The sequence below is a fragment of the Corvus hawaiiensis genome, chromosome 2 (genome assembly GCF_020740725.1).
Source record: "Corvus hawaiiensis isolate bCorHaw1 chromosome 2, bCorHaw1.pri.cur, whole genome shotgun sequence".
Classification (NCBI taxonomy): domain Eukaryota; kingdom Metazoa; phylum Chordata; class Aves; order Passeriformes; family Corvidae; genus Corvus; species Corvus hawaiiensis.
This window is the reverse complement of record NC_063214.1, coordinates 118902706-119046375: the sequence shown is the minus strand read 5'-3', so window position 1 is coordinate 119046375 and position 143670 is coordinate 118902706. Positions and strand designations below refer to the sequence as shown.

Here is a 143670-nt window from a genome sequence, read left to right as displayed (position 1 = left end):
GTTGGAAGAGACCCACAAGAATCATCCAGTCCAACCTCACAGACCCCCCAACAATCCCAGCCTGGGCATCCCTGGCAGCGCTGTCCAAACGCTCCTGGAGCTCTGGCAGCCTCGGGGCCGTGCCCATTCCCTGGGGAGCCTGGGCAGTGCCCAGCAGCCTCTGGGGGAAGAACCTTTCCCTGCTCTCCAGCCTAAACCTCCAGACTCAGCTTCATTGTGTTTCACCGGTCACGAGAGTGAAGAGGTTGGAACCTGCCCCTCCGTTTCCCAAGACCACAGTGAGGTCATTTGTCATAACTCCCTTTGTTTCTGCGGGCACTCTGTCAACACAGTTCGTTCCTCACTCAGTTAATGCCCAGCTTGCCATATGCTCCCTTGTATTGTGGTTTTTGCCTGTGTTTCACGTGTTTAATCAAAACGCCGGGGCAGTGGGAGATAAAGTCTCCCTAAATCCAAACATCCGAGTACTTACTCCAAACACAGGGAGTCAGGGTGAGCTTGCCCTTGACACTTCGGGATTACAGCACAAAACTTCCTTTTACCATTCCAATAGAACTACAATTAGAGCCATCTCCAGGGAATTTCGGTGCTAAAGCCCACAACTGGGGAAAAACCCACCAATATTCAAATGGTGTTGTCCTCGATGCATTCTTTCTTCCCGTGAAAGATCTCTGTGGTTGATAGAAACTAGAGTTACCCACTCACCCATAAAACTACACCAACCCTGGGAACATAATTAGTCATTTAATAACTAAGTTTAAACTAAATGTATGTTGACTTTGGAAGTACATTTGCATCTGGCTGGTATTACCATGAATACACACTCATAAATTCACCTGCTGCAGGCATGTTTGAAAATCAAGATAAATGGGCAGACATCTTCAAATATAATCTCTTTTTTTATTCCAACAGTTGAATGAAGCAGAAGGTGGTCCTTTGTTAGGGCATTAACTAAATATGCTGAAAAATACACAACTCCTTAAACCAATTACCCTGTTATCTGGGAAGCAGGAGAGGGTCTCATGGGCCTGCAGATTAGAAAGGTGTGTCCTTGTGAACATTCTCACTTCTTTCCCAGTCTTTCAGAAAATATTTTAAGAGTTTGAAGCCCCCCACAGATGGAAACCCATAAAATTGCCCAGACTCTTCTTAGTTCTCAATTTGTATTTTTTTCCCCTTTTTCCTCCCAATTCAGTTTTCTGGTGTAGAGGCAAAGCCTCAGAGTTACGAAATTAAATTCTTTGCTGTCTCTCTGAGGGAAGACAGGAATAATAAGTGACCTTCACTTAAGATCAGGTGCATGTTGTTTCAGTGGGTTTCTCCTCTGTTATTGTATAACAAGAGAGAATAAAAATTCAAATACTTGCCCTTTGTTGGATTTTTCTGGGTGTATCATGCAAATACAGCTGCATTTTCCCGTATCAGAAGAGAATTTGACCTACAAATTTGACCTCCTATCCACATTAAAATAATCCTACTCTTGTGGCACAGACATTAAATGACAACTTCATTTATTGTATGATTTTTCTCCTGATACTTGGGACTTTTTTTTTCCCTCACTGATCTGGTAGTTTAGCTTTGTCTTGCACTTGTAGCACAAAGCAGCCATAAATCCAAACTGCTCAGCCAATTAAGCCAGGTTTTTAGTTACTCATATGCCAGCCTGGTCTGAAGCAGCTAAAACGCATCAGTAAATTTGAGTTTCAATGCAGAATGATCTCACTGTTCTCATAAAAAGAAATGACAAAAATGCATTTTAACTTAACATTTTAAAAATTTTTATTTCCAAAAGAAGAATTACTCAGTTCTCATGTGGTTGGCTTCAAACAATCAGTGAAAGAACTGTGTTTCAATATAAATTAGAATCAAATACATTTAGTCTTCCTCATGCATACAGAAAAATACTGATTGGTAAAATAAAAAGAAAAAAAACACAATAAAACTTAAAATAAGATTTATTTTTTTCTGATTTAGTAACCAAAAATTATGTTTTGGATGTAATCTTGGACAAAATTAACATTGATTTAATGGAGCCAGATTTTCTCAACTGATCATTTAATTATAAGTTTTTTAAATGTTGACTGTTAACCATGCCATCTCATATTAAAAAAAAAAAAAACAAAACAAAGAAAACTTTTTTTCTATACCTCCAGGAAGATCAGTGTTTTTCATTTATTTGGTAATAATTATATGCTAGTAGATTAAAAAAATGAACAAGAGCCTCTGAAGAGCTGAATTTTCTGAATACCTGCATGAGATAACCAGAGATAAATCCCATCCGAAAAGAATTGCCTTTTGTTTGTCTGAATAATAAAGAGAGAGGGGTTTTTTTTCACTTTCCATAGTAGTTCAGCTCCAGATTTGCTGGATAACTTCAGTGAATTTGTTTCCATCTGCCTGCATTTTTGTTCTGCAAAAGGGAATTATTAATGGTATGCAATATCAGGAGGAGAACAGCTATATTCACATTTAACCCAACATTTGTAAAAGTGCTTGGAGACTTGTTGATTGACCTGCTATAAAAGGGTAACAATAAAGTGTCCTCTTTATATTTACCTGCAGATAGACAAGCTTTTATGGCCTGTTCCTGCATCAGGTATAAAAAGTACTTGATTTTTATCAACGATTGGACATTGTTTTAATTCCATGATAAACAAAGCAGATGAAGTCAGAAAACTGTAAATCACTGATTGGTCACCAACAAAACACTGATCTAGTTCATTGGATCAGACAGGTTATAAAGGAGGAAAAATGCAGCTCAGTTTCATCTGTTTGTATTCTACAGCAAGCCAGAAGTTCACTTAGGAAAAAATAAATTTAGTTGTCATTATGAAGAAGTGCTGTTTGCATATGCAGTTTTCAGGGAGCTGTGCTTTCCATGGAAGCAGCCAAATCTGTTGTCCATAACTTTTTGACAAGACAACTTTGTTTTCGACTAAGGCAGGGTTTTACACTTTGATTCCAGTCTGTTCAATTATTTTACTTTACCTTTCTTTTTAATTTCAACTGAAGTGGCTCAGTGAAACACTATTTGCACTATAATTTCAAGTGGAGGAAGAACGATGATTTCTGAAATTATTTCTGAATCACAACTACCACTCTTCCATGTCTTGGTATAAAAATTATTAACCTGTAGTAGGATGTCACACACTCGTCACTCTTGCTGCATTTTCCTTGTTAATGACTAAAATATGTCTTACTTCATCAGCCTTAATTTAGGTCTGACTCTCTCTTTATTCTGGTTCAGTGGCTGCCTTAATTCCTTAAGAAAGAATTTGTTTGCTTGCCTGCTGCCTATGTAAAGAAGCCTTGTGTTTGAAGGCACAAATAAAGCCCAAATCCTTCTTCTCTTTAGAGAAGGTGGCACAAGAAAACAGATCCTTTCTCGTCAACAACAAGAGCTGTGGCATTACAGTTTTCCTCTAAAAGGTGAAAGATTGATGCTTTAGTTCAACCTTTACCTAATTGCCAACACTTTGTAATTAAGCAAGTAAATTTTCTAAAAGGAAATTCCTGGGCTTGGTTAACCAATTTGATTACCAATTTTTTTCTTTGGAGTTCTATATCTCTTTTGTGATCAAAACCCAACCACACTGAGAGTTATCAAAACTTCATAGGAAGCTAAAAGAAGTTAGCTGGAAGTGTTTGTTTTCTCTGGGATTGGTTGGACATAGGTCATCAGACTCCTGTATGAGCACCTGATGAGTAATTTTCAGAAGGTAATTTGAACCCATCCTGGGAAAGGAGTACAAGCTGGCTGATACGAGTTCCTGCTGGTGATGGACCTGTTTTGTTAAGTATTTCTGTGTGCACAGCAGCAACAGTCCCCATAAATACCAGCTAGGGCTGGCATCTGCACTGCTGCTGTACATAAAACTGCTCAAAGGGCAAGTGCAATAGAAACCACTTGACAACACTGCATGGGCACTCTAGAAAATGGCTAAGAAATGAGTATTTCCATAAATACCCAAAGCTGGCAAAACCTCTGCTTTAGATCTTAACATTATACCTCTATCGGGTTGGTCTTTGCAAAATGCTGATTATCTTGCTGTCTGTGTGGGCAGGTTTTTAAGGAAAAAATTAAGAATGATTGGCATAAATGGAAGTCAGGTAACTGAAGCTGACCAACAGTTCATTTTATGAGCATATTGTGTCTGTAGTTAGGGATTTTATTTTATTTTGGTTTATTTTGCCACTTTTTTTGCTGCTACATGCTGCCTGATAGATAATGAGTATCTGAACCAGCTGGGTTGTATTTGTTTTGGAGCAGTTGTATTTACATTCCCTGTCTTATTTTTTAAGACCTACTTCAAGATCATCCTCCCCTATCTGATTTTGAGGAAGGCACATTGTAAATATTTTATGGTTTGGGGTTTTTTTTAATTTTCCTTTATTTTGCCCCTTTATTTATGGCTCTGGTTTTGTAATTTCTACTCCTATATACATATGGCAACTGTTAATATTAACTATGCAGTAGTGAAATTGTTACGTGCTTTATATTCTCTCCTCTTCAAGACAAAACAATCCTCTGACCCTGTTCCCTGTGAATTTCGTTCTACTGAGCTACTCCAGCCAGATGAAGAGGATTTCCACACCTTTGAGCACAGCTGCAACGTGCCTGTTGTACAAAAACAAGAAGTTCACCTCTTCTGGAACTGGCTGAAGTGGCAGAGAGAGTTTATAACTTCAGATTCCTGCTCAGGAGTGATGCAGGAGTTCGGTGCTTGTGTGTCCTGCCCCTTCCTGAGCTCTCCAGGCCCATTTCCAAGGGAGACTGGCTTATCAGGAGTGCCAGTGCCGAGGCTGGGAGGGTCAGCTGGTAAATGCATGACGTTCAGACCGTGGAAAATTATAATTCCCAGGATGTGGGGTGGGTAACCCGATAATCCCTCTAAAAGCAGCAGGACGGCCAAGGTGGACACCTCACCACTGTGCATGTCATAGATGTTGGCAGCATTTGGGTGCGTTTTAATGTATTTTTCCTACAGTTTATGAATACAAAATAACCCTCTTGTTTAAAGTTATCCTGTAAAGTTCGTGTACCTTGATACCAGTCAGGTTTGTTGGAAAAGCCTAGTCAATACACAGTCTTTTAATACTGGACTACACTTAAAGTAAGGACTGTGGGATTCCACATGGAGAATATGATTTTCAGGGTATCCTCGCAGAGGTCAGAGCTGGGACTCAGAGAAGTTACCCTTTAAGTGTTGGGAACTGTCAGAAGACCTTAAAGCAAAGAATTCCCAAAATAGCCAGACTTTAGCATCCCATTACATGCCCCAGAAAGGCAGACTTGGAGCTAACAATTCAGGAGAGTGTCTGTACTTGAGCCCTTGCTTGATCCCTGTCTGAGAAGACTTGGAAGTTTTGTCTTAGATATGCTAAAGGTGACAAATTAGCCCAGATGCCCGTGAGTCATTTCATGAGCACAAACTGATTGACCTTCAAACACTCAGAGTTCGTCACTTATGAAAGGACTTAAAGGAGGCCACTGGGTCTCCTGCATCCTGTGCACCCAGAGTAGGTAAATTTTATGCAATTCGAATGCAACTGGTCCGCACTAATCCAAAAATTGTAGCACCGTGTGATGGGGCTGCAAAAGCTGCAGCCTTGACTCTTACCTAGGTGGGAGATCAGGCTGTTTGTCAGGCTCTGAATAGGGCAAGAACAGCAGGTTTTGACTGTGGTGAGGCTTCACTCATTTGCATGTGAACAGAGAAGCCGAATGCCGGTGTTTCTGCAGGGAGGCTCAGCGCCATCATCCTCAAAGGGCCCCCAGAAGGAGCAGCAATAATCCTGTAACAGCTTCTTCAGGTGCTCCCTTCTGCAGGAGGAAAGTCGACTAGCAGGAATTATCTCAGCCAGCTGAGCTTAGCCTGCTTGTCTTGTGAGAGAGGGACAATCCTCGTGTCCTGGGGACATCCAATGACCCAGTGCAGAAGGTGAGCAGTCCTGTGAAACAGCCCTGAAACTGGGTGTCTGTTCTTGTAGACGCTGTTGTGCTCATAATACACCCAAAGCTAAAGCTTAAAAGTGAAAGGCAAGTGGTCTGTCACCCCTGTTATGGGATTACACTCATTTTTTTCAGAGAGATGTCCCAATTACTCTCCCATCGCCTGAATAAAAGGAAATGAACATAAGAGGAGAAGGCTAAGAAGAAAAACTCTGTGTCTCCCTCAGAGGTGCCTGAAAGATTGATTCTTCCTTAACAGCAGGAGCTTAGACACTTGCTTGGACACAGGTTGGTTTAAAACCTGCAAGAAGATGATTTTTTTGGTGTGGCTTTCAGAAAAAGGGTTGCTGTGGTACACAGCAAGAAGGGTCTTGGTCAGCTTCAGAGAAAAGTGGTTACAGAGCATGAAACTGCAGGGCCTCAGAGCAGAGGAGCAGCCGAGCAAGACATGGGTCTTTAGGGACAAAAAAAAAGAAAGTTAAGGCACCCTGATTTCACTGTGATGCTTTTGAGGTTCTTTCTTGTTTTATTCTTTCTGCTCAAGTGTCCCCAAGAACACTGATGCTTTTTTTAGGTTACACTCTCCAGCTGTCTGGAGCTACCTCCTAAATGTGGGCATCCCCTGAAGTCCCTGGAAGGAACAATGTTCCAGCAAGGGCTCGAAATGCACTTTTGGTTATGCATAACACTCCAGTCCTCGCAGCACATACTGTTCTCAGGCCACTATTTCTGTCCCCTGCGAGCAGAGCAGTTGCAAATTGCCTTCCATTGAGGCTATTGTCTAGTGGGGTTATGGATCAGAAGCTTGATTTTTTCCCCCCTGGCTTTCACATGGAACACACAAAAGCATCCTGGCTGAGCCACCCAGGGTGATTGGCTGCCACCCGCCAAGTTCTGGGTCAGCAGGGTGTTTTGACTATAAAGTATATGCTGAAAGGAGTTTGTGGGGCACGGTGTAGGGCAATGGCACTACTGCTGAAAATCATGCTAGGAAATGGCACAGGTTTCAATGGGATTCCCCTCCAGGAATGTTTGTCGTTAAAAAAAATAGACCTATAATAGAAGTTTTCACCAACTTTTCAGGTATGTTTGAAGGCTGGTGGGTAGGCCTGGCAGATCTGTAAAAAAGCCTGGTTTAGCCAATGTAAGTGTTATGGAAGAGCTTAGAGTCAGGTGGATGTTAAGCCTGAAATCGAGAGCTTTCCCCTACCCTCGCATGGTCCACACGGGCTTGTGTGTGTGAGTCAGCAGGGGCAGGCAGCCAGAACAACCACAAATAACCACAAATTCATGACTTAAACCCAAATAATAAATTAGTTTCTCTCTAACCAGGGGATCCCCAAAGCAGAGGCACACAAGAGGAGACACAGACATTGTTAAACTCATGCCCATGCCACGGGATCTCTGTCCTGCTGTTTACACAGGCTTATCAAGGGTTATTCCCAGCTCCAAGGTCACTTCGGCTGATTTACAACCCTCCTCCAGTTTTTCTGCTTTTTAACCCATTCCTTCCAACACTGAGTATAAAAGAACTCTGCCAAATATCTGATGTGTCCTATTGAAACCTTGCCTGGAAAAAGAAAATAGACGAGCTATTCAGGACTATAAATCCACATCAAATCAAGAAGGAGCTGGTTCTCCTTCCTGGTGCACACAGAGCACTCACTGTACTTGTGTGAAACCTTTGCCAATGTTTTTATGACTGAACCCAGGAAAGCTCTGAGACGCAGACTATAAAGCCCCTGAGACTTTTTGAGAAGTATTTTGAGAAATATTTGAGAAGTATTTCTGGAAATTAAGAGCTGTGTTTGGTCTGAGAATAAGCATGGAGCTGGCCAGCATCCTCATTCATCCTTGGGCTTGCTTTTCCATGTTCTTCAGGAATGTCAATACCTTGTGCCAGTTTGACATTTACTCAGGCCTGACTTAAGGAGTTACCGAAATGCCTGGGAAAGCTCAGGTACATTATGATCCTTGTTTTAATTAAGAGATTGCCTGAAATTCTTCTCCTCACAGGTGCTGTTCAGTGTGTAGAGACCCACAGCTAAGTCTGAGGTCTCCTGAAGGGAACTCTCAAGCACAGCCTGGTGTTTTTCGAGGAGCTGTCTTGTTTCAAAGCCCAGTTCCTCAGGATAAAGAGGCAGGTAAATTCCTCTTTTTCCCCGTGGACACTTATGGACAGTCCATCTCATGTTGTGCTGCCTTTCACAGCTGCAGTGACAGACTCCATGGAGGATACCACCACAAAAAAAAACTTCTTTCAGGGTTCTCAAAGGGAAAAATTAAAAGAAATCTTTTTTTTCAGGGAGGGCCCCACTGACTCTGACATTTCTTGCATCAAATGTGCCCTCTGTTTAGTTTTGTTGCAGACTATCTGACCTCAAAGCAACATACAACAGTGATATTAGGACCTCAAAACAATAAACAAGAGTGAAATTAGGGAACAGGCTCCTGCAGGATGGTTTGAGAAATGGAAGATGTAAAGAGTTGACTACCAAAAAGTCTTCCACAGGTCCCAGGGACTGATTGATGGACAGATACGCTCCTGGGGAGGCAGCCTGGCTCTATCAGCATCAAAGGGGCAGGCAGTTGGAACAGGCTTTTCATACTGGGAGTGCAGCAACTAAGAAAAAAATGAGATGAAAAACATTTAATGGGGTATTGCATAAAAGAGTCTGCCACAAGACGACTTGAAATACTTGTTTCAGTAAAGCTACGTGAGAAACAAACAGAAAGATGGTTATTTTGTGTCCTGTGATAGATTTTTTTTTTCTTGGTTTTGGCTGGGTTTTTTTGGTGGGTTAGTGAGTCTAAAGCTAGTGTGAGCTCTTTTGTGCATGTCTTACCTATTCTGCAGGACACCCTCTCGTATAGGTTTTCCTCAGACAATTTTTTCCAAGGTGGAGGTGCCAGGACAACATGGTACCACTGGTCCCTGCACCACTTTGGTTCTTTGGGGTTTTCAGTGCCGTGCATCCCTTAGAAAGGAGCTGTTTTGGTCATGCTAACAGAGGCTGAGATGTGCTGGCAGGAGTTGCCTGGATGTGGACATGAGCTGCTTGCTGACCTGAACACCTCCCTCATTTCTGTGTGTGCCTGTGTGACCCACATCCACCTTTTGCTTTTCCAGCAAAACCAACACAGAACTGTCCAGTTTCCTCCTGCTTTGACCCAACTATTTCTCTTCCTGACACGTTTTCCTAGTCTTAAATTTACGAGACCATTGCCTCATTCTGGCCCCTCTAAAAAGGTAATTCCATAATAAAACCCCACCTGTCAACACAAGAGAAAGGCAAAACCTTCTCTCTGAGTGTGATATCCACAGGAGAGAGGATTTCAGAACCCTCTTCACTTGCATTTTGTTGTGAATTTCTGCCAAGTCCATTTTTGTCATTATATAACAACATTTAATATTAAATCTTAGAGATTATTCATATGATCAGCTGTATAACTGCAGTGAGCACTCAGCTTCTCATAGACTGTGCTGAAATGTCGGTGGTTATGCATTGAAAACAAACAGCAGCAGCCAGCTCCTTCGAAATCCAGTTTATTTCTTCATAAGGTACCCCATTTTTAAAGGAATACAGTCATCCTTATCAGCAAAGGCTGACCTTACATAGCTCAGTGAGGACAAGAATGCATAGTTTAGAACTGACCCTTTCCTCCTGCAGTTAATCTGGTGGAACATCTTGCCTAAAAGCACAAGTTTAGGATTGCAAAGGCGCATTTTTGCCCTTGATTGCAACACAGGTGGAGTACAGTTAATACCTGCAATGTGGCCCTGGCTGTTGGCTTGAAGAACTGAAATTTCTGAGGGCAAACACAGGCCCCTTGCTGGGGGTGCTGTCCCCGGGGGCTCCACTGGGACAACCCTTCTGTGCTGGGTGGGGAATGCAGGGGGCAATCAAGTGAGCCTGCAGAGACCTCTGCTTTCCAGCCTCAGGAATTTTTTCACCGCATAGATTAGGTCCCAGACATTCCTCTGACTGGAACTGGGAGACTTTCCTGGCCTGATGGGATCTTACTGGCACAGGTTATGCAGAGCTTGGGATAAGTGTTCTACTGGAGACTAGTGGACAGATCTTGAATATATGCAAAAATCCAAGGTGCTCAGAACAAAATCCCTGTTAAAGACACGGTGAATCACTGCCAAAACGTTCATGAGGGGTCTGGATGTGGCGCTTTGGGATGGTTTCGGGGTGATTATGGGGTTGATGGCAGGACTGGGTGGTCTTGAAAGTGCCTTCCAACCTCGATGCTTCTGTGATTCAGTGATTCTGTGAATGCCCCATCCCAGGTGCAGTGCTTGGCCTTGTTGAACCTCATGGGGTTCTCTGGTCCCACTTCCCGAACTTATCCAGGCCCCACTGGGCTGGCAGTGGGACTGGAATATCTCACTGGTATCTCCCAGCCTTGATGATTCTGTGACTCTGTGACTAATGAGCTGAGGCAGACACAGCTTAATTAAAGCCATAACAAAAATTTCTGCCTACTTATGAGATTTAAGTACTCTCAGAAAAGTGTCTTAAGTGCTACAAGGTGGGACATAATTTACAAAGTTAAGAACTTCAGTTTCATGTATCTTTTCCCTACTCCCGTTTGTTTTCTGGTCAAAATCCTTAAGATTGATTCATCTCTCAAAAAAGGGACTTCAGAAAGTCAAATTTAATTCAAAATCCAATAAGATAACTGGGAAATGTAATCTTTTTAATATCATTTAGTTCATTCCTAAATATCTAAATAAACTCCATGGGATTTTCTCCATTTTTTCCTCACTAAAATTTATTTCTGCTTTGTTTGACTTGCCAGTACTAAGACTTACCTAAGGTGCAAAGGGTTTTAAAAACAGAAACTGAAAAGCTATTAAAAAAAAGTTAAGTCATTTGTTTTACTGAATATGAAAAATTGCTGTAGAGAGGATAAAATACTTGCCTATTTGAATCCTAGATTGATATATAAGTAGACACATAGATCCAGGTTTCTGAAGGAAAAAAAGTATGTGTGTTTAGTGTAAAAGTTTTTGCTATCCTAATTGCTCAATAGTATTTAGTGAAAGGGCTTGTCTGCATAAAGGTGAAGAAAAATATACATAATATATTCAATACCAGAAAGAAAATTGAAAGGATGAAAGTATGTGGGTTTGCAAACCTGATGGCAAATAAAAATTAATGATCAAAATGACAGCAAGATGTGTGAACTTTCTCATTCATTATTCAGTTTTTCTTTTGCTGTTGTATTCATTATTTATGGTTCTTTGAAAATGAAGCTGTATGCTTAAAGTACAGTGCCTATTACCACTCCTGTTGTTGTAGATCCTTTGTTTGGCCATAAGTCCTTAAATTATCAAGCAATAGTTTTTATAAGATTAATACATTTACATTTCAAATGCATGTGCATGCTGTTGCATGAGTAAACTGAATGAATCACAAGCCTCAGAACAATAACTGTAGGCCATAGTGGCAGGAGAGATTTTGCTTTGGTTTATGGGTGTGTGTGAGAGAACGGTGAAGTGAGATTTTAGGAGGAGGAGGAGGTCGGACTTTATCTTCCTGCTTCCCCCAAAACCTGCATTCAGTGACGGGTTCAGAAACTCTCTGGAATTATAAGGCCAAAGTGCAAAGGTTACCCGAGTAACTGTACTAAAGAATAATAATTATATAGTAAGAACACAGCTGGTAAAGACTTATCAGACTGGATAGCACCACAAGCTTTTAAAAAGTTTTATTTATTAAAACTGATGTATGCAGTTAAACGTAGTAAATCCATATTGTTGGAAACCAGATGAAATGAACCCCAGGGGTAACCAATTAAAGGCAGTGCAATTATACAAGGATTTATTCTGAGCAAAACGTTGAAGGGAGAGGTGATATTAAGAGGCTTAGAGAAAATGAAGACATAAGCTAAAAATGATAGAATTAAATTAAGATGGGAGGTAATCAGAAATTTAAAAAAAATCAGAAAAGTTTACTTCTACTGGAACTTGGGATGAAAACGGTCTATTGACTCTATGAATCATTTTGGGATGATTGTGTAAAATAGTTTAAAGCTCTAATTCTTAGGATGGTGATCTCAATTCAAAGAGATACCAGAAAAAAAAAAAAGGGAGTACACAGAAGGAGAAAGCAGGGACAGTGGTGGTGCCCCAAGGCATTGCAGAGCATGCAGGGATATGGTTGGGAAAACCAGAGCTCAGCTGGAGTTGAATCTAAAAAAGGATGTGAAGGACCACAAGAACTCTTCCTTTAAGTACATTTTGCAATGAAATGAAGGCTAAGGAAGATGTTGCCCTGGGGTTGCGGATGCTATACCTAATGAAAGAAAGGCTGAGGTGTTCAGTGCCATTTTTTGCCTGGTTTATCACTGCTCAGATTGGTCCTCTGGCCCTTCAGGTGTCTGAGCCTCTTAGCAGAGCCTGTGGGAGCAAAACCATACCCAGAGAACACAGAGTTAGTGAGAGCTTGGGCTAACTAGGCATAGACAAGTCCATGGGAAGCATCTAGGGAGCTGCAAGGCCACTCTCTGTCAGTCATCACAGTGAGGTTTCCAATGACTGGAAAAAGCCAAATGAAACACCCATTCTCCAAAAGGACAAGGACGATCTGGGGAGCTAGAGGATGGTCAGCCCCAGCTCAGTCCCTGGGGATGTCACACAATCAGCCCTCTAACAAGCCATTTCCAGACATAGGAAGGACAAGAAATTGTTTTGGATCAGCCAAGATGGGTTTACCAAGGGGGTAATTGTGCCCTTCCAGCCTGAGCACTTCCAATGATGGCATGAGAAGCTCTGTGTACGAAGGGAGAGAAGTGGACCTCGCATTCCTAAACTCCAGCAAGGCGTTTCGTAGTGTTTCCTTCAATATCTTTATTGCCAAACTAGTGAGATACGGGCTGGATAAATGGATGATAAGGTGGGTGGAAAACTGGCTGGGCTGCTGGGCTCAGAGCATTGTTTGTACTCCGTCAGTGATCCAAAGTCCAACGGGGTGACCAGTTAGCAGCAGCGTGCCTGAGGGATCAATACTCGGACCAGCAGTGGTTCATGCCTTTATTAATGACCAAGACAACAGGACAGAGAGCAATAAAAGTTCCCACTGTGGAACCACTCGATGCACTGGGCTGCTATTTAGAAGGACCATGACAAGTGGCTCAGCACTAGCGAGGCCACACCTCGAGTGCTGTGTCCAGTTTGGGGCTCCCAGTACAAGACATGGACTCTCAGGAGAAAGTCCAGCACAGGGCCACCAAAATGGTCAATGGGCTGGACCATAGCACATACAAGAAGAGTCAGGGACTGTTCAAACTGCAGAAGAGATTTTAAATTCCCAGCACAAGGGAATTTATCGCTGTCTGGGCCTAGCTCACGGGAGGTTGCAGGGGATAGAGCCAGGCTCTTCTCAGAAGGGTGACAGGGAAAAAGGCAATGGGCACAGGTTGAAACACTGGAATCCCTGAGTAGATATCAGGAAAAAGAAGTATCAGCGTGAGTCTGGTCCGACAGGGGCCCAGAGAGGTTGTGGGGTGGAGATACTGAAAACTCAGGTGCACAAGCCCTGAGTAGCTGGAGCTGCCTGACCCTCCCATGAGCAATGGGTAACACTCAGCGACTTGTCTTTCACAGAATCACAGAATATTCTGAGTTGGAAGGGCCCCACAAGGTTCATTGAGTCCAGCTCCTGGCCCTGCACAGAACAACCCAAGAATTAATGAAGTCAAGTGAGCACAAATTTGAAGACAAGAGAAGGGAGTACCAAAGGCCTGGAGAGGAGCTCTTTGCAGAGCTTGGTGTGAGGACATATCTGTGGAATGTAATAGGAGGAAAACCTCACCTGAGTTTCAGGGAGAACAGCAAATCCCTTTCTCCATGTTTCTTTCATCTATTACAATTTTAGGATCCAAGCAGATCTTGCTTTAGCATATAATCTCTCCAGAACTTTTCTTTCTGATCAGTTTTCTGTCCAAATTAATTTAATTAAGAAGGCAAAGCACCTAGCAGCCTGGTTTAGGCACAAAGTTAAGTAAAAACCTCATTATAGTAAAATAATTTTATGTATTATCTTACACATTCAATACAGTAATTTTGTTTCCAGGCTGCTGTTAGAGCACATAATTTCTCCAACAGCCATAAGGAAGGGAACATGTTTTTTCATATCTGTCTGGTTGCCTGAGGAATTACCATAACATGATGAAGGATATTAACAGTTAAAGCTGAGTTGAAGGTGCCCTTTTGTGCCTCATCATGTAAATAAATCAGAAGTTTGAACAGTGACATTTCCATTGGGCTGTTTTGCTACTAAAGGGCTTTTATTTTATAATCTTATAATTAGTACTTGCACAACAACTCTGTTCCTCTCTGGCATGTTGCCAGTCAACTGTGCCCATCATGTGCTGGGTTTTGGGCCTCTCCGCAGTTCAAGTTACAGGGAACGAATTTAATTCACATTTCAAACAAAGTGAAGTCGTTACTAGGAGCTGATGTGTGCAAACGGACTGCACAAATATCAGTGGAAAACACGGGGTTGTTTGTTTGGAGACACCTCTAGGAGTGGCTGTGAGTGCCAAGGTACTCCTACGTAGGGGTATAAGGTATGGCCCAAGCTTCCTCTTCTCCTCACTGCTGGTCTTCATTTTCACAGGAAAGCAGGATGGAAGGTGGCTGCAGCTGGAGTCGTCTGGATTCTGCAGGAGTCTGAAGGAAGGAAACATGGAATATGAGGAGAAAGATGTCCTAAGGAAGGTCACTGATAAGAATGAGCACTCTTTATACCTGTGGAGTAACCACCATCCTGGCATAGGGAAGATCCACATTCGAGTTACAGCCACAAATCACATGGCAGGTAGGCTGAGGTCCTTGTCCCTGTCCATGTCCCAGCTAGCATTTCCCACTCCACTGACTTTCTGGATCAGATTATATGCAAAAATTCAGTCTGGCCCAGGAAGAAGGTGCTGGCATGCATGGAGCTGGTGGGGGACCTCTGCACTTCCTCATGACCAAGAACTCCAGGTCACATAGCAAAGAGCTACAGAGGGATAGATGGCAGATGATGGGGGCCTGGAGGGGCTTCAGTGGAGCTAAAATTTTGGATTTGAGTTTGGTTCCACAAGGCTTGGCCTCATTTGGTTTCCTTCTCTCAGTGTTAAATGGGGAGCAGACAGTAGTTGCCTGCCTGGCTTTGTGAGGATAAGTGCAATAAACACAGGATCCAGACACCACGATGTGAAAGGTAGATCATCTTTTATACAAATAAGGAACTGCTTGGCCTTCTAGCAAAAAAAAAAAAAAAAAAAAAAAAAAAAAAAAAAAAAAAAAAAAAAGATAAGGACTGAAGAAATTTGACTACACCTGGCCTGACACCATGTGTGTTATACACAGCAGTGCTGTGGTGTTTGCATCTCTCCAATGTGGCCAGCGTGCCAACAAGCTCTTGTTGATCAGCAGGACTTATGTCAGCACCTCTCATCCAGAAATGCTGTACAGGCAGTGCTCTCTCTCCAGAAGATGGGAAATCCATCAAGTGTTGCTTTCCCCTGTATTTTAATCCAAATTGATGCGTGGGAGAATGGGTTGAAAAAAAAAGCTTGGAGATATCTTGCTATATTTTATCACGTGCATTTGCACTGTTGGCATCGGGCTTTTTGGAGCTCCTCCATTTTTCTTCCTTTCCTTCTGTGTTGCTCAATCTTCTGGTCACAACTGGGAGAACAAATAGCATAGTTTATAATCTCTGAAGCATGAGTAAAACGTGTTATCTTAAACTGCAGGCCAGCAACAAAAATAGCTGCAAATACTAACTATAAATATATAATAACACAGAAATACTAGGGGAAGAAAAAAGCTAAAAACTCTTTTCAAAATGCCATTCATTTTCTCAGTTCTGCCCAGCTCTGTGTGGAGCCACATCCATGCCCTTTGGAGGATAACTGTGTTGGGGCCCATGTTTTCCCTCTTTTTTTTTTTTGACTCTGGAGAGCTCCTATAGCCTGGATTCTCCCCTTAGTTAATGGTTAATGGAATTTTAGCTGAGGTGATAAATCCTGCTTCCTGCTTCAACCTACACAGCCCCTTCCCTCCCCCCCCAAAAAGAGGGTTAACTGGAGATTTACATTTCTCCACCTCCTCCCCTGCCTCCACACTGCTGCCCTTTGCATCCCCATTGGGGATTGCTCCAGATCTGAACAAAGGGAAGGGTCTTCAGCGAGAAGAATGGGGGTGGTATGTGTATAAATAAAAACACACCAGCTCGTGGTGTTTCTGTTGCTGGTTTTGTGTTTTCATTCTGGCTCAGTACTGGTTTAGTTTGTCTGGCATTTTCTGGGAATGGGATTGGGTTTTAGGAAAGAGAATCCCACCTTTCAACTCAACAAGTGTGAGATCTGCATGGCAAATCTCATGACTGGGGAACAGGTTTTTTTGGAGAGGACACAGACACACAGAATGACAGGGTTTGGACATGATTCCACATATAGATGCCTAAATTTAGTTTCCTGACATGTAGGTGACTTCATGGGAGCTAAGCTTCCACATCAGGGTAAGCTGAATTGCCCTCCCAATACTGCACATTGCACAGTGGAGTCTTAGCCAATAAAAGTAGTTTATCATCAGCATTTGGGATTAATTCCCCCTTTTAGTACTCCATCCTAACTTGAGTCAGGCTTTCAAAATAATTTTTGGATGCTACACTTTTCTTATTTTCTTCTTTTTTTAAGACTAATATCCTACTTTAGGTGTAACAGGCAGAGTTACAGTGCTGCTTTATTGTGACAATTTCATATTTGCATTATTGTTAACCATTTATTTGATTACATTTCTGTAGGGAATCCAGTGAAACATTTTAATCTTGCTAAATCTACTGCTGCAGAGTGGAAGTAAAAACTTCCTTGGACAGCCATGCCCCAAGAGCAGTTTGCAGCAGTTCACTGTCAAAACAGTGGCAAATTCTGTAGAAAAGACTTCTAGGTCTGCAGGAGGTCAAAAGTGGGCCATCAGTCAGCAATGCTGTGGTTTTGTGAAAATAAGCACAGTCTGGAAGTATAAATGAGAGCAGTGCCTGCAAATGGGGGAAGGAATCTTTCCCCCCGGCTCCATCGCTGGTCGGGCTGGAGTTCTGTGTTCAGGAACTGACTGAGCACAGTTCAAGAAAGCCCCAAGGAGAGTGATGGGAAAGATCAGGAGCAAAACCTCCCTCCCAGGATTTCCAGGGAAATACTGTAGTCTTGTTTAGCTTAGAGCAGTTGAAGCCAAAGAGCGCAAGCTTCACGTGCATAGAAGGTGTAATAGTTTCTACATCACTTTAGGATTTTGCATCCAAACCATGTTTGTTTTTACTCCTTTGATGTACCTACCCTGGACACAATCTACAGACCAAACAATTCAATCAATAATTCTGCTTTTGAAAGCACACAAACTGCATAAATGTTTATAAACCCCAAATCATGTCACTGTGCAGGTGAACATGGTCAGGGCTCCACTCCCTGAGCTATGGAGTGATTCCCTGACAACTGCTGAGGTGCTGGACAGCCTTTGGAGACAGGCCACCACCTGACAAATTATGGAAAAACTATCTGAAATCGATATTTCATGGAGGACATATGGTTAATAGATTGCCTATATGTAGTTTACAGATACAACTTTCTGCCTGTGAGTAAGCTGTTAGGTAAAAATTCCTCTGATTAACAACCACATTGTTATTTCATTTCTTATTTGCATTGGTATTAATCCTATCCATCTTATTTGAATTCCAGCATTTGGTAGCTGCTGTCATGGAATCAAAAACATGCTGAGATGAAGTTTGACATTAAAATAAACTGATCAAGCAACTGCTAAAAACTTGAGCTCTGGTTGCTTCCCTGGCTTGGAACTGAATTTGGAAGCACTGGTCTGGACACCGAGGCAAGAGGGAGAAAGGGGAAGAAATTGATTTTGCTTAATTACTGAATTAAATTGTCTGTGGAGACTGTGATTAGGGGCTTCTGGTAAAGCCCAGCCTATAACCTCAGCCTAAACACCTGATCCTCCATGCCATCCTCATGGATGGACCCTTCTAATCCAACTTGTAGTCCATTGCAGAATTGCTAGAGGACTTTTACCATTCTACTTAGTTTGTATTCCAGTTACCCACTGCTTTTGAAGGCACTTCTTAGTATTTTTTAGTTCCTTACTTGTAGAATAAGCCACTTGAGAACTAGAGTGGCAGAATTAAATATCCTCAGTCTGATTTAACCTGGTGAATAAGAATGTTCCCCATGCAATTAGCCACAATTTTTATATTACCACCAATGGGAATCCCATGGCTGCTTCTCAGAGTACTGCACTGAAAATGAACTCTTAGTCATAAATGAGCTTTTTCAAAAGCTAAATCTCCTGAATATGCACAACTTTACTTCAATATTGGCAAAGATTGCTCTCAGTTAGTTAGATTTGACAGACTCTCTTCTCCAAGGAAGTTCAATAAATATATTACATTTATCCTGTGCTAGAGATTGGCTTCCACCTCCACACTGAGGCAGGAATTGTTATCTTTGTCACTTGCCTATTCAAAGAAAGAAATTACTGCTCCAAGGACTTGTGGCAACCAATTTGGAAGGACTTAGGGGAAGGGGAAAGAGATTCAAATAAAAGAGTGATGTACACACAAAGAAACTCTAATGTTCAGTAGGGACCAGATCAATCCCATTTCAAATTTCAGGACAAACACACAAATCTTGGACTGCAGGAACATGTTGCCTTTGGCAGAGAAGCTCTGCCTCAGAAATCCTTCTTGTCCTTGGTTGGTCACTCCCTGGCCACTGCATTTACTGCCTCCTCTGCAGATATGTCAGCGCAGCCTTGATGTAAACTGAGTCTCTGAGATAAGTTGTCATAAATCTCCTCTCTTCTTCCTTTCCCTTTATATTTTGGGGTTTTTCCTGAGTTTATTTACTTCCAGCCTAGATAATTTCAGAACACCAACCAATAGCTGCACGGGGAGGAGCAGGGAAGTGTGACTCTGGGATCCAACCTATTTTGTAACACTGCCCTCGTCTGACTGAAGCAGCTCCCGGTGCCCTAAACTGTGGCGTACCCTTCACCTCAGAATGAAATATTTGAATTCCACAGGCATTCCAGAGCGAGTGGGAGAGACTTGGACACTGAGGGGCTTGAAGCAACAGAGATGATAGAGGCCAATAGAGGAGCAAGTAACAAATTTTGCCTGAACAACAAGAGATTTTCCAGGAGAGCAAGGTTGTGTGGAGGAGCAGCAGGTGAAGTGAAAGGAAGATGCTCTAAGGGAGACAGAATCAGGAAAAGGATGTGTAAACATAAAGGGTGGCTGTGAAGGAAAGCAGAGAAGGAGGAATAGAATGAGAGAGGTAAACAGCTCCCTCTGGGGCAGACCTAGAACAGAGGATCTGAGCCATTGCTTAGAGCCATAGCAGGGTTTTAACTTCTCAAACAAGGGCATACTGCCCTATCAGTACTGAAAGGTTACAGACTAAATACTTTATCAAGCATAACCAACTCTGGTCTTCAACGTGACAAAATACCCCAAACTTCTGTAATGGTTTGGCAGACAATTGTGATAGAAACAAGGAAATATGGAATGGTTTGGGTTGGAAGGGACCTTAAAGATCATCTCATTCCAACCCCTGCCATGGGCAGGGACACCTTCCACTATCCCAGATGGTTCAGAGGTCCCTCCAACCTGGCCTTGGACACTGCCAGGGCCTGATGGGGCATCTCCTTCTCAATTTGCCTGGAACCAGCAGAGAACTGCAGGGCCACCTCATATCAGTCACCAGCTCATATCAAACCCCAGCTGCTCCTTTGTCTTTTTGTGCCAGCTGAGTGTCATTAATTGTATCAAGAGAGATGGAGCACTGAAGCAGCAGGTGTGGAGGAGACACACACTGTATAGCCATGCACTAACTTGGACAAATCCTGAATGATGTTTGGACTTGTTGCTCTTCTGCAAAAGGCCCATCCTGCTCACCACAGAAAAACCAAAAGTGCCATGCAGCAACAACCCCTGTTCAAGCTTGTGACTTGCCTTAAAACACAGCTGAAACCACTTTTGTTTTTCTGCAGAGTCAGACCTTTATAGATCAATCATGCAAGAAGGTTTCCTGCAGCTGTGATTTTTAAGGACTTCCCAGGTGCTTTGTGTTTCCTTTTCAGTGCTCTCAGAATCTATATAATGTGAAGAGGTTTCAGGGAGTTTCTCTTTTGCTGTTTTCTTAAAAGCCAGTGTACATTTTGGGCTAAGAGATGCAATTATTGTGACTTCCCTGTGTCAGGAGAGGCCTCACCTGGGAAGATTATTCCATGAGACAGCAGGTGAGAATGAAAGCAGCTCAGTGTTATTCTCCTCTTTGTTTGCTTGGTTTTGCTTTCTGTCTTTTCACCATGAACCTGCCTGTGGGCACCTTTCAAAACAAGGTGGGGATGAAAAGCTTGACTTTTGCTTTAGTAAAAGGAAATTGCTGGATTTGAGTGATCAAAGTGTGACTGGTAATTCTGCCTGGCTGTTGGAAGCTGCAGGAAGGGGGGATGCAGCCAGAGGAAAGCAGGTGGATATGGGGCACCCTGCCTCCAGACTCTGACATGGAGCATTAGTTAATGGTATTGGAGAGGCATAGGTGCCCTCAGCTCACCCCCAGTGGGGTCCAGACTCATGAATTCAAAGTATTTGTCTCTCACTTTTTTGCTCTAGGTTACATAGTTTGGAGGAGATTAAAGAAAAACTTGCAACAGGTATCCTGGGAATGGTGGATGTCACGTGCTTCAATGTTCTTTGTCATTAAAGGTCAGGCACTCATGTATTAGGGCACAACTGCTTCACAGGCAAATGGGATACTGTAAACACTCCATCCTCAATAAATACCACACTGAGGTTGTAATTGTGCCTTATTCTGGCATTTCCTGGATGAGAATTCCCATAATTGAGTCTCACTTTGAGAGCCTGGTTGTGACCTGACCACACAGGTCACACTGAACACAGTCTTGTGTTTTCTCCTCTGGATGTTATGTTTTGAAATAGTGAATGGCAGAGCTGAAGGGCTTCAGGACTTGGGGTAGTTTGCAAATGCGTGTTTTCAGTGGACCTTATTAACTAAATACATAAATAAAATTCCAAACTCCTTAGTGGCCACTATGTCTAGACCAGTGCGTGAACTTGCTCTCTCCACCTAGGCCTGTTTGTCCACTTCCTCACTTTGGGATATCACTGCCTGAATTCGAGGCTGTGAGTGTTGGGTCCTCTCTGGAAGGTCTTTGTACTGCTTGTTTAGGTGGTGCCTTGTACAATGGTGTGTGCTCACCTGAAGGTTCATAGTGCTCTTGTGGGGTTGCAGTAAATAAACTCTTTCAAAGAGTCCCTTGGGTGAGGAAATCTGAGCAATGATGCATTTGTGTGTGAGACACACATGCAAGGAATTGATGGCATTTAAGCATTTTGCTGGTGAAGACACCAGCTGTCCTGGAGGAACAGGAAAGCTATTGTGGACCTGGACCTGCCTGCCTTCCTCTGGTGCCAGTGCTGCACAAAGCAAGTTTTTGTACCTCTAATGCTATTCAGCTTAGCAAAAGGTACAGCCTGGGACCAGTCAGAGAACATAATTAAAGAATGCTCAGCTTCCACCCCTCATATAAAGGTCATGTGTTCATATTTCAGTTATTTAAGCCAGCCTCCAGCATTTGTAAAGTGTCTGATGCTCTCCTAGTGCTGTGCAAACAATAGCAGAAACAAGGCAGAATTAATTTTCAGTTAATATGAGGTGTTTGTAACAGGGATAAGAACAATAAACAAGTTTTAGAATCAACCCTTGTGCTTGTATATGAGATGATTTGACCTTGTTAGGCTAATCAGATTTTACTTGTAGAATTAACTGTAACATTCAGTATTAGTAATCCCAGACAGTCAACACTGACTCAAGATCCATCTGCATTTATTCCCTCCAGGTGGGGGAAATTTATTTTACTTGGAAAAAAAAAAAAAAAACCAACAACCCAAGTTTGGAGTATGAACACTCTTGTTCTTACTTTTAAAAAGTTTGGTTTTCTGTGTCTTATGCTACATTGTTCATCTTCAGAATATTTTTTAGCACTTCTGATATCTGGAAATATGTAAATATTATTATTGCTGTTAAATGAAACCTGAGATTCCTGCATAATAGCTTGCCTTTGGGAGTTTATATTTGAGTTTAAAAAACAACAACGTGGGACAACTGTGATAAAATCATAAGAACTGGCAACTCTTTTAAGTTTTCAAGCCAGGTGGGGAAGCATTGTAAAAGAGAAGAAAACAGCCTGGCAGGAGACTTTTTCCTGATGGTGAAACCCCATGGAATTACAAGTGGCCAGAGGATGCAGAGGGGAGATTGATTATAGGTCACTCTACCCACTGCAAGCACAGGAAAACTTGAATATTCAACCATCGAGTCTGCCTTGTACTCATGGCCTTTGCTGGGCTAATCCTCCCCTCCCCAGCTCCTTATCTGTTGATAATCTTTCCTTATCCTGATAAACGTTTGAAGTACAGGAACTTTTTGGCACAGACTCTGCCCTGTGCTGGGGGATGCTTGGGGAGCATCCCCAAGGTTCAGGGTAAAAGCAGAGACTGTGACTGACTCTTTATCAGATCAGTCAGTGTGGTGACTTGCTTAGAACAAGGAACTGGGCAAGGCTTGATCCCTTTCCCTGAAGGACCCTTATCCCTAAAACCAAGGGTCTGGAAAAGTCCTGGCCTTCAAAGAGGAAGACAGCACAATTTTGTCAGTGGTGTTTTAGCACTGAACAAAGGCTTAGGGAGCACTGAAAAGAAGATAACCCAGCAGATCTCTGGTTTTTCATTGTGCTATGATTACAGGGGAGCTTTCCTGTCACACAGCTGAGGTGTCCCTGGGTGGTGGGAAAGACACTGGTGATACCTCACTGCTGTGGCTCCTCTTCCAGCACAGAAGCATGCCATGAACAGGCGGTCTGGTCAGAGAAACAGCACCAGGGTTCACTGCGTTCAGCAGCGTGGAGAGATATTAATTCATGCTCTGACGGCTCATCTTACCCTCTGCTTTTCTCTCAAAACTCTGAATTTCATAGCCTGTCACTCTGGATGGATGGCCAGAGAGTGTCCTAGCGTGAACTGCACGCTCGGTGTAACACAAATCCCTCGGTAAGAATTGCGGGATTGGGGGAACAATGGAGCCTCTGTGCAGCTCTTATCTGATCATGGACGCTCATTCAGCAAGAGCACAGTGTGGGCAGGAGGGAAATCTCCTGCAGAAAGGCTGACCTAGCACCCAGGTGATGGGAAGTGCGTCATCTCTAACTCCCCGAAGGAGCAGCGTCCTTATCTCCAGCTTGCCTGGTGGTCAGGGACATGACCCTGCTTTTCGGCCACAGGGCTTCGGTGTGCGGGCCAAGGTGGTGGCTCACCCTGTCACCTTGGCCTGTCCCTCATACTGCTGTGATCTCTGTGTGTGTGCTCTTGTGCCCTCTCTTCACTCAGGGGTTAAACTTAAAATGGAGGAGGTTGGATTTCACACCATAAAAAAGACCAACAGTACTGCTGTACCAGTGACTTGTCCTGCACGTGTGGGTGAATCCACCCAGAGAGGGACTAAGCAGTGGCTCAGTTGCCAGTTTCACATCTGTATCTTCCTGGTATGAAAAACTGGAATTCTCTCTGCTTTTCGACTATATTGGTGCTGCTTCTCCATTCATCTTCCCCTCACCACATCCTCTGAGCTGCTTCAGGCTCGTGCTGCTTTTTTTGGGAAGCTACTGGCTTTGTGTTACCATCAGAGAGAGCAGGAGAAACAGCCCTTCCCAGTCAATCCCTTCTTAAAGTGTGTTAAGCTTTGATTGGGAGGGGTGAGAAGAGGTTCTCCTGTCTCTGTTTGACTCTATTTTACTTTGAAGCCATCAAACATCATTCCCCTGGCTTTGTCTGCCTCTCAAATTTGGGAGCCAGCAGAGGGAATATGATGAAACAGGTATTTAAAGCAATTAAGGAGCAGGCTGGAGCACAGGCTGAGTTATCAATCATTGCAAGACCTACCTGGAGACATGAAAGAACTGTGTAGGTACTCAGCACATTCAGTACTGCAGCTACAGAAGAGGGGCTGTCTGGGGATTTCTTTATATTTCTCTTCTGGCTAAATCTGCAATGAAGTGGATAAAGTTGTTACTTTACCTGCTCAATGTCTTATGGTTTCACATAGTGCTCCAAATCAATACTCTGGAAGAGATGAAAATAGGAAATAACTTTTCCAGAGGTCTGGTCTAATAAAACTCAGTTCCAGGACTAAAGCAGAAGATGGACTGAGAATCCCAAAGTGACACACAGCACTTAGCTTTGTCTTTTTTTTTAAAAAAAAACCCTTCTCATGCAGCTGCAGTAATCTAAAACAGAACTGCCCAGCTGAGAGAAATCCAGAGGACAGAAGTCTTTTAGCCCACCAAAAAAAAAAAAAATCTGTCAAGGGTCAGATTACATCCTACAGTGTCTTCATGTTGTTACTCTTGCTTATTAAAATAGCAATTGTGTACTGATTTTTACAGTGCCCACTGTAAAAACTCTGCCAACTGCACTGATAATGTATTTGCATTCAATATATTGGTGAGTCAGCAGTAAGATTTTTGGCAAGTATTTGTTTTTCTGTTGACAGGATATTATTCTAGTCATTCCAAATGGGTAAAAAGGAAAACTTCTGCCTGTCCCCAGTTTAAATTATTGGTTGCTGTCCTATAGTTGGGAGCTGTGTGACCATGGAGCCGTTCTAGCCAGTAATGCTGATAAGCTTGTTAATGCCAATAGATTCTGGGTTTAGGGCATGAAACGCTTGCAAAATTTAGCAGTGATCTCTTGACTTCAAACCCTGAGAAACAGCAATCCAGGCAAAGAATGTGGAAAGGGAAAGAAACCCAAGCAGTGTGTGGTGGCATGACCAAGCTTAGAAAACTTTTGGGAAAATAGACCGGGATTTTTTTCCTGTAGTATCAGCAAATGAATTAAAAAAAAAAAATATTTGTGATAATAATGTTTTTTAAATTAATCGTTTTCTGATGGAAGAGGTTTTGTGGTTTTGGCACTTAAGCAAAACCCCACTAGGTGTCCCCCGTCTGTCAGAGTTGCTCGGAGGAGAGCTGGAGCCCGAGGTGTGGGAGGCAAAGCCTGTTGCGGTTTGGAAGGGTTCGGGCTTCCTGCTCTTCCTGCTCCTCCTCCTGCCCGCAAAAGAGCATCGAAAGTTGGTTCTGATCCTCGGAGCGTACCTGTGACACTAGCGAGGCATCCATCGGTGTTTCCATGCTATAAAGAGACACTTTTAAATGCTAAGGGTGTGTTCCTCGGATGTCACTTGATGCACACGCTGTAGATGTGCTGTGTACTTAGAAGAGGATCAGACCTCCAGTTCCAACCATTTAGACCCTCAATATTTATCAGCATCAGTCTGGAAATACCTCTGTGTGTGTACATGAAACCAGATTTTACCTGAACTTGCAAACCTCTCGAGTCAGCGAGGGTCACTTGGGAATCAGAAGAATTTTCTGAGGTTTTTGGTACATTTTTTGCTGTGGGGTTAGGAACACCCCAAGCACTGCTGTGCTGCTACTGCCTCAGATCTCTCCTTTTGCTTTGCTGGAGGTGGTGGGAAGTGTGTAGAAGATTCCAGGTGCCTCTCTGCTTCACTTCAGCAAACCCCATTTCATCTTGTTGGTTGCCTTTTTGGATAGCAGAAGTTCAAAATCTCAGTCAAAAGCAGAGATGTTTGAAGTCTTTCAGGCAGAAAATTAGCATGCTGGCAAGGACTGTGGTTCAGAGTAGCTGCAACCCAAATTTAGCTGTACTAAATTAAAAAAAAAAAACCAAACTAAAAATCCCATTAGTTGTTTTCTGTGTAGTTCTGGCATTTTTGTGCTAGTATTCCTAATGAGCTTTGTAAATAATCTTTAAAAGTAATCAAAATCCAGACTGAAGCTCTGTGAGGGGCACAGTGACCACATGACTAAACTTGTAATTACAAATCTGTGCTCACTGTTGTTTATGGTCTACTACACATCACTGCCAAAGGTGGTTGGATTTTAGATTATGAGGGGGAAGACAAAACCATTAGAAGGCACAAACCCAAGCACCCTTAGGTATCTATCCCACTGCTATATTTGTTTTTAATATTGAATTCTGCTTCTGAAATGTAATAGAAAACAATCTTATTTGAATGTTTCAGTAATCTTTTTAATAAGTCTGAACACTAGCTCTCCGTGGGACCTCACATGTTGCTGTTTCAAAATATTGAAACCATCCTATATTTCTAGAAGAAAATTGTTTTTAATGAACAGAGACTGCCAGCTCAAAATACACATTAGCAAAAACCAGATTATTAAGCGAGCTAAACGCTCATGAGACTTGCAAATTGATAACTGGAGAGAAGAAAGTTCCCCATATAGCCCCGGGGCAAATAAAGCAAGGGCAGAACAAACACAGGCCCTGACAAAGTGCTGCAACATTGGCCCCAGGTCTCCCTGTTTCCAGCTCGGCTGAATGCTCAGCCTCTCTTCCTGAGGGCTGCTGCTTTTTCTCCTTGTTTCGAGTCCTTCAGGGCACATCTGTTGCCCTGTAACCTCCTCTGGGTAATTTTTTTCCCCCTTGTCCTAATGCTGATGTTCCTAATAGAACTCTGGAATAGCCAGCAGCGGCTCTGGCGCCTTCGTGCTTATCTTGCCCTGAAGAAATGGGAGGTTGGACCTCCCTTGAGTAGTGCCATGAATTCCCTGAAGGAAACCAGCCCCTTCATGGGGGCATCCAAGAGGGGAACTTGACTCTTTCAGCAAGGCAGACCCTGTGTCCTAAAAGGCAGGAGTCAGGGCAGGACTCGGCGTGACTCACCCTAGGTTTGAGTGACATGTTTCCTGATCCAACACTTCTCCCAGCGTATTTCTCGTCTCATCCTGATCTTAGTCATAAAGTTTTATGAGTGCTTTTCTTCCTGGCCTTTTTACCTTAGCTCAACGCTGCTAAGCAGCCCTTTGTTCCTTTTAGTCATCCACCCACAGCTTTCCCAGTTTTATTACTGCCAAGATGAATGTGCCTACTTCTCTAGGCCATTCAGCACATATTGATTCACCCAACTTCTAATCAGCCTGTTCTTACTCTCCAGTGTGGAGCTGGGAATTAACTGGAATTCAAATAGAATCCTGCAGATTAGGATGTCTGTAGAAGCAGATCCTCTTTTGTATGGGGCAGAAGATAAGCTTTAGGTTTCTAAATACTCCAGCAATCTTTGACATGATTAGCACTCCAGGGAGTGTTCCTGTTACCCAGAAGGGCTTTAATTGTGCCCCTGGGGTATTGTAAGGTGGGAGGGGAGCCGACCTGTGTTAGGGAAAGATAAATCATTTATCACATCTCTGGGTATTTTGAAAGCCCCAGCAAACATCAGGTTGGAGCAGGAAGCTCAGCCCCCGTTCCTGCTGGGGGGAGTTAACTCATGGATAATTCCCCTGGCAGAGGAGGTTGGCACATCACCTGCCTCCAGAGGATCTGCTGTGTCCAAGGCACTCTTTGGGAAGACATGGCAGCTTTTAGGGCAGACAAGGAGTGCTGTGGCTGCTCCCCATCAATTACGGTGCTGGCAGTTCAGGAGGGGTCTCAGCCCAGGGACTCGTCTCTGTCCTCATGGGCAGCAGATTGTAATTTTTTAATTTTCATTTGTAGCTCCTTTATAGGTATAACTACCTCTGAGGTCAGGGCTTCATCTGGTAGAAGAATCCTTGTTATCAAGAAGCACAGAGGGAGCAAGGATATAATTTTTCTCTGGTCTTTAATTAGTGGGATTTTTGAATGGCTCCTTCACAGGCTAGCCCTTTAGGTTCCTGCTGTTTCTGACTTGTCTGACCCTCCTTTTCTCTCTCCCTCCAAGCTCCAGCCCTCTCATTTCCACTTTTGTGTCTTTCCTTCCCCTTTTATTGCATTTCCCTCCCTGCAGAGTTTATGATCCTCACACCTACCGCAGGCTTTGCTTAACCTACAGAAAAGATCAAGTGTTGAAGAGCCAATGTTGACGCTGACCTGTCATCGCTGTAACTCTGCCGTGCTGAGGCTGCTGCCAGGTGGCCAAGAGAAGTCTGGCTGCCGACTCATTGTTTGGAGACCTCTGCAAGCTTGGGCGTGTGGGACTGTCTCTGCTTGGTTCTTTTCATTTTGGCAGGGCTCCCCTGTGACAAACAAGGGCTGGAGTCTTGTCCACTAAAAACAGTGGAAAGCAAAACAACCCTCAACTCACACTTCATGTCTGGGTTTCTACCCAGAGCAAACCAGGCTTACAAACCATGTGCTCTGCTGTCTTTCTGCACAGGCACGTCCTGATCTTTGTGGAGCTTTGCTTTTGCTGTAGGAGTAGCACCGAGACTGATATTTAGTTGGGCCCCCTAAGCTTAATATCCATGGAAATAGATGTAGAAAAATATCCATCTATGTTTCCGTAAAGTTTGGTATTGCTTGCACACTGGGAGGATTCTAGAACAAAAAAATAATCTAGTTACAGGTGTAGTTATACCAAGTGGGCAGCATGAGCAAGAAGCTGAATAACAGTGGGTTTGAGGATATTTCAATACAGAATTAAACTAATTTATTGAAGTGAACAGCATGCTTGAGTCGACTCCCACTAGACTCAGCAGCAAGATCAGGTCCACAAAAATGAAAATTATGCTTAATAGGAGAAGCTGGATGTGGCCATCAAGCTTCTCATACAAAGAAAGAGCAGAGAATAGACCAGGTGTGCATGAAGTAAGCAGAGAAGAGGTGACTGCTCACAGGCCAACCCTGGTTGCCCTCTCCCTGCACACCCCAATAGTCAGCATGTCCTCAGCCTGGCTCCCTGCTGTGGCGTGGGAGGAGGAGGAAGGAAGGAGAGCAGGAGCTTCCACCTTGCCATGAACTCCTACCTGGGAGCAGGGCATGGAGCACAAGGGGCAGAGCAGGGGCAGCAGTCACCCTGCCAGTGCTGGTGAGGATGGAGCTGCAGTGTGACCCTGAGCCGCACAGGAAGATCTGGGAGGAGATGCCAGTCTCCATCCTGGTGGAGGGGGTGACAGCCCTCCAGTCTATGCTCAGAACTGTGTTTCCTTCTCGAGGCTTTCTTTCTTTGTTTTCATGCCATTATTTGAAATACCTTCACTAAAGAAATAATTTTCCAAACACCAGATTTCTTGGGAGAGCAGGACAATTATTTCAAGAACATTTTTTTGGGGGGAGGAAGTGCGCACACACTCCCTGTCAGGGAGAACCTTTGGTACCTTTCACGAAATACGATTCTAAAATCTATGCATCTTTCAACACCGGAATCTAATTAATAGTCACAGATTTTTCTTCACGAATGAAGCAATCCTCTCTAATGCTGTTGTGCCAGCTGTGTGCTGGGGCTGAGAATTAGGATATTGTAGACAGGTCACTCATGGGGTGCTGAAAGAAATGATCTCTCGTTTCTTACAGCCAAGGGTGACTTGGTAATGAGTGTCTGTCCCAGTGCCACAAGGTAGAGCCCGGCACAGACAGATTTGCGCTGTAATGATGATACATTATTGATACAAGAAGTATTTCACCCAGTTACCCAGCAGACCTCTCCCACAATACGTTCTTGTGCAAGTGCATTGAAATCTCTGTTGACATTGAGTGTGTCCGGCTGTGTCATTATGTTTCCAAACAAGCCACTCCTCCTCCCCATTGTTTCCTAAACCTCTTGCCGAAGCAATTATTTACTTCAGTGCTGAGCCACAATGAGGAAAAAAAAATATGTATAGAAAGCAAGCCCAAGAAATCTGTAGGAGGGCACTTTTCAACTAGTAAAGGAAGGAAATGCTTTTTTGGGGAGTGATTTTAGGGGCGATTCTTTCATTATGTTCTACTACATTTTTAGTTCTTCATGCTGAAATTTTTTCAGGAGAGGGAGATGACTTGCACTAAGCAGATCTATTGACTGACTGACAAGTGTCTCATCCGAATTTCAAGAATTAATTGCCCTCAAAAGAACTTTTATTGCCACATCTGTTTTTCTGCCCTAAACATGAATGCTTTGGGATGGTAACTTGTCTGTTGACAAGTTGTCTTCCTACTACACAAAGTACTCATCCACACTTAAAATACTTGGGATTTTTTGAGGTGAGGAGAGACTCTTGGGGTATTTTTTTTAATCATAGTGTTTGATTATCAACAGTACTGGGTTGTATAAAGGTGTGGAACAAAGGGACCCTTTCATATAAGCACAAGTTTACTGTCAGCACAGGAATGTGTTGAAAATGTACAGAGGTCAGTGCTTAGGACAGGTGATATTCTCTATAGATAGAAGATAAGAGATATTTATGGGTGAATGAAACCTGGAATTCCTGTCAGTTGAAATCTTTATATGTTTTTATGCCAACTATAAAACTGTCTTAAAAGAAAAAAAATTGGTCCATAAATTATTCCAATTAGAGCCTGTCAGTTGCTGCCACTGGATTTTAAGGTGTCCAGTTAGAACTGGAATTAGGGCATGTCACGTCTCTTCTTCTCTTAGGATCAAGCTTCTACGTTGAAAAACATCTCCACTGAGGAAATATTATATGGCTTGAATGAGTAGAAAATATACCATAAAAATCTAAATGTTCTAAGAAATTCAGCTCACCAGGAAACTCAATTTCTGTCCTGTGTGAGTGATCTTAGGTGGTGTGAAGCTGCCCAGAAAAAACTGAAACTGCACCCAAAAAAAAAAATTTAAATTTTGAGGTCAGAGTAATTTTTCATTCAAAAATACTTTGGTCAGGAAACTCAAGCTTGTGTATGAAAATGTATGAAAATGGCAGAGGTTATTTTTGTGTAACTCTGCACGTACACTTGTTGCCTCCTGCATGGAGTCTGTAAAGCAGTCACACAATGACAAAGTTCAAGTGAGTAATGGGGTTTTTTCTTAAGGGTTTATGTGTGCAGGGATTTATATATCCTGGTGCAATGAGTTATCCTGTGTGGTAACTTCAGAAATAGATTCAGTGCGAACTTCCTTACCAGTTAAGGAAAGTTATATACGTCAACATAGTTATTCAGTAAAATGCCAGATTACAGAGCAAGCTCTATAGGATCAATGTTAATGGGAAAAAAGATATATCTGGTGAGCCTGTAGTCATCCTGCACTCAAGCTGGATAGGAGACGTGGCCACTGTTCAAAAGGAGCAGGAACCTTATGTTCAACTGATTTTTGTCAGTTTTGAAATCTGAATTTCTTCATGTTTTGGAAAGGAACCTGGCAGGTGCTGTATGCCAGCCTGCGTTGGGGTTCTTACATCTCCGTTCATTTCCTTATTTGAGCACACTACTAATTGTGCCAGTTAAACAGTAAAACAAGGTTAAAAAACTCATTTGGACCAGAAATACCCACGGTGGTTTAAGGTCAATGTGACTTTTGGCAGCAGCAGTTTGCCTTTAGTGGCAGAGATTGTGCACCTGTGCTTTGGCTGTTCTGGTGCCAAGGGATTGCCCGTAACAGGGTCTGAACCAGCCTGAGCCCAGCCCTGGCAAGGTCGAGGTGCCAGCACTGGTTTGTTTTACAGCCCTGCAGTGCAGTGGCCTGGGTTGCAAACACCTTAGCAGGTAGCAGCATCCTAAATTGCAGCTATTAAACTTGGCCTTGCCTGTTTGACCCATGGCCTGCAAAGCTTTTCTGGAACTGGTCTCCTTTAAGCCGGTAACGAGACCTTTGCAATCTCTGTGCTTGTTTTAGTAAACTGATCTTATCTGCAGATCAAAATAGATTTTAAAGGTGCCAAATGCTTGCAGTATATCTCCTGTAACAACACATTTGTTGCAACAGGTGAAGGTTTAAGACTGAACAGAACGTTGGGCTTGGCTGCTCTTTGTGCTGCCTTCAGCTTCAGGGAGGCTGTGGGAGGGATGTGAACCCCTCCACTGTACAGAGATGTGACTTTTTGGGCTCCTTGCAGTGTGCACTGCACTCTGGTCTCTGGTTTGGGCTTTATCACTGTGTTTCATAAGGACAGTATTTACTTTGACATGCATGGTGTTTTTCTTCCTTGTGCCTCACTATTAAATCCACAACTAAAAGCACATTGCTGTGTAATTACACACACGCGCGTCTTGCTTTGGGTTTAGAAATAAAATTGCAGGCATCTGCAAGGGGCATCTCTTTCTGTCAATTCAAACAAATAAGAGCCCTCTTGTAAAATGCTGACGTGTTTCTCCTTTCAGCCTCAGCTGGAATGAATTCTGCAAATACATTTGGTGGCAGAGGTCTGTGAAGGTGCTGGGGTTTTGTTTTTCATCTTCAGAAATGATGTTGTGATGATGCTGAAACAATTTACAGCACTTAGAGGGTGTTATATAACAAGTTAAGTGTGTGCTCAGAGGAGTTGGAGCACTTTGGCCAGGAAATTGGGCTGGAGAGAAGAGTCATCGTGGGTCAGGCCTGTGTCAGGGTGTGCAGTGGGGAGGAGGTCAGACAGCCTTGGAATTTTGGAACAGAGCCAGATTGGAGACACTGCTGCTTTGGGATTTCTTCCCAAACACTCTGATTGTGGAGAAGCATTAAACCACAAACGGGACAAGGCATCTGCAATCCGTGGGCCGTGCTGGGGAAGGGTTGTCCTGAGAGCTGAACAGAGAGGTGCTTCATGCCCAGTGCCCTGGGTGGTGGTAAACATCTGCTTGTGGGCAGGGCTAAAATCAGGGGGAGCAGATGGTGTTCAAGGGCTTTCCTTGCCCCGTGACCCCCAGCTGCCCCCACAGCCTTCAGCAAAGACAGCACAGGGTCACAGCTTTGCACTCTGCTGTCAGTCACAGCATCTTATGGGACAGGAGATGGTGGATAAAACCCAGCCATGAACAGCCCTGCCTGTGCCTGGTGGAAAAGTTCCTGTCCATCCTGTAGTCCAGCAGCAGAGCTGGACTTTCCCTGCCAGCATCCCTGGAGCACACCCAAAGCCTGCAGTGAGTTTGCACTTGTGCACCTTGTTGCTGTGCTGTGGCTGCAGCAGGGAGCTGGACCCCCCAGATGTTTCCCAGGTGCATCATAGGTGCTATTAAATACAGGAGGCGGAAGAAAAAAATAGACTTGTCTAGTGCTGTTTTGTCAAAATACAACCAGGACAAGTGCAAACTAATTAGAAATCTAGACAACTCCCATATAAAATGCAGTGGTGTGTCATGTGTGTGCCAACAGGCAAAGTGATTACTCAGTTGTTGTTCAGGCAAAAATTCCCACTGAGTAAGGTCAGAGTAATCACCTCAGGATCTGTCCCTCCTGTGCTTCCCCCCATCTGCCACTGTGCCTTCCATGTGACGAGCTCCAGGCGCTTTCTGATCCTGGCTGGGTGCGTGTCTCGAGCTCAGGGCTTTGCTGACTCAAGACAAGGCTTGGCACGACACCTGGACATCACCCATCCTCTGGGAGAGGAAACACAACCTCGTGGGCTTCTGTCCATTGTCCTCCTGCCAGCCCCTCCATCCCTACACCTACTTCAATTGCCACAGGGATTAGGCAATGCTGCCTGTGGGAGTGATCACAGTGAATTGATCCCCATCATTTCTTCACTTCACCTTCTCCTGCCTTTCCATACCCTGCCCTTCATTCCAAAAGCTGTGCTTGTCTTTTCCCCACGGCAGGGTGGTGAGGGAGGATTGCTGGTGCCTGGGCCCTTGCTGTATCCATGTACCCCCTGAGCCTCACAGTTTCCTGAGGCAGGTGCATGTTTTGCTCCATTTGTACATTTTTGGGGTTTGTATGCTCTGGAGATCCTCCTGTGCTCTCTTGAGATCTGTAATGGTAGAGCCCTGGTATTTTTGGTCAAAATCCTGCAGGTGTCAGACCCTTCACACTTCTCCCTGAATCAGTGTTACTCCTCAAAGGCCACCTCCAGGGCCTGTCTTTACCCTGGAGGTCCATGGCTTGGTCTGGTTCCCTTATTCTGAGTCAGCTTTCAAGATCTGGACCAAAGTTTTTGATCCACACATGGCAGGAGAGGGTGGGTGTGTTTTTTTTTGAGGGATAGGACTCCTGTGGCTGCAGTCCTTTTAGTAGCTTGGGTAGTCCTTAATGTCAGTGTAACAAGCACTGCTAGACATTAAACTGTGTCACACTGTGTCCCCATCCTTCTGTTTCAGGGATTTTCACTTCCTTGCATTCTTTTCCCCCTCCTCTGCTATCTCCCTGCGGGAAAGGATTGCATTCCTAACTTAAACATCAGGGGCTCTCATCGTCCTCTCATTGCTCCCCATTCGCTGTCCTGGGCAAGGAGCTGCACCTGCCCCTCTTCTGAACTGTGGGTTTCCCCTCCTGGGTCTCTCACACCTGCCCCAGGCCAGCTCCCCTGTGCTCTCCTCTCCTCCCTGGGCCCCACCCATCTTTTTCTGAGAGACAGACAGAGATATGACACACAGCTGTGTTCACTTGGCTGATGATCTGTCCCCAATTAGCCCAAATGCAAGCTAGCACAGCAAGAAGGAAAGGAAGTTATAGGAGGGCTTGAAAGAAAAGGCCACACACTGTGGCAACAGCAAAGGGAAAAAAAAAAGTATTTGATTTACAGAAAAAAGGGGGCTGCAAGGTGGACTTCTGGGCCAGTTAGCAGGACTCATCCACAGACAGGACAATTCCCACTTTGACTTCATTTTCTTGTGCTCAGTAGTGGTTTTCTCTTTATGTTTCTCTTATGTGCTCCTGGCTTGGCAAACCATAAAATCACAGAATGGTTTGGGTTGGAAGGGACCTTAAAGATCAACTTATTCCAACCCCTTGTCATGGGCAGGGACACCTTCCACTAGAAAAGATAGAGATGTAGCTTCTGATGTTGAGTAACAGCAACACTCTGGAAGGAAATGTCTCCCTTTCTGCTTGTGTGGGTATTAAGTGTGTCTGCTGGGAAGGAAAAGGCCTGTCCTTTGGAACAGGCTTATTAAGGGAAACCAGCTATTAACAGGTATATATGGAAAGGGTGGAGTTCCTTATTACTGCACTCATTTCAGCATCTCCTATCTGCCTCAGGAGTGCATCACGGTGATATCAGCCTTTATTAATATAAAACTCAGTATTACGCACCCCTGATTACACCACAGGTGTAATTCAGTGGGTCTCTGACACTGCAGCCTATCTGATTAAAGTGGCACTGGAGGGATCAGTGACACCAAATTAAGCTGTCAGTGTCAAGGATCTTTTGGTGTAAAGTTAAATTATATCCAAGGATTAAAACCTGGGAGACTGTGATCTAATTAGCTGGAGTTTATCCTGTGAGTGGTTGGGATGTAATAACTTGGTGATGCAGAGATGAAAATGCCCAATGGCCAATTTTCTCTGTGGGAAAGTGAGAAATTACTTGGGTTTGGTATGTGCTGCATGACTCTTCTGTGTGGTTTTTTGGCTGTTTTTTTTTTCCAGTCTAAGGAATATGCCACCGTGGAAAGATGTAGTCACTTTAATTCTTTTCCAAGCATGTATGGATTACAGAATTTTCCCTCTCTCCTTGAGGAAAAGTATCTTTATCTCATTCCTGCCTTCATTACAGAGTTACCACAAAACTCTAATTAGGGGAAGCATGTTTTTAGTGGTGGACTTGCTGAGGAATTAGTACTTCTGTTCTGAACTCCAGTGTTGACACTTAAATGCTGTGTGGGAACAAAAAAGCCTACATTTCTTGCAAAACAAAACTCAATTATTCCTAATGAAAATTTTCCAGAAACCTTTCATTTTTATAGTACAGGTGTCTTAAACTCTACTTTTATACAGATTTTAATAGAGAGATCGTAGTTAAAAAAAAAAGCACCCTATCAAAACAATTTTCTCATTAGTTTTGTTGATATGAAAAATTGTTATCTTGCTTTCTTGATAAGACTTATATCAAACCACTTCTGCAAAACATTTAATTCTGTTTGAACTGATTTTTTGTTGTTTTAATAGAAAACTCTTCTCTCTGATGTTTTGATCACCTTTATTCAGCACAGGAGTGCCCAGTGTTTCACCTGGGAGCTGCAGAGTGGCTTCAGAAGGATTTTATGGGACTCAGCACAGCTGAGCATGAGTCCCACAATATTTACCCAGCCATGAGAGAAGCAGGTGTAATTATATTGGCCTTTATCATTTTCTCATGGCTGCCTTGCTGATAAGCTGCCCTTGGTGAGGGCTGCTCACGCACGTTCAGTGAGGAAGCCGCACATTTGTGTGTCTGTGAGTGCACACAGGGGCACCAGGGCTCCCCACTGTACCATTCCAGCCCCAAAGGGAGGGGCAACTCTAATCTCTTTGTCAGCATTAAAGCTTTTCTCGTCCTGCTGTTGGTAGTGGGGACTCTAATGGGATTCAGTCACGGCTCAGGATGGCCCTTCCCCTCTAACCCTCCTCACTCCTCCGTACTTGGCTCTGGGAAATGAAGTCCCTTAAAGTTGACCCTTCTTCAGAGAGCATGGTGTCCAAACTGGCCTCCTTCTGCACAACTTGGAAATAAATAACCTTCTCCAAGTTCCCTTATGCTGTGTCCTCGTAATAGTTCTTGCTTTCTTTTCTTTTTCCTCCTCTAATCTCAGGCTGTTGGTGTGCAGAGGAGCCTGGTTGTTCTGCTCTGTCAGTGGGAAGAAGGTTTTTATCATCTACCAGTCAGTGGATGCATGTGAACAGGCAGGAGAAGTCAAGCTGGCCTTTAAGGAAAAAGATGAGCTAAAAAAAAAGTATATTTCAATGACAGTGAGAAAGTGATATAAGGGATGAAAAGAATTGTATGCAACTGAAGGAATGAAAAATGTCCCAGATTCAGCTTCTTTTCAGTTTCATTTTTGATATGTCAATATGTAACTGTACAATTTTAGGGAGGGGATATCTTGGGATCAATACTTGTACTACTTCAAGTAGTGCCTTTGACCCACTCACATGCCAAGCTTGTCACTCAGTGTCTAAATAAAAGCTCTGGTGATAAGTAACCGATGCAGTTCCCGAGTGAACTGTGCAGGAAATGTGCTGGTTATTAACTCACTCAGTTTCCAGCTGGGGAGACAGACACTGGAGTGAAAGCTGAGCCTGAACTCGTGACTGTAAACATCAGGCATTGGAAATGGTCATCATTGCTCACAGCTTAAGTCAGCTTCCCATTCCCCAGCACCCTTTTGTCGTTACTTTGTCACGTTTGTCTCTTAAGGGATGTATTTTTAAGTCTTCTTGCCTCTCTCATTTCTCTTTCCCTCAGTACTGCAATTCCTGTGGCGCTTCCTCATACCTTTAAAACAGTTCCCACATCTCTTGTGGCCAGAAAATTCCCCATTCACTTCCAAATCATCTCTGTGGAGAAAGAGCAGAAGTATTGAGGATGATGTGAGGAGATGTTACATTTCTACAGTGGGTTTAGGATGGTTATTTTAAGGGCAAAGCCTGTAATTTGCTCAGAATTTATATTAATTTCATGAAAATAATGTTCTTCTTCCTGTTCCATTTTTAATTGGCACTTTTAATATATCCTACTGTGTGCTAGCAAAAAGAAACATTTTCTCTTTATTCTTCCTCCCACTTTTGGATTCTTTTCCTTTCACTCTGTTCACTTCCAACATCTGATCAGCCAATTTGTCTACCTAAGGTTTCTCAAGATAAATATATGATTTGCCATGTGCACCAAAACATGCTAAATGGATAAAAATAAGGAATGTTAAGGCTTTTTAGGTACTCAAATCTATAATTATATTAATTTTCACCAAAAAAGTTTCATTAATTATTTTGGAGAAGTTTCATGTGGTAAGGACTCTTTCAGGCTTCCTTTCTTGATGCCTTTTTTTCCCTTAACCAGAAAGACATGTTCTTTTGCCTGATGCCATTTTTGATACCCCTACCATTATCTCCCATGCATACCTTTTCCTTTAAGTATTTAATTGATGCTGGAGACTGTGCCCTGTTCAAAAACAATTACATTAATTCCTGTATTTTTCACATAATGTGCTATGTCTGCTGCAGCCTACAAAGGCTTAATAACAAGGCTAAATGCTCTATGTGGGTGCAGTGAAGATTAAGCTGGTCAGAGCAGGGAAAGTGCAGAAAGTAAAGTGGAGGAGAAAGGCTTTTGTTCAGCTTAAGTGGGGTGAGAAACCTTTTCCTCACCTGGGGCCACACAGGGTTCCCAGGCACCAGTGTCTCTTGCAGTGGCACACACCAGTCTCTATTTCTGTATCACCCAGACCTTGTACAATGCCCACAGACCTGGGATGAGAACACGGCTACAGCCAGTGGGATCTGTGCCCCTCCCTGCCCCACAGCACCAGGATCATTCAGCCTGCTGAGCCTGAAGCCCCCAGGGATGACACAGCCCCCACATGGCATCTGTGTGGAGTTCTGCACCCAGCTCTGGGGCCCCAACACAAGATACTGAACTGTGGGAATGAGCCCAGAGGAGGCCACAAAGATGATCACAGGGCTGGAGCACCTCTCCTATGAGGACAGGCTCAGAGTGGGGGTTGTTCAGCCTGGAGAAGAGGAGGCTCCAGGGAGACCTTAGAGCACCTTCCAGTGCCTAAAGGGGCTACAAGAGAGCTGGTGGAGGGCTTTTCACAAGGGCATGGAGTGATAGGACAGTAGGGAGTGGCCTTAATCTGAAGGGAGGGCAGATTTAGATTAGATATTAGGAAGAAATTCTTCTCTGTGAGGATGGTGAGGCAGAGAGGTTGTGGACTCCACATCCCTGGAAGTGTCCAAGGCCAGGTTGGATGGGGCTCTGAGCAACCTGGGGTAGTGGAAGGTGTCCCAGGGGGTTGGAACAAGATAATCTTTAAGGTTCCTTCCAACCCAAGTCATTCTATGAGCGGGGAAATGGGAGCCCAGGATGATCCTTTGGGACAAAAGAGTGGAAATGGAGACTGGACAAATATCAGTAGAGAGGATGAGGAACAGGGGTGGGACTTTGCAGGGCACCAGCTGGGGAAGTTGCCATCAGGGTGGAGGTTTCACACCTCTGTGCTCCAGAGTCAGCTTTCAAAATCAGCCAAGCAAGGAAACAGGTCAGCCCTAGCCCCGTGCAATGGGAACTGTGTGCACAGGGATATTCCCTGGTGGAAAACAGCACCTGTGGCTGCAGTAGAGGGAGAAGCTCATCAGTTTGGGGAGGGCAATGGCAGGAGAGGAGGGAGGCCCACACTTTTGTGTGTACAGGCAAGGTGTTGCAAAATGATAGTTGTGTCAGCAGCTGGCCAAGCCACGTGGATGTAGTGAGGCAGAACTTGTTGCCTTTAGCCTCATTCTAGGGAGCCAGATTGGGTAAACCAAATTTATTAACCCAGGATTTCATTTATAATTTCTCCTGGAGGAGAAAATTCAGAACTCCTCTTGCTCTTTTCTCCCCCTGCTCCTGCTGTGCCTGAAAGGAAAAGCAACCAGCCAGGGTTTAAAGTGTCTGACAGCAGTCCTGATGCAATGGCAGTGCAGGGTGAAATAACCAGTTGCAAACCCTGCCTGGGAGCGTGGAAGATTTGCTGGTGCCGTGCTGAGGGACAAAGCTGCCACTGGTGCCTGAGCCGTGGCTTCCCAGGCACAGTCCCACCCTTCTAGCCTCTGGTGTGGGCACTGCCCTCGGTGTTACTGCCTCAGCAGCCAGAAGTGCTGAGCCAGTTGCTGCCTGTTTAGGTAGGGTTCCCATCCTGTCTCCCAGAGAAGCTGGAGTTGCGTAAGGGCGCAGATTGGAAGTCTTGCTGGGGCACGGGGGAAAGGGAAGTTGTAATGGGATAAGTGCGTGCAAGGCAAGATCCTGTGGGAGAAGAGAGGGTGTCAGCCAGGTTTCTCTCTGCTGGCTGGGGAGCAGATCATTCACCTGCTGATTGTTTTTAATTCTTAATCTGCTCCTGGTTCATGGTGTTTGACCTGAAGTAAATTCCTGTTATCTGTTCATATATCCATCCTCTTCTGTCCCTGTGCCATCGCTAACAGCTGCTGGAAATGTTAGACCTGGTCTGCAAAACCAGCCTCCCACTGGGTTCAATTTCTCCTGGAGATGTGTACAAATGTGCCCTTTACACACACCTGGCTTGGGTGGCTCTGAAGAAACAATTACAAAGTTCCTTAAAAGTCAGGCACACAAACCCTTCAATTATAAAAGGGAAAACCAAGGTAATACGATGTGAGGGTCTGTAACAGACCCCTACAGTATGGAAAGGGATGCACGGCGATTTTAAAAAAAATTAAATCCCTATAATGACTGTCTGAGGGTGGGACCATGTGGTAAACAGGCATCTCACTCTCCCAAAGGTCAAGAGAAGAAGGTCAACAGGAGAAGCAGTTGTGTGGCCGAGTTCCTCCAACATGGGAGAGACAACTCACCTCAGAAATGGGAGGCAGCTAATAATGGACTGGCTATTTCAGTACCCTTCCTGGTTAACAGAAAGGGGTTGAACAATCCAAAGGTGGGAGTGAACTGAGTGGTCATTAAAAAAGCCAGGTCACCATGATAGGAATCGTGGATTTCAGGAAAGGTACAGAGCTGTTTGGCTGTTATCTGGGACAAAAGTCTAAAGGGTAAAGGATGACTGGCATTAAGATACCGTATACAAAACATGCTGGTAGACTTTCCTGATGCAGCAGCCACCTGGAAAGCTTTGTCTGAAATGCCCTGCAGACCCTGGAGATGAGTTTGGTACAGACGGGCGCAACCCCGCTTCAGATGTGGCACAAACTCAAGGGTGGGGAGCAGTTCCTTGGCAGCAGCAGACCAGAAGGACCCAGCTGTGAACGGGGTACTGAGGATGTCCAGTGGCAAATTTGGCCTTCAGCAAGAATGACCAAACTCTAAACAGACTTGTGCTATGTTATGGGCTCTCTGGATTTGTTTGTGTTTTGGGATTCCAGCACGTTGTACTTCGAGTGTTTCATGTCCGCAGGAATGTGAACAGCATTAAAATCAAGATTAGGGTGATTGATACGGTGCTGTTTGTTTGCTAACCTGGTTCCAAAAGGTTATTCCGCTTTGTAGCGTGCTCTGAGTTATAAATGAAAGTATCCTGATGTCTGGGTCTGCTCTGAAACGTGCACAGTGAAGCCAAAGGCTCACAGTGCCCTGAGCAGTGCTGATGTTCTGGCCTTTGTGCAGTCTGGGGAGACAAGGGATATAGCTCTTGCCATAATAATATTAATACTAATGAAAAATAAGAGATTTGAAAGAGATCTCATGTAATTACCAAAGCCCTGTGATTCAGCCAGCTTTGTTGTCTTGCAGCCCTCTTGCACTCTAAGTATGTTCTGTTAGCTACTGCTAGAGGTTCCTTTTACTGTTACAAAGCTGGAGCATGAAGAGAAGTATGTGCCATGTCCAGCTTTTCCTGTTCAGGGAGTAATTTTTTCCATGACGTCTAATCTTTTTCTTTTGCTGAACTGTCAGCAAAGCCAGACCACTTTGGCTTGGCATTTTGCCCACATCCACCTACATATTTCTCTTAACAGCAAACAAACTAATTAAATGCCTTTATCTTATGAGGCATTCCTTTCTCTCAGGTAGTTACTGATTAAAAAAAAAATAAATAAAACTTCTCACTATTTTGAGAAAACAAGAGATGAGTCAGTGTGTTCACAGTCTGGTTTATTATTAAATAAGAAGCCAGGATCAAAAAAAAAAAAAAGAGCAGGGTGGAAAAAAAATGTTAGTGCTGTCATACTGTGTTTGTGGCCAGTGAAAAAAGATTGTTCTCACTCCAGTGAGCATTTCCAATATCTGTTAAAATTCATGAGCAATACATTTGCACATGAAGGTGGACAGGGGTACATAAATGAGGCAGAGGTACCTCTCATGTGAAAGATTATTGTAATAAAATGTAAATTTTATAAACCGAAGTTGATATTGCTTCGTGTTCAATAGTCCTTTCAGTAATGCCAGCTGGAAGTGGAAAGGCAATTATTCAGAATCAACAGAGGTTCTCCAACTCTGATAGATAACAGTGACCTTAAAAAGGAGACAAAGCTTCAATTAGTAACTTTAAAAAATTGTACATTTTTGAAGTGAATTAATTGGGAATGGAAAAATTCAGACAGGTCATCTAAGCCAACATCTGCTTGTGGAGCATGGAGGGATAGCAGGATGTGTTCTCTGGAATTTGTAGCTCCCAAGCAATTCCCCCGATGATTTGGATAAATTCCCTGGATATATCTTGCCTAGTGGGTGCTGTGACACATCTGTGCTGCAGAACAGCACAGGACAGCAAGGGAGCCAGAGCAAGGGACACAAAGCCTGGCTGGGTGGTGCCATGGGAGCAGTGGGGCTTGTTCTGAGATGGTTTCTCGTGCCAGGACTGAAGAGCAAAGGTGGTGATGGTGAGGGCAGGTGGCTCTGGTGTTAACCTGAACTGGTCCTTGTGGACCTCCTGGGCCTGAGTGAAAAGGTGCCACTGTCTGAGCGCTGACTGCAGCACTCTGATCAACCCAAGGCACCAGCCAGGCAGCGAGTGCTGAACATGTTGATAATCTGCCAGGGCAGCAGCCACTGTAATGCTCTAAGCTAAAGTGAAAACAACAATAAAGAGGTCTTCAGTTGTCTCCTTCCCTAATATTAAGCCCAGTTCTAGGCTTGCCTGTGTTTGTCTGGAGAACAATTTGTGCCCCAAGTCAAACCAGGAGACGCTTGCTGCTATTACCAGCAGCCCTCATCCTACCTTGGGAGGTGTTGCAAAATGTGTAAATCAGCTTAGCTTTTCATCCCTTGGTTTTCTTAATCAGGCCTTCAACTCCAGCCTTTGATGCAGGCTTTACTCACAACAGACCTATTAAGTTATTTGCTCCTGCTATTGTATATCCAGGAGATCCACACATGCCCCACAGTTACATAGAAGCCATCCAGACTGACACCAGTGTTTATGCAAATCTCCAGGATTTATCGTTTGGCATAGACTTTTGGGATAAAGTGCCAACCCTGTATTTAAAAACTACCATGCCATGGAGCAGCATCCCAGCCCCAGAAAAAAAAAAAAAAGCAGGAGCTACTGGCTTCCAGTGGCACCATCTCTAATCCCAGCCTCCCAGCCCTGAGTGATTCAGAAGCAGACTGAGATCTCCCATGCATGGTTTTGATCCCTAATCCTGCCCAGTCCTCCTCCTTTGATATGCAGCAGATGGCTGCTGTTTTCCAAAGGGTGATTAGGAGACACCAGATGTTGGAGGTTTGGTAGCACTGGGCAAAGTGGAGTCAGTGTGGCCTGAAAATGGAGCTGGGAAGGCCCCATGGGTGGAGCTGATGGTGAGTTTGGCCAGACAGTGATGGTGAGGAAGGCTAAACAACCCTGACACCAGCTCCCATCCTGCCTTCCCACTGGGCCAATTACAGCAGGAAAACAGGCTCTGGCAACCCAAGCATTAAGTGTGTGCCTGTAGACACAAATGTGGGAGTCCCTGCCTCATCCCAAAATAGCCCAAAAGTCATTGGTTCATTTTAATGCCAGCCCTCCTCCTGCTTGTGAGCTCTGTGGATCATTTGGTCTCCACCAACCCTGCTGTTCCTAATCTTGGCCCTCATCTTAGCACAGGACATCTGGGAGCTCATCCTTGTGAAAACACTAATCCCTTGAGGACGCTGCGCAGGCTCTCATCCCAGGCTCCTGGATTTACCTCATGGTAAAACAGGAAACTCCTCAGCTCCTGTTGAATGAAGTCCTGGCCCTGCCCTGAGCTTTCTGGGGCGTTTCCACTGCCTTTGGGCTTAGATTAGCACTGGTGCCATGTGGGTGGGGGTTTGAGGCTCCTGTGTCTGAGGGACCATGTGGAAAACTAAGGGACTAAAGAGTTGCACAGATCAGTATGTTTGTGTACCTGCAAGGCCAAACAAGCAAAAGCAAGGGTGTCATCCTGAGGGAAAACATTGATCTGTGATTTGTTCAGGTGTGTTTTGAAAAAAAAACATCACAGAAAGGATGGTTAGGGCTTGGTTTAGCATGGGCTGAAGATCTCTTGGGCTTCATGTCCTGCTCTGCTGTGTCCTGATGGACATTTAAAACTAGGATGGCTACCCTGTGGTTGAAGAGTCCTCATTCATTTTGTGCCAACTCAGGGCCTGTAAGTGAGAATATCACCCCATCATTAGGGCTCAGGCTGCTCACAAAGCTGTAATTTCTGTTCAGTTCTTGTAGTCCTGTAAAACTGAAGAGTCAGCATCACCTGGGGCAAAAGGGTCATAAGTCACTTAGGTTCAGCTCAACGTCACTGGATTAGAGTGTGGAGAGCAGAGGTTGAGGAGTTTGATATAACATGAGCATCTGCAGGGCCCGTCTGGCTAAGATAAGGGCTGATTTATGTGGAGGCAAATTATCTTTGATTGGCTCAGAAGGCAGATGAGATTTCTTTGTAAGGCTGAAACAAGTCAGTGCCTCCTGGAGTAATCCAGTGTTGATTATTCTGGGCCAGATTCAACTCATTGTGTGTGTATATATGTTATATATACACTGAACAGGTATTATGGTTTGCACCTCATGAAAAGCAAACTACAGCGTAAAAGCAGATGGGGTTGTGGTCTAGGCTTAAGACAAGGGGAAAGATGGGCATTGGTCTCAGAAAAGCAGAATATTTCCTCATTGTGAGGAGAAGTGAGTGGCAAACTTGGCAGATCACTGGTGCCAGGAATGCTGAATCAAATACTTTCATTTAGGACAAATGGATGTTGAGTGTTACTGGAAAGGCTGGAATAAGTTATTTGTTTCTAGGATGACCACTGGCTTGCAATCATCTTCTAGGTAACGGTGCTCAGGTTATTTCTTTTGATCACAAAGGAAGCTTCTAGCAGCTTCTCATAGAAGCCACCTCCATAGCCCACCCCCAACCTCCAAAATGCTACCATGAAAACTCAATACACCCAAAAGATCATCTGACATATGCCTCCAGCTCTGAGCCTTCCCTACACCCAGGAACCCTCAGCCAATAACTCCAACCTTTCAGAGACTTTCCTCCATGCCTCATTTTCTCAGCTCATCTTCTGCAAGGCAGCCCTAAGCCCCAGCCCTAACACAGGAGACCAGTGAAGCACTGTCAGCTCAGGGTGGATTACACAATCACCCCTGGAGACAGCAGCACTTACTGGAGGTCTTTAGTCCTTGCTTTTCGCAGAGTGTTAGACTCAGCTCTTTGGTTCCTTCTGGACTTGTGTCCATAGGCATAACCCAAACTCAGTGTCAGCCCAGGAGCCTGGGCAGCTCAACCCAAACTTGAACAATCAGCTTTGCCAGCAATCCCTCACAAGCAGCACTCTCGCCAGGAGGACCCATCAGAGGAAATACCTGGCTCTGCTACTCCTACATGCCTCTGCCTCCCTCGAAACTCAGGCATGAGCCCAGTGCTCCATTTCCACACCAAAACCCTCTCCTAGTTCCAGTGATACCCTGAGGTTTGTCCCAGGAGCTTCTCATCGCTGTGGCTGTTTTAACAACAAAGTGGAGGCAGCCTGGGTGGGATTTGGCTTTCCTTCCTTCGGCCAGCCCAGTTCTCCTGGGCTCACCTGGGCTGTCTGCTCTCCCTCTCTGGTCAGTGCTGGGCACTCAACTTACCCAGAGGCACAGCCCCATGACTGAGAAAGGTGGGATGAATAAATACACTGTGTTTTCCTCATTTTCTCTTCACTCGTTGCTGGGGGAGATTTGGCACACTTGTAGGGACACCTGAAGCTGGGTGTGCTGCATTCCAGCTGGCTATGAAAATTTATGTTAAATGAACAACCTAAACAACAGTTATTGAGCACTGCTGAGCAGCCCTATTTGCCCTGGTTTAATAGACTCTGATTTGGTCACTTATTTCCAGCCCTTGCAAATGTGTTTTTTGGGTCCTCTGTTGGTGCTCTCAATAATTAATTGGTAAGTATGTTATCTGCTGTGGTCTGAGTACAGCCCCTGACCGGGGATGTGTGGGAGGGGAGACCCTGTGCTGATGCCTGGTCCTGCTGTGGGAGGACTCCAAGTCCTTGGTGATGCTTAGACCCTTGGTGCCATGGATTTCAGCTCTGTGGAGCTGGTATTCTGTGCTTAGGCAGTGGGCTGAGCCTTTCCTTGGGATCCCTGTCACTTCTGGAACAGCCACTGAGACCACACATCCGTGTTCATCCAGCACGTGCTGAGCAGGAATGCATGGCAAGAGGAGGCCAGGGAGAGATGCAGCAGTCAGAGGAAAACAAAACAAACTGCAAACCTCCTTTTTTGTTAGGAGCTGTCAGAAAAACACCTGGTGGAGAGTTGATTGCAACTGTTATCTGACACCAGGTGATATGGTGCTGTCTGGGGTGGGGTCTGCAGAGAACAACTTTGGTACAGGAACATTAAAGATGTAATGGCTGGTTCAAACAATGGGAGTCAAGGGAAATAAAAGAGGAGGAGGAAACTGAAGATAGGCTGTGTTGGAGGCAGCAAAGCTCTGCTGGGTTACCTGCTGCAGGTGTTGAGCTGTAATGGCAAAGTATCAAAAGGAAAAATTAAGAGTTGTGTAATTAATACCCTATGAATAATGCAAATAGGTGCCCTCACAAGTAGTTGTATAACTGATTCTGTTACAGGGATGCTGCATATTTCCACAAGTGCTTTTCATTTCCAGCTCTCTTCTTTATGTTCTTCCTCTTCCTCCACATTTCTGTTGCAGGAGCTGGCTTTCTTTTCACTGACTTCCTAAGTTTGCCATGTCTGTCCTCATTTTGCTGCTGATAGGGAGAGATCCTTAATAACTCAGCCCAGCTAAGATAGGAGGAAGTGAAAGGAGGAACCCTCCATTGTTAGTGGCAGGGAGAGAGAGAAAAAACCTGTAGTGACTGTGCTGAGTGACAGACAGGCCGAGTTACAGAGGATGCTGGCAGCTGTACTCCCAAAAAAACAATGGAACAGCTTCTCCAGGGAAGCAGACACCTGCTGCCTCCAGCCTCTGGAGATCACAGTGCAGCCCTGCAGGATACAGATGGGAGGAAAAATCTGCACTGGAGGGGGCTGAAATACGTGGCTGTCCTTTGTATTCATTTCTCTCCCTCCCCCCCCCTGCCCTGTGAGTCACTGAGGATTCACCTTTCAACTCTGGATGCATTAATTCATCAGAACTCAAAGAGCAGGGCCCAGAAGAGGAGCAGGAGATGAGGAGAGGCTTAAGCACCCTTCCAGAGGCAGCTGGCAAACCTAAGGAAAGGAAGGGCAGGCTGGACCCTCAGCATGTGTGGTGACTGCAGGCACAGCTACGTGCCTGGGAGGTACAGCTGGGTCACCCTGCAGTGACAACATCCCTGCAAGTGCTGCTTCAAGGGACACCAAATGTGGGCATCTAGGGCTTAAGGTCTGGTGGGTGAAATTTTCAGCCAAGGGTGAGTTGAAAGAAAGACAGGACAGATACATTTGCAGCTTAATGACCTTTTTCAGACAAGGCATCAGCACTTAATGAAGCCTAGGTACAAAGCAGGCACTAGACTGGAGCAGCCATTCCTTGGAGAGCCTCATAACTTCTTATTTGCATGTATGTTAGAAAATATCTCACCTGGATGTGAGCATTGTGGTGAGGAAATCTTCCTGTCCCAGGTTCTTTTAATGGCTTGATTGAAGGATGGGATGTCAAATAGCACAAATTTAATCCATGGTTAAAGGATTATTACTTGGCTCCTCAACAACAACATATTCTGTGGAAACCTGGTGATCTTATGTGTGTCACAATATACTATTTATATCCTTATTAGGTATTAATCGTGTCACAACTCGGATCCGCAGACAAACTCTGCTGGCATCAGAGGTGTTGGTGCTGACATCTTAACTTCCCTGCTGTCGTCCAAATGCCTTTTGGGCAAAACTGGAGGATTGGATTAGTTGTTCAGGAAGAGCTTTAAGGAGTTAAAAGCACTGGAGGGGGAGCCAAACCCAAAAGCTGAGGCTGGCTCTGGCCTTCTGGCAGGTTTCTCCAGCAGCAGCAATGACTTCCCTCTTCCATTTCACTCAAATCTCATGGTCTTTTGGGGAGCAGCAGAGCTGCCCCCAAAGCCCCAGCATCTCTCAAGAGCTGGGCTGTGCCTCTCCCAAAACAGTCCTCTCCAGAAATTAAGCTTTCTGCAGAGCTGAGCTGCTGGGGCTCACTCTCCCTGCAGGACACCCAGTGCCTTGCCCAGGAGTGAATCTTCTCTGCACCTGGGTCTGCTCCTGCCACTTGCTGCTGGCACAGGAGCTTTGGTATCTTATCAAGGAAGATAATTGAAGCCTCTCAGGAGACCTTCGAGGAAGCCATAATCCTCTGGCATGACAGTGTGGCTGGTGAGGAGTGGCCAGGGCTTGGCACAGAGCCCCTGGCACTCACCAGGCATCGGAAGGGGGCAAGGGGACGTTTTTAGCTGAGGGATATAAACCTAACTTTGCTGGGAGCCTTGATCCACTTGGCTGGAAGTTTTTGCCCATTATACCTTGGTCTCTGGTGAATTTTGTTAATCTGGGATATGTTCAGGGCCTTAGAGCAAACCTAGGGAAACAAACAGAGCTTGGGAAAACAGCAGAAGGGCAGGAAGAGGCTTGGTAAAAAGCAGTGTAGCTCTGCAACTGACCACTTTGTGGGCACACATGTATGTCTGCAATGGAGCTAAGAAATACTTGGTAAATACCTTCTTTATGGGCCAAAAAATGACCTTTAGAGGAGCAGCAGGTATTAAAATATGGTGAAGAAGGCAGCTGGGGGACAAAGGGAGGAGTCATAGAATGGTTTGGGTTGGAAGGGACCTTAAAGATCATCCAGTTCCAACCCCACTGCCATGGGCAGGGACACCTTCCCCTGGACCAGGTTGCTCCCAGCCCCATCCGGCCTGGCATAAATAAACCACAATAAACCACTGCAAAGAGATGAGGCCAACAGTAAGTAAGTTACTTGCAGCTCCTTTAGTTTTTGGTGATGCCAGAGCAGCAGCATCACCACGTACCATTTTGGACCCAAGTCCTTGCAGCTGGGTTTGGATTTAGTTTGTTGGGATGGGATGGGGTTGGAGCTGTTGTCAACAAGTAGCATTGTAGAGGAATCAGGAGGAGTTTGTATCCTGTCTCATGTGACTGCTAGAGAGAAGATAAAGATACTTTCTCTGCCACAAGAGGAGGTAGAAGCTGAATCCAAAGGCAGGATGTCTTTAGACTGATTAAATAAGTGCTTTCAAGGTTTTTTTATGTGTGTGTGTGTATACATATGTGCACACACATATATTTATGTGTCTGAATATGTATAACAATACATATGTATCTACAAATACTTTCTGAAATGGTAACTGAAGAACAGTGTAGGATTCTGGAAACATTCAAATATTTACTATAGATCAAGTGGACACTGTGATAAGTGACTGGGATATGGAAGGCGTTTTCCCTATGAGCACTGTACTTCCTAACTGCTTAGAGAGGAATTATGCTTTGATTTTTCACTGGTCTTTTAACACAAAGGCAAAACTGAATTTGAGGAATGCTGGTCTGACCCAGACTGCGCTTTCTGGGTTGGGAACAACCATACCAATGTTCATGGCTAAGGAAGTGGATGTTTTTTCCTCTTGCTTTTGCAGATGGAATTTGATTTCTTTCTGACAGCAGCAGCGTCCCACGGGAGTGGATCACGGGATTGTGGCAGAGCTGTGATGTGTCTAACTCGAACCTTTGGCAGCCTTGAGGGACACACCCTGAGGCAGCTTTTAGCCGTGTGGATGCTCTGATAGACCTCAGGGAGATGGGATGGAGTAGCTTAAGGGGAGAGCTGCAAACTGCTGTAGGACCGAGCAGTTGGTGGGATCAGGTCAGCGAAGCATTGTGCAAGCAGAGATGAGTTACTGCTGTCTCCTTTCTCGTGTTTTAGTCTGGTCCTGAAAGCAAAGAGTGACGGCCCTGCCTGTGAGCAGCTTTTGCTGGGGTGAGTTTGGTGGATGTAGTGATCTGAGAGCTCCCTGCCTTGAGAAGTGGCTAATTTTCAGTGCAAAAATAAGAAATGAGCGTTGCGTGAGTGAGCGCGTGTGCCCAGGTGTGCGGGCGGAGAGCGGGCACGTGTGTGCCTGTGCAGGGAGGGGCAGGTGCACCCGGCTGTCCCTGTGAGGGCAGTGAGGAAAGAGCCACGTTAAAAAGCTGGAATGGCTGGAGATCCCGTCCCTATTGTCTCCTACCTCGCCCAGCCTCACCCTGTGCTGTGTCCCTGTTGATTCCTCACAAAGAGCTCAGATGCGGTGGATGATGGGTTGGGTTCTTCCCTGGGAAGTCCCACTGCCTTGTTGTGACCCTCATGCCAACCTGTGACACTGGGAGAGCCCTGCCTGCAAGCTCACAGAGGGGACCGAGTAGTGGCATGCACTGGGGGCCCCTGTGGCACACCTCAGAGCACAGTTCTGGGAATTTTACATGGAAACAACATGACTTTAGGCCTTTTTCTGGATGCTGTAGAGCACTGGCTGGAGCAGGGTGCTGCGGTGTGGGGCAGGAGGGAGCAGGGGAGGTGGCATTTGAAGGAGCGGTTCCAGATGTCTGCAGGTGTCAATCACAACGCTGGCCAAGTCCCATAGGTCAGCGTCCCTCTGGTTTTAATGGGAGTCAGATGCATAAAATCCCTTGGAAACAGGTTGCTGTTGTTAAAGGAATGACAGCCTCCCCTGGAGCAACTTTTCTTGGCTTGCTTCAGGCTAGGGAGACGGTCAGCACAGTCCTGAAAATACTTTGGACAGAACAGTCCCTTTCCAAGGGTGAGCTGTGCCATTGGGGACTGCATCCTCTGCCTGACCCCAAGCCAGCCCTGGTTCACCACTGCCCTTCGGCTGCCAGCATCCACCCCAGTGGGGGGAAAAAGGGAACCTCCTCTAGGCACACGCCTCTGCCAGCAGGGAGAAGCCAGTGTATTCCTCCTCATTTGTTGGCCTTTTAGTTTATTTTTACTTTTAACTCCTCCAGGAAGGAGCAAACTAATTGAGAGGTAAGGGAAGCTCAGAGGGAGGAGGGGCAGAGGATCAGGGATGCCTCAGCTTCCCCAGTGGCCCAGGCTGGTTCTGAGCCACGATGGCTCCCCAGCCCTTTCTCTTTGCTGGGTGCGCTTGCCAGCACAGCTCGTTAGCAACAGCCTTCACCATCGGGCTTCACCCTGGCTCAAGTGGCTGTTTTGGTTACTAATGAGGAGGAATGAATGGATAAAGTCCAGTGGCATCTGCAACGCCGCCTCCCTGCCAAAAAGCTGGAGCTGGAGCCACCTGTGGCGCGGTGCTTGCCGGCACACGCCGAGCCGGCTGCCGCCCTGGGCACAGGGCTGCTGCAGAGCTGCCTCGTCCTGGCAGGCCTTTGGGGAGGAAATACAGGCTGCTGTGCTGAAAGCGTGTCTGGGGCTGTGTCCTTGGCACGGCCGTGGGGATGCCGGGAGCAGTTCTGCAGCTCTCTCTTTCCCCAAAGCTGGCAGACAAGGATGGGGAGTGACCCCCTCAGTTTCCAACTCTGCAAAGATTTTTGCTTTGCAAAGGAACCAGAGCTGGGATGTTTTTGGCAGAGGAAACACTGCCCTAGTGAAAGGGAGGGAGGTGAAAGCTGTGGGTTGTACCTGTGGCCAGAGAGCTTGTCTGCATCAGCACTGGCTGCCCTGGTTTGCTGCACTAAAGCAAACTTCTTCCTTGGGAACTGGTGCAGTCAGAAATGTGTCAGGAGCCCAGGGGATGAGGAGAGAACAGAGATGATCCTGAGAGCCGTGTGGCTTCATGAGCAATGGAGCAGTACCACCTTTCTTTAATATATCACCGTCAGAATCTGGATTTATGTCAAGACCTGGGGAATAAAGGCTTTTCTGCTTTGGGAAGTCGGTGTTCAGGCTAAGTTAATCTCAGGGCATCCAGCATGTTCTTCAAGCTGGGATGGCTAGTCTGCTAAATAGATTTTAAATCTTTTTTATTTTTTAAAGGAAGATGTAAAGTTTTGTGAGCTGCAGAGACTGGCGGAGGTTAGGCTGAAGTCAGCCTTTATATTCACCACAAATGTCTAGACTTTGATTTTGTAAATGCCTAAACCCCACTGCACGTGTGCTTTTGGATGTAGCTACTGTGATAGAAGTTTCCAATGTTGGTTATAATTGTGGCCTGCTAAACCTCCTACAACGCCCCTAGCTAAGCATCTTTGCAAAAGAAAGGCAATGCTGGGGCAAAGCCAGCCTCACTGGGGGTTTTAAAACACATGGCAGACATCAGTAATTCAGCACAGGACTTGGCATGTTTTGCCTGTTAGTGGACTAAGAAAAGCAACCCTATTTAAATAGATAAAAGGGAAATGTATTGGACCCGGTCCCTGTTGAGGCAGGGTCAGGGCATGAACTCATGTGAAAACTGGCTCTGCCAGGGTTTGTTTCCTCTGATCCGATCAGCAATGGAGACTGGGATGGGGGAGACTCGTCAGGCAAATTTCTCTCCTCATGCATGTTCTGAGTTGGCCCGTGGCCCTTATTCCTGTCACGGTCAAGGGTTACTCTGTGCCCCTGGGGCAGAGCAAATGGGCTCCTGCCTGCTTTTTCAGGGGAGAGTGCAGAGCATCTTTCCCCTTCTTGTTGCCACAGCTGTAGTATTTGTCTTACGCTTCTGCATGTTTCTACTCGAGTCTCTTAGACAAGGTGTTTCTGTGTAGATTACAAGTTGCTCTTTGTTAGCTTTTAAATGGTCTTAGCTCTACATCACTGCAGAGCAAAGCCTGAAAGCCTCTCTCACAGTATGTCAAAGACACCAGGTAAATAAGCTAGTGGCAGCACTGATTTTAAATCCTATTCTTCCTCAAGTGCCTGTTCAGTGTTTCTCTATATGCTCAGGACATCTCTGGTGCAGCAGTGAGGGTTTTCCAGCCCAGCTGGGTGCCATTCCAGCCTCTCCAGGGTGACAGTGTCCCCGGGGCACAGCCTCCCCACCCTGCTCTCCATCACAGCTCACTGCCCTCCCGGCCCCGTGTCTCACTGCCGACAGTCCCTGACGCTCAGCCCGACGTGTTGGGATCTGCCTGTGCCACCTCCCTGGAAAGGGCTTCCTGTGCTCTTACCCTGCCCTGCTTAATCAGCGCTCGCTCTGAGGTGTGAGTCTCCCTGGCTTGGGTCGACAACAGTGGTGGACATGGCAATGATGGGTAAATGCTTGGACTCGATGGTCTTGGAGATCTTTTCCAACCTAAACAATTCTCTGATTCTCTAGGAGTGCCTGTGTTCGGCATTTTTCTACAGCCCTGGATTAAAGAGTGTCCCAGAAGCACGGAGGGGGAGGCAGTGGAGCAGTGCTGTGAATGATGCATCCCTCTCCAGTACCAAACTGGTGTGGCCGAAGTGGTCACAGGCTTCATGCACAGACCTGGGCGCACTTGCAGGTGGTTTTGGCCAAAGAGCAAGACAGGCAAAGTGCAGCTGGGCATCTTCCCTCAACCCCCTACCCCCAGGACTGGTGTCTAAAGAACCCACTGCTCTGCCTTCCTTGCTTGTGTGGGTGTCCTTCAAAGAAACATATCAAAAGTCAAGGAAGGGGGGGAAAGGCTGGGTACTCCCTCCGCAAGGCACAGGGACAATGGGCTCTGATCAACAGCTGAGCCCACAGACAACCAGGGAGGTAACACAGGTTTGCACCCCATGAGCACTTTGGCACCTGAAGGCTTTGCCTGGGATTTTTGGAGACAACCATGAGCTGGTCTGCACCTTATGCCACCCAGCGGGGGTTAAAGGAGTGTGGAGGAGAGGAAATACCCCCTCCTCCAGTCCTCTCTGCTAAGGGAGGCCTTGCAGAGCAGCTCCCACATGCCTTGTTTTTCTTGCAAGCCTGATGTTGAGTGGAGCCAAGGTGGTGCAAGAGAGGAGAGGAGGCAGGAATGAAAGGGCTGAGGTTTGCCTCGGGGCCTCTTTGCAATCACCCAGCAATTCTCTCCCCTCTCCGCCACCGCCGAGCAGCGTGTTTGAACCGCAGGCTTGTCGAGTCCTCTCGAGGCCTGTACAAACACGGCGCTGAGCAGCAGGTAAATAAAGCTGCCTGGTGCTGGGAACAAACTGCTGCAGAGACAGGTAATGCAGCAGGGGCTGTGCTCTCCCCCGGGGGCAGAGGCTGGGATGGAGGAGTGAGGAATGGGGATGGTGTGAGGCACCTTCCCTGCTGCTGGGGCTCCTGCACGGGGAGACGGCACCAGCGGGCGCTGGCAGGAACCCAGACTATGCCACCAGGGCTGTGCAGGCAGAAAAACCACACCTAGAGATGAAAAGGTGAAGGTGATGGTCATGAACATCATTTCACTGTATCTTTTTTTCTTACGTTTCTCCCTGGGCTGAAATAGCCACCTGGGGCCACAGTCAGAAGCCCTAAGGAGGCAGATGAGCACAGTGTCTGCAGAAACCCTGCAAGCAACCTCTGCCTGATTTTGGCGGTCAGCAGGAAGAGTTGATGTTCATCTTTCAGCCCTCTCTACTGCAAGGGAGCAGCTGGGGACCTGGAGCAGGCTCAGCTCCACGCAGCCCTTTGTGTCACACCACCTCAAACCCACCTCCCAAGCCTACAGGGTTTTTTTTAAAGAACACACCTTAGATCGGAAAGAGACAAAGAAATGCCTGAAAGCCTTAGGTCAACAGCCAGAGACTTCAGCTAAGTCAGACAAGTGCACAAATGACTAGAAAAGTCGGAGACCTTCACAAAACACCAATTCCTAATTGCTGCATTAGTGCCAGTTTAGCACCCCCACTCACCTCTCCTGCCCCCAAGGAAGGCTGGTTCACAGAGAAAAATACTCACTCCAATACTGGCAGCATGTCATTGCAATCCTTTGGGGTTTTTTTGTCTAGTGCCAGCTGTGTTGCCTTCTTTGTAATGCATAGCTGGTGCCTGCTATTGTGAAAGACAGCATGGAAATAGAGACTCATGAGTGTGGCCTCATGTTTAATTAGAAGCTAATGTACTATTATTATTAGGCACTGAAGGAATGTACTGGCAAAGCAGTGTTTGAGCTGTTTTAAAAGCATTTTATAAGTGTACTTTCCCCTTCCCTTGCTGGTGTGAACCACCTTTATTAGGAGGTGCAAGACTGCTGTTACCTGGTCTTGCAGCTCTTTTGCAGTTCGGGCAAGTACTGGAATTTAAGTGTCCTTAATCTCACTGTTCAGGAGACTCTGAAATGGAAGGGAATGATGTGTGCTAGGCTAAGCCAAATGTTTAAGCTTGAGAGACCAAGTGGTCTGTGGTTGAATTTGCTATACTGAGACACTGATTAAGCACAGCTTAATGAAACATGGCCACCTTATTGGTCTCCAAAGACGTGGAAGAAAGCAGTAGGAAAATGACAGGGGTTTTTTTTTTTTTTGCTGAAGAAGTTTCACTGTCAGCACCTTTAGGAGCTTACTGGGATTGCCATGCTCTAAGAGAGGTATTATTTGTAGCCACCATGTAGTGGCATGAGTGTGGCTTCACCATCTACTTTTTAACACTATTTCATTCTCCAGGAACAGCTACAGCAGAAGAGGAAACCATCTCAGTTGTACATCGTTGTGTTACAGGCATAAAGGTCAGGTTATGTGAGGCTTTATTCTACATTCTTATTCCGTAAAAAACAAACACCCCCCGTTCCTTCAAGCTCCTTACTTTCTGTAAAGCTGCAGGGAATGCAAAAATGAGGGCAGCTTTACATGTCAACAATTTGGGCTTCAACATCATTCAAGGCAAGGTTGGATGGAGCTCTGAGCAACTCGATCGAGTGGAAGGTGTCCCTGCCCAGGTCAAGGGGTCTTTAAGGTCCCTTCTAACCCAGGCCACTGTATGACCACTAACAGTTGTGTTCTGCTGCTGCTGGTCAATGGGTTTTTAGTTGCTTTATCGACTCCAAAATACAGACAAGTTGTGGAACATGATCTTTTATTAATAACAGGCCACATTTGTACTTCGAAAGGAGTGAAATTAAAAGGTGTATTAAAACATACCCACTCTAAGCAATCTATTTTCTTCAGTAGAAAAAAAAGCATACAACAGGTAGAAATCCTATATACACAGTATATCAGTTCTAGTCATCAGCCCCTCCAAACAGTGTTCTGCAAATTGGTACAACGGTGTTAGAACAGACCATCCAGTTCCAGTTCAGTATGAATTTCAGCTTTTGACTTGTTCATTTAAGACAAACCACTAAGTACCTAGTCCAGTTTACTGATCTCAGGATACATACAAGGTAGTACTGTACATGAAGACAGCAGTGTTAGGCTTTTACTTCTGCTTATTATTTTTGGAATCCTGCCTTGTTATTAAGTCTGCCTCATAAACTTTGAGTACATGGAAATCTGTAATCAATGTCTCTATTAAAAATGTAGCAGAAGCCTGATTAACTGTACCTTAAACAGCCCTTTCCTCAACTCCTACATTTATTTCAAGCAGATTGGTGTTGTACTCTATACACGGGAGGCTTTCAGCCCAAAATATTAATCACTGCAATGAACCACGAATCTATGCCATCTTTTTTTTTTCTTTTTGTTTTGAGGAAAATAAAAAAAAGCATAATGTTAGTTCTTAAATTAGTATGGCACATTAAAAAAAAAAAAAAAAGCAGGGGGAATGCAGAAATTGCATCCTTCTCTCACAACGTCCTTGGGAGGGGAATGTCTGGATCCATGCAGGGCTGGCAGGCATAGAATGAATGACACAGACCACGGCGTGGCAGACTCCAGCTCTTGGCCTTGCACCTGGCCTCAGTCACACTCAAACACCTCAGTCCAGCAGCTGCCACCGCTGGTCAGTGCACCCCTGCACAACTGGGGAAGGCCCTGAAGAGCCGAGCTCCAGCAGCCTCCTCACACCAGGTAAAAAGGCACCACTCGGCACCTTCTGATTAAGTGTCACTTAACAACGCGGTAAGTGAGCTATTCCTGCTCTGCTGAGCAGGCGGGAGCAGGGTCTGACATCTGGCTCTCGGCATGTCAGTGTGAGCCCCGTGCTTCAGGAGAACCTCCACTGTTTTCGCGTACCCCCCTCGCGCAGCCAGGTGGAGAGCTGTGAACCCCTCACTGTCAGAAATATTGATATTTTCTGCACTGACAAGTTCTTCTACTACTTCAGAGTGCCCGTTTTCTGCCGCAAGGTGTAATGCTGTCCTACTTAAAGGGCCTTTGGCTAGAACACTGGCCCTTTCATCCATCAGCAGCTTTGTTGTGGCTAAGTGGCCGCTGCGAGATGCCAAGTGCAGGGCCGTGTATCCTTCTGCTGTGGCAGCCTCGATGTCTGCCCCGTGCTTGAGGAGCAGCCTGGAGGTGCTGGTGTGGCCAGTTTCAGCAGCTATGTGGAGAGCAGTCTGCAGGAGCCCGTTCCGGACGTTGACGTCCGACTCCAGGTCGATGAGGAGGCGGGCGACGCGGTAGTGACCCCGCTGGGCGGCCAGGTGGAGCGAGGTCCTTCCGTCCACGGTCTGCACGTTGACGTCGGCGCCGCGCTGCTTGGCCAGCAGCTTCACAATGGGGAGGTGGCCTTGCCAGGCAGCGTAGTGAAGGGGCACCCAGTCGTCCTTTCCCTTGATGTTCACGTTGACGCCTCTTCTCAGCAGGATCCGCACGATGTTCTCCTGGCCGTACTGGCAGGCTATGTGGATGGGGGATCTGCCCTCAAAATCCACCTCGTTCAAGGATGCATTCTTATCAAGCAGCATTTTGGTGCTGAAATCATCCCCATTTTGGGCAGCAAAGTGAAGAGCAGTCCACTGGTCCTCATCTTTGGCATTGACGTTGATTTTCCTGGCCATAATCAGCTCCACAATGCTTTTAAATTTCTTCTCAATGGCTATGTGAAGAGGAGTGGACCCTTTCTTGTTGGTGAGGTTAGGGTTAGCATTGTACAGCAGGAGCCACTTGACACATTCTTCTTGACCTGCTTCAACAGCCAAGTGCAGAAGACTGGAGTTCCCATCTAAAACAATGTCAACATCTTGAGGCTGGAGGATCTTCATCAGCTTGCTGGTATCTCCAGATAAAATTGCCTCCGTTAGCTTCCTCTTCTGTATGTCTGTAGTACCAATATCTAAATGGATAGAAGGAAGAAAAAGATTTTTGAGGGTGGTGAAACACTGGAACAGGTTACCCAGAGAGGTGGTGGATGCCCCCTCCCTGGAAACATTTAGCTTCATCTGGTTGAAGGTGTCTCTGCTCATTAAAGGTCCATTCCAACCCAAACTGTTCTAAGATTCTATGGAAAAGACAGCAAGCATCACAATTCTGATACTCGTCACACCTTACCTGTCCGTGTCTTAGGCAATGAGCTGCCTGCAGAGCAATCCATCCCCCCACCCCACAGGAGTCCCAGAACATTTTCAGGTCAGATCTGGGACCCCATTAACTCTGTCTCTTGTGGCATGAAGACTGAAGGATGTTGTGGTTCATCTCCCTGCACTAACCATTTTTTACCTAACTGGAAAACAAATGTCTGGGGTTTGCAGCACTGGACTGGAAAGTGAGGGGCTCTTTATTACAGTGGTCATTGGGGCTGCTGAGAGGGTGGCTTGAGTCCTCTCAAAAGCTAAGGTGCTCAGGTTTAGGCTTAGTATAACTGAAAAAGCCACAAACTCAGCTGACCTGACTGGGCAGTGGCTTTAATGCCATGTCAAGTGGGATGCTGGACTAGTAACTAGTCACCTCCCTTCCAACCAACCTCTACATGACTGATTCTGTAATTGCTTTAATGGGAGTTTATTCCTTTACAAAAGTAAATGGGATTTACTATTTCTCATTAGATCATATTTGGGAACCACAAAATTTTTTTAATTTTTATTTTTTCCTTTTAAATAACTACCTCCAGTAAACAAATTTGTAGTGCTGACAGCAAGAGAAAGCAAGGCTAACAGTAATTTCCAGAATGTTATTCTACTCTCCAAACCATTGACTCCCATGCCCCAGTCCAAACAACTACAAAGGAAAACCTGACCATTACCTGAACTCTCCCTTTCAAAAGAAAGGGAAAGAGAGCCTCTGGATGAGAAAGCTGAATCTACAGATGAAACTCCTGAAAGGCGCTTGTCACTGGAGGCAAGTTTGGACTCAGAAGAGCTGCGGCTGAGATCCTCAGGGCCTTCCATAGTCTGTGAAATCCCTGAATCCAACTGGGACAACAACTCGGAGAGACTGTAATCCTTAACTGATGGTAGAGCAGGCTGCTGTTTCTTCTGGGACAGTGCACAAATCCCCTTCAAGAGAAGCACACAAGCATTTTAGAAAGGTCAGCAAACAAAACTGAGCACGAGACCCTACAGAAGAAACATAAATTTGTCAGTCTGCAGGTAGCCTTTAAACATTGTTTGTATCAAATGAAACCTATGAAAAAGGTCACAGATTTTTCAGAAGGAGGGCAGCTTTCATCAGTACTCACAGAGCCACTAAAGCCACGTGGCTCTTCTGTCTCCAGTGGTTTTTAAGATCAGTCACACCCACATAGTTCCAGCCTTTATCTCCTAACTGTCCTGCTCTCCCTCCACCGAATAAGACGCACTTGGAATTGGTTCTGCCCTGAGGTTTTCCTGAGCTGGTCCATGCACCTGCAGTCATTTGTGCATTCCAGTCCTTTACCAAGAGTCACTTCTACCAGGCAAGATTGTGCTCAAAAGCAGCAAAGAGAAGGTTGCTTAGGACCTTCCAGGTCATAGAGCAGCCTATTCCTCCCAAAACCCAGCAAGTTCGAACAAGAAGTGGAAGAGAAAATACCTCAGGCTGCTGTTCTGGGGCATTCTTGGTGTCCAGGTCCTGAGTTATCATCTCTTTTGTTTCATCTTCTGGCTTTTCACAAAGGGCCTCTGTTTCTGAAGTGATTTCTTTGGAGAAAACAAGAGGTGGTTTCAGCGCTCGGTTTTTTTAGGAGACTTTCTGAGATGCCCTGTTGCCTGTCTCTATCAATAGAACTTAAAAAAGCTCTGAGATACTGTGGGAGAAAGGTGCCAATCCTTACCATTCCATCTAGCACCTCATCAGTGGGCACCAGTGTGCAGCCAAGCCAAGGGTACCCAGGGCTGCCCAAACAATTCATTTTCAGTCACACCAGACTGGTGTTACACAGGGGCCACACTGAATTCATAGCAGGTGCTTTGGGCAAGTTCAAGCCTTTAGCTGGCAGAGAAGTGACTGTACAAACTGTTTCCTTACAAGAGAACAATTCCGTTTCTCAACGTACAACAGTAAAAATTTAGAGAGCCAGGTCCTTCAACGCTTTGGTACACTGCAAACCACACCAACTCCAGCTTGGCCTATACCCCAACACACACAATCAGAAATAAACATAATTTCTGGCTAAATGGACCGACTGGTTCAGTACAAGGTTTATTCTTGGCGTGTTTACATAACACCGTCATGGTCAGACATGTCCTCAGAGAATCCCTTCCTCCACAAATGAGTAAGTGGCCTGTATCATTGTCTCCACCACACAATATGCTCTATTTATTCTGTCACAGAGCTTCTCAGCGTTTATCCCAAGGATTAGCAGAGTCCTGAGCAATAACATGACTCATAGAAGAATAAATGGGCAGCCAAGTTACAAGGAAATCTTACCTTGAAATGTTGGCCGTTCACCAGGATCATCTTGCCAACATTTTTGCATCAGTTTGATCAAGTTATTACATGAATGAGGTCTGGATTTGGAAACAGCAGGTAGCTCAGGGCGGTGGCCTTTAACTACTTTTACCATAATATGTAAAATGTTGATTTCCTCTGTGAAGCAAAAGCACACAAATTTAGATGTCCCAGCAAAAGGAATCACTTCTCTTTTTTCTAAGAGCATTAAGAGTGGCATTAGGCTGAAAATTTGTTTTCACACCCTCTTTTCTAGATTTCTTATCAATAGGGGAAAACAATTTTTGGTTGTCCCCTCCAAGGAGGTATTTTTCAATGCAGTAACACCTGCTTCTCATATATCACTTAAAAACAATTTTCAGCGAGTGCCTGTGTTCTTTTCCCACCCATTAAAGATAAAGAACAAAAGGAAAAAAAAACCACCTCAAACAATTCTTTGCTACCTCTCTTTGGATTTCCCTATCTGCTGTAAGAAAACAGAACCTTAAGTTTTATTTAGATCAGGTACCCGAACTATTCATAGAGGTGAAGGAAGAACACAAATCAAGAGGTACAGTAATGCAGCTCCTGACTGTAAATCAACCACTGGGCTGAACGGAATCTCTCACTGGGAGAAAAATTAATAGTAGACTGGAACTTGTTGGGACATGTTTGCTATACATAGGCCAGTCACAGACACAGGAAAGTCATAAAGAATAAATAGCTGCCTGTTGAGCGGTGCATTTACTGCAGGGTGGAACAGGGCTTATTCTCACAGACAGCTTTTTTTGTTTTAAAGGAACAAATCTGTACCCACAATCTACAAATAAACTACAGAAGCTCTCTACAGAGAAGCTGTTTCTGAACAACAGCAGAGTTGCCTGCCAAGCAGGCTTTGCCAACACATCAGAAGTCTGTGCAGGCCACACACTGATCTGGAGCTGTGCAGCAAACTCCAGTAGAAGCAAAAATGTGCAGACAAGGGCTCCTGAAGCAATACAGGTTCTGACTTCATGATGTAAGACAAAGGAAGACTTAAGCTTGTGATCAGAATTTGAGAGTTTAAAAGTGCTTACCACATAAGATTGTCAGAATTTGGAGGTCATGCACAAAATCTGGGGCTGGTGGGGCAGGAAGCGTGCTTATCAATGGGAAAAAGGAAAAAAATCCAAGATAACACACAACTTACCTGCAAAAGGCTTCTTCTGCGTAAGAACTCCCCAAACCACAATGGAAAAGCTACAAAAAAAAAAAAAAAAAAAAAAAAAAAAAAAAAAAAAAAAAAAAAAAGGCAAAAACTTTATTTCCAGGAGTTTTTTTAAATAAAACTAAAAAATTCACAGAAGTGCAATTTGTTTTCCTTGTCCCTCCACTTTTGCATCTAAATTCAGCTGATGAGCACACACACACAGAGAAAGATGCAACCAAGAACCATGATTTCAAAGTCTAGCTTTGGCAGGGAGGTACCTGAGGCAGCAAACACAGGGACTTGCTGGAGGCTGCCAAGTTCTTGGTAGCATTTACCAACCATTCCACATCAGCACTGACAAAATCAGAGAAAGCATTACAGTGGATTTAATTTAATGCTTCTACCCTGCAAGATAACTTTAAAGGAATCCATTTAATTTAGAATAAGAGATATCTCTTTAATCTACAACTGTAATTTCCTTTTCCTAATAATTTTGCCATGAAAGAAGAGCCAAAGACCTAGTGATGAAATCCAATGAAGATAACTCAGAATTTTGTCACAGACTCAAAAAGTAGGTCAGGATGTACCTTTAGAAGGGAAATTAAAGGTGGGCAGAGTGCCTCCCATTGCCAGTTGCTAACAAGTAATTTCAAGACCCAGGATCACCTGCAGTTTTTCTAAATGCCTCTACCCTGCAAAGACTTTGCAAAAACAAAAGCTAAAGCGACACATTGCAAGATGAGGCTCAAACCAGATTTAGGGGGTTCATGCTTAAAAAAAGTAAGAAAGGACTCATTTTACAGGGTTACTAAAAGAGTATTCAGGTGTTTTCACAGTTCACTGACCTGTACACATCATGTTTGGTGTCAAAACACCTGTTTTTCTCCTTGATGCGCTCTGGAGGAAGGTAGGCAATAGTGCCACACAAGCCATCTATGCTGATGTCATGGGAATGGGACAAACCATTGCACTTTGCAAGCCCAAAGTCAGAAATCTACAGGGGAAAAAAAAAAAAAAAAGGAGGAGGAAGAGGGTGAGAAAAGTGCATGGTACCATTAGACTTTCAAGGTGTTCACAAAATACTTTCTGCAAAGAACAACAGACGCAACCCAACACATACAGTGAAGTGCTGTTCAGAAATATTAAGCCAATAAAACATCTCTGGAAGCATAATGCCCTGGTAGGCTTTTCTTTATGGTTAAGCTAAAAGAAGAAGAAGAAAAAAAAATAAAGGCAAGCAGTTTTTGCAAGCAGCAGCATGCCAGCCCATTACATAGCAAACACAACAAAACAGTCAAGACAATTTATGGTAATTTAAACCAGTTGAATTTAGTTACTGCAAACTACTTTAATGCAATTATTGGCCCTGCCACCCCCTTTCCCTATGTAACCTCATGTTGTACGATGTGTTTAAATGTCCTGGCTCTCCAATGAACTCTGGAGAATCACTCTTTCAGGTATCACTGTTGAACTGACCATGCCAACAAGGACCAAGCCCAACAGCAGAGCCACCAAGTGCTACAAAAACCCAAATGGAAACACACACACACATACACACACACCAAAAACCAACACAGGGAACTCTTTTTGGCAGCCAGGAGATACAGCAAGTTGGTGCAGTGACGCAGTGAGCACAGCTGAAATGAGCACAAGTGACAGCAAGTTTATAAAAAGGACACACCTCCACTTTAATATGAAGTGTCAAGCAAATATGCATTCATTTGCTCTCAAAGGCATACCAATCATCGAACAAACAGATAGGCCAGGAATTTCCTTTGTCTTACTTATTTCCCACTGGACAAAAAGGTCTATTATGCCAAGTGGAAATTTCAAGAAAAGTCAAGTCTTTTTGGACCACTGAGCTCACTGATTTTAGTCTACATGTTAGATAAGATACCCCCTCCCCCTAACTTATACATTCCTTTTATCTAATAAATACTCAGGTTTTTCAATGACTCATTCCCCCTTTTGATCTTCACAGCTTCTCCTTTGAGAAAGTTTTCCCTCAAAACAACAAGCATAATTAAAAAAAGCTTTTCTTTTTTTTTTTTTTTTTTAACTAGGCTCCGACTTTACACTTTGAGAAGTTTCTCTCTAAAGATACCACAAAACTAGTTGCAACATGTGTCCATTACTGGAAAGGGAGAAAACTGCTGCCAGCTTCAGCCTCCTGGAGAACAGGCAGGTTATGCAGCCATGCAAGGAATCTCCCTTTGCCATAAAACAAACAAAGCAACCCACACAGCTTCAGCAAGAACTTCTCCCATGGACAAAGAGCTCAGCAGTGGCATTCTGAGAAGCTGGAGAAGTCCTGCATTCTAGAACACAGGTATGTCTGACCTGTTGTGCATCTGTATCTTTAATCTGTAGGGTAGCGTGGGAATGACTTGAGAACAAAAAACCCAAAAAAAACCAAAAAAAAACCAAAAAAAAAGGGGGGGGGGGGGGGGGGGAAAGGGAAAAAAGCAAAGTCATCTGGAGGAATAGTTTCTCATCCCTGTAGAGCTACACTCTCAGAGAGGGACTGCTGGACTCCTCAGCAAGCCAAGCACTGGAGCCCAGGAAAGCAGCAAGTAGTCAAGAAACCCACATCCACAAGCCAGGTCACCATGGGAAGAGCCAAACTGACCACCCCAGGAACTGCTGCATGAGTCTAGGGTGCTTGGTGCTCCACAGGAGAACAAAAGCACAACCCCAGCATCACACCAGGCTGTGGTGTCAGGTTATATATGATAATATATAAATAAATGAACCGAACCCTGCAAGTCTGAACGGATCCGGTGAAGCACTGCTCTCCTTTGATTAATGTGAAGCACAGGCTTGTATACACCTCAAGAAACCCAGGCATAATTAAAGCCACACACCTCCCTCTTTGTCTAAACAATGCCGTTGTTTCCTACTGCGTGTGTTAAGAAATAAAGATGAAATGCAGACAGCAGGGTGACACTCCTGTGTTCGGAGCCACCAGCTACGGTGTGTGAATCTAAGGCTGGGGGCCAAGGCAGAGCTGAGAGCTCTACACAGAAAAAGTCACCCTACAAACTAAGAAACAGCTGAAGTACACAGCATACACCCTCCCTGGCCTAGCAGGAGCTTCACCTTGTGGAACTGTCCCAACCTAGTATGAAGGATTGGGTGTTATGCCAATTAATAAAAAAATCACCTGTAGAGCAGGGCTTCGATCATATCAAATTCTGCAGTAGAAAGCATTGGAAATTGAGGAATTGTTATCTTGCAGGCTGCAACAAAATAGTGAGATTCTGCAGACAGCTTTTCTGGCTTTTACTAGCTCCTCTAGGGTGAATTTTCCACACTGCACGGTGTATTTAGTCATGCAAGTTCTTTAAACACCAGTGGGAACTGCGCAGTGGGTGGAAGATACAGCCATTTCACTTGCCTGTTTTGCCTTTAAATTGCTTGCCAGGCACCTCATTCTGCAACACCCTTGCTGGGGAAGGCAGTGGAAGCAGAGCACCCCTTCCCCACTCCTTCCTCCACATCCTTGCTGGTCCTTGCAGCCCACCCCGGGCTCTGCCCTTCCCCACCATCCGAGGGAATCCGTAATCTCGCTCCTCACATCAGTTATTCCAGGTGGGTCCCACGGCGCTTCAAAAGCGCCCGTGGTATGAGCAGGGGAGACACGGAGGCGACAGACTGCTCCATGCAAAACCCGTGGTGGGGAGGTAGGAAGAAGAGAAAGCAGCCTTGGCCAAAGCCCACGCAGACAGTGGGATGGTTCATGTTCAGGCAGCTCCGCTCGCTCAAGGGCTGCACGAGAACAAACACGTGAGCGCCGAGCAGGGACGGGAGCTGCGCGTGTTTTCCTGCCCGCTTCCAGCAACACTCACTTTACTGAAGGATCCCAAGATCTGAAGATTTGTATTTATTTATTTAGTTTTAGTTTAGTTTGGTTTTGACTCATGCATGCAAGCCTTTCTCTGCTCCTGCCTTTTGTGGATTTTTCCACTCCAGTCCGCAAAGTTTCCACTCCACTCGCAAAGTTTTAGATGCTTTGAGAATTTTTTTGTGATTTTTTCTCTGTGAAAACCAGAAAATACACTCACATAACTCAGTTACTACAGTCAGCTATTCCCAAGCACTGCAGGAACAAAATGAGTGCTTGGAAAGTGCTTTTTTTTTTTACTGATGACTCCTGAACTCTGCACTAAGCTCCTGATGCTTTATGTTATTTTTCTGCAAGCAAAACTGAAGAATGCACTGCAGTGGACTCAGGGACGGAGTTCACCAAAAGGTTTTCTGCATCAAATCCACTGGATTAATTTTTAATCACTGCTGGAACATCCAGTATTTGTCTCTGTACAAAGTCTCTGCACTGGGATATTGAGTGCCCCCACATTTGTCTACGGGGTATTCGGGTGTCTGGCGGTGGGGGAAGTTTCCCTTGTTTGTTTTTTCTGGGGGTAGGGGAAAAAGGCTTTTACATTTTTGTTCTTTAAGAAATGCCTGCAATTTTTAAGAAATTTGCACAGGTCACAGATTTGGACTACTAAAACTACTAGCAGGAAGGACTAAAAATTAATTCCAAATACCAACACAATCTGCACTTCAAATCTATGTCTTTACTTCAGTGATTATGAACGCACTTCACTTAGCTTCTAACAAGAATCTTTCTGAAACAGACTCTATTTCCATCCTTTTCCAACCTGCCCTGAAACTTTTAACTCCTCCAAACCCGTTTCAGGTGGGACATTTGTGACACTCTTTTCAGAAGCAGCACAAACCAAAGCCAAACATCCATTTTAATCCATCGTGAATCTGCATTACTGTAACAGGGATGGTTTTGTTCCCTCCCCTGTGCCACCACAATTAGATCAATCAGAGAATTGATCAAGGCGCAAACCAGCTTTGTTGGTTGGGATTAAAGAGCCATGCATCAACAGCCTTGCATGGAAACCTTGATCAGGAAGGGTGGCAAACAGGCAGAAGGGATACACAAAACAAAGGCTCCTCATCTGTAATAACAAGAGAGCAATTGCTGCTGATAAAAACGTGGCTGTGCTACCTACACCAGGCAGTCTAATAAAAAGAGACAACTGCTCTTTACCAGCCTGGCCTCTGGGTATTACTGGGACCTACAGTTAACAACCTACATGAAGAAGCTTTCTGATCATCAAATTTGCCATCTGACTAGGCTGCTTCTAACTGCATGCTCAGAAATTTTGCAGCTGAAACAAATAAAAGTGAAGCCCATGGAGGCAACCTATCTATCCAGACCATCAGCACAGTACAACACAGCAGCAAACTTCACACTGGTTTAAACTGGAGGACTGGGGAGGGGAGAAAAGCAACTACAGTGAGCTTAAAGCAGTGCACAGCTGAGAGCAGCTCGTTCTGCTTCAAGTTGTTTAAAACCAAAATCTGGTAGATGAAAAATAACTGGTCAGGCTTGTCTCTGTGTGTGCATGAACCCACACATACATGTATGTGTGTCTGTGTGTGTATGTGTACAAATATATATGGCAAGATGAGGAGCTGCAAAAAAACCCAACAAACTCAGGCTGGATAGTGGGAGAAACAAGAACTTAAAAATAATGTTTCTGCCCAAAAGTATTAAGTGGCAAGTTGGTTTAATTTTAAACACCTGAGCGAAAAGTAACACTCCTGACCATGAGATATTGTAAGACAGAAAACCTGTGAAGCAGCAACAGAGATAGGAGGGCATGGAAGCTGGCAACAAGTTGGGCATGAGATTTCTGCACGTGGTGGGGTGTTTATTCTCCTACCAAGGGCCCTGGAGAGAGATCACATCGCAGCAGGGAAGGAGCAGAGTCACGGCCCACGAGGGCAGCGCTGGAATGTGGCATTGCTTCCCCTGTGCCAGCGATTGCCACATCACAGTAGCTCAGGGGACACATCCAGAATGTGTGTGGAGGGCAGGAGAGCTGAAGAACGAGCTCAAAAGATGTGGTCCAGTTGAGCAAAGAAATACATGTCGGACAGCATGTAAATATTGAAAGATTGAATATAAGGAACACTGGAGAAAGGAGCAAGGGAGGCTCTTGTTGGTACAAATAGAAGTAAAACGTTGACATGAAGGAAGAAAAAGCAGGCTGATCCCTGCTAGCAAAGCCTGCCTGGGTATGGAATAATCCTGCCAAGGAAAGCACAGCGTTTAAGGCAAACAAGAGGGAGCAGGACATGGCAGGGAAGGGAAGGGAGCTCCCACCACCAACTCACAAGGGAGGATGGATGCAACCATCTTCCAAAAACCAGCAAAGCTTTACCTTCCACTGCACATATTACACACAAATATTTCAAATCCCCAGAGAATCCCCCAACATGCCTTTCACAGGGTTAATATCTGTCTATCTATATCCCTGTTCAGGCCAATCCCATCCTCCTAATTATCCTCCCAAGAACAAAATGCAGCACACGCTTATGTAATGCACAGGCTTTATGATATGGAGGCACCCACTTGATGATAAGTTCTGTACAGCAGCGCTGCCTTAGTCACCAGCCTTGCTGAGGGCTTTACAGTGAGCATGGTGCTCATAAAAGGAGCAGGGTGTGTTTGCATTTAACTGCAGGATGGCACAGCAGCATTTCTAATGCTCTCCACTGGAAGACTGTTTCCTGGCTCAAGGGCAAACAGTTTATAAAAGTCCTCCCTACCTCCAAACTCTTCTTTCACAGTCTGCAACATCTCTCCACTCACCTTAGGACTCTATTAGGGACAGGTCACCTACTAAATTAATGCCAACATTTAAAAACACTTCAATCAGCAGCTCCATTAGCCTTCCAGCAAGAAAATGCACATTAAATCAAGCTGCAGGGTCTGAAATTTAATTATAAATTTCACGTCACACCAAAAGAAGGTTTGAGGCCACATTTTTAAAGTGAAGGCACCTCACAGAATATGTTCATCTCTTATTTTGCATACAGGTTCTTGCATCTGCTTTCCTTCCTGGAGGGGTTTCCAAGATGCCTGTGGATGTAGAAGACTGCTGGCTGGAAAAGGTTTGGATTAGACCATTCCTTCCTGAACTCCATGGAAAGGATCTGAAGACCTTCATGCGTTTCCTACAGTTCAGAGATGTCAGCAATGACCTCACCAGAGACTTATTTATTTTTGTACGTTTTGCACTTTGCCCCCTTGTGTTACATCACCACCCAGATATAGGCAGAACATCAGGCACTTCAACCTCCTGAAACAGTGAGAAAAACACAACCTTCCTATCTTGGCTCATGGATGAGTCAAGAATTAGGAATTTAACAAGTTATGCAAGCAAGCCTGAACTTTTAAGTAAATAAATACTTAGCAAAGGCCTCTGAGCACTAGTGTGTGAGAACAGACTTTGAACAGCTCAAATCCTGATGTTCCGGTCATAATAGCATGACCCCCTGTAGATGCCTCCTACCTCAGAAAGAAAATCCTTCTAAGAAATTAATCACTAAGAGGCCTAGTAAAAAATCTGAGACCATCACAGGTGTGATTTCATTAGTGGCACACACCTCTTAGGGCTCCAACCCTCTCATGACATCAGGAGATTTGTCTTTGTTTAATGAAAACTTCATGTTTAGAATGGTGCAGGCAAGACCAAAGCCACTTTATCAGCAAGGGGGCCAGGAAAACAGGGAGCAGATGGATATGGCACTGCTAAAAAAAAAAAATAATTGAACACTAAAAAAAAAACAGGGAAAAAACTTTATTTCAGTCTCCTTCCTCTCTAAAAAGGAAGTTGAGAAAGCAAGTCCAGCTCTCAGAACAGAACCTCCAGCAGAGAAGGCTAACAAGTTTGCCAGCTTACTCTGGAAATGGATAATGAAAAGAATTTCATGCTGTTACAGCCACAAAAAAATTCCTTTCAGTGACCTGGTATGCATGAACAGTCAGGACAGAGATACTTCCTCAGTGCACATGCCCTGAGCAAATGGAAATGAGTTGCCTCTGGGAAGGTTTCTCCAGACTCCAGCTGTAAATGAGATCTCTGCATTTAGTGGTGCAGACAAAGACCTAGAAAGAGGCAACCACGGGAACTGTGAAGTGGCAAAGATGATTTAGAGGTTCACACCTCTTTTCTCTCCCTGTTCTCACCTGCCTCACGACCCTACTGCAACAAAATTTGTAGCAGGACCCATTAGGTCTCAAAACCAGAGTTCACTACATCCTTTTACTATTTCAGGAGGGTTCTCACAAGTTCCCTAACCGTACCTCTATTTATGTACCAAAGTGGTGCATAAACCAGGTGGATTTATTTAAGGGCTCTATTTGGGTGGATTTTAATTTGGGAATCAGAGGGGTTGGGTCAGTGGGCATTTCTCTAATTCTAAAGGAATGCTGCTGGTTTCTCTCAGGCTTTTTGCATCTGGCAGGAGCCGTGGTGGAATGTCCAAAGGTAGGTCCCTAGCACAGAGTGTCCGATGCGTACCTTGACGTGGTAGTGGGCATCCAGCAGGATGTTTGCAGGCTTGAGGTCCAGGTGGAGCAGTGGAGGGGACATGCAGTGCAGGAAGTTCATCCCCACCGCTGTCTCGTGGATGATGCGGAAGCGCAGTTCCCAGGGCAGAGGCTCGGAAGCCAGGAGCTTTTCCAGAGACCCCGTCTCCATGTATTCCATGACCAAGCCGACCGGCTCTTTGCAGATGCCATACACAGGAAGGATGTAGCGGAACTTTGCCATTTCCATCTTCCTGGCTTCTTCCAGTAACTCCATGCGCTCCCTGGGTGGAAGAGAATGGGACATGAGGGATGGAGCAGCTGTTTCTCCTCACGCCAAACACGCACAGAACATTTCTTATAAAACCAAACACCACATTTCACCATCATCCCCTGACTGACCCACGCTGCCCCTCGCCAGCCTGCATTCCAGGTGTATTTCCACATTTAGTAACGCTGGGTTTTATGCTTCCAGTGGTAGGCAGCTCCCAGCTGCAGGACCGCAGGGGAGTCCTACACTCCCCCAGTGCGAACACCCCGAGTGCGAAGCCCATCTCTGTCCCTGCTTTGATGTTTAAGCTGTGCTGTTCAGAAGGAGGATGATACACCTAGAGCCCAGGTTTACCACTGCTGTAGCTCCTTGGGCTGAAGTCATTAACTTTTTGTGAGTCATAAGGCTGTGCTAATCAGAAGAGAGGCCGGACAGCATCACTTCAGCAACCCTGTTGGTGCATCCTGAGTATACACAGACCCAAACCTTGGGAGAGGAATCCTTGGGACCCACCATTTAGGGAAGCAAACTGCCTACTGTAGCCAGGAAGACACAACAAAAGCCTCCCCAAAACACAGACTTGACAACTCCCCTCCAGCAGGTGCCAAAAACTCCCAGCACACCATTGTCAGTGATGTAACAGGCCCAGTCCCGGCAGCTGTAATGAGCACCCCGGGTGGTTTACAGGTCACTTCAGCCTGACCCTGCACAGGGTTAAGTGTTACTCAGTCTGAGCTGCAGCCTCCCAGGTCAAGACCCTTAATTGCTGTGCCTTTCTTCTGCACCTCCCTCACATGCTTCTGCAACAGCCCACAAGGACTCAAGTGGCATAGAGGAAACAAGGGTCCTCTCCCCGGGCTGGCTGTGCCCACTGAGAGGGGCCACACGTGATGGTTTAAAGAACCTTCAATCTGTAAAAACTGCATTATTGGTGATGATGGACTCTGCCCAGAGCAGCTTTGGGCCACGGGCACTGACACATCACTATTGCTGTCATAGATTCACAAAGGAGGGCACAGGGAGGTCAGACAGGTAATATTTCCTGAGCAGACCCTCTCTTATTACACAACAGCTCCTGCAATGTACCCAAAGATGTGCACACTATCTAATGGACAAGAGTACCTGAAGTAACAGGACCAAGTCTGTGCCCTGTGCCACTAACAAGGGATGCCAGTTACCCCAGTGGGAGCCTCGTGGCAGAACCTCAGCTCCATCAAACTGTTTTGGTTTTTAAATTTTAAATCCAAGGCCAGCTAGAAGCACTGTCCACTTCTAAAAAGAGAAAACACCAAATCCAGCCTTCACACAGCTAAGTCTTTTCTTCCTGCGTGTCCCCCACTGCCTGGATGACCTGGGAGAAGCTGAAACGCAGCTTATGAGGGACCCTCAGATTTTGTGAGCTGTCATTTGGCCCTCAGACTCGGCAGTAGGACACTCTCCAAGGCTGGCAGTGTGCTCTGCTGCCTGCTGCCCACCTGCTGTGGCAGCCTGCAATAACCTGATGCAGGTAACATTTCCCACCAGGGCCTAGCCAGCAGCAGCAAACCTATTTCAGAGGCAAGACCAAGCTGAAAGATGGTTTTAAAGAGGGACAGACATGCTGAGAGAGGAAAAAAAAATAGATAAGGGAAATCTTTCCTATTAACCATGTTGGCTCCTGTTGCTCCCTACAGCAACTTTCTTGTGAAATAATTGCCTTTGCAGACAAGTACCCAGTTTGCTCCTTGGCACGCTGGAAGGGAGCGCCCATGAATAACACAACCAACTCCTTGCCCCCGAGCCACACGCATAGCCAGCATAATTCACCGGGCTGAGCGCTGGAGTCGGGGATGTAAAACACCCGTCTGAGCCCTCCCAGGCAGAGCAAGAACGCAGCAGCAGCCAGCGCCTAACAAGAACCACTGACTCCTCGGGATGGGGTTCCAGGGCTAACAACAGCCTCAGAGAGCATCACCAAAAACACAGACTGGCTGCAAGAAATGGGGCGTTTTCTACAAAAACAGAATTTTCCGTTTCAACAAAGTAATTTTTTTTTTAAAAAAGCTCCCTTTCTGCTTGGACCAGCTCCAGTGAACTGAGTGAATTAACAGACTAACAGGCGAGTGCCCTCTATCTAATTTGCCTGATTAAATAAAGCCCCCGTGCAACAATTACCACCCTGAGCACTTTCCCATACCCAGAGCATTCAAAACTGAATCAGCCAGAGGCCTGGTACAGCCGAGGGAGGCTCGCCGGCTTTCAAATAGCTTTCAAAAAGGCCCCTGCCACCTTTTGAAAACAGAAAAGGAGAGAAGACAAAAGAAATCAAGAGAGCCAAAGCAGTCATTAGCCAAGTGCTGGAGCGCGCTTGCATTAATCGTATTAACACAAACAGCTCGTTAAAGCAAGATCTCCTCCATCAGGCAAAGATCAAAGGTCTCTCCCTTCCCTCTCCCCTCACAAGATGCCACCGGCGCTGGGCGCAGCCCGAGGTGTTCTCGGTGCGCCCATCGCCTCGATACGCGAGTGCTGATGCTGCAGCGAAGGGTGCTGCAGGGATGGAGCCTCCAGCTCGCATGGAACAGATCAAGGATGGCACGGGAGGGGGCTGCGTTGTGCTGCTCGGCTACTCCGGTGCTTAGGAATTATTCTGCACTATCCAAGCAAAGCTCCTGGTGGGGTTTCTCAGTGGAGAGCCATAGGTCTAGCCTCTGATATGATAGCTTCTTATTTAATGCCCACGCGATGAAAGGGTCAGAATTATCTTCTCTAGGCACCTCGGCTTCGCTCCCCTCTCCCTCCAGTACTATATCCTAACTTTATGGTAATAAAGGAAAAAGGAAAAGGGGGAAAGGAGAGAGAAGAAGGGAGAAGAGGGAGGAGAAGGGAGGGAAGAGGGGGGAGAAAGAGCGGGGAGAAGAGGGGAAAAAAAGGGGGGGAAGGGGAAAAGGGGGGGAAAGGAGAGGAAAAGAGGGGAAAAGGAGGGGGGGAAAAAGAGAAAAGAAAAAAGAGAAAAAAGAGAAAAAAGAGAAAAAAGAGAAAAAAGAGAAAAAAGAGAAAAAAGAGAAAAAAGAGAAAAAAGAGAAAAAAGAGAAAAAAGAGAAAAAAGAAAAAAAAAAGAAAAAAGAAAAAAGAAAAAAAGAAAAAAAGAAAGAAAAAAGAAAAAAAAACGAAAAAAGAAAAAAATTTTAAAAAAGAAAAAAAGAAAAAAGAAAATGAGTGTACACACAGGACAGCTGGGGTCATGTAAATCACAGGGTGCACACACTTTCTCCTGTAAGAGTACCAGAAGACAGGGGCCCACACATCAAGAGCTCCAGCACTGGGTCCAGTGCCAAAGAGCATCTCTCTGTCAGAGAAGTCAGCACAGATCAGCTGTTTGCAAGCAAGCAGAAATACTACATGAATGGGAGACCTCCAAACAGCTGTCTGTTTCCACTCCAAGTCAGACCCCGCACAGATAGGGCTGCATTCCTTGGATTCTCCTGCAGAGACAAGGGCCTTGCCCTTGCCCACTGCCCCCGTCCCCAGGGCCCAACCCTTGTCCCACAAACCCTGCCACAAGAACAGCAGGAATTACGACTGTACCTGCATTTGCATGCACCCAATCTTTATGCCCTAGAGATAACACTGCTGTAAAACTACAGCCTTAGACTCACCAGGCAGTCCTTGCAGTTTTATATTCCCCCACCACTACCACCACATTTCCCTAATGGAGTCTGAGAGCAGTTAAAGTTGCTCCAGAGAAACTCAAAATTTGTAATGGGGCCATTTGTGTGAGCCACCTCCAGACACAGAGCAGCCAGGCTTCTCCCAGCCCAGGGGAGATCCAGCCCTGCTCTCCAGCCAGGAATTCAGGCTTCCTCTTCACAAACTGCTGGTGGTGCAGATGGAGGTCCACAAAATTACACCACCCTTGAATTTCCTCAGAAACTCTTTTCATCTGCATCATGACAGAGGTTTTAAGAGCATGCAGTGGCCTCTGCTCTGCAGGGTACGTTTTTAACAACTTCCACACTGCTGACTCTCAGAGAACAATGTGAATATGAGAAGACAAGAAAAACCACTGTATGCTCAGGGCAGAATATGCTGGGGCAGGGGGAAGGGAAGAAAACCCCTTTTTTCAGGTTAACAGATGTCAGCCCTGCTAACAGATTTCTGCAGTGCAGCTCTGGTACCAGAGGATTACAGGCTAACCCGGACAGCCAGGCTCACCCCATCTCTTTTAAGGAGCACAAGGTGAATCTTAGGTTCTCCCTACACAGAAAAGACGTTCATTCACCTTCACCACCTAAATAAATGTCCACTAACAGCAAGGCATTCCTAAAACCTCCTAAATGTCTAAGTCCTGCTCCATTCCCAAATCCAGGATGTGCAGAGGGAGACATATGTAGGGCTTTGCTCATTTTTTTTTCCCCTAATCAGGAATTTTTTTCCACCTCCACACCCTGTAGTCACCCCCATGGCCAACGCCTCCAGCAAAGAGCCCTCTCCAGGAAATGTTACATCCTTACAATCTGCACGTTTACGTTCAGCAGAGGAAATCCACACAGGATTCTCTCTCTCCCAGCTTGCCACCCTTTTTCTCCAGACCACACTTCCATTCTGGCCCACACGGGTAAAGAGAAGAGACTTCACCCTCTCTACTGCACGTCCTGGGGGAGAGGCTCCTGCACCTTTCCGTCACACACTCTTTTGTTTGGATTCACATTGAATCTCCCGTCTTGAGAGCATCCTGAATCCCATGTGGGAAACGAGATCTCAGGAGCCGGGAAAGCAGGAGCAAATAAGGTGTTAGGAATGGAATTTGGCTGGATCGTCTGAGAGGGCTTGGGCTTAAAGATAGAAAACACTTCTGGCTCTACATTCAGTTTTTCTTCTGCTTGAGGCCACTTGGCTCTATGATGTGATAATTGCCGAGGGAATTACTCCAAATCTCTCACTGTCTGCAGAAACACCGAGACTACACAGAGTATTACCACCACCAAGCCATTACAAACAGGGTTTTAATGTGGTACCAAATAAATACATCAGAAAAAGCCTCTGTGCTTTTCAGTTAATGTTTCTGATACCACTGGCAATTCTTCTTACTCTTCACAGGGTTCCAAGAAACAGCTAGTCCAGTTAATCTCCTGGATTAACAACCTAATTACAAAGGCTTGTTGCAACCTGCCAGCTAAAGAGGCAGTGTTTGATTCTGTCTGTGCCCCCCACCCCACCATTTGAATAGCACAAGTTTATTAGAAAAGTTTTGGGTGAAAAGCAACCAACTTCTGAAACGGGGTTGGTAGAGCAGCCCAAGAACCAAAGGAGAAATAAAAAAGAAAATAAAAAATTCAGCGTAGATTTATTTTGCAGGAGCAGCTCTTTCAAAGGCCAGGGATACTCTAATTTCTTATCAATGCTCTCCTCAAGCATCTGAAGCACAAATTCTGCAGTAAATAAATTACTATTTCAAGGAGCAGTTTATTAAAATCAATGAGAAGCTGCAGGAGCCCCATGCCCTCAAGGTTCTCCAATTCAGAAGGCATTTTTTGCTTCCTGACCTGCATATTTGTATGGTCTTCCAATATTTGCACACCTCATAGCCACGGAGGGACAGCTGGCTCTCTACTGCACATGGAATATATTAATGTAGAGATTTGATAGCAAATCTCAGAATTAATTGTTCATATTAAAATAGGCAACAGCATCCTTTGTCTCAGAGCAAAAATCAACTTTCTGAGTAAATTTTTAGATGTACACTGCAAATGAAAAATATTACAAATGTTCTAGCTTATTTTTAAGACGTTTTAATCTTAACTTTAAAATTAATCAGCTACAGTACTATTTTGATCAATAAGCATCAAACCTGAAATCTCCTTTGAGGTTTTAGTAGTAGGAGGGCTTGCAGGTTAGCACAATAAAACTCACTCTGCAACTTAAAGGTCTTTTCCATTTTATTCACAGGCAACACAGTTACCCTATGCATATAGTAAACTCTCCCTCCGCAAAGGACATTTAATTTCATTTACTATACTCCATAAGCCATGCCTACTGCAAAGTCAGAAATTCAGATAATGGAAAAGATGCTGCACTACCCCAGAAATCCTGCAGAAGATGGGTTTACAAACAGTTTTAATCTTATCTCCCTCCTTCTGCAGGAAAGGCAACAACGGGAAACCTTTTGTGACTGAGCCAATCCACGTCTCAAAAACTGAGCTGCAGAATCGGCTTGTGAGCTGGCAGAGATCCCAAAGATCAAGTGGAGCTGGGAAAGCTCCATCAACATGACTTGTGCATATTCACCTCCCTCTGCACAGAGGCTGAGCTGCTGGAAGCCACTACTGTCCCTACAACACAAGGATGTTTCTAAAGATGCATCTGACAGCCTTATTCTCCTAGGAAAGGAGACCTGCCCTCGACAGCCCCCATCCCTGGGGGTGTTCAAGGCCAGCTTGGACGGGGCTTGGAGCAACCTGGTCTAGTGGAAGCGAGCTGAACGGGGTGATCTTTAAGGTCTTTTCCAACCCAAACCGGTCTATGATTCTGTGATCACACACAGACAGCGTGAGCACAGCACAGCCCATCGTCCTCACCAAGGACTACCACGAGTGACACAGGCCGGGGGGCCGGGGAGTCCCACCGTGGGCCACCTTTTCCTGCAATCCAGCACAGCTGCACACTGGAGCCCCCAGTGAGGGCTCACCCCGAGCAGCCGGACACACGCAGAAGCGCTGTGCCTGAACTGGAGCCGGACACATTTCCCAGCACGTCTCCCTTCAGCACCCGCTCCCTCAAGACACCGAACCCGCGGCTCCAGCGCCCACACCCCAACGCCCCCCAGCCCGAGCCCGCTGCCACCACATGTATCGCGACTTCTACACATGCGAGCTAAAGGCCTGGCTCTTCCCAAGCCCCTGGATCCCCTTTCCACTCCTCCTCCTGCCCGTCCCGTCCCGGACTGCGCCCTGTGCCTGTGGGGCCGCAGCGGGCCCGGTGTGTCAGTGCAAGCCGACACACGCACAGCCGGGGCTGAGCAGGGCAGAAATGCCTTCCGAATGGCTGCGAGGGAACGGGCAGGACACAGGGAACATTTCACGGCATCTGTTGTTGCTGTTGGTTGTGAGACGGGCAGGGCTGCACGCAGGGAGCTCTCAGTCGCTCCGCGGCTCCCCGGCTGCGCATCCGCGGGGCGACTGAGGGCTCGGAGTGCCTCTGTGGGAAGAGTCCCTTGTCCCCCCATTGCCCCCATTGCCCTTGTCCCCCCCCTTACTTCTCATCCACATGGAGGCTGGGCGAACACTTGATGGCGAGCCAGGTCTTCCAGTGGAGGTGCCGCACCTTATACACCTGCCCGAACCCCCCCGAGCCGATCTTCTCCCAGCTGCTGAACTCGCTCTCCTCGAAGGTTTTCAGCAGCCCCATGGCCCAGGGGGAGCCGCCGTCCCTCGCCATCGCCGCTGCTGCGCCCGGACACCGCCCGGCTCCGCGGAGCGCAGCGCTGCCGCTGCCGCCCCGTCCGCCCGCCCAGGTGAGTCAGGTGTGCCGGGGGGGACCGGGCTGGCGTCACTTCCTGGGCCGGGCGAGTGGGTGGGTTTTGCACAGGTCCCTTTTCTCTGCCGGGACAGGCGAGCGGGGCAGTTGCCCGGTTCCAGCTGCCCCGGGGTGATGCTCGCGTCCAGAGCTTCCCCCGGCCAAAGCGCTGGGGCGGGAGGGGAGCGCCGCGCACGCTGCTGAGCTCTGACAAACAAGGTGTGACAAACAAGCTGTTAAATAAAGGAGAGGGAAGCACCAGCCATCGCATTCCTGCCTTTTCTTTTTCCCCTGCCCAGGGAACCGCAGCGGGCCCCCGTGCCTCCGTCCCTTGACCTGTGCATCCCGGCCCGGTGTGTGGGACTCCGGCCAGCCCGCCCCAGGCTGCTGTCTGTCCAGGCACGCTCTGAAGCAACAATTTTTAGGCTCCGGGAAGCTATTGCCGAGAACTGACACGTCTCTGGGTTTTAGGTGCCTGTGGGACTAGAAGCTTTGATGATCCCAGCGCTAGATTTCCTGGATCCTTTTGTGGATCTAATTGCAGGGACCACAGGACTCCCAGAATCGTTCTGTTTGGAAAAGACCTCCAAGATCATCAAGTCCAACCTCTGACCAATCTCCACCTCGTCAACTAAACCATAGCACTAAGTGCCATATCCAGTTTTGTGAACACCTCCAGGGATGGGGACTCCAGCACCTCCCTGGGTACTCCTTCCAATGCCTGACCACCCTTTCAGTGAAGAAATTCTTCCTAATTCCCCCCTGAACCTCCCCTGGTGCAGCTTGAGGCTGTGTGGCCTTTCATCCTGTCCCTTGTTCCCTGGGAGCAGAGCCTGACCCCCCTGGCTGCCCCCTCCAGTCAGGGAGTTGTAGAGAGTCAGAAGGTCCCCCCTGAGCCTCCTTTGCTCCTGACTAAACATTCTCACCTCCCTCAGCCACCCCTTACAGGACTGACTCTCTGGATCCTTCGCCATCTCCTTTGCTCTTCCCTGGACACACCTCAGTATCTTTCCTGCATTTAGGGGCCCAGCACTGGACACAGCATTCGAGGTGTGGCCTCAGCAGTGCCCAGCACAGAGGGACAATCTCTGCCCTGGTCTTGCTGGTCACACTATTTTTGACACAGGCCAGGTGCCATTGCCTTTCTCGGCCATCTGGACACACCTGGGCTCATGTCCAGCCATGACTCAGACCAATGGATACAGGGTCTCACTCTGTCACTGAGATGCTGCACTTGGAAGGAAGGAGCCTGCACCCTTTGGTATGTAACAGGATGGTGAAGAGATTGCTCTGATCTGCATCGCGACCTTCACACCTATCACAGGTCTGAAGGTTAGTAAAGCTCGTCTTTGTTTGTTACACTGAGTATCAGACTCGAGGTGATTGTTCTAGGCAGCCAGTGTGTGTCATTTAATCTGGCAGGTTGGGCAATAGATAGAGGACAATGTGTTTTAAAGCCAGGATAATAGCTGTTCTTTGCAAAGCTCCGTTTAAAAAAGAGTCTACAGAGACATTTAATTACTTTCAAAAGACACAGGACATGAAGCTTGTTCTCAAAGCTTTATTCCACATGGATTTCTTCCTGCTTAATTTACTCTGGATTAAACTAAACAATGGCTTACTCTGAATGAGAACATCTATGTATAAATAAATCAGGAATAAGAAATCGCTGTGTGTAGAGAGAAGCTCATGGGTCACCTCTGTGACCCAACAATACACCTTGATCTGGTCATCTTCTCCTGGATATCATCCTGACTTGTTCCTTGCTTTTTTTTGGGATTCAGCTCTCAGTGGATCAGCCTGGAGAGTGTGCCATGCTCTCAAGGAGCTCTACTTAAACTGAAGTGATTTGGGGAACCAGGGGCCTGGACTTTTCGAAGAGTGCATGACTTTGTTCCAAATAGCACACCAGATATTTAATTCCTCTAATAATGCATTGTCACTCAAACTCCTGTTTCACTGGGAGGATGGTGAAAGTTAAGCAAGACAAAACCCAGCTTGCACTTAGCTGGCAGTTAAGTTTAACCAGAAAATAAAATGTGTATCTTCTGCCTCCACTGTGATTTGAGAATTAATTCAACAAACACCAAGCAAGAAAGGAGTCAGAGCTCATGACAGAACACGGAAAGAGCTCATCTGAGAGAATTTCAATTGCTTAAGTGCTTTCAAAAGGGCTTGGCCTAAATAAAATTCACATTTAAGGTGCTTAGAGGACTGGCTTCCCAGACGCTGAGCTTTTTCTTGATGAAGTGTAGGAAGGCTAGGAAAGGACACCAGATGAGCTTGTCTTCAAGAGGCAGAAAAAGAAGCCAGCAAGTGAATTCCAGAGCAGTCAAGTCACTGAATAAAAATAAATAAATAAATAGATAAATAAAAATTAAAAATATCTTAATAGTTGGCCAGGCTGACAACAGTCAGTACTAGGTTTATTGAGAACAAATCTTGTGCAACCAACCTGATTTCTCTTTTTGTGGCAAGGTAACCAGTCTCGTGTAATTCCTTCTCTCCTCTGCATGTCTGTTAGCAGGGGCACAGCAGAGAAACTCTCTTCTTACTCTGCATTGGTGTCTTGCAGTGTTTCCCGGTCCTTTCAGAGAACAGGATTCAATCCAGTGCTTCAGCCTGGTCTTTTTAGAATGAAATGTTTCTAAAGGGTTGCTTGGCATGAGTGAACTCAACCAACCTGGTGCTTCAGAAGGTCTCAGGGCACCTTTGTCCTGTATGTTAGAGCTAAACTATTTTGCTTTTACATTCTGTGAGCAGAGAGCAGCTGGCAACGAGGTAACAGCTTTAAAGCTGATATAAAACAGCACCAATTTGCAAAACTATTAAACAAAAATCCATCTCTTTGACCACTCTGCAAATATTTAGCTATGTTTGGCTTTTTACACACAGATGGTGCAATAGTGCAGCTGGGTTAAGCCAACGCAAAGCTCTGAAGGAGGCTGCTGTCCCCTTCTTGTGCTGGTATTCACACGGCTGCATTTGCATTCACGTGGTTGAACGGTAACTGAATCAGCTCAGTGATCTCACTGAAAAAAAACTCCCTTGGTTAGTTTTCAGACAGATCAGAAAGCTGGCCTGCCTGACCAGGTGCTCCTTAATGTCAACAGCAAGGGAGGCGAGTGGGCTGGAAGGAAACTGCCTCCGGAAGAAGGTGATGAAAGGGGCACGGTTGCACATTGGAGAAGATGCTGGAGTTCCTTGCTGGTCTCACTTAAAGCACCCTCACGAACCGTGGAGAAGTGTGGTGTGGAGATGGAAATGAGCAGTAGGAAGAAGGTGGGAATTCTGAAACCAACTTTTACTGAAGGAAGTATTTTAAAAAGCAAAGTGCAGATAATCCTTCTGAAGTCAATGACACACTGGACTGGACTGCTCTGGGCACATGTGTGAATTTTTGTGAGTTCAGAGCTGAAGGTAATGGCAGCTCTGCCTGCTAAGCACCCCAGGAATTCGTTCCTTTATAAATTGATTTGAATGCACGAAAGTTAAGCCAGGAATTAAAAGGCAGTTTGGGGACCACGCTTGGGCCTTCAGCAGAGTGGTTTTAGTGCTCGCCATAGCTGAACAAATGAGAACACAGGTTAATAAAAACCTTGTGGCTTCCTTGTAAAGATGAGAACTCTTCTTTAGAGGCAGAGAACTGAGGCACATCATCATTTGCTGGAGATCACATAAGCTTCTTGCTGTAGACAGTAACAGAACAAACTCTGTATTTGATGTGATCTAGAAAGAAAATTACTGGTTTGGGGCTTTAGGTAGGCTTTTCAGATTGCTTTTAACATGCCTTATTTCATGGAATTATATGCTAAAAACCATATCAGGGCAACCACTCCTCTCCCAGACACTACACTTTAAAGCTTGTGCAAAATAACAGCACTGCTTAGTGAACCAGCTTTGAGATTCTTTTTTTCCCAGAGACAAACACTGTGCTTTTTCACTACGGCTTTACAGAAACTACTGAACTTTCTTTGCTAACATTCTTCCTCTCTAAGAATAATTAAAAAGCCCTGCATTCAGGAACCTAATTGAGAAGTATTAAACAACCCAAATTTTACATGCACCTTGTTATCAGCTCTGTATATGATGGTAGAGACCCTGTACAATGTGAAAAAGTACTAGTTTAAAAAAAATTAATCACATTTGCGTTAGCAGCAAATGACTAGCACGGTTGTTTGTGTGGTATTCGGGAGAAGAATGCCTAGTTTTACATTTTAATTCTTAAACCTTCTGAGAACAGCAAACACGTTCTGCATGATTTCCCCCAGCTCGGTCTCGCTCTGCTCCTCGGCAGCCGCGCTCATTTTTCGGGTACATTTTTTCCCCGCTGCCGGCTGCGCTGCAGGGCACCACCTCCGAGGGCACGGCCAGAAGGGCTCTTTGCCAGCACGGCGAGCTCCTCCTGCCTCCACAGAGCCCAGAGCTGGGCTGGTCGCACCGAAATCCCCAGGGATCCCGTGCCAGAGCCGCAGCCAGACACCGCGCTGGTTTTCCATCCTGCGCCAGCTCCTTATCTGATGCTCCGGCTCCACGAGAACCGGTCCCCGCTGACTCACGGCCACCTCAGCCCACGAGCTGGTTTTCAGGCTGGATCCCACAAATCCCGGCAAACGATGCCTCGTTTGTGGCAGAGCCGCTTTCTCCTGGGAGGCACGGGGTGAAGTGTGCGTGGGACAAAGGGATTTGCGAGCCACAAGCCCCGTGTGCGCTCCGAGCGCTCCGGCCGCAGGCGCTCCCTGCCCTCTTCTCAGCGACAGCGCTCAGCCCTTGCTGCCGAGAAATCGGCTTCAGAATCACTTCGAAAGTTAAGCACAACCAAAGTTCTACTTTCCAAACCCCAAATGGGTTCACGCACAGTTGGTTCAGCACCCAAAAAAAGAAAAAAAAAACTGGTATCAAAATCAGAAAAAAAAAAAAAAAAGGCTCTGCTTGTCACCAAAATGCTTTCAGCTTGATCTTTTATTTTGTACATTCACAGCAGCATCTTGGGGTGCTAATAATCTGAATTTATTAAATATTAAAATTAATATTTTAATATATAATATAAAATATTGTTAAAATCGTAACGAAATATTATTAGCATCTCAACATGAGATTATTAAAATTTTAACGTAAGATTATTAAAAAATTTGCCATCAAATCTGAAAAACCCCTGAAAAAACCCTGAAATTCTTCTTTGCTAACTACTGTTGTCTACTAGATAAACGGGTGTTAGCAAAACCTCTGTATACAAACTAATACAAAACTGTAAGTTACTACTGACCAAAAAAATGGATGTAACTTACTATCTTTGCCAACCCCTTGTGTGAATGCAAACTCTGTAAATAATAATGAAATAAACCAGGTACTTAAGCAACAACAGAATAAAACTCTAGAGTGTCATTTAGCAGCATAACCAAGAGCAATTATTTTAAAAAAATTTCAAAAATAGTTCTTCACGAATAAGTTATCATCCCATTTGGTCTGACCCCACAGTTGATTTTACCTTACAAAATGTAAGTGGTGGGAATTTAGGACTTGCAGGTCATATTCTTGGCCAGCAAGTGCAGCTCCACAGCACAAGTACAAATCAAATAAATGCCGTGTTTTAATCTGCCCTGTGAAGCCCTGAATGGCCTTGGTGTAAATTAACCTTGCTACCTGCAGTGCAGCCTGCCCCAAAGGCAGCGACCTCCCCATCAGGCATGGGGAGTAAAATGTGGAATATTGGATTAGAGACTTCAGGTAAGCCGTTGTAAAAACCTGGAAAAGGCTCCTGTGTGTTCTGGCTGACTAATACTTTCCATTATAAAAGACTCTTTCTTTGGGAAGCGTTAACACCTCTGCTGCTTGTTGCAGGCCTTTGATATTTAGCAGGGGAAATCCCAGAGGCTATAGTGGTACCAATCCATTGCCCAGAGAAACGTGAGTCAGTTTTACCTGAGCTGTAAAGTATTAAAAATGCTGCCTCCCTGATTCATGCACTAAAGCAGATTAAAATCAGGCTGACACCCACATGTGTCTGGCCTTCCCCCTCTGCACAGATGGCTCAAGTGCTCTTGAAACATCATTTTACAGCCCAGCACATTTAATAAGATTCAAACCTGAGCACAGAGATCTCAGCTGCCTGCAAAGCAGGAGCTTCTGAGACAGGAACAGCCATGGGGGGGAGATTTTTACACCTGCCCCTTTTATTCTGACTGTATTTGCAACGGAGCTTTTAAATTCCTTTGCAATATTTCCATTGTAGCAAGAAAGTCTCTCTAATAGCTCCTGAAGTGTTTTTGAAGTCACTCAATAAAGCTAAGAAACCTGCCAACATTTTTATATTCTTCTCTACATCTCACAAACTATTAGCTAATTTCTAATAAATAACGTCATGGGCTAATAAAAAAATGGGACTTTTTACCTACCAACTCAAACTCTTGTGCATTGGCTCAAGATTTTCCCTACGGACTGTATTTTTTTAATAAATAACTGAACACATGTATATGCTATATAAAAATACAGAACTTAAAAGTTACTTCTTAAAAAGGGTACAAATGAACTTACTGTATGTGCATAACGTTGTGTTGATCTTGCATCTATTCTCCGAGCACATCAGAATAATTTTACAAGAAAGCTGAGAAAACACAGTGTTATATACGAGATTTGACAAGGATAAAAGAGAAAACTTTGAAACTTGCTTTGTTTAAGAAAGCAAGCCTCTTCCAAAGAGTAAAAAACCTGATTATTTTTCATAGTAGAAATCCAATAAAAGACTATTTTTCTAGAAATCTACCTGAATTCCCAAGCGCAGTTGCATTTCTACCAAGTTTTCCACCACGTTGATTGGTGCTGATTGGTGCTGATTGGTGTTGATTGGTGCTGATTGGTGCTGATTGGTGCTGATTGGTGTTGCTCATCAATTTCAGCAGAAGTAAAACACGTTCCCAGCAAAGCCTGAAGGTCAACACAAACTGGCTCTGGCAGAGAAATGTTTGTTTCTACCAGGACATTTTCTCCAGTAGCTGGTGATGGGGGCTGGAGCTTGTTCAAGTGTCCCCTCTTGTCTTCCAAAACTATTTTGACTTGGTCAAGATTTATTTGTCACCATCTAGAGATCCTGACCCAAACCCTTGGCTGCATCCAAACTCTGATGACTTTCATTGTCATCTTTATGTCTGAGGGGAAAAAAAAGTTGAAAATAGTGAAAACATAAACTACAAACATAGCATTTGCAGCAGAAAATAAGAGTAACATCTAATTAGATTGCCAAAACTGATAGTGTCAGCAATTAAAAGATGAATTGTGTTGTTGTTTACTATGTGGCACTCAAACAAAAGGCACTCTCTGGGATGGAACACCTGCCAAGAGGGTTCCAATAAGTAGATTTCATCAAATAACCAGCATGTAAGAGAAAATAGGAGATACATATTCATAATAATATTTAATTTGTTGGATTTTCCGAAACGGCGGGAACAGCTTGTTTATGCTACAGAAGCTGTTCATATATTTCTGTACTCTCTTTGGTGGCTACAATTTGCAGGGTTAAAAAATCGGTTCCAACAACACAGGTGACAAGATTTTTCACAGCTGTAAAAGCTATAAAAGCGAAAAATGCTTTTATTTCCTTGGTTGAACCACTTTAAATTTCACTATCATGATGGAAAACCTAATGTAAAGTAGTAAATTGTTTCACACTCAGAATGTCTAAAACAGAACCTGAATTAAGAAAACATTAAATTAATTATCTGGATCTCTAAAAGAGAACGTTTTAGAAAAAAGTACTTTATGATCTGATCAAGAATCTGCTGGCAACATACCTGAAATGAGAATGGCTGCTGAGTTTGTGAACTTTTTGAAGATGTCAGGTCAGTGAGTAACTCCAGGAGAAAAGTTTTGACAGGTATGGAATTTATATTTCAGAATTAATCTTGGAAAGAAAGATTGTTAAAATCATGGGAGGTTTGCACGTATATATGACAAAAATTAATCCCCTGTTGAAAAGGGGAAAACCACACTAAGTAACTGAAGAACTCTTGGAATAGCTTCCTAAAATATTTCCAGTTTGTGGTTATTAGAACTTGTCTGATTAAGGAACCCCAGTGAAGGTGGAAATTCTCTGCACTGGCCATCAGTACTGCAGATCTCCAAGAGCAGGGTGACAACAGATCCCACTAAAATACATTCATTTTACAGTGCAGCAGTGATCACAGCTCAGGAAGCTGAAGAAACAGGCAGCAAGCATGCATAAATTATAGCAGCCCAAAGTGAATTTTAATGTGTGACCACACTCACATGATTAAAAGTTTCCCTATTTTCAGGTAACATATTAGTTCTAAGCATGGAGCTCCAATACAGAAAGGTGACGTTGGATTTTAATCCCTGAAATACTTTGCTGTTGAGATTAGAATTGGCATGTGGGGTTTTTTCCCCTCAAAAAAAAAAAAGGAGGTGGGAGGAGGTTGGCCAGAGTTCAAGACTCTGAGAATGCAACTGCATGTATCTTACAGAAAGCACTCAAAAGGAGGAATCAGGTATTTGCATAATACTTGCAAGAGTCCCAGGAATGTGTGTAAATAAATGCTTGATTTGATGAAAAATAAAATATTTCATTAACTCACACGGAACCAAATGCACATAGATTTGAAACGTCAGTCTCATTTACAGAAATCTATTTTATCCTGCTGTTTAAAATACTCACCACATGCTCTCTCTTGCAGTGCTGTCTCGAAGTCCGTGAAGTCCATGAAATAAAACCACATCCTTCAACATCACAGCTGTAGGCACCTGAATCACTGTGTGTTTCAACATGTTTATGTAGATCAGAGGCACTCTTAGAACTGAAAATAAGGTAAAACAAATAACAGATATAATAGGACAGAGGAATAGCCTTGTGGTTAATGTTTAGGACTGGGAGGTAGAAATTTTTGGCTCTGACAATGACAAGTGAAAGCGGGATATGTGTAAATTGCTTCTCTGCCTCAGTTTTTCCACCTGTGGAAAGGGGATAGTACAGACGCCTCTTTGATGTGCTCTTAATTTCTTTTTCCATTCCCTCTTTCTTCCCACACATCCACACCATGCCCAAATCCACGTTATTTTTCCACAACCATCACCCTTTCTTTATGTTCACATAGACAAAATTCTTGTCCATTACCACTCATCCTCTCTGGTCTAGAAATTCCAGTTATTTCCTTCTATCCCCACACAATGTGAACTCAAAAATACTTAAATATTGATGCATTTTACCCCATTTCCAGCACCCAAAGGCTAAGCTTCTCATCTTCTCAGGGAAAGTTAAAAATAATTTGCCAGTGCTTATATGTGCAACTTGGTTTGTCACATCACCATGCCATGAGCTTCAAATTTTGTCACCTGCTGTCACAGAGGAGACAAAGGAATTACGGTGGGGAAAAAAACCCCCATTTTTTCAGTTCTGTATCACAGCTTCACCAAGATACTTTCTTCTACGTGACAAGAAAAAATGAAAATACCATATTAAAATTGACGTATTATAATGCAGTTGGGAATAAAATTCACAGAGAAAGAATGAGATCAAAATGAAATGCAGATCCAATAAAGAGGGTAGTGAAATAATGGTCGATTTACAGTGTTTCAGGTTACTTCCAAAAAACAGATGGAAAGATGTAGAGGATCATGTTTCACCCTCCAGGCCGTCACAAAAATGATGATTATTGTTTTGCCCTTGGCACTTTCAGATGGTTTTTAAGAGGTGGACGTTGTCTGGAGGCCTCCTGACAGACAAGCACTGGCAAATTGCTTTTGGTGTTTGAGGTATTACCACGCTCACAAAGGTGGCAGGAAGAGTGTCCGTCCTCTGCCTCCCCCTTCCACGGTGGGATCTATTTCCTCGAGGCACAGCCCTGCTCAGGGCTTGTGAGATATGGGATTGCTCTGACTCTGGAGCTGGGAGAACCTCTGGCAGAGGGGCGGGCAGGGCTGGAAGGACGTACCCTGATTGTGTGTGTGAATCAGCAACCCATAAAGAATGCTTGAATTTGGATAAAAACTGGGGGTTTTAGGAGTTTGAAACCATGCATTGTTTTATAATCAGCCCACTGCTTTACAAATGTCCAGAGGAAAACAGTCATGTTGTCTCAAAAAAAATATAATCCATAGCAGCTACTCCAGGATCACTCCCTGCACAGGTATTTTTCCTCATAGTTTGTCTCAGGCCAGGAATTTTGTTCTTGTTTTCTCCCTAACATAAATAGCTTCATGCGGAAAACCCGTCTGGAATAACTTAATCTGCAAAACTGTGTCACTGAATTTAACAGGCTCTAGGAATGGGAGTATCCACGTTTACTTAGTCGTCTGCCATGTGAATGTGTCCATGCAGGGAGGGATTTCAGAATATCTACAGCATTTGCATTCACATCACAGCTTATTTCAGAATAATTTCTTATAGGTAAGCAAGCTCTTTAAAAGAGAATTTCAATATTTATCAGCAAGCTGTTACGCAATACGCCGGGGTAGGAATATGGGAATGTCATGTCTGCACTGGCATTCTGCACCAACATGCAGACATGTGTGCTGCCAGAATTGCTAAAGAAAGCTGAATCATGAACCAGGGACGTAACAGGCTTCAATATCTGAATGGATTTAGGTTGTGCCTGAGCAGCTGGACCCTGGGATGCCTCCCAGCTCCCTCAGCCAAGTTCACTTACACAGGTTCACATCAGCCTTGTTCCTACTCGAGCCACCTTGAGATTTTCCCTGGCTGTGCAAGCAGGACACAGGCAGAGTTATCAGGGGACAAGGACAGCCAGGCACACTGTACAATTCACAAAGTTTTAAGTGCAGCCAGAGTACTGAGAAACAAATAGTTCAGTTAGCCAGGTGCTTTATTTAATATATCAGATCTATCTTAATCTGCTACGCTTTAATCAAAAAAAACCAAAAAAAACCAACCAAACAAACCAAACAGCGTATTCAAACAGCTTCATGAGTTAATAAAACAGAAATAAAAATCTCAGTTTGGATTTATTTCCAATTTCTTTCCAAAAGCACCCTGAGTCTAATCTAATGAAATGCGGAGTTGCTAAGCATCAGCGTGTGGAGTTGTAGTCAGTGAAAAATCACATTTCCTTAAGAATGCAACTAGAAAGCAGACTCTTCCCCGACTGAGCAAGTCTGCACAAAGCCACTCGTGTGTTTATACAACCTGAATGTTCCCAGGTCTGGCTGCATGGCTGGAATATTCCCATTCCCAAGGCAGAGACCCAGCCGCGCCTCTGCATTTCCTGTGTGTCCGACAGCAGTATCACAGGTTTCCTCGTGCTTAGATGCACCAGGATTCTTTCCCAGACAGTCATCGCTGCCGTAGTCGGCCTTGTGGGAATCTCTGGGGACCCGAGGGAGGTTGTGGTTAGGTCAGGGAAGGACTGGGCTGTGTGAGTGAGGCTGATGATGTGCTGCAGGGCTGCAGCCCAAGCTGAAACACACCTTGGGCTTTCACCCAGCCCTGGGTCGTGAAAGCAAATAAACAGAGGTGCAAGAGGAGAATAAACATCTGCATGGGAGCCACTGCAAAAGAGAAAAGCCCCCTAAACTTTTTGGTTTGAAGGCACAAAGAATGGAATTTCCATGCCTCAGAGGCACAGGCAGTAAAGCTCTTACTTTTCCAGCATTTGTAACACAGCTGACCTAGGTTCAGATATCAATTTTCTTAGCTGATATAACAATGCTTGTAACTCTGTTGTTTATCTGACCTGTAGTTTATCTAACCTTGAGAAAAGTATGTTTCATTTTAAGAAGCTCTAACTTACTGTGTTTCCTCATGTGATCTTGTAGCAGCCTTCCATTGGCAAAATGTTTCCGACTTTTCTGTCAAGCAAATATTTTCTCTGAATTTAAACAGGAACTATTTAGTGGCAATACAAATAACTTATGAAAGATTTATTAATTAATAACTTGCTGCTGCCAGATTCACTAATATAGTAATATAGCATTGAGACAGTTTCAATATGCTCTGTCACTACAAATTTAGTTTAGGCTTAATGAAAAGGATTGTTTATCAGTAAGTAAATATCCTAAACAGAATAACAATCTGTTCAAAAAAACAACAGATTCAAGTTTGAGATCTTCTGTCAATGCACCTACTTTCCATCACCAAAACATCCACAAATCCTAAATATATTCTAAGCACTTAAAACCAGAACAAAAACACCACCTGTCCCTCCCTTTTTAGCTTGCAGGAAGCACACCACGTAATACACAGTTGGTTGAGGTAGGGAGTGTTCTGGTGAAGAAAACATTCACCAAACATGCAAAGGCAAGAGAATTTCTGTGCTTCATGAACATGACAACCTTCCTGGAGCAAACCCTGCTTTTATGCAATTGACTTCTCTGTCAAATAGAAATATTTATTAAATTACACATGCACGTTAAATGAAAATCTTAGAAATATAAACAGAAGTGAGATCATAACCCCTTGCTGTTTTCTGACACTTGATTTTTGCATGATCTAAAAACTTGGTGGTGTTGACCATTCCTCCACAAGTAGGACACAACCTCTCCTTTTGTGGAGGTTCTTAAGTGCTTCCACCTACATATACAGCTAAGCCTATGCGTTCCTTTAAATACACCTAAACCATCTAAACCAACCAACCCAAAATAAAAACTGCACAGGAGGACTGTGCTTTCTTATGCAGAAGCAGAAGAGCCCGTCACATACTTATGTCTGACTGATATATCTTTAGAAATACACAAACTACTTCTTAAAAAAACAAAAATCATGTTAGCAGTGTTGCAAACACCACAGGACATTTAACCCTGCAAATGTCCATGGAAAAGGATTGTGTCCAGACAGTTCTGGAATATCTCCAGTCTTCATAGTCCCTGGAGCCACCAGGGTGATGGGGTAGTGAATAAATGTCAGCTGTACATCTCCAGAAGTCCACTTACTGACTTTTTTTTTTTTAAATCTTTGCACTTTCTGTTTTTACATTTACATTCACATACCGGTTAACCACAAGCAATCAGCAAGCCACCAAACAATCTTTTGCATTTGAAAAGCTCTGTCCTCAGATCTCTTGAGCTCAGGAGCTCTCTGATACTGTGGACACTAAGCAAGTTTTAACAGCAGCAGTGGAAAGCTCTGACATGTTGACATGTGACAAGGGGAAAATCCCAAGTGGTTTTATGTTTAGGTGTAAATAGAGGTAAAAACTACTTTCAGGAGAAAACTTCAGACCTATGTAAAGGAATATCCTATACTCTCATGCAAGGAGGAGCCACAAGTGTCTCTCATCTACCTAACAAAGGTGACAACTATGCAGAAATCTCCCTTTTTAAAAAGGTGAAATCATAGCCTGCACCAAATCAAAGACTCTTAAGAATTCAAGAGGACTAAATGCAAATTCAAGAACAGGAGGCAAGGAAGAAAATATTCTTGATGATAAGAATAATCAGGTGACTCAAACTGAATGACACTTTGGATATCTTTAGGTCTCAGCAATTAATACATAAAATTCGTTTACCAGAAAGGATTTGCCTAGCTCCTGTAACCAAGTAGGGGCACCACGAGTCCATTTCTGCTCTTCATCAGGACGTGCTCTCAAGAAGAACAAGAATGTAAAACCTTGATCACAGCCCACATCCACTCCAGTGGGTGGAATACAGGCAATTTCCTGGTACAGAGTTCTGAGCTACAGATTCATGTGCTTAGTAAAGGGACGGAACCCTAAAATCCTTATTAAAAGACAGGAAATCCTGAAACCTCACCTTGCCTACAAGAGATCTCGCACCTCTCTTGTAACTGATGCCCATTAGGTCTCTTTTCTAGCACAGACATGCAGAACAAATAGTTTCATTTTTCCTAAACATCTTTGAAGACACACCATATTCTTTTTCTTCCACGTCTGACTTTTCCCCTTTCCCATATTTAGGCTATACAGCCAGAGGAGTCCCTTCACCTGTCCTAATGGGCTTTATTTTCTAAAGTTATGATCACAATGATGTGTGATTTTTGTTCCTCTTAAGGACTAGAAATTTTACACTGTCAGGTCACTGGAGTGAGTTGAGTTCTCCAGACAACAAATAATGCATCTGTCAGCTAATGTCCAGAGGGAAAATGAACACATTTATGTTGCCTTGCATCCACTGATGGGATTTTGTCATTAACAGCTACCCCAAAAAGCAACTTCAACCCATAAATTGAAGAGACACATATCTTGGGGTTTCACCAATCAAATCTGAACGCTGTTGACACATTTTACAAAACAAAGCCAAACCGATCGGTTTAAAGCAAGCCCAGAACGATGTGTTCCAGGAGCAGAGTCCCACAAATTGCCTTATTATCCTTCAGCTTTTCATCTGGAGAGGCTCTGCTCCTACCCTCCCTAGGTCTGGAGCTGAATGGCACGCACAGCAAATGCAGCCCATAGTTTAGCCCTTACTCAAACAATCAAGGCATCTGCTATGAAAGACTGTCAATGGAATGTGGCTGCTCCAATACAGCCAAGGGCAGGACATCACCTTTGAAGCCATGACAATAATTTTAACACAAGAGGTAGCTTGCAATATAGGGAATGCATTAAAAATGCTCTTTCTTACCACAGAGATGAGAAAAACTGGGGCAGCAGTAGGTGTGTTTCCCCTGATTTGAACAGAAGGAAGAGTAAGCTCACCATGAAGTATTATTATGAGGGAGAAAACCCTGATCCTGACTGGTAGAAGTTAAGTCAAAAGTCTTCTTGAATGGTTTATGAACTGTCACCCACCAGCAGAATCATGAGGAAAACCCAACCCTGTTCAACTCCCAGTTACTCCAAGCTGAGAATTGCCCATGGATGATAGGAACTATCCCATTAAATCATGGTGCCCATAAAGTAGAAATGTTTTTGCAACTATTTTAGATAGGTGAAAAAACATCTGAAGATCTCTCACAAGTTCCTATGCAACATAGAGCACTAAGTGAATTTTATAAAAAACATTTATATGTGAAAAACTTTTTGAGATAGTATGTTTTAATTTTTTTATGAACTCCCTTTCCAGTGACAATAAACAACTTTTTTTTTTTTGATGGGTAACAACTTCTTCCTCCTTATCACAGGCATGAAGAGCAACATGTTCATAAAACTACACTGTACTGAAGGTAACATAAACCAAAATAGAAGCATGGAAAAGGCAAGATCATTTTGGCAGGAAATCAACTGACAGGAACATAGAATTAAGTGTTTTTAAAAACCGAACAGACACCAGTAAATACTGCAGTAACATTTCATTAACTCCCTCCAACACAGAGACAATTACATCAGCTACAAAAATGCAGAACATTTTGCAGTATCCACAACACAAACCAGGTCCTGAATTCTCACCTACCATCTCATAGCTGAAAAGTCTGGCTTGACTAACTGAGTGAATGCTCCTCATTCTTTGGAGCAGGCATGTGTCTGTTCATGCGTTTCTGTTGATTTATTTCTCTGTGTATTTTTACCTTGTCCCCTCCCTTCACTTCTCCCTGCTCCTGCTCAAGGTTTACGAGGGCAGTGCAGGTTAATTCCAGCAGAAATGGGGAGGCTGCACAATGACTGAACTGAATTAGGTGTCAGGATGCAGCACCCCACGAGTCAGGACTTACCTGACAAGGGGGACTAAACCTTAATTTGCCTCAGTCCACAAAAACCCCACACCTGAGAGTGCAAGTGGGCTGCAAATTGCATTTTCTGCAGTGTGAAACAGGGTGTCATTCAGCAGCAGTCCAAATTCACAGTGCTCCCCTCAGTTCCCCACAATTTAACCCTCAGCCCCACTGCTGTGCTGGCACAACTTTGTGAGGCTACACATGGAATTTGGGGCAAGGAACTGCTTTCAACCAAATCAAACAGGAAACGGGAAATGGGTGAAACTCCTTAGGCTGATAACGTACAGCTGATTAAAACATAAATATCATTCAGGCTGTTTAAAGAAAAATATGTACATTTAAAAACTCCATTTTTATTTAGGGTTACCTGGTTTTAGTCATTCTAATCTTAGTAGAGTGGGTTAAACTAAGCTGATGAGCATTCCATGTGCAGAACAGAGCATTCCCACAAGGAGTTAAGGCAGGCAAACTGCTGCATTTTAAATTCACACTCCAGTGTATTTCACAATAGCTCCCTGAGGGAGACAAGCCCTTATTTCCTCGCAAGGGCTTGAAACAGGATCTGAGAAATCCAAGGTCCTGTGTATATGGAAACATAGAGGCACATAAAGGTGAGTCAACTAAAATATTGAGCTAGACAGATCGAAAACCACTTCACTTCTCAATCAGAGCAACCATACGGGGCTTAAACTCATTTTAATTCCTTGCACCAAAGCTTCGAGTGTTTCACCAGAACTTCCTTAAATATTCTTTATGTGTAAACAGGAGAGGAGCGAGGTTTTTGGAGCTGTTGCCTGAGTCACAAGCTTTACCTGTGGGGAAACTGAACCTGACCCAGAGAGAGGTACCACAAGTGTCGGGGGAAGCTGCATGGGTGATTTTCAAAGGGAGTTCTATTCATTACTGTGGGAACATATTTGCAGGAGGGTGGGAAAGGTAAGCAGTTTTCCTTGCCCTCAAAGTTCTCCTCTTTCGCAGTGTGCCCTACCCCACCTCCTGGGGCTGGTGGAGCCTGCCTCCTAAGCTGGGAAACATTCTTGTAATTAATAAAATTCACTAGATAGTTGGAACTTGAAAAAACACGTATGAAAAAGATTTAGCAAAATGCTGTGGACTCAAGGATTCCGTCAGCCCCAACTGCCCACTTACAAATACAAAAAAAATGGAACATGAAATCAATTAGCTGGGGTTTAAGCACGTTCTTCAAGCAAAGACTGTGCTTAGTGACAGAGGCAGCAAAGTAAAATTCTGAGGGCTTTGAACTTTTTCTGATCCTTCTTCATTTTTAAAATAAATAGACCAATCATGGCAGTATGTGAGTAAAGACTGATTGGTCTGTATTAAAGGGCATTAGTATCAAAAACAACTACTGCAAGCAGTATGATTCCTGTAAGATATCAGACATAAGGGCAATAGGGTTTATTTGTAATCAAACTATGCAAACAACCCAAGAGTTATCATAAATAATGATCTGTGTTTTAGGCTTAGGCTTATAGCTTTAAAAAGATGACGGGGGGTACTTCACAATGTGTAATCCACTTGTAAATAAAAGTTTTTATTTAGAGGTTGTCACAGATTGATTTAACTACCTCCCTCTATAAACAGAATTTCTTTGTCGTTCCTTATTTCGTATAAGGAAAAATTAATGAAAAAGGAGGTATCAGAGCATTAGGTGAATAAAGATATTCTAAATTTTAGAGTCCAAAAGGACAAAGACATATTTCTGGACATCCTATCTGAAATGTTAAGAGCACACTGGAAATTATTTTAGACCTAGTAAGGCAAAGTTTAGCAAAGCAAAGCATTGACTGTAGGCACCATCAGAAAACAGAAGTGACTTTGCTCCATCACTGCGGTGCATTTACTGCAGTAAATACTGATCATAAATGCTCCAATACACTCTGGTTCTAATTCTAATACAATGCACATGAGGGATAAAATGTCTTTGTGAGGCACCACCCTTTGGTCTGACATTGCCTTGCATGGAAATATTTTTATCCTCATTAGTGTTTGTTCTTAACCTCAAAATGATAATTTGTGTCATTAATTTTATCACAACCTTGATATGAAAAAATCATAGATAATAGAGAAATGGGATTTAAGGACAGTCAGCTATGAATCTTTGAAAGGCATAGAGAGACATAAGGACAAAAGGATCAAAGGCCTCTGAAAACCAAAGTTTTTGTATTGATTCACTATTACAAAACCTGCATCAAATTTGTCCATATGAGGTTTGCAAAATTGTTTAGTTTTACAGTTTTTCAGTAACTCAATTCAGTTGTTTCTTCTTTGCCATTATTTTTTCAGTTGTATCACTTTAACTCAAATGAAAGAGCAAAACTCATGAAACACGAAAAAAATCATTGTAGACCAGATAAACAATTTTCCTGCACTATTTCTTTGTCTAAAAACTATCTTGCTCAAAGAGTTACACCAAGGGAGATGGTAAGAAAATGTCATCCCACTCATGGGTGCAAAGCTATTGCTCACTGGCCATAAATAAGAGCTGAGGTTCTGAGGCCAGGAGTGACAGAAAGTGCTTCCCCATAATGTCATAGCAATATGAAGCCACTTCTGATCAGGAGTGAACACCCTCAAGATGCAGAAAAAAAAATCATATAGGCATCAGTATTTACATTAACAGTGTTTAAAAAAAGATAGCAACTGCTCTTGTCTTGGGTTGCTTGGAACAGAAATAGCACAGTCAAGACAGAAGGGATTAATGATTTTATTTAACACAGGACACCCAATAGTGGTCAAGGTAAAAACCATTTTTAGTTGAAAATAATCTTGGCAATGTTTGAACATTAAACTTATATGAAAAGCTTGTTGAAAATGTCTGATTTCTATCTGAGTAAAAAAAAAAAAAAAATCCCAAACATTTCAAACTAACCAAGGGAACATCAGGTTTGGTTGCCTTTTTTTCAGACCAACAATAAACACTCTGGATGTGGCTACAAACTTCAAATTTATCATTAAACTGGGTGTATTAAAGTTTTTCACATATGCTCTTAAAACACAAGAGAAGTTGCATCTCTGTCAAAAAGATCATTTTAGTCCCGAGAAAGAGAAAGAAAACTTGAATCCAAGGTAACAAATGTTATGCAAATATCACAGGATGGGTCAGGTTGGGAGGGACCAGAGTGGCTCACCTGGTCCTACCTCCCAGCTCCAGCAGGGCCATCCCAGAGCACACGGCACAGGATTTTGTCCAGACGGTTCTGGAATATCCCCAGGGAGGGAGCTCCACACCCTCTCTGGGTGATCTGTTCCAGTGGGTTTCATTTCTGTCATTGCTACCATAACAATCTCGTGTTACTTACAAAGATAGTGGGACACGTTGTTCAGGGGTAAGACTGAGCAAAAACTCCCCATTGGGAGTCAAATCCAAAGAATGCTGAAGTTAGGAAAGGGGAAAAAAAAAAAAAGCCAATATCAAGTATTTCACATCACAGTTCTGCCAGCAAACTGCTCTGAACTGTAATAACTTCATCCTCTGTGAGTAGCCTTAGCAGAGAAGCTGCTAATTGCTATCTCCTGATAATGCACCAAATAAAACCTGCAAATCTCAGTGGCAAACAGATTTCCTGCTGCCTCACAGCTGCAGCAGCACCTGAGTGCTTTGTACCTTAAAGCACAACTTTCTGCACAAAGGCACTTCATAGATTCCATAGGAAAATTTTGTACAAATCAGTATTTTCTTAGGTGTGTATACTATGACACTCTTCGGCTTAGGTCACAGAGACATTGCTAATGTTGGTCCAATTCTACTTTTTTCACCTTTAATTAAAACTCATTCACCTTTAATTAAAATGTCTACACCTGTAATTACACTTGATTACAGTGTTAAGAAGAAAGAGCAGGATACACAAGAGCCAAACCAGCTATATTAAACAGTCTGGTGTATTATTGCTATTACATCCACAGAGTCTGCCTGTAATTTTCTGCAGAATCGGATTTTTTTGTTTTCCTTTTGAGTACATTTAATGCTATTTAAAAACTGTAAAATACAATAGCCATCATACTAACACCAGTGTATTGAGGCAAACACTGTAGAAACAATAAAAGTGTCCCTTTTCCTGTAAAGATTCATACAAATCCTAATTTAAACTCAAAATTCTTATCCCTGAAAGGGAAGAAAACTCTGCCATTGACAACAATTTGTTAAAATCTGCAGCTGCTGAGGCCCTCATCTTAGAAAAGAAAACCTCAGCAGACATTCTCATGACATCACCTCTTCACTCTCATATTAGTAATAGCTGTCAATACGAACAAAAATCCAGGATAACCAGGAGTGAAGGAAGAAAACCAGGTATAAACCCTTGTTGAAGGGCTTCATGCAGCTGGGGCTTACCAAAGCTCAGGTGCAGGTAAACTGATGTCAGTATTATTTTCCAGGTAAACTGGAGTCAGAATTACCTTCCAGGCTTGGAATGGTCTCCCAAACTGCCACAGGATCTGTGTGAAAGGTGAGGCAGGAATGACCTGCTGTTCCCAGTGGGTGCTGGAGGTGCTCCTTCAAGTGTTCCACGGTGTGATTGCAAAATTCCCCTGTGCATTTCCCTACAAAGCAGCATTCTTTCCACTCACACATGGCAGTATCAATCCAGTGCTCTTAAATTTGCTTCCTGGGGCCATTGCCTCAAAGTTTTAGTTATATTACATTTCTGTGAGTTTCTCTTGTAAAAATAGTAGTCAAGATTCCAGTCTCCTCAATTTGTATTTTTTTAAATTACTGGATACCTTATTTTAAGTATCTAAGGCCGTATTTTGCAAACATTTACACCTTGCCAGAAGCCACAAGTTGTAACATTTTCATTACAACCACACAGTAAGAGTCCTATGATCACCATCCCAAACATCTGCTGAGGGTGCCTTATTGTAATTTAACTCCACAGCAGGGCTGTAAAACCTCTTTCCACACAGAAAGCCAAAGCAACCATTACCAGGAGTGCAATTCCAGTCACTGACACCTGCGTGGGATCCCACTGAACAGGGCTGGTTCCATTTTCTTGTTCTTCTCAGGACCCAGCTCTGGAATTGGCTCAGCTGCTAAATTAGTGAGAAAATTGATGAAGAAATTATTTGCAGCTGAAAGCTGGTTCTTGGGGGGAAATGATTTTGTTTTTTCTGCTCAGCTGGATGCATGTTTGTATAGAGGAAGCCACAGGAATGAAAACCAATGAGAAATAGTTCCACTGGTTTTTTGTTACTCTGAATAGATACAGCAACAGCAAACTCCATTTAAAAAATCCTCCTGGCCCGTTCTCCGTGGTTTTCCACCTCTCTCCTCTTCCCTGTGTTACTAGCTCAAAAGATCTGCCAGATCAGCTGCTCCGAGAACCACTCCCTAAAGTGCTTTATTCCCAGCACTCGGGATTAGTTTTAAGGGTTTCAAGAGCCTCGGAGCAGATCAGCTGACGGAGCTCAGTCAGCGGCAGACTTCGGGAGGAGGATGGCAACAAGCAGCTGGGAGGGAGGAGGTTCTTCATTCGCTCATCCCGATCTGGAAGACAAACTCTGCCCAGTAGCCTCAAGCATCAGTGTAAAAGCCTGACTGTGTCTTCTCTGATGCTCATGCTGATCCCACTGATTAAAAAACTTGGGTGCTGACATAATTCTGGGCTGAAAAATCCCAGTGTGCAAGTGGGAAAGCGTGCAGGAATCGCCGTGCCAGCTCCACGGTGTTAAGCAGACACCATCCACACGATGGGCTTTGTGCTCTTTGTACATCCAGCTATTAAAAATACCCCTCTGGAAGTGTTCCCCTACCAGGAAGTAAATTACTGGAAAGCTTCCCAGAGAAATGATGGTCTGGTATTCCAAGTGGCACTCTCCTCACGTTGTAACAGTTCAATCCACACTGCTACAACCAACCTTTTCCCTGAAACAGGAAATCCTGGTGTCCCTAAAGACAGAGGGAAAGGCAGGAAGAGTAGTGTTTATGCTGCACATTAAATAATCCGTGGTCAAGTAACTTTATTAAAGTTATTCCAGCCACGGTATTAATACCACTGGAACAAAATATCTCAAGTTATAATTATTCTAATTGACCAGCGCCAGTATCCACAATATCCCAACGACTAGGGGCAAAAACCACCAGAGGGAAAACTGTGGGAGAGACTTTGAAATCCTCCTGTCCATTATGGTACAGCCCCCCCTTGTCTGCACATCCCACCTGAACCTCCCACATCTCCTTCCTGGTCTGCACATCCCACCTGAACCTCCCACATCTCCTTCCTGGTCTGCCCATCCCACCTGAACCTCCCACATCCCCTTCCTTGTCTCCACATCCCACCTGAACCTCCCACATCTCCTTCCTGGTCTGCACATCCCACCTGAACCTCCCACATCTCCTTCCTGGTCTGCACATCCCACCTGAACCTCCCACATCCCCTTCCTGGTCTCCACATCCCACCTGAACCTCCTACATTGCCCTTTCCTTGTCTCCACATCCCACCTAAACCTCCCACATCCCCTTCCTTGTCTCCACATCCCACCTGAACCTCCCACATCTCCTTCCTGGTCTCCACATCCCACCTGAACCTCCCACATCCCCTTCCTGGTCTCCACATCCCACCTGAACCTCCCACATCCCCTTCCTTGTCTCCACATCCCACCTGAACCTCCCACATCCCCTTCCTTGTCTCCACATCCCACCTGAACCTCCCACATCTCCTTCCTGGTCTGCACATCCCACCTGAACCTCCCACATCTCCTTCCTGGTCTGCACATCCCACCTGAACCTCCCACATCTCCTTCCTGGTCTGCACATCCCACCTGAACCTCCCACATCCCCTTCCTGGTCTCCACATCCCACCTGAACCTCCCACATCCCCTTCCTTGTCTCCACATCCCACCTGAACCTCCCACATCTCCTTCCTGGTCTGCACATCCCACCTGAACCTCCCACATCTCCTTCCTGGTCTGCACATCCCACCTGAACCTCCCACATCTCCTTCCTGGTCTGCACATCCCACCTGAACCTCCCACATCCCCTTCCTGGTCTCCACATCCCACCTGAACCTCCTACATTGCCCTTTCCTTGTCTCCACATCCCACCTGAACCTCCCACATCCCCTTCCTTGTCTCCACATCCCACCTGAACCTCCCACATCCCCTTCCTGGTCTCCACATCCCACCTGAACCTCCCACATCCCCTTCCTGGTCTCCACATCCCACCTGAACACCCACAACTCTCCCCCCTTCTCTCTACACCCCACCCACCCTCTAATCCCTCTATTTATATTTATATAAATATATTTATATTTATAAACGATATATAAACTATAGTTATGGTTTAGGCTCAACCCCACTATTTTCAACATCCTTCACACCAAACACAGGCACCTTTAAAGGCAATGGAGAGCTGGAAGGATTCTGGAAGGATTTGCAGCCAAGCACAGACCACACACATTTATTTGCTGCTTCCAGGCTGATAAGTGTCCTGTGCAACCAGAATTTGTGATTTCTTGCAAGCATTAATTGATAGCAGCAAGTTCTGGCTCTACTTGAATTACTCCTTAAACCACTCTTCATTTTGATAAAATGCTTACAACTTAATTTCTAGACACTTTTCCAAGCAGGCAGACTCAGAAACACTGGCTGTACTGTGAGAAGACAAAGTAAATGAAGAAGGAAATGTGTGTTTTGTGTAATTAGAATGACAGCTATCCCTTTACTACCTACAGATGCTCTCAGGGGTGAGTGCACGACTTTAAAACAGCAGCAGAAAACAGAGCACTCTTTTCCAAGCTCTTTCTGCCTGGAACAACTCATATCTCTATTCAACTCACTTCTTACTTAAATAACCACACAAGTATATCATGCCTGGAGGAAAACTTAGTGCATGTTGGGATTTGCATGTATTTCGTGGGAAAAAAAAGTAGTGAAAAAGGGAGGAGAGTGAATGAGAAATAGGTGCATTTGCCTTCAGGACAAAGTTTCCAATTTTTCTCTTTGGTTATGCAATATAAGATCTTCTCTTTTTTTTGTTTCTGCATCTTTAAAAATGGTGCTTTGTCACTGATTCCAGTCTCTTCAGCAAAAATCTTCTGCTTGCATCAGCATGGACTTCACAGGGGGGCAAAAAAGCAACTGTTCTTTACTTTTAAAGACACACACAGCCCCAAAAAGAGCCCACTCCTGCCCAAACACCCCCAACATATGTACCCATATTTGCAGTTCAACAATCCTGAATTTTAGCCCCTAACAAGGGCACAAGTGCCACCTGTATGACAGCCAGACAAAGGTATTTATTCCTTTGAAAGCTCAGATTAGGGGCAGAGGTATTGGTGTGGAGAGCAGGGAAAAGGAGTGTGAACAAGCAGTTTATTTATTTATTTTTTACCTACCAGCCAGTGTAACAGACTGAGAGCCATTCTTTTATATCTCCCTTGGCAGAGCAAGGATCTAGGGTTACTACTTCCCCACCCTTTCCTGTAATGAGCTGATTTGATTTTTTAGAGGTTTTTTTGATTGCAAAGCCCCCCTTTCCTCCAGGGTCAACCCCTGACAACTCTCCTGTGCCTGACTTGCACGCAGGCACCACAGAGGTTTATTCTGTGTGTGAGAAAGGACAATCACCCTTGAGAAAACTCTGCTCAGAACCCCCCTTCCACAACTCCAAGCGATGCCTTTTCCTGGTCTTAAAATCAAGAGTCATACACGGTTAGAAGGGGAAAAGGGATTTTACCTTGGTATTTATTTTAAGGATCCTTAGGTGCACACGTCCAGGTCATGTGCATTGAAATGCACCCCGCAAAATGCCCACCCCAAATGATGGGGTATAACATTATAGGTTTTGCTAATTAGCAGATCTATCAAAGATTCCCCAATGAGAGGCTCGAGTGAGCCCCCCTCCCCAAGGAACCTTCCCCTGGATGGTTCTCTCTTGGTTTACAGAATGTGTTCTGGAGAGGACCTTGGGGTCTGGGGCACACTGATCCCTGGCTACCAAGCTTCTAAGATGTTGAGTCTCTCAGCTTGACAAACAAGTCCAAGAATGTAGAGGAAAAGCACTAGGAGTACAGAAGTTGTAAAAAGGCGTAACAGGGGTATAAAAGAAAAGGCAAAAAATCATCATGGCATCACAAAAGCCACGAAACGTGGGCCCTCTTCATTCTCTTATCACCGGGCATCTCACTGCTTGGTTTCTGCATGCTGCTGCACATAACAACACACTGAGCATGTGAATCCCAACCTTTGAGCTTAATTTACGGTGAATTCACACACTGAGCACACCCCAGCACCTTCCCCTGTGCGGGAACAGAGCACAGATTGTGGGCAATAATCACTAATTAGTGAACAGCCCTGCAGCCAACCCCAGCCTGCCATCAGTTCAGCACAGCAGGCTGAGCTTGTGTTCTCTCACGTGTGTTTTAGCTGTGGTTCTGATGTGCCTCGTTGTCCCTCAGGCCCCTCTTTCCCCTCAGTTTTGAATCCATTTCTTGATGCTGAGAATGTTGGGGCTGTTCAGCTTGGGGAGGAGGAGGTTGTGTGGGGAGACCTCAGAGGAGCTTCCAGTGCCTGAAGGGGCTGCAGGGAAGCTGGAGAGGGACAATTCATCAGGAACTGGAGTGACAGGACAAGGGGGAATGGGGACAAACTGACAGAGAGTAGGGTTAGATTGTATATTAGGAAGGAATTCTTTGCTCTGAGGGTGGTGAGGCCCTGGCACAGGGTGCCCAGAGAAGCTGTGGCTGCCCCTGGATCCCTGGAAGTGTCCAAGGCCAGGTTGGACAGGGCTTGGAGCCACCTGTTCTAGTGGAAGGTGTCCCTGCCCATGGCAGAGGGTGGCACTGGATGGTTTTTAAGGTCCTTTTCAACCCAAGCCATTCTATGATAACCAGGAACAGGACAAGAGGAAATGGCCTCAAGCTGTGCCAGGGCAGATTCAGGCTGGACATCAGGAAAAATTCCTTCACAGAAGGGGTGGTCAGGCACTGGAAGGGGCTGCCCAGGGAGGTTTGGAGTGCCCATCCCTGGAGGTGTCCAAGGAAGGCCTGGAGGTGGCACTCAGTGCTCTGGGCTGGGGACAAGGTGGGCATCAGTCACAGGTTGAAGTTGGGGATCTTGGAGGTGTTTTCCAGCCTAAAATGATTCTGTGAGTTTATGTTCACGAAACATGAAAAATACAAGTCCTGGAGACTTTGAGGTTCCCCTGAGCTCTGTGCAAAGCTGTGCTGGGAGAGACACTGAAATGAGCACGTGGCTTGAGGGGAAGGCTGGCAGAGCTGGCTGGTGTCTGCTCTCATTAACAACACCCTGCACGTCAATCCTGACGCGAGTAACCCTGGCAAACGAGCCAGAGCTTGTGCTGCCTCCTTCCTTGAGCTTCCATCACCCATCACGGCAGGAACCTAAGGCTCAGGTGGGCAGGAGAAGGGTGGGAAGCTGTAGAAAATGAGCATCACTTGTTTCTCCTAATTTTAACTCCTCATTTTGCCATTACTACACTTTTTTTTGTTTTTGCGCTACACTTCTGGGACACTTTAAAAACCTTCTAGAATCGAAATCTGCAAGTAAACAGAAAAACACAGGAAAGCACTCAAATGACAGCAAAAAGATGTTAGGACTGAAAAACTTGGCTTTAGATGAAATAAACCCCCAAACAGTAGTTTTTATTGCTTTTCCTATCAGCTGCTTTACAGACATTGCACCCAATAATCAGCTTTTCAGAAAGTGTTAGCAACTAACCAGGCACTGTAACTGGCCAACACAGCTCCTGGGTAAAGCAGGAAGACAAGAGCATTACAGCCCAAATGTTGATGGAATCCTGACTCTGGGGGTGACACTGAAATCTCCAGGACAAGGCTCACTCTCACTGCCCCTTTCTGCTCAGACGTTGGGAATTTAGCAACAGTGAGCTTGGACTCTCTACATGAGTAATCCAGCATTTCATCTATCAGCAGCTGTGCAAGAGAGCTGGAGAGGGACTTTTTATAAGGGTATGTAGTGACAGGACAAGGGGGAATGGGTAAAAACTGAAAGAAAATATGGTTAGATTTGGTATTATCAAAAAATTCTTCCCTGTGAGGGTGGGGAGGCCCTGGCACAGGGTGCCCAGAGCAGCTGTGACTGCCCCTGGCTTCCTGGAAGTGTCCAAGGCCAGGCTGGATGAGGCTCTGAGCAACCTGGGATATTGGAAGGTGTTCCTGCCCATGGCAGGGGAGTGAAACCAAATGATTTTTAAGGTCCCTTGCAACCAGAGCCATTCTGTGATTTAAGATTCTGCTGCAGGGGCTCCCTTGGACTGAATCCTGTCTGAACTGAACTGGCAGCAGGACAGATGCAGAACAGCCCTGCAGCACCCAGGAGGGAAAATAAATCCAGAAGAGCTTTCTCAAAGCATCTTAGGGCAAGAAACATCCTTTCCAACCACAGCTGCGCTGATTTTTTAACAGCTTCCTGCCATGTACAGTGCAAAATCAATACTGAAGACAATCAAGACAAGTTGATGAGAAACATGATAGAAATACTCTTTTTCCTTTATCCTGTTACCACCACGAGACTTTGGGTTTGCTATAGGGCAAAAGCCCCTGTGTGGAAACAAACCAGGGTAACTAATCTGAGATTGAAGTCACTTGGCAGCCCAGTCTGTCTCCAAAACTGCTTTTCAAGCAGAGCTTTGCTGTGCCTCGTGGTGTGGATGAGCAGATCCTCCTCCCACGTTCATCTCCTTTCACACCAGATGAGGCCAACTGTGAGAGGGCCCAAAATACAAGGGTTAAAGGGTTTCCAACAGGTACACCCGAATCAATAATAAATGTCAGGCCAAAAGGAATCACAGTGACGTTATTATTACTGTGAATATCACCAAGGAGATCTCATCACTGACCAAGAATTCACATGCATTTGCATGGGGTACCTATAGTCTGTACACGACTGGCACTCGGATGTGTGGTATTTATTCCATTCCTGGTTTTCCAGATGAGGAATTGAGACATCTTTGTGTATGCAGAACAAATCACTGACAAACTGGCAGAGAATTAAGTTCTTGAAATAAATCCAACTGTTACCTGGCTGTTAACTTCACACAATCTCTGGAACAATAAAAGAGTAAGAGATGTGGCTCGTTAAGACTAGCAGGAGACTGGCTGGTGGTTTTCTGCAAAATTACTCACTTTTCATAGTGACACAGTTAAAAAGAATAAAAATTAGTTTTAGAAAGTATGGTAACACTGGATACAATCAATCTCCTGAGAGAACTCAGCAGAGAAACCATGAAAGACTCAATCTCTTCTGCTTTCTGTTATTACCAGTAACAAGCCAGAGAATAAATATTTTAGAATGCTACCCCGTGCTTCTGTAATTTGGGATGCACAAAGTTCCACGAGATGAGGGTTAATCTTACTGCTTTGGGGGCAAATCTGCGAGGTTCAAAGGAAAAAATGTTTTGGTATCTTAATTAAGGAACAGAAAAGAATAACACTGGCAGAGAAAGGGTTCTGTACCTCGATGCTCCTTTACTTCAGAGCCTGTGTGCCACAGACAGCATTCAATTAAATAATAGTCTTAGCAAAGAACAATGACAATACACAGAACACCACACAACATCACTCCTTTGGCTCAAAGTAATTCCAGTTTGTGACTGAACAGTTGTTACGCAAAAACCTCCGACACGTGGCTGAAAACAATAAAACCTTCACATCCTACAGCTGAAAAGGCAGGGAACAAATTGGCAGAGGAAATTTAGATTGCACATCCCTTATGGAGTAGTTTTATTTCTTGTGCAGTTTGAAAACAGCATTAAGTACAACTTTGGTATTCACCTGGAAAAGGCTTAGCTGGGAGAGCTGCTTGTCCAAGGGAAGCTCTGTCTGAAAAGGCAGCAATTTCCAACATCTCCAAACAACAGAATTTAAAACAAAAGCAAACAGAATAACTTGTTCTCAATTTTTTTTCTTTCATGGTGCAGCACACCCAAGATACAGTTGTTTTCTCATAGGGATGTTAATAACAGTAGTAATAATAAAATCATGCTGGGAGATGATGAGGCACCGCAGCAAGGGCTGTGGTGAAAGTCACGCTCCTGTCTCAAAGCAGTGCTCTGGGAAGATCAGCTTTTAGAGAGCTTTCTCGTGCCTGGCCTAATAAAAGCCTTTCCAGTGGTTATATTTTCCTCTCCTGAACATTATTTAAGGTAATTTTTACAGTAGGAACAATCACCCACTGGAACAACCTTCCCAGAGATGTGTCACTGAAGGTTTTAAAGACGCAAGCTGACAGGATGCTGGTTAATGATGATTTTATGATTCTATCACCCCACCTACGCTCCATTTCCCCAAAAAAGGCCAGACCAGATCATCTTTGGAGGGGCCTCCCAGCCTGAGCTGTTCTATGATTTTGGGGATACTGAGAGACTGAAGAGGGACATTTCTATGTGACCACCAGCATGCAAGCAGTTACATGCAACTACTTACTGATCATTCCGTCTAAAATCACCTGGAATCAACCACTGCCAGAAAGGCAAGATCCTATCCCCTGGATGGGGATAGGGAGGCCAGGCAGCAAGGGAGGGATGCCAGACCCCCTAACAGTACAGAAACCCAGGGGATCACATTAGGATACAGAGATTTTGTGAAGCCAGAGAGGTCTCTAATGGTTGATTAACTCTGAGTGCAATTCTTATCAAACTGGAAATTGTGTTAAAATGATACAGGTTGATTCAATGCAGCACAAATGCCACTGTCAGTAGTATCAGCACAGAGCAGATGGACTCTGCTAAGGCAAAAAACCTCTTCTTCCCCAATTAAAAGCTTAATCACCATTTACATGCATCTCAACAAAACTTTGATCTTGTAGAAATCCTGTATTTACCACAACAACTCGACCTAGGAGCTCTCCATTTGCTTTCCTTCCCTTTTTTCCCCTCTCTCCATAGTACCCTGCCAAAAGATAATGTGCCTTTACCAATTAGGCACCAAACACAGGGGGAAAAAAAGTTTCAAGTACATAAACAATATATTTCATAAATAAAACCTGGCTTCCTCTTGCCCAGTGGGTTTGGTGTGAAACAGAAGCATTTGTGGATAGGACAGAGGAGAAACTGAACTAGCTCAAGCCAGTGGTGAAATAATCCAGGAACTGTACTCAGGATATTGGGAGGCTAAAAAATTACAGGATCTCACAGTATTTGTGTGAGAAGTGCCTAAGGAAGACAGAAGAGGGTAGGGAATGAAAAATTCTCTTCCCCACACAGCTGAAAGGTACCTCCTCTTTCTGATATGCATCCCTGTCCCATCAAATACTGGTGCCTCCCATGCAGCTATTTTATAGACTTGTTGACTTTTAAATAAAAGTAGTTCTGCTCCCCTGACACACAAAATCTGTCACCAGAAACCCCTTTCCTATCCATGTCCTGCAGCTTTACATAGAACCTGGCATACCAAGCCTCTGCACACAGCCATGGCACCAAGAAAACCATCAGAGGTTAATTTTAATGTCCAGACATTTATACTTTGGGAGAATGTGTTGTAGAGATTATAAGGCAACCTTCAGGGGTCAAGTAGTCCGTGTTAATAGAGACTTTCAAAGCTGAAGTCGTTCCTACTCAAGTTTTCACTAAAACATAGAACTTTTTCATAAATATGATAGGCACAGACAGGATTTTTACAACCACCAATCCATCCTCCCTGTCAGACACAGCAGCTGCTTTATCCTCAGGAAAAAAACCCTTCAGCCCAGTTCTGTGGCTCAGTCTGCTGCCCCAAAGGACCTTGTTCTCCAGCCACAGCTGGGTTTGCCCTTCAGGATTCCAGGCAACAACATTATACATATATATATATATATATATATATATATATATATATATACACACATACATATATATATATTTATTCCTTTCTGCTATCAGCTCATTTTCCCTGTGGGAATAACACTATCTTCTCGACATGCAAAAGGCCAGACTGCACATCCATGAGTGGAGAATGGAATGAAGGTGTACTGGCAGCAAAGATGTGTCTGACCCAACCCACGATCTGCATCCCCAACACTCATGCAAACCTCGCCCATTACACTGGGGCACACTGACTCCCCGTGGCAGGACACAGAATATGCTTCAGACATTCCTTTTTCTTGCACTTCACACAATCTTGTGTGTGGCTGTGAACTTTGGAAGTAAGTTTTGGGAACAGAAGGAACAGAATCGACATGTTATTTCTGTGAGAAAGGGCAACACGGGGATGAAAAAATTAATGGATCGTATTGGCAACAGTGTTTTTCACACAAATACTCACCAGGAACACACAGTAAAGTACAAAGGCTATATATATATATATATATATGTGTATGTATATATATATAAAAAGAATGCTTTCTCAAATGTTTATTACACGATGAAATAAGTCTAATTGAAAAAAATTCACATCCTGAACTTCATCAAAGGGGACCGATTGCTCTTCAGGTCTATTAGCTAAAAGCAAGATTGAAAGAGCAGGTTTGAAAAATTACATAAAACTGTCTCACATTCTTCTTTCAGTTTGTAATTGGTTTGATTGGAACTGGACTAGAAGACCATAAAAGTTTGCTTCAGCTTTAGACCAGGTCTCTGGCTCAAGTAGCACTAACACTGTGGGATGGGTACAGGGTTTTTCCCATGACTAAAATGGAAATAACTGGTAATATTTTCTTCCACACCACACTCATGCCCACCCCAAACCCCCAAATTCCACCTACTTTACCGATGTTGTTAGATACAAGACCTAAAGAAGATAAGAAACAAAGACAATTCTTGTTTTGCCCCTTTGTGTCTTCACATTTCAGTCTCTACCAGCTGACCACAAGTACATTCCACCCACTGTGAACAAGATCTTCAGATGTCATTTCCAGACTTCGAAAGAAGTGACATGGTATGGCTGAAAGGGTTTTTGTACATCACAAGTGCTGTAAAATTTAGGATTTCCCTGCTTTGGTTAAGGTGTGTGATGATGCACCTGTCAAATCTCAATCTTACTGCACAACTGCAAGGGGCTACTAAATTTGTGGTGAGATTTTTTTTTTGTTTGTTTTCCTTTCTGTTATTTTTTAAGACAGTGCAAGGTCTAGAGACAGCGTGAGAATCTCAGACCAGGGTGTTGCAGGGCGATCTGCCAATTTCAGCTTAAATTTCATTGTATAAACATTTTCCCATCTCTGTTTGGTATCCAGCAAACAATCCTATTAGAAATGTTCCAAAGGTCTGTGTGGTTTTTTTTGTCTCTGAGTACTGTCCATGCCAGCACTTTCCCAAGTATAAATTAGTAGCTGTACATCTGCTGCTGCTGCTCTGTCTGAACCGGCTGCTGGCCCGGCTGCTGCGGCGTGGCCGGCGCCGGGGGCTGCAGGACATCAGTCTGAGGCACTGACCTCCAGGCCAGCGGGTGCTGCTCTGTGATCTGGTTGCCCAGGGGAGCAATGGAGTTCACCAGGGTGGTCAGGTTTATGAAATGGGCCACGGACTGGGGGTTGGGCGCCTCGGGCTGCGGCGGGAGCTGAATGTCACTCTGGCGGTTGTGCAGCATGGCCGAGCCGCTGACGGTGTCGAAGGTGACGGTCAGGATGGAGTTGTCCAGCTGCAGCTGGCGCTCCGGGGCGCTCAGGTGGCCCACGGCCACGGGCTGCAGGTTGGTGAACTGGGTGCCAGCTGCCGTGGTGATGGGGGTGACGGTGATGTTGGTGAGCCCCACGGAGCTGGACGGGGCTGTGACGTTTGAGTCGCTGAGGGTCACCACGACCTGAGGAGAAACACAAAGGTAACCTCAGCCTTGTAGCTTTCCAAGTGACCACCAAAATCAGGGAAGTGCTGGTGGGCTCAGGCGATGCCAGCAAGAGAAGTCCTACATTCCCATCTGTGCCTGAAACTTGGAATGTAACAGTTTCCACACACAGAAGAAAGATGGTGATGGGAGAGAGGGATATGCAAGATTTAAAACAAGCAGCCAAATTAACTTCCAGTCTTTTAACCACAGCTTCAGCCAGTTACTTGAGAGCCAGCAAACAAGTTGATGCTAACACCAGAGGAAATGAAAACAAACAGGAGGAGCTTGGAGGTCCAACTTCACGGGTTTTTAAAGTCTCTATTCATCTTTGTGTTACCACAATTTGTCCAATCAGCTCCCAATGTTCCAAACACTCTTCTGTGATTTTTTTTTAACCAAAGGCAGGGTTATCCCTCTAATCAATGCCACCCATCACCCTCCTCCTGCAGCTCACCTGTTGGATGCTCTGCACAGCTGAATTAGTCTCATCTCCAACATTCCCAGTGAATTCACCTTCCTTCTCTGTGTATTCACTGAAGGCAGGGTCCTCAGGCACTTGAGCTTCCTCCTCCTCCCCGGACTTTTGTTTTCGTTTCTGGCCACGTTTGGGAGTTTTTATGTGCTGCTTCCCTTCTGGTAGCTCACCCTGTTCCAGGGCTAATTCCGGCTGGAGCAAACATTTCCAAACAAAACATCAAGTCCTTTTGCTTAGTGAGTTCCAAGAAAGAGACAATCACCTGAAGCTGGTTTACTGTCAGTTCTCAAGAGGAGAAACAAACTTTAGCAAAATCCTGACCCCAGGGATTGAGACCTCGCCCTGTAATTATGTTTTGCCAGCACCCCTGTGATACAACCAAGCAGATCAGCAGCTTGTGGCTGCTTGGACATGTTCCACTGGGGCTGACTCTCTAAAAAAGCACATTCCTCACCCATCAGCCCACGCCCAGCTGTGCTATGTACCCAAAAAGTGATGTCCCACCTCACCCTCCAGCAGGCCTGGAACCCACCTGAACAATCCCAATTGAAGAGGCATCAATGGTCGTCGTCTCTGGCAGGGGCTCTAAATCATCAATCCTCACTGAAAGGATCTGAGCACAAAGAGGTGTCAGCTGGAAAAGTGCAGCAGTGCAAACCACAGCCAAATAGCACAGCATTTCCCTAATAAACCCTGTCACCAAGCAAAAGTGATGTAATCTAACATTTTACACACACTATTTAAAACAGGGAGTTAACTGTGGCTTTTTTTAAAATAACCTTTTGGCATATCATCTTTTCCTTTTTGCTGAAATCCAGCAAAACGTAAACACAATAAAAGAACATGTCCATTTTCATATTCTAGACAGAACACAACCCTCTGGGAAGTGATGAATTCTACAGAAAACAATGTGTTTGGAAAAAAAAAAAAGTATTATGTTAGCATTTCAATTTATAAACCTATCAACTGTGTCCTACTTCATTATTTTCAGATGAATCTACACAGCTCATCAAAGAATAGAGACAAATTGCCCTCTGGACTTCAGATATGTAGCTGCATTTTAAATCCCCAAATCAATAAGCAAAGCATTTTGTTGACTTCCTTCACAGTCATCATGATAAAACAGCAAAGCAATGCTAATGATAAATTGGTAGTTAAAAAAATAAAAGCAGCCTCAAAGGGAACAGACAAGCCTTAGTCAAACCTAAACAAGAAATGCTGAGGAGAAATACAATAGCTATTCAGAAATTTAAAACACAGAAAAAACCCCATTGGGGTCAGACAAAACATCCCTCTAATCCAGATTCTCTCCAGTCGCATTCATCTTTTAATACTGAGAATAATTTTGTGTCATCAGCAGATGCTGCCATCACCTCTCTATTCACCACTTCTTTCAGATCATTTCCGAATACAGAGAACACAATGTGGAAAAAAGAATCCTTTATACTCACTAATGGATGGAGACAAAACATGAAAAAACATATATTTAAGCTGAGGCAGAAAAGGAAAAGAGATTTACATAATCAGAAGAACTTCATTTTTAGGGACTGAGAATCAGATATATTTACTACTGAAACATAACACAGTGAAATGGCTGATTCAGTTAAGTCCATGTTTCACAGACACTATGTAAAACTGGAAAAAAAGAGAGAGAGGAAAACAAAGTAATTCTTTCCAAGTCACCAAAGACCATAAACATTCTTTAAAAAAAAAAAAATTTCCACCATCCACCACACAAACTCCCTCACCTCTGGGTGTTTACGCCTCATGTGTCGACTCATGGACGCCCTGGTAGAAACCTTTGTCCCACACAGCTGACAGCTCTGGGCTTCCACCTTGTCATGGGTGAGCTGGATGTGCTTCTGCAGCATGTAATCAGTGACATACTTCTTATCACACACTGAACACGTCCACTGTTTTCCTACTGGTGGCAGAAGGAAGGAAGGAAACCCAATGGATGAGCATCGTACTGCCAACACCTCAACGAGAGGAACAATTTATGTTTGGTAACAGGATGTGGAACACTAGTTCCAAGACTGGCCAGTCTAAAGCAAAATTAAGGAGCAGAATTAAGGAGCAGAATTAAGGAGCAGAATTAAGGAGCAGAATTAAGGAGCAGAATTAAGGTATTTTTGCTGGATACTGTTTTTTAGGGGGTTTACCTGTATGGATCAACTTGTGAGTCTCCATTGTATTTCTCTCACTGAATGTCTTGCCACAGAGCTCACACATGAAATCTTTGATTCCTGCATGAAAAGCACATTTGGCACCTGTGAAAGCAGCCTAAAGCTATCTGGGACAATTCTGAGTCTCTTATTAGTAACATTAAAAAAAAAAAAAAAACCAGAAATCACAGACTAAAAAGGCAGAAGAAGCCCAGCCTCAGCAGCTGTTTTTATCTAAGTCATTCCACTATATCTGGCAGAAAATAAATCCAAGAGAAACTGATGTGGGGGGTAAAATTTTATTTTAGGAAATGACAACCTGAATTTAAAACAAACCCAACACTCTAGACCTACCCTAGACCAAGAACCTAAAAAAAAAAGCGAAACTTGAAACCAACTAAACTGCATTTATTTGCAGAACAAGTGGTCCTGGCTGAGGACAGGACAAAAATCTCACTTTTCAAAGAGCAGAATATGCATATTTTATTAGTTTTTCTCATACTTTCTGACTGTTCTATGTAAGAATTCTCATAGGAGGCATTTAACTGATGCAGTGCAACTTTTGTCCATCTTTGGAGTCCTCACCTGTGTGTCTCTTGTAATGCTTCAGCATGTTGACTTTCTGTGCAAATTTTCGGTGACATTCCTTGCACTCGTATTCCTTAATCCCTTTGTGAAGCTTCATGTGGTGACGAAGGGCATGTTTTGTCTTCATTCCTGTGCAACAGCAGGTACAGGACACTTAGCCCATCACTCCCACCTTCAGGGGAGAAACTCAGGCTCATGTTGTTAACCAACAGCTCTATTTTATATTTGCTGCAAGTCCACAGTTGTGTATTTTTAATTGTCTACGTAGCAGTGCACATTATCATTATTATTTTAATTCCAGAAAAAAGCTCTGGTAAAATCTGAGTAACCACTGACAGAGAAGCAAAACAGCAGGGACAAGCAAAGATAAAACATCCTTAGAAGTGTCAGATTGACTACTGCCTTTCACTAAAATACCAGCTCAGATTTGTTCAAGTTATAACATGAGCAATTAAAAAAGTCAAAGCGACTTTTAAGGCTCTTACAGAGAGAAATTACTCTACTTCTTAAGCCTGAAAACAGACCAGAATGAAAAAACACCAACCTGCATTCACTTTTGTGCTGCAAATCAGGCATTCTTCAACCTGACAGAAGCAAATGCTGCTAAAATCAGTGCTGTCTTACAGGCCATGAAACCAAACTGTAAGAAATTAGGGCAGCTCATGCAACCATAATGGCTCCTGATTAATAGTTTCCACCTCTCAAAAATGCAGGATTTACAGCACTGCCACTACTCTCAGCATGGAAGTTGTTTTAATTCAGATATTCACCTGCTACTCAGTATCACAAGGAATGGAAAACAAGGCATCAGACATACCTTTGCCACATTCTGCACACAAGTATTCTCGGATATTATCATGGACTCGCATATGTTCTTTTAACATGTCTTTTCTAGCAAATGATTTGCCACATTGCTCACAAGCATGACTTTTTACACCTTGAAAATAAATTTAAAAGACAACGTAAACAAAAAAAAGATGTTAATGAGTAATGTGCATCTCCTAAAAAATTGATTAAAGAGGTGAATTAGAGGGCAACAGCCCACCTGTGCTGACAACCACACTTTTCATGCATATTGTAGCCCAAACTAAATTAGAAGACTTCGAAGAGAGAAAAAAATTGGCTTTCTGTGTGAGAAGAAAAAAAGATAAAGCCTGAGGTAAGAGAAGACTAAATAGCATGAAATAGTAATGAGCTGTTAAAAATGATTTTGCAGTAGCAGGTTTCAGCCTGTGTAATGGTGAGAAGGTGGCATGGATAAGAATTTGGGGAAGAACAGAATACAGGGATTAGGTGAATCCTGCAACATATTAACTAGGAATTTGGATTGTGTGTCCAGATCTAATCTCTTCATTAATATTACCTGCTTTAGAATACTGGTTTACTCTAAAAGCATAAATATAATATTTACCATATATATATATCTATCTGTAACTTAGAGTGAAAATTCTCTAGCAAAAAAAAAAATAATAAAAGGGAAGCACTGGCAACAGAAATTTTTCTTTAGTATTGATAATTATAAAGAAAGACAACATTTTTACCTGTATGTATAAGCTTATGTCTTTCCAGATTTCCTATACTGTTAAAAATCCTCCCACAAATTTCACATGGATGGATGTATCTGAAACCAGAGACCAAAAACTGTAATTCTTTTCTTGAGGCAGAGGTGATTCTCAGGCATCTCTGCCACCAAGTGTATTTCATGTGCTAATACTAATGACTATAAAAGTTCCTTGAACTGTACGTTTTTTCAACCGAGCCATAAGAAATGCCTGAGCTTGGCAAATGACTGCAAGCTTGGAGCAGTCTGGCATTGCTATACACTCAAATTTTTTAAAAAACATTTATTAAAATCATTGATTTGTACTTTGCAAAGCCCAAACCAGAGGGCTGTAGACTCATCAATCTGTGTGTAGCCAATCACTAGTGACACGCATTTCAAGCTTTTAATAAACATTTTAACCCCCATTACACAGCTATTTTAGTACAGCCAAATTCTCTAAAAATACCCCAGCTGGAAGAGCCATTAAAACTCCAAAAAGACAGCTCTTCTGAGTGGAACAAGTCTTACTTCTGCACGTTGGGGTCGGGCAGGTTCTCCCTGTGGATGACCATGTGCGCGTGGTACGTGGCCTTCAAGGCGAAGCGCCGGTTGCAGATGCTGCAGCCATAACCCTTCTCCTTGTGCACGTCCATGATGTGCTTCAGGTACTCCTTCCCTCTGCCAAAGGTCAGCTGGGGAATGAACCAATAGTGAATGGAAGGGGGAAAAAAACCCTCGGGCACAGCAATGAGCAGGTAACACGATGCCAGGATCTCAAGCAGACATAAATATCCCCTGTACCACTAAAGATCCTGTGTGCCACTGGATGAAAAATCTGTGACAGCTGGATTTAGGCCTGAAACTCTTTGAATGTGTCAAGCACGCTGCTACAGGACATCAATTCACTCTTTTCTCTAGCTGGAGATGGTATCTCCACTTCTGCACAAGAAGAGGACCTCAAGCTGTTCGTGCACTGAGGAACAGCCTTGAGGGAGAGCCATGTTTAACCTCCACCAGCTCACCTTGAGTACTGTGAGCAGTTTTGGTCACCACAATATAAAGAAGATATTCAACTATTAAAGTGTCCAGAAGGGAGCTACAAAGATGGTGAAGGGCCTTGAGGGGAAGCTATATGGGGAGTGGCCAAGGGCACTTGGTCTGTTCAGCCTGGAGAAGGGGAGACTGAGGGGAGACCTCACTGCAGTCACAACTTCCTCACGAGGGGAAGAGAAAGGGCAGGCACTTATCTCTGCTCTGTGGTGACAGTGACAGGACCCAAGGGAATGGCCTGAGGTTGTGTCAGGGCAGGTTTAGGCTGGATATCAGGAAAAAGTTCTTTCCCCAGAGGGTGGCTGGGCACTGAACAGCTCCCCACGGCAGTAGTCACAGCATCAGCCTGACAGAGCTCAAAGAGTGTTTGGACAGTGCTCTTGGACACATGGTGACTCTTGGGGATGGGTTCTGTGCAGGGCCAGGAGTTGGACATGATGCACTTTGAGGATCTCTTCCTGCTCAGAGTATTCTGTGGTAACAAGGATGTCACAGATGGAGAAAATGTCTGCTGGGCTCTAGGAGCATGGTGAGCTCCTGTCTGCACCGTCAGCTTTGGCAGCAGCTCCACAAGGGTTGGAATTTCCAGGCACTGCAGGGCAGTGACTCTGGCTCAGCTTCTAGAAGTGCTGCAGCTACGACAGACAGGTGCTGCACTACTGAGCTCCAGATGTGCACATCCAGATGTGCTCCAGCATATCCATATATGCTCCAGCATGTCAGGGTGAAGTGCCATAATGACATGACCTCTTGCTCCAGTTTTGGAACCAATCAGGTTATTTCTAACAGCACTGTACAGCTTGGTGAAGATGTACTTTGAGACCAGAAAAAAAATAGATTTTTAAGAGCTCAGAAGAGAGATTTCTCCAAGTCTTATCTGTATATTGTTCTGCTTTTGGCTGTTCAGTGTCCCCATCTTCTCACATCAAATCCCATTTCCCACAGCTGTTCCCTTACACAATTTACTTCACAAACACCTGCAAAAGCACTAAAAACCCCCCAACTTCCAAGAAGATCTTTCTGATTTGAATGGCTCAACTGCCCCCACCTGGAAGCACACAATTTTACATAGTTTATGTACCCATGAAGTGTCAGGCAGGAAAATCAGCACAGTGAAAGCAAGCACATAATTAACAGCTGTGACACCACACCTTCTCATGTTTACTGACATAAGCTTAAAATCAGTTTGCACTTAAAACCAGCTCTCAGATAAGAACAGAAAACTGAAATATTATTATCCCCAGGTCTTAAAATGAAGATAGAGTAAGAACTTTCACCACATTTAAGTCTGGGCTGTGAAATAAGCTCTGATTTCCAGGGGTCAGTTCAGTGGCTAAACTACCAAAATTCCCCTGTCCCTGTGTCAATTTTGCTGTTCTCACTGACTGGTTTTGCACCCACCTGCCCCAGCCCAGTGTGCTCACTCAGGAAGGGCACAGAGTCCTTAAGGACTCTGTTATTTCTTTACAAACTGGCAAAAGCCACGCAGTGAGAGGTTTAAAAAGTCTTCCCCTCTCAGCTGACAACTGAGTAAATTATGTTCCAGCAGCACTTCCAACACCGTCCTGTTAGTAACAGAGTAGGGCAAGAAAAAGCAGTCACACTAGGCATAAGCAGCAGCCTTACTCCTCCAAACTGGAGATCCACTAGAGGACCATCTGGTCTCATAAAAATTAATCCTTTTGTGTACTCTATCAATCAGAAATGCTGTAACCATTTTAAGTTGCAGATAATCAAAAGGTAGTCCAAGATGTGAGTGTTCCTTTACTGATCCTTCCTCCAGTTTTGCTTGATTTCTTCCACATAGGAAAGTGAATGTATCTGTCCTTCTTTTTTTAAGTGTCTAGCATCCCCCTAACTGGATACCACCTCAATTCTTATGGAATAGCCCCAGTTCACAGATTAGAGGTAACAGCACTGCAGAAGACAGCAGACCTGTGGACTGGACTTCCCTTTGAGAGCCCTTAATGTTATTTAAAATTCTGAATGATTTATAGACCCTCCACTCCCTCCCCCATCCCAAAACAAGTTAATTTGAAAGTATTTAAAGCTACCTGGCACCTTTTGCAGCTATACTTGTGAGGCTCTGAATCTGCACTTTCATCAGAGTTGTCATCGTTTTCCTCTGATGAGATTCCAATTTTACCAATGAACTCTTCCCTCTGGTGATCATCCATTAGGGCTATGTCCTGTGTAAAGTGGGAAAGAATATTTCGTTTTAATAGATTAAACTTCTTCAGAAGGTAATACCTGGTCACCTTTTGTTGCCATGCAGACTGCTTTGCACTAACTGCTGTAATATTATTTATTTAAAATATCCTCCTGCCTCATTCAAGCCAGAGTTTCTCTGTCCAGGACCACACAAGAAATAACTGTTTATTCAAACAACTAGTATTAATTTTTTTGCATATAAAAGGAACTTTAATGTAAAGAGACTCAGTTGGTACAATATTACATCTATAAAAGCATCTTTATGAGCACCACTGAGCAATACAATTCCCCTTTAATTCCTTACAATTCAGAGTTGTCAAAACAATCTGCCTTTACTAATTGATTATTAACAGAATACCTTAAAATGGACATGAATGTGATCTCTCAACACATCCACCCTGAAAAATTTACGCCCACAGATCTCACACGTGTATTTCTTGTCTCCATGTGTTAGAAGGTGTTTGTTCATATTGCTCCTACATGAAAACACCTAAAAGGAAAAGAGAAGGAAGGAAAGATTTTTGGATCATGTCCAGCAGGGCTACAGTTCTTTGCAACTTATCCAATGGACAGAACAGAACACACTGACTGTCTTTTTTATTAATTCTGGCCAGAAACACGCAGGAGCTCCTGTTAACCAGCCAGCAGTCTGCCTCGAAACTGCTGGCATGGCAAAATCCAGGGGCACGGTTCCAAGGAACTGACTGAAACTGGCCATTCATGAGGGGTGGACTTCCAAAAAAAGCTGCACCAGAATTACACAGGGCAGAATTTGGAATATTTAGACTGTGTTTTTTGAATCATGAATGTTCCATCTATCTCTAAAAAGATAAAGCCACAAAATCTACCTTGACTGAAATGGAACATATCCAAAGCATCAAAACCAGAGGTCTACACAGCAGCTTAAGAGTTCTTGAGTACCTTTTGCACCATGAATCATGAAACATTTATAAAGTCACAAGTTAAACCCACACTCCTTGTGACAACAATGACTTAAGATCATGAGTGCTGAACATCCAAATGCAACTGTGTCATGACTACACCATGAATTCACTTTTATTCCCCATGGAAAAGGATTTCCAATGCACACAGTCAGTTCCAGCTGCTTACAACCACCCAGAAAAACTCCACTTTAAATAACATAAGCCATGAGATTCCACTGACACACACAGTGGCCATGTGACACTCTACATTGTGCTGCATGTCCTGAGAAAAGTTCAAGCCTGAAATGCACTTTTATCTTTGTCCTAACAGCTCCCACCATCTATGGCCACAGTGGGCCTGGATAAATAATAGAGCTACAGGTGTCTGAAGAGGAATGTCTTGACTGGACTCCACACCTTCCCTGGGCAGCTGTTCCAGAGCTCTGCCACCCTCAATGTGAGGAATTTCTTCCCCATGTTGAGGTGGAACTTCTTGTGTTTTATTTTGTGGCCACTGCTCCTCGTGCTGTTGCTGGGCACCACCAAAAAGAGCCTGGCACCATCCTCTGACACCCCTTGGAGATATTTAAATGTATGGATGGATCCCCTCACTCTTCTCCTCTCTAGACTGAACTGCAGCACCCCTGGAGCTACAATGCAGAGCCTCTCATGGCCCAGCTGGCACAAGCTCATACCTTCCCACACACAGGGCACCCCGAGGGCTCCTTCTTGTAGCGAACCATGTTCTCCGTGCTGTGCTCAAAGTCTTCTCTCTTCACACGCCTCACCCCTTAACACAACAGTCCCCATCAAAAAAACAAAACAAGAAATAAACCATGGCTTTCCACTCCAGTCTGCAGGCCTTTTCAGGAGGAGACTGGGAAGAAGAGTGAAACACTGGGAAGGGCCTCAGTGCAGGGTTTAATTGCTAATGAAAGGGTGGTTTCTAAATTAAAAGAGTGTTTTGAGATTGCAGAAGCAGTCTGCCAAAGTGATGTATTACAACTTACTGGTTATTAAACCAACTGTCAAGTGTCTGAAGACACTTTTTTCAAAAACATTTTTGTCAACACCAGGAAACAGGCAGATCTAGTAGGCCTTGGCACTTCAATCTGGTATGTGGCCCAGAAATTCACCCTCACTGAGAAGGAGAGGAGAGGGAGTCTCTAAGGAGAGATACAACCATCCAGCATCAGCTTTAATGCTCAGAGAGGATTTCAGACCTCTTTCTCTGCTACTTCCAGGAGGGCAGAGGGCTCCAGCTCCTCTGTGACAGCTAAAAATGAGACACTGCCAGTGTCATACAACCCCCTGTCCTCTGGCTCTCCTCTGGTTCATGACACAAATTAGACAATCTGGCTGTGTTTTTTAAAATCACCTTTGGTTTTATCATCTAGATCACTAAAGGCATTCTAATACATATTTACCATCTACCAACTTTTTCCAGTCTTTGAGTACCTGTAACATACTTAGATGCTTGAGATTTTGAACAGTAAACTCTCATAATCTCATTTTCATGTATTTTCAAGTGTTTCAAAGACAGCATTCTACTGACACTATATTTATATAGTAGTCACTCTCAGCTGTACATGGCAAGTTAACTCTCTGCCTTCAGATTTTCAAGCTGCTACATAATATTTTGAAACAGAAAGAATAGATTGCAAAGAAAGAAAAATACATAATTAAAATCACCCAGTCTGAACTGATGCATAATAAGCCATGCAGCTTTCACATGACTGTTAGTAGCACTGGATCCACTACTGATATTTTTCATAAATGTCACATTTGCTGAAACTTCCAACTCTTGATCAGGTAACTGATAATAATAATAATACGACAGCTACCATCCAGAAGAATCTAAGGCACACACTCATTTCCTTAACCTGCCCACCTCTACTGCTGTTTCAAGAGTAATAATTAGGTTGATCTGCAGTAAATTTACCTTCCAAGTGCCGTCTTTGATGGTCCAGCATGACATCCTTCCTGTAAAACATCTTATTGCAGATCTCACATGCAAACTTCTTATCCCCGTGCTTCTTCTTGTGTTTCGAAAGGTTGCTGTTTGTAGAGAAGAATCTGAAACACATCTCACACTGGAATGTCTTGTCATCTGCAAGCAAGAGAAACCATGCAGCTCTTTACAGCTGAAAACAGGCTTTGTATGTTTGTGAGACAGGTGGTTCTTTTGTTGGATCTGGGTTTTAACATGTACTCCATCACTATGCTCTAAGGGCAATTACCTGGGTGATTCTGGACTGAACATTATTGGGGGGCATAGAAGTAACCAGGATGTCATTTTCTGAGCATAAAATCACTCAGCATAAATAACATGAGTAACCACAAGGGATGGCTATGGGAGAACAGGCAGGTTGTAGTGATACTAAGAAAAAAAACATTTAGAGACTACTACAAGTATAAAGCAGGAGAAAGCTGGAGAAAACTGTAATCCCTGAAAACTGCAAACTATCAATAGTACTGGTCCCCTTTCCAGTTCCTCTGTTTCAGAGGAATGAGGAGGAACTTAGTTTCAGGGGAAAAAATTAAACAGAGATGATGACAGAGTATCTGTGAACAAAGGAAACACCAGTGAGGATATTACACAGGTGAGCAGGAGATACTGAAAAAAACCAATTCTTAAGTGGATGTGTTGCTCTACAGGTGATTGGTTACACTTTTCTGATCAAAAAACAGATTGCTTCTTGTGATGATGACAAAACCCTAAATCCCTACTCCCCTTCTGTAGTTTCTCTGCTGAGATGGATTTGGGGACAGCTTCCCAGAATGGAGCAGAGATGCCACAGGAACAGTTCTCCATTCTCACCTGTCCTGCAGTTGTGGAATTCCAACGCACTCTCTATCCGAAAGGCCTTTTCACACGTGGTGCACTTGTATCTGTACTCACTGTCCACCTGCAGGTCACAAATAGGAGAAGTCACCTCTGACAGAGAAATTCTAAACCTCAAATACTGTTTCTGTTTTCTGTCCTTTCCAATTTTTATTTCTTCAAGAGGGCATTTAACCACACAGTGGTGCAAAATTCTGATGCTGTATCATCCTGCCATGTGAGCTACAAAAGAACCCCTAAGGCCATGCACCTGTGTGGATATAACAGCTTTCCTGATATTCCCCTGGTCCAACACAGAATGTTTGAGAAGGAAGATGTGATCTGACTCATCTTCCAGAAGAGATGGCAGCAATCTGAGAGTTAAGGACCCTGGTGCCAAGCAACAATGGGAATCTTCACTAATAAGGTGCCACTACAGGTGTGTTTAATATTTCTATGGCAGCAGCACTGAAAGGCAGAGTTCACACATTAAAGGAACAATAGGTGGGGAGAAATGAAACAGGACAAGCAAACAAGACTGGAACAACCCTATCTGGCAGCATAACTCAAGTCAGATCTCACCTCTGTATCATGCAGGTCCAGCTAATTCCAGCTTGTCTTGCTGGAAGTGATGCCTGAAAGCAGTTTTCTACAGGAAAAGGGCTTGCATATGCTCAAAAGCACATTTCAAATTCATCAATTATTCTAAGATAAGATGTTACCACTCCCTCTCTGTCCTTTGTCACTCACATGGGATACCTGCTCACATGGAGCTGCCCAGCTCACACCTGGAATCTCACTGTGCCTTTCCACATAAACCCTGCAAGAGCCTGAGAGCCCCTTGCACTCACTTCGTTCCTGCTGTGCTTGTATGAAACGTGCTGCTTCAAGCTCTCCTTCCTGCTGAACAGCTTCGCACATTCCTCACATTTAAACAGTTTGTCACCTGAGGGGATCAACCAAGATGAAAGGGAAGGAGTCAGTGATTGATAATAACCAACTCCAGGCAAGACAGCGGAAACCAAAGCACAAGCAACTGCAAACAAACAGGCTAGTGATGAAAAATTTAGTAATTCAGGAGATCTAAGTTGTGGATTTTAACCATTTCCAACAATTTTGGTTTAGTTCCCCCACCCTTTTTTCAGTGATGATTGTTCATGGAACCCTTACAATAGGACACAGACCCCTGGAATTGCAGATCACAGGTGGAAAAACACTCAGCTGACATTCACGCAGCTATGTCACCCATGTGCCTGTGAAGGTGGGGGTGATATTTATGTATATATTCAAAGGCAGTAAGAGCTTTGGAAAAAACATCACATCCTTGCCCTCATTTAAAAGATGTACCTAATTCAAATTTTGAATACTTTTAACTTCAATTTTGCACTACTGTCTTCTCATGCTTTGGTCTGAAAAATTAAAATAGTTTCCTAGAGAGAGTTAAAAGAAAGAAAAAAGCAAAACCAGCTCTCTTATAAATATGTATCCCAATACCTAAAACGAGCCCTGCTGTTTAACTCAAAGGTGAAACCAAGACACAAAATCAATGCCCAGGCAAGGGAAAAGCCAACCCACCGTGAGAACGGATGTGCCTGCTGAGGTTGCTGCTGTTCTGGAAGATCTTACTGCAGATGCTGCACTGATAGACTCTCTTGTGCTCCCCCAGCTGCTTTATCAGCTTCCGCCGAATTCCGTGTCTACTGGAGAGAATTAAACTTCTTTTGAGGGACATGGTGTTTTGGTGATGAACAAACCTACTGGATTAGAGAAAAAGGCAGGGACTGAAAGCTATCCCACAGGTTGCAACAGAGTACCACCAGCTGGCAAAAGCTAGAGGAGTGCTCAGCTCAGCTCCTGGCAGGAGGGAGGGGGCCTGGATGGAGCTGCCCCAGCTCCAAGGTGCCCCCATGGCCACCCCCTGGAAGCTGCAGATGTCACTCCCTCCAAATTATCTTCACCCAGCACCAGCAAAGCAAAAAGCAGCAGCAGAGATTCTCTTTGCAGGCCCCTCAGAGGAACAGAAAGGATCCATTTTGCTCATCCTCTGAAAACATCAGCACTATCTCAGCTTAGGAAGTTTGGCAGCCCCCACATAAAAAGTGTATTTGAGCAGAGGGCAGCAGGGTGCCAAGAAGCACTGTGCCATTTCCCAGCACAACCACCTGCTGAAATGCCTTTTTGATGGCTCTGTGTCTGCTAAGGACTTCAATATATACCATTACTAGCTAATTCTGAAAAATTGAGGGGTCTATTATACAAAAAAAAAAATTCGAAAGGCCAATTTTACCAAGACAAAAAGGCATAAAAGGATCTGAATTAATTAAGTGATACTTAAGAGTCTCCCTGAGGTTCTGTTATATTGAAGTTTTCCCCTCCCACTGCTCTAAATCTGAAGTATCACGTGCAAAATCAACATGAAGTCATTCATGAGCTAAGATGACAAGCAAGACTGAATAATAATAATGATTAATATATTCTGAAAGAACAAATCTCTTTGCCTGTCTTATCACTAACATTCAATGGGAGTAAATTTCACCTTGCAGCTGCAGGAGCCTTTTGGAAACACATTGAATAAAAGCAGTAACACGATGAACAAAGAAATTTTCATTTATGTTATGTTCCAAAATCCTACCACCGTCTTCCAGTGTACAAGTGGCACTCAAAACCACCTCTTGTAGCAGCAGCAGCAGCACACAATTTTATGCTGGTAGAAAAGAGCATCTGTGGGCCCAGAAGTCAAGCAGAACTGTTGCATGCTACATCATCTTAGCTACAACTTAGAGGAAATTCTGCATCCCAGAACACTTACTTTGTCACTGAGCTGATGCTGTTTGTGGTGCTGGGCATCTTTCCTAAAACCAAATCCATAATCCTCTCTTCTGGAGCTGGAAGCAGGGCCACCTCTTCTGGAGGGACCTCAGTGACAGCGTCAGCCACGCGTTCCACTGCGAACACACCACAGAAATAAACAGAGCAGAAATGTGGACAGCTGGAAGTAAAACCTCAACCTAAAAAATGCAGAATTTGTAATAAGATGTGGCACTGGACAAATTAATTGTCCACAAACACATTCAAAGAAATCATTGAACAGTGTGGGTTGGAAGGGACTCTTAGAAGTCATCTAATCCAACCCCCTGCCTTGGGCAGGGACATCTCATGTTTTTGTAACTTCTTACCTTTCCAAGCTATTACTGAAGGGTCTGTTGACCATGAATCATGGAATTTCCTATTAGACCATCCCTTCAAGGAAGGTAAGGCCCTTTCTAGACTAAAATTAAGGTAGAGAGAGAAAGATTTGTCCTTTTGAGAGGAAGGATGCTTCCTCTCCTGTTCCTTCTTGCAGGTCTCATAACCACTCACAGGAGAATGCAGGTGATCTGAGTGAAGGTGTTGCAACACCTACAGCAGAAAGGCCCCCAGAAATAATTAACAAAACTTGTGAATTGGCAGCTTTAGTGATCTAACTAAAATCCTCCATCTTGTCTCTCTGCTGCTTTTTAGGCCTTTCTGCAAAGCCATCGACACGGATGTGTAAGTGGATGTATTGCTTAGCATTTTCTAGATTTATGTTTTACCTTTCTCTTCATCAATGACAAGAGGTGGTTCTACTTTTGCTGTTTTGGCCTTTCTTCCCCTCCTGGCCTTTCTCCTTGAGTCTGTGCTGGCACTGGCTTCATCACTTGCCACCTGTTGATCTGCTGGTGCAGCCTCTGCTGCTTTCTCTGCTTTCTCAGCATCGTTTTGGCTGCCGGGGGGGGCACCTTTGGCTTGTTCCAGGTGACTCAGCAAGTGCTCTGGGTGGATGGAAAGAACAGAAGAAAAGAAGAAAAAGGAAGAAATTATCCTCAAAATGCTCAAATGGAAACAGCTGAAGCTCATCTATCAGGTCCATCTCACTTTGCAGAGACTTACTTCAAATTATTTCAAAAGCAGTCACAGTAACTTCACAAATCAAAGCATACAGTTTATTAAACAGTCATAAGAGATTTGTTGATACCACAGTAAGAAGTTTGTGTTTCTTATAATGGGTACATTTTTCCAAATGCCCAAGTTATTTACCGACCTAAGTCCCCTTTTCAAAAATGATTCATCAAATGGCCAAAGCTTCTAAATAATTTTAAATTCTTCTGAAAACTGCATAAAATAGCTGTGAAAGAAATGCAGAAAAACACATGTACTTCATTACCTTGACTTAATCTCTGCCACAAATACCAGATGGACAGTATCACAAAGTATGATCTGGCATCACTGACCTTTACACTGCTCATGCTCCCTGTCCTTTATTTTCCTGACAGTCACATCCTCCCCTAGATCACAGTTTTATTTCTTGTAGCTTCAACACTACAGTTGTTTGTCCAGAGACTGAATGCTGCCATGCTCAAAACATCCAAAATATCCCTGTTCTACCTTCCCTACTACTCCTTTCCTTAAAGGAACACGGAATTTAAAACTTCTATCTTGCTGCACCATGGATGGTGCCTGGCTTCACAGCTGTGGAAGAGCAGAACTCTGCTGATGATTCTCAGTGCTCTCCCACGAGTTTCTAGCACTTCCTACCTGTCAGCAGCTGGGGCTCTTGGAAAGCAGATGAACACACTTTACACGTCCACTGGTTGGGCTTTGCTTCTGCTGTTCCACTGCCTTCTGGAGTGTTCACTAAATCACAACAAGAAATACTGAAAAGCTTTGAAAATGGGAAGGTGGTAAACCCCTGTAGCTTTGTTTGTCTTGCAATAACTCCCTGAGTATCACAAGGTACAATTTAAGCAGCAAGAGGCCCTTGGGGGGCAGCTGGGACCACTTCAGGATTTTCCAAACATGAAGAGTTGAAACATCAGAAGATATATATGATGCCAGAAGAGAGTATCAATGATCTTGTAAAGTCCTGAGGGTCCCTTTATCACTTTCTAAAGAACTGTGCTCATAAAAGGCATGACATAAAGCAATTTTTAGCACCTTTAAAACCAGAGTTACCAGTCTTCTTCTAGATTAGCTGAGGACAGAAGCAGGAGAAGCCTCCTTGCTCTCTGTGAAGGGCATTGCAGAGCAAGAACATTTGGATTAATGGAAGTAAGGGTGAGGACAATGAAAACCCGGGTTTGAGCAGTTTCATTAATTTGATGTGCTACGAAATGACCATATTGATACTTTAATTAACACATCAACTCAAGAAAGGTATAGAAAATGAAGAAATTAGGGCAAAAATGGCACTGGAATAAAGAAAATAAAATGGGAAAAGTCACTCTGTTCACAGTCCTCTGTGTTTCAGTCTTTAGATGGTATCTTTGGATTTGTCAAGAGGATCTGATAAATCTGGACTGATTCAGATACTTTTTTGGCACACAAAAAGCTGAATATTCCACAGTATACCAGACTCTTCCTCCAGAGGAGGATGACATTCAAGTCAGGGTAAGTGAATGGCAGCACAGGGAATTCAAATTGTGCCTCAGTTTCTGCCACACATTTCCTGGATGATCATTACATGTCAGTTCAACTCTCTCTGCCTGAGGACCCCATCTATAAAGGGACAGTAAAGTTCTTCCTTCTTTTCAGTGTTGGCTCTTAAACCAAAATAAAAGATTCTCTGAGGCAGAGGTTGTTTCCTGCTACAAGATACATTCAACACTGCACTACAGAGGTGTGATCTCAGCCACGCTGCAATAAATAAATAAATAAGAAATGACTTGGCAATGCAGCAACAGAAATTCCTTCTTCACAGGCTACATAAAGTACTTCTTGAGGGCTCTGTCCAAGAGGACAAAAGCAGCAAACCAAGATTCTGTGTAAGTTAATTGTCCCTGACCCTGCACTTCCCTTGCTCCTTGCACTGGCTTGACAGGAAGAGTCAGGTCCTTTTTAAGTTCCCACTTCCTCAGGCTTCCAGGGCAGCTGCAGGGCAACCTGGCTGACTTGGAACCACACATCTGACAGCTGGCAACTGCTTGGTATGACTTGAGGTAAACAGAATCGAAAGAAGAAAATTTTGTTTCGGAAGCACCAAAACACTACATCAGTGGGAACACATCAGGGTTCCCAAAATATAATAGGCAGCATTTTGTTTCTAATGAAGTTGGGCCTTTCAGGCAATAGGGTGAAGGATGTAGGACGGGCTGCTCCAATTCTTCATGGTTTACCCCCCAAAAAATCAATAATGCCAAATTGAAAGCCAACTCTCCAGTCAACTTCACAGTTCAGCTGTGACAGAATCCAAGCTGACAAACGGCTCCTCTGATGAATTGTTCTGTACACATCTGCAACAACTCCCCTCCTCTCCTCCTGGCTACCTTTACTACCAGTAAGCAAAATTTAAGAAAATAACCTCTTAAAGAGCAGACTCAGAATGGTTTTCTTTTGATCCTGTGTACTCTTGAGTGTACTTTTTGTACACACTTAGTGTTAAGTGAGTTCTTAATTTTCCTGTTCCACTTAGCAGAGACTGGGTGGGGGGAGCACTGCTTTGTAATGAATCCTTGGGACAGAGGGACAGAGCTCCTATGACACTACCAGGTACTTCCTCAGCCATAGGTGCTTTGCCAAGAGGATATGTATTGCTTCTAAGTTTATTTAGATTTGAGTTTCTGTAATCTAGAACAGTCTGAACTCTAACAGTGGCATATACTGTGGTATTATTGTAATTTGGGGATGGCCAGTGTTCTTGCCATTTCCAAACATTTACCCACAGTCTCATGTTTTCTTCTAGAACCTGGCCTGATCATTTGAATTACTACACTTTGCTCAAGAAGAATGAAGATTTTCTTTGGAATTGCCCCCACCGTAACACTAACCACCCTTAAAGTCAGGAGAACTTGTGGTTTTCATGAAAATCATCTGCCTAAAAGTTTATTGGCCCCTCTGTGACTTTTTAACCTGTATATGTACTTTAAACACTGTGCCCATGAAAACAAAAATCCAGGCTTTCAAATCCTCTCTAAATCAGTATTTGCCAAAAGTTATTTATCCATAATACATGTGTAGAAGTGTTACACCTAACAGATCAGTAGATCTGTATCTGTCCTCTATCTCCCTTAAAAGCACTGTAATTTTGCATACCTGCTGGATCAGCTGCTAGTATGCTGGATTTCTTGTTTTTTTTATGGGGTAAGACAGCAGATGAAGGTTTTGAAGAGACCTTATTATTCCCCTCTTTATCAAATTCCATCGCTACCAAGGATGTATCTGTGAAGAGGAAAAACAGTTCATCTTTACTTTCCAGACCCTTTGACTCTTGCTCTGTGCTGAGGGCAGTAACCATAGTCAGAAAGTTTTATTCTGTAACAGGCCTGCAAATAACATTCTCATGTAAAATTTTAACCAGGGCATTCTTATATCTGCATCTCATCCACTGTGCCTTAAATATCCTGGAGCGTACAGTGGAAGTGCTGAACAGAGAGGGCAGGGCATACTTAAACACTATTTTTAAATACCCATAACCCCACAAAAATACATGAACAGGTTAAACTGAAGAGGGAAAGATGAAACCTCTCAGTTAATACCAACTGCAAGCATCTCAGAGTTCAGAAGTCTGTCAACCTGTGCATTGGTTCAGCTGCAGCACTTGAGACTCTGCTTAGGATCAAGGGCAGCCATAAAGCTGACACTGGTGGCAATGGCCTCTCCCCAAGCATTTGTCACCCCAAATTACACCCAGCAGAGCAGTAATAACATCCAGGGAGTACCCCCAGCTCAAGAGCAGGCAGAAGACACCCTTGCAATGCTAAAGGATCTTGCCTTTCAGCTGTAGAAATGGAAAAGTAGGAGAAAACAAAGAGAAAGAACAATGGACTTGTGGCAATTCTAATTCAGATTCTAAAATATCTGCTGCCTTTCTTTCCAATGCACAGCCACATGGATCTTACTCTAGCAGGTCCCATGTGAGGTTGACTAAGACAAATGTAGTTTTTTAGACCTGTGTATCAGTTCTGTGCAAAACCAAAACATTTTCCCTGCAACTGAAGAACGGCTTCTTTAGCAAATCTGCATGCTGATTTCTCTGAGAATTGAGCTCCTTTGCTGTTCTACCCAGAAATGCTTTTGATACGACCACCAACTCTTTAGTTAAGGACTGTTTATCCAGTTGGTGCACTCTGAAGAGGCTGAGCCATTAACTAGGCCACCTGCTTGTAAAAACCTGGCTGCATCACAGTGAAGAATCTACGCTTTCCTCTTGCAGGGCACCCACTGTGCAGGCTGGCCTGACTCTGCAGGATAAGAGCCTACTGGATAAACAGCACTGTCAACTCCAACAGCCAGGGACTATCAGTCCCTGCCAGCACTGGGCCCTTAGGAAGGAAGAAAGGCCCCCACACATACCATTGGCAACACTAGTGACCTGCTTCAGCACTGGCTTTTCCATTTTTTTGGCGTAAAAAGCTGCATACCACACTCGCAGCTCAGTTCCTGGGGGGATGTCCTGGGAGGTGGTGAAGTAAATGTCGTTGTCATGCTGGAAGGCAGTTAAGTTTTGATGCTCATACTCGGTGGCTGGGCGCACCATCATCATCCAGTTGCAATCATCTTCGTTTGTGGTGTCAAAATACACCAGGGGCCCTTCCTTCTGGAACACCTGCCAAGCAAAATGTGCATAGAATAAAAACCTTGAGAAATGATACAAAGTTAAGGAAAAAAAAAATTATTTGGTGCTTTTGCAGTGGTTTCTTTTTGATGTACATCGGGGATGAAGCAAGCCTCAAGTCTTGCATGAGGCATCTTTCACTTAGTCACACGTTCAGATGAGTAAGTCTGAGACAGACAAGATGTGAACAAACTGAACTCCTATCCCAATAATTCTTGCTACAGCCACCAGTTTCTCAAAAAATTATTGGATACATGAGTGGAGGGGTATCCAAACAGCCATCAGCCCAAGGCACATTTCTACATCTTTACTTCTGAGCTAGGTATTAGTGGAAAATAAGACTGAATTCCATTCTTAATGTAGCATTTTTCCTACCAAAACTTGTCAAGAGAGGAATAAAACAAATGCAAGAAAAAAACCCACTTATTCTGCATATTCCATAAACCTAATGCACATGTGGCTCATTAGGCAAATTCAATCAAATTGAAGAGACTCATTAAAAGAGCTGAGCTTCTACTTTGGTTCTTCTGTACCTTGCCCAGAGAATGTTTGTTTAGCTCATCTCTTACAGGGCACACCTAAAAGATGTTCCAAATAATCCCCCTACACACATCTTTTTTTTCCATAGTATTAGATGGGATTAATTCACCAGAGGTAAAACTGACTCCTTGCTATTGCTTTTCATGTTCTGTGCCTTACCTTCAAGGGAAAAACGGATTCTTTCTCCAGTTTGAGAACTCTCTTGCATTCAAAGGGGCCAAACTGGGTACGTTTCACCAGCTGAGTCAGAGCAAACACTCCCTCAGTCCCATCCTCCAGCTGTCTTATCTCCAAATTAGAAGGCAGAGATGATCTAAAAAAATTAAGAGAGATTTGAGGAAAACAAAAATCGCAGAATCAATTAGGTTGGAAAAGACTTCTGAGATCATCAAGTCCAACCTTTGGCTGTACATCACCTCATCCAGTAACAGTTACTCACTGGACAACACTGCAGAACCCATGGAAGAAAGAAATCAACTGAGATTTCTCCAGTCTCTGGGAACAGCAAAGTTTTCTGCTCAACACACCCTAACTTCTGTGAGGATTTATAAACAGAGGGGAGCAACACTAGCAGTGCAGGAGAGCCAAATCAGTGATTCCTTGCAAAAGCTCAATCCTGATATCTCATCTAAACCTTCTCTCAGGCCATTCCCCCTTGTCCTGTCACTACAGTTCCTGTTGAAAGGTTCCTCTCCAGCTCTCCTGCAGCCCTCTTTACACACTGAAAGGCTGCTGCAAGGTCTCCCTGAAACCTTCTCTTCTCCAGGAGAGCACATAAAAATGAAAAAAATGAGCAGTTAAGCTTATCTTAGTTCTTACTGGAACACCCTGAAGCCTCTTCTAAAACAGATTATCCTCTGACTCTACAGATCTTTGGTTGTGACCGTGCTTATTTTAAAAAAATAACCTCTATCCCTCCCCAAATTAACACTTTATAGCCTTATGCAGATCATAGCCCTTAAGATGGAAGTCCTGGAAGTTTCCCTTCTGTCTTGTTACAAACACTACCACATTGGTCACAAGTGCTTCTGTGCTGCCAGCCTCTCTCTTTTCCCAAACAAGCTTCTGAGAAGAGCTACATGTAGTAAGTGTTGTTACTACATATAATACACACAGAATATCTTCCAAAAATTCACGTGACTGGCTCTACCGTATCGGTTTTACAGACCAAATGCAATTCTGTTTTTTCAGCTCTGTGCTAACAGATGAAAAGCTAAAAATAATCAGACAGGCTACTGACTACTCTGTAGAAGTTGACACTGGCAGAACTGCTTTACTGCCTAGACAAAGAGAAATACAAAAACATTGCAATCATAGTGACAAGCAACTGAATTGGGGGGGAAAAAAAAAGCTTTCAGTTTGAAACATAGAATAAGCAGTGTCAGAAAGAAGTCCAGGAGATGTTTCTCAACACTTCTAACCATAAAGCATCCATTTTATCTATTCAGTAAGACAGAGGGAACAACAAACATGTGGTTAAGCAAGGAGACTGTTTTTAAAAGATTCATATTCAGTTTGTGGTTAAACTTGCCCTCAACCTCAGATAACTCACTTTCAGCTACTGTTCCCCAGATGTAGAGGCTGCAATTAAATTTCTTCTTTCCTTTTCTTATCTTACCTGATTCCAGCTGAAAACTCTTCAGGAAAATAAATACATTTATCTGTAAAAAAGTCAATTTAAAATTCTGCTTTCAAGTCTACGGTCCAGCAGCCCACACTTCCACTAGGGAAAACTTAGCATTTGCATGTCAAAAGGAGACTGAAAATCAGTGCATACACCGCATTTGCAAATACTCCCAGTTGGAACATCAGCACATTAAATTGCAAGGCAAAAACCAGAAAAAAACTGTAGGAAATAATAGTTTAACTTGTCACTGAATCTGTGTAGTACAGGCTGGAGACGTACTGCACTGCCCATTTTTTTGTGTGTAGGAAAAGCACCTCCCTCACCAGCTTCTATTATTCCAAGGGGTATTTTTAAATTACCCTCAAGCACCTGTAGTGTCAGGGCTGTTAACCATTAACAGCTGCTGCAAGGGGTCATCCAAGGCAGGTTCCCAGGCACAGGAAGGCAGTGCCTGGCAGGAGCTGTAGGGAAATTCCTCTTCTGGGAAGGCCCAGACAAGCAAGGGACAGCTCCTGCCCAGGAGCATCCTGCCCAGGCCACGGGGTCATGGCACCCACGTGGCAGATCCAGCACATCCAGGATTTGTTCCAAAATGGTCCTGGGAATACACAGCACAGCCTCCGCAGCCAGGATGTGCCAGACCTGCTGCCCACGTGCCTGTCTTCTGCTTGCAACTTCCCAAGAGGAAATATGGAAGCCCTGCATGCATTATATAACACACAAAGCCATCTGAGCACTTCCCTTTTTGGGTCTGTACTACATCTTCACTACACCAATAGTTAGTTCTTTTCCTTAGCCTTATATTTTACACCTTAATAGGAATATCACTGACAGTGCCTGATTGTCTTTCCCTGTGAAAATCACTACTCAGTGTTGTTTTCTCCCAACTAGATTGAGTCTGTTTGGTTCTTTTGGCAAACATGAGTGTTTCTGCTGCGCTGTCAGAGATCTGCTGACAGAATTATTACCCCTAATCATTTGCAAAGACCCACAATAATGAGAACAACTTGTTTTGCTCCTTAAGTGGAGGAATGAGAGAGTTCATAGCAAGCAGGAGGACACAACCATTTACATGAACAAGAAATCCTCACACACTTCTCTAAGAGGGTGCATCTGAGGGGGATAAAAGTGGCAGGTATTCAACCACTATAGAAGTCATCACCCCATCTGGCACCACCTGACTTCTTGCCAGAAACCTCAGCAAAGAAACAGAGTCCTGATGAGCAGCAAGTTATTTTTTTGGCTTCAATTCAGTGCAGCACTTAAGTGTGTGCATCAATTTTTCTGTTTAATCAAGGCCATGTGCTTTCCATAGATTTCTGTCATCCTCTGAGAGTTCACTTTCCAGCTGTCAATGTGACATCCACCAAAGAGCAAATATGCTTTAAAGGACTAACACAAACATTTCTTACCTTGCCCTGCTCAATACAAAGGAGTCTTTGACTGTCACCACTGGGCCCAGCTCAGGGCACTCTGAATCATGGTACTGCCCACAGTCCTCGCACCCTGCAAGGAACCAGACAGGAAAGGTTGGTGGAAAACACTTTTGTAAGACAGTTTCCTCCCTCTTTCAAGAGAAACCGAGCACCAGGCAAAATACATATGTAGGGAGGCAGATGTTTATTTATATTGCTTAAAAGAACATGAATAATTGAACACTGAGCTGATAGCTGGCACCTGTGTAGGTGAGATAACACACACTGTGATCAGTACCATCAGAAGACAATTGTTTAAATTCTCTCTCAAAGGAATATAATTGCCTTATATCCACAGTAAATATTCTGCTTAAAGATGGCATTATTCTCCAGATAAAGTGCAGGAACACGTAGCAGCTAAAGAAAACCACATCACTGCCTTCCCCAGGAGCTGGGCTGTTATGAACAGCTTGTGCAGCATGGTGTTTCCAGTGACAGGAGGCACAAACCCAGAACCAGCAGCAGAACTGGCACAGGGCTCAGCAGGGCACCAGCATGTTCTGGGAGCCCAGCTCTGCCTGGCCACACACATTTCTCACCCACAGAGCAGGACAGAGACCTCCACGGTACCTTCTGGTGCCTTTCCAGACACATCAGCTGGCTGCACAACACACCCTGGCCACCTAATTCACTGTCAGCTTAGCTAAATTAACTTTTAGTTTAAGTGGCTGTAAATTACCCAGAACTGAGTGGTTCCTAAGAAACAATTTTCAGACGAGGATAATTTGAGGTTTTCTAAAATAAGCTAACTTAACAGGATTCCAAATGCTTACACATTGCTTCACTGTGAAAAAAATAGCTGTCAAACTGCCCTGCCTGGTCAGCTGCTGACACAGCTTCAGAAGAGATCATCACACAGGGGTTATTTGCTGTGGTGCCTTTTCCATCTGAGCTCCACGCTCACAAGGGCAAGTCAGGAAACCCCAGAAAGGTGCTAAGTAAAGGGTCATTACACGGTTTTTTGGAAAGACATGAAAAAAGCCATGTCATTCCAAGGCATATCCCTCTGGTAAAGCTACTCTGTGCTCCTAACTGGAAGCCTCTCCCCCCAGATATTTGTCCCAGTGCATAAAAGGATGTCTAAAACAAGGGATCCCAAACTGCTTCACGTTTCTTCTGGCAACAAAACCCACTGAGCAGTAAAAAACGACATGTATTGGACAAACAGCATTTCTGGCTGGTGCAACCCCCAAGCCTGGTCACTGCCTCCTGTTTGTGCTGCCTTCTGGTGAGCCAAGGAATGAAACAACCAGCTCTTCCCACTGCTTTTCAGCAGAAGGAATCTCCCAGTCTGGGTTGCTGTACAGCATCACACAGTTGTTGCAGCAGAGGAAAGGATCCATGGGCAAATGCTACCCACAGACCACTAGCACCAAAGCTCAGCCTACAGCTGGCCTGTTTACTGTGCCACCATTCTCCTGCTCTAGGCCTGCCTGTAGCCCACACTGTGCTTAACATTACTGAAATAATCTGGGCTAAAAGCAGATTTCTCAAACCAGAGAGGGCGGAGGAGCCACAGAAGAATGTGTAAACCAGACTGCTGAAAAGAAATGGACTGTCATCTGCAAAGGGTTGTCATAACCAATGGGGACAGGAAGGAAAAGCCAGAGTTAACAGCTTCTCCAACAGGCTTTGCTGTCCAAAGAGAAAAGCATTTGTCATTTTCCTTATCTCCTGACGGCATCAGGGCACTCCTCACTTCTGCAAAGATAAGCCTCTAAAAGGTGCAGACAGCACTGTCCACAACCACAGGCAGGAGTAAGTCACACATTCCTCTGACTCCTTTGCAAAGGAATGACCAAAGCCAGGGGAATATGACATTGACATTGTGTGGCATGGCTCAATATCCAAGGGATGCCCTACAGCAGCCATTTCCCAAAGCTGTTACACTCATCGTGTGACACCTTCAAGGGAATTACAGCCACAGGAGAAACACAAAAATGAACATGGGAATAATCATAAGATACCCCAGGGAGACTATATTCACACACTTAAAAAAAAAAAATTCCATAATTCTCTTGTCTATGAAATACGTATTCAAGGATATTAATTATGGGAGTGCACAGTGTCATTTATAGCAACTCACTTTTTCAGGACATAACCAGTCCCCATATCCTGTGGGAAAAACCAATTGCAGAGAGCACAAGAAAAAGCTCAAGATATTCAGTAGGGAATACAGTATCATACAGTCACCTCAGGACACCACAGCCTCCACTGGAAGGGAGAAAATCATGTTGTGTGACACCTTGTATCTAATTAGGGAATGGCATCACATCCCTGTTCTTTTTGCTGTCCACCAGAATCTTTTTAGGAAGGGGAAGATAAGGTAACCCCTATATGGTATCTGCATCTGAGTAAAAATGCCAACAGTCAACACTATTTTTGAAGGAATCTGTGGTAGAGGGAGAGGTTGAACGTTCTGATAGAGTTGCTGTAGGTGCAGCTGTGGAGCCATCAGGGGTAAAATACCGTGGATCCAAAACCCAAGGACATGTGCTCCATTCTGCTCTGCCCTGACTGGATCTACAATATCTGGGCCTTCTCTGCTCACACAAGGTGAGTGGACTCTGCATCTCTTAACTCTTTTCCACCCTGACACCAGGTCCTGCATGTCCAGGCTGGTGACAAAGACGAGGGCTCAAGTGGGACCCAGGCCTGCCAGCCAAGCTCCAGCAAGCATGGGACACTGCCCAGCCTGGGCACACCACTGCAGCAGCCTTCCCTCACCCACCAGCATCCCAGGAGCCCAGATCCCAGTCACAGAGCCCAGCCTGGCACTCAGGGTTACACAGAGGGCAGAGAAAGAAGCACAGGCTGTGAATGCCACGAGTGACACCTGCCAGGGCAGCTGGTGCATCTCAAACTGGGCTTGTTCAGAAGTATTATGAGTCTGCCTGTCTCTCCTGTGGAGGTGCAGATCCCCAAGTCAGGCCAGAGGTCAGAGTTATCCCCAGACACCCCTGGCTGCTGAAGCTGGTTGTGTAAACAAAGGGCTTACCTGAGTGTTAGACCTTCAATCTCACTCACTTCAGCCATGAAAAAGCTGTGCTGCTAACTCACGTTCAGAGGTTTCACTGTGTGTTTGCCAGCAGTGTCAGAATGTGTATGCTTAAATTACACAACCTCCTCTCTATTCATCCATTAGCTGTTTGAACCTCCTTTACATAAAGCAATTTTTCTAAATAAAATCTTAAATCTGTTTCAGTCTTTAATTTCAAACATTCTGAGTAGACAAGTCACACACCATAAGAGTTAGATCCTTTTCCTAATACTTACAAATAAACATAATCTCCTCACTGCCATCTTCAGCCATTTTTTTTAACCTGCCAAAATACAAAAGACAGAGTTAGTTCTGAATTGACTTTTATTTTCCATGTAATACAAACATCCCTTTGTGAAGTAATGATGCTGACTGACCCAGAGCACACCCAAACACATTACTGTCCTTGCAGGAGTGTCAATGCAAAGTTAAAGAAATTGAAGTTGTAAAAAAGCCCCAGTGACTGCTGTATCACTACATGAGCTGCAGACATCTCTACCAAGAAGCCTCAATGTCCATGGGCTCTCAGGGTTTTTCTCTCTGAGGCAATGCTGTCTCCTGCTGTTCCCCATCTCTCACCAACTTCCAGCCATCCCCTACTACAAAGCTCCTGTGGAGCCTCAGAACATGCAGGGCCAGAGGATAATCCAGGTCAGCAGCAACCACTACAAGAACAAGGCCCAGTGCAACATTTTATTGAACTGTAGCTTAAAAAAATTATCTCTGAAAGGCAGATTACTTATTTAATAAACACAGTAATCTTAAAAACCTAAAAACTGCTGATACAGTTGCAGATCTGTTCCAGAGGCAAAGGTATGTTGTGGTACTGAGCACCAGAAAACCTGGGGAAATAAAATCCTGCCTCTGTCACTGGCCTTCCAAGAAATGGTAACTGACCAATTTGATTCCACAGTTAAATAAGGTTAATCTATATTCACTTCATTAGTGTCAATCTGCATTAAAACTTTTATGAACATATCTATTGCCCCTCAACAATTAAATTATGGTTGGCAAAAAGTCTGATTATATATGGCTAAGACCACAACATGAGCAGGACCTAGAAGAGAGTTTTTCCCTTTTCTAACCAAAAAAACACTCTCCTCCTCAAATAAACAATTTTCCCAATGCCTCAGAAGAGAAGCAAAGCAACACAAAGATGATGACCCAAGTCTGAGAGAGATGAGGCTGCAGAACAGCAAGTGTATTGGCCAAGAAGAAGACAGGAAGGCTAAGAGGTAAGAGCTGAACCTGTGAGAGGGAGAGGAAACGTGACACACCAAACCAGCAGAGCCCTGTTTGAAAACACATAAAGCATTTGCTACGACAGCAACAAAAGCCAAGCCAGAAATGTGGGAGCACATCCATTACTTGGGATCAGGACTCTTCAAGCACCGCCCTCCCCAACTCCACTTGTCAGCAGCAGGATAGCTCCCGAACACTCACTGCTGCAAGGGGCCAGCACTCCCCCTCCCTGGCACAAGCTGGGCCTTTCTTGGCTACAGTTTTTGGGGATAAAGCTCAAATAAGAAAACAAACATTTGAACAAAAGCCCCATGCTGAGCACAAACAGTAACTCAGGACATTTCCCCAAAAGCTCTTATCCTGAAAGCAAGGTGAACGATGCAACAGGTATTTATGGGAGTCCAAGCACAATGCTGCAAAACAAGCGGTGTAAGCTGAGGTCAAAAATGGTTTGGTTTGCTTTTTAACCAACGCTTTTTTTTGGATGCTTTGCACTATTTCAAGAAGCTATTTTTAGATAAGATTTTAATCATAAATACGGCTGAATTAACAAATAAAGGCCTCAGCCAATGGTTCAGGGGCGCAGTGCAGCCAGACCACCACAGGCATTTGCCCCCAGGACGTTACTGTGTCGCATCCTTGGCAAACAGCAGGCTGGGGACAAGTGACACCACAGGAGCAGCAGCTCCGTCTTGTTCCAGGGGCCGTGGGATGAGAATAGCAACAAAGGGGCGGAGAAATCATCAGTGCTGTTCAAGGTGACGGGGAGGAAGCGTGAAGGGCTCTCACAGGTGCCTCGGGCAGCCTCGGTGATCTGCATTAGCGCAGCTCCCATCTCTGCAGCGAGGACTCTCTGTGTTCGCAACACTCCTGATCCGTCACCCCTCGCTCCCCCGCTCAGCGCTGCGCTCCGAAATAAGCGCGGTACCTGCTCTACAATTCTGATTTACACGCTTCTCACCCATGGGCTTCCAAACTCCTCCTCCCAGATCTCGGCTGTGTTTCCCAGGAGTTTTTGAAGTACATGACATGATGCCACCCGCTCCAGCTGGTAAACAGAGTCACGATGTGCCACACAGGCTCACATGATGGCACTGAAGACAGCCTTCAGAATTTTTTTTTTGCCCTCATCTGCTGTTGCTCTGGGCCATGTCTGATTTTTTTCTTTTTTTTCTTTTCAAACATTTGTACCAGAAAAATATTCCATTAAGTCACTCATCCCACTGCTCCTAATTCTGCTCCTGTCTTGCAGGGATAATCAAAGCTTCTGGAAGTTCCAGGTACTTTTTACATAAAACAGAGAGCAATCATTAGCAGTCAATCATCAGAAGAAAAGCCACGCAGAGGAAATTAGACCAGGCACAAAGCCTAACTCTGATGGCAGTAAACGAGCAGAAAAACACTTTTTTTTTTTGTTTGTATAATTAGACGAGTGACTCTGTTCCCAAAAGTAGAGCCACACAGCTATGCACAAAAATTCCAGCTGCAACACAGGCCTCTGAACATATCTGGAACTTGAGGGAGCCCAAATGAAGACACAGAGGCTGCAGCATCACAGGTACCTGCTTGCAGCCCATGACGTGGAAAGATACTGTGAAGGAACCACTTGAGCTGTAAAAATTTAAGAACTGATGTAAAATCACACTTTCTCCTTATAAACTGAAGAAAGAAATCAGGCTCCAGTGCGAAGTCGAGCCATTTTGATCTTGTTAATGGATTTTTTTTGTTAAAAGTAGGTCATAAAAATCTGTATTTAATGAACCTAATGACCAAGAAGGTAGAATTAAAGTTACCCTTTCTTCAGTTTGAGAATGGGCTTCCAGGACTGTGAATAACTTGAAACCACAAGCAGATGGGTGCTGCAGATACATGTGTGGAAGGATGCGCTTAAAATCCAGTTTTCCTCATGATGTAGTAGAACTTTTTCATGCCACCGCTCAAAGGAATTGCAGAACATCTGGTAAACTACAGTGAGGCCTTGTATTTCTTAAAAAAAGTAGGGCCATTCTATCAATTATTGTCGGGGGCGGACGATTTTACGCCACTCGGGGGGGCACGGAAAAACAGAGCGGCTGGGGGGGTCTGCGCCACCTGCCCTTCCCAGCACTTCCCGCGATCATGTGAATAAACTACATGCAAAGTTTAATGGCCCTGAGCAGAAAACGAGCGTACTGCAGAAAATTCACGTGTGCGAAGCCCCGCAGACCGCGGCTCTCCTCCTTTTGTCTCCTCGGGCGCCCACCGCACCTTCTCCCACAGGGCACACGCCGGGGCAGGGCAGGATCCCCGCACCTCCCTCCTCCTCCTCCTCCTCCCAGCCTCTTCCCTCTGGATCACGCCCTCGCACCTGGGAGCTCCCACCCCCCCTCCTTCCCCAACCCCCTGCGGCCAAGCCGAGGCGCTCCCCGCTCCCGGCCCCGCATCCCCGCGGCCGCGAAGGGTGCGTGCCCTGCCCGGCCGAGCCTGCGGGGATCCCCCCGCGCCCGCTCCGCGCCCGCCCCGCGGGGACCGCGCCGCCGCCGCCCGGAGCCCGTCGGGGCCCGGGATCCGGGAGCGGCTCCGCCGGGTTTTGCCTCGGACCCGCCTCGCCCCCTTCGCTACCGCCCTCCCGGCCGCTGTAACAAAGAACAGGCGGCCTGGAGGAGGCGGCGGCGGCGGAGGAGGAGGAGGAGGCGGCGGCGGAGCCGCAGCCGCCGCCGCCGCCCCGGGAGCGCTCGGAGCGGCCGCCGCGCCCGCCCCGGCCCCGCCGCACGTCCCGGGGAGCGGCGGGAGGAGCCGCGGCGGGACGGGCGCGGGGGGTCCCGGGCGGGGGTGCCGGGGAGGGCGCGGGGTGCGGCGGGAGGAGCGCGGGGAGCCGGCGTTACCTGCCCCGGGAATGGCCAGACCCGGATCGGATCCGCGCTCCGGGTTCCGATCCGCTCCGGAAACCACGCGCCAGCGGAAGCCGGCGCGGGCGGGCGCGGAGCAGGGCGGGAAGTGTAGTGCGGCGGGGCCGGCCCCGGCCCTGACCCCGGCCGTGTCCCCTCCATGTCCCCGCCCGGGGTGCCGCCAGCCGGGTCCCCTCCCGGGCGGGTCCCACCCCCGAGCCCCCGGAGCCCTTCCCGGCGGCTCCCCAGGCCGGAGGCGGGCGGTGGCCGCGCTGAAGGTGGCGGAGCACCCGGGTGGCTCTCGCCGGGTTTCCCGTCTCTTCCCGGGCAGAGGCGGCCCGGAGCAGGCTGATGGGAGGGTTGGCAAAAACAGAATCACAGGATTGGTAAGGTTGGAAAAGACCTCCGGGATCATCCGGTCCAAGTTAAGACTCAACACCACCTTGTCCATCAGACCGCGGCACTGAGTGCCACATCCAGTGTTTCCTTAAACACATCCAGGGATGGGGACTTCACCAGGTCCCTGAGCAGCCCGTTCCAATGTCTAATCATCTTCTTCTGTGAAGAAATCCTTCCTGATGTCGGACCTCACCCTCTCCTGGCGCAGCTTAGGTCATTTCCCCTCGCCCTGTCCCTTGTTCCCTGGGAACAGAGCCCAGTTCCCATCTGGCTGCCCCTCCTGTCAGGGAGATGTAGGGAGCAGTAACATCACCCTTGAGCCTCCTTTTCTGCAGGCTAAACACCCCCAGCCCCCTCAGCCACTCCTCACAGGGCTTCTGCTCCAGACCCTTCCCCAGCTTTGTTGTCTTTCTCTCGATACAGACCACATCAGCCCTGTGGTGTTTCCTCAGCCAAGCCCTGGCCATGTACCCGAGCACCTTTGCCTCCTTATCCAAGCCTCACTGAGGTTCAGTGCTCCAGGATGAAAGGACATATTCTCAAGTTGCACCAGGGAAGGTTCAGGTTGGACATTAGGAAGAATTTCTTCACTGGAAGGGTGATTAGACATTGGCACAGTCTGCCCAGGGAGGTGTTGGAGTCCCCATCCCTGGAGGTGTCCAAGGAAGGCCAGGACATGACAGTCAGTGCTCTGGGCTGGGTGACAAGGTGGGTCATGGGTTGGACTCGATCATCTTTGATGTCTTTTCCAACCTAAATGATACAATGATTCCTAAATCTCATCATTCTGGCATCACCAGGATCTATCAGGGCTCGGCCCTGCTGTTCCTGACAGCACAAATCATTTAGGGGGTTTTAAACCTTCAGGTTATTCCACCACTTCAGCCAGTGGCCAGGGCAAGAAGCATGCAAGCTTTTTGTATTCAAGCATGCCCCAATTTTTTGCTCTGCTGAGAAGGGTAGCCTGCAGTGGAGTCCTCCCAAAGCCTTATGCAGTGCTCTCTGCCACCAAGGTGTGACTGGTCAGCCTCCACTGTAAGAACACCACTAGAGAGCAAAAGGTGGTGGGAAGCAGGCACCAGCTCTGTTTTCTCCAAGCAATGTGCTCCTCTCACATCTGGCTACATTTTTAACAGCTGGCAAAGGCCTTTCTCAGTTCTCACCCGCCCCACAAACCCTTCTGCACAAGTACCAGTTTCAAAGACGTGTGGAGAGTATCTGAGGATGGGTCAGGCTGGAAGGGACCACAGTGGATCAGCTGGTCCCACCTCCCTGTTCAAGCAGGGCCATCCCCGGGCACAGGAATGTATCCAGGTGGTTCTGGAGCATCTCCAGTGAGGGAGACTCCACAACGTCTCTGCACAATCTCTGCACAATCTGTTCAGTGCTCGGTCACTGCACAGGGAAGAAACTCTTCCTCATGTTCAGGGGGAACTTCTGTGCATCAGTTCCTGCCCATTTCTCTCGTCCTGTTGCAGAGCCTGGATCCATCCTCTGGGCATCCCCCCTTTTAGATATTTATACACACTAATGAGGTCCCCTCTCAGTTGTCTCTTCTCTAGACTGAACAGCCCCAGCTCCCTCAGCCTTTCCTCATAGCAGAGATGCTCCAGTCCTTTATTTTGTCACTCTCCACTGGCCCTGCTCCAGGAGCTCCCTGTCCTGAGGAGTCCAGAGCTGGACACAGCACCCCAGATGTGCCTCATCAGGGCTCAGTAGAGGGGCAGGATCCCTCCCTGATCTGCTGGAAATGCTCTTCCTGATGTACCCCAGGGCACCATTCATGGCCATACTGTGACCGTCTTGTCAGGTGCTTGGGGAAACTGAAACAAAGCAGTATTTGAATTTTGAAAATATTGTACTTGGCAAAACAGTGTGAATTTCAGCATGGGGAACCATTTCTTCTTTCAAAATGACTCGTCAGCAGATTGAAATGACTACAGGAGTAGTAAGGGGAGTTTTTTCAAGGATCTAACTGCATGTACAAATCGTTTGCTTTTTCAAAGACTGAAGCTGACTGGCAGTTTTTGTATAGTCTGCTTTTACTTATTTTCCCTGTATATTTCAGTGCATAATCCCATGGACTTTTGTATGGTTTTCTCC

General features: G+C 44.7%; 2 protein-coding genes and 2 long non-coding RNA genes across 12 annotated transcripts; 1 reads left to right on the top strand and 3 right to left on the bottom strand.

Moving 5' to 3' along the window:
• Positions 1-55695: 55695 nt before the first annotated feature.
• RIPK4 (receptor interacting serine/threonine kinase 4) lies at positions 55696-77717 on the bottom strand. The gene is made up of 8 exons (XM_048290592.1): positions 77454-77717; positions 69941-70232; positions 62396-62544; positions 61551-61600; positions 60362-60520; positions 59525-59631; positions 58758-59010; positions 55696-57851 (listed from the first exon to the last, which is right to left on the bottom strand). Exons 1-8 carry the CDS (start codon positions 77633-77635, stop codon positions 56674-56676), a joined length of 2370 nt encoding a protein of 789 aa, XP_048146549.1. The 5' UTR covers positions 77636-77717; the 3' UTR covers positions 55696-56673.
• LOC125319432 lies at positions 63618-68992 on the top strand. Its single transcript, XR_007200730.1, has 2 exons — positions 63618-63879; positions 68454-68992. It is a non-coding gene; the product is annotated as an uncharacterized LOC125319432 (long non-coding RNA).
• Positions 77718-82833: 5116 nt separating the features above from the next.
• LOC125321764 lies at positions 82834-85681 on the bottom strand. Its single transcript, XR_007201680.1, has 3 exons — positions 85501-85681; positions 84477-84858; positions 82834-84317 (listed from the first exon to the last, which is right to left on the bottom strand). It is a non-coding gene; the product is annotated as an uncharacterized LOC125321764 (long non-coding RNA).
• A 20053-nt stretch (positions 85682-105734) lies between these two features.
• Positions 105735-141242, bottom strand: PRDM15 (PR/SET domain 15). Of its 9 annotated transcripts, none has more exons than XM_048290557.1 (25): positions 141166-141242; positions 137296-137342; positions 133957-134050; positions 131077-131230; positions 130116-130368; positions 128856-128981; positions 126363-126461; positions 125381-125599; positions 124615-124750; positions 123381-123562; positions 122657-122751; positions 121803-121890; positions 120924-121091; positions 119677-119771; positions 118417-118548; positions 117902-118036; positions 115326-115489; positions 114796-114875; positions 114072-114191; positions 113252-113383; positions 112664-112747; positions 112250-112425; positions 111034-111114; positions 110481-110693; positions 105735-110002 (listed from the first exon to the last, which is right to left on the bottom strand). In XM_048290557.1, exons 2-25 carry the CDS (start codon positions 137330-137332, stop codon positions 109526-109528), a joined length of 3540 nt encoding a protein of 1179 aa, XP_048146514.1. In that variant the 5' UTR covers positions 137333-137342; positions 141166-141242; the 3' UTR covers positions 105735-109525. The 9 variants fall into 9 exon arrangements, with proteins under 9 accessions (XP_048146514.1, XP_048146525.1, XP_048146480.1 ...); XM_048290568.1 differs by lacking the exon at positions 141166-141242 and adding an exon at positions 140474-140568; XM_048290523.1 differs by lacking the exon at positions 141166-141242 and adding an exon at positions 140095-140453 and having other exon boundaries at positions 112250-112422.
• Positions 141243-143670: the final 2428 nt, after the last annotated feature.

Bases quoted from the DNA above. Each gene is read 5' to 3' on its own strand.
- RIPK4 (XM_048290592.1), bottom strand. From the start codon at position 77,635: ATGGCGAGGGACGGCGGCTCCCCCTGGGCCATGGGGCTGCTGAAAACC. The intron at 70,233-77,453 runs GTAAGGGGGGGG...TCTTCCACCCAG, and splicing joins AGCCTCCATGTGGATGAGAA to GGAGCGCATGGAGTTACTGG. The intron at 57,852-58,757 runs GTAATGGTCAGG...CTATCCATTTAG, and splicing joins TTTTGAAAGGGAGAGTTCAG to ATATTGGTACTACAGACATA.
- PRDM15 (XM_048290508.1), bottom strand. From the start codon at position 140,258: ATGTTCTGCAATTCCTTTGAGCGGTGGCATGAAAAAGTTCTACTACAT. The intron at 123,563-124,614 runs GTAAGTGTTCTG...TCTCTAATCCAG, and splicing joins AGCATCAGCTCAGTGACAAA to TAGGTTTGTTCATCACCAAA. The intron at 110,003-110,480 runs GTGAGCTGCAGG...GTTTCTCCTCAG, and splicing joins CTGTGCAGAGCATCCAACAG to GTCGTGGTGACCCTCAGCGA.